This window comes from Desmodus rotundus, chromosome 6 (assembly GCF_022682495.2).
Source record: "Desmodus rotundus isolate HL8 chromosome 6, HLdesRot8A.1, whole genome shotgun sequence".
In the NCBI taxonomy this organism is placed as follows: Eukaryota; Metazoa; Chordata; class Mammalia; order Chiroptera; family Phyllostomidae; genus Desmodus; species Desmodus rotundus.
The window spans coordinates 16,663,737-16,785,632 of NC_071392.1; the positions used below are offsets into that span (position 1 = coordinate 16,663,737).

At 37.0% G+C, this 121,896-nt stretch overlaps 2 protein-coding genes and 1 long non-coding RNA gene across 9 annotated transcripts; 2 read left to right on the forward strand and 1 right to left on the reverse strand.

The window, feature by feature from the left end:
* The first annotated feature begins 7,471 nt into the window (after positions 1–7,471).
* Positions 7,472–12,053, forward strand: SP8 (Sp8 transcription factor). Of its 7 annotated transcripts, none has more exons than XM_053926964.1 (3): positions 7,472–7,582; positions 8,220–8,322; positions 8,613–12,053. In XM_053926964.1, the coding sequence occupies exons 1-3, from the start codon at positions 7,562–7,564 to the stop codon at positions 10,103–10,105; spliced, it is 1,617 nt and encodes a 538-aa protein (XP_053782939.1). In that variant the 5' UTR covers positions 7,472–7,561; the 3' UTR covers positions 10,106–12,053. The 7 variants fall into 7 exon arrangements, with proteins under 7 accessions (XP_053782939.1, XP_053782940.1, XP_053782942.1 ...); XM_053926967.2 differs by lacking the exon at positions 8,220–8,322 and adding an exon at positions 8,352–8,448 and having other exon boundaries at positions 7,474–7,582; positions 8,609–12,053; XM_053926965.1 differs by lacking the exon at positions 8,220–8,322 and having other exon boundaries at positions 8,609–12,053.
* Positions 12,054–17,064: 5,011 nt separating this feature from the next.
* LOC123480020 (uncharacterized) lies at positions 17,065–104,328 on the forward strand. The gene is made up of 5 exons (XR_006655873.2): positions 17,065–17,355; positions 76,235–76,316; positions 79,656–79,758; positions 95,488–95,692; positions 102,152–104,328. It is a non-coding gene; the product is annotated as an uncharacterized lncRNA (long non-coding RNA).
* Positions 31,443–117,651, reverse strand: ABCB5 (ATP binding cassette subfamily B member 5). The gene is made up of 27 exons (XM_024563082.2): positions 117,599–117,651; positions 114,380–114,437; positions 111,783–111,933; positions 109,627–109,681; positions 105,392–105,583; positions 105,139–105,310; positions 102,868–102,992; positions 102,605–102,782; positions 101,124–101,237; positions 100,690–100,800; positions 98,532–98,657; positions 97,018–97,221; positions 86,738–86,908; positions 73,735–73,896; positions 72,059–72,211; positions 63,950–64,093; positions 62,943–63,047; positions 62,689–62,766; positions 57,679–57,762; positions 50,416–50,619; positions 47,587–47,687; positions 46,590–46,730; positions 38,467–38,623; positions 37,921–38,118; positions 36,601–36,807; positions 33,236–33,382; positions 31,443–31,640 (listed from the first exon to the last, which is right to left on the reverse strand). The coding sequence occupies exons 1-27, from the start codon at positions 117,649–117,651 to the stop codon at positions 31,443–31,445; spliced, it is 3,789 nt and encodes a 1,262-aa protein (XP_024418850.2).
* Positions 117,652–121,896: the final 4,245 nt, after the last annotated feature.

Sequence of the window (121,896 nt, forward strand, 5' to 3'; positions counted from 1 at the left end):
TTGTGTGAACCCACCATCCAAATTCCCCTCTAGGAAACACTAAGTCAAGAGAAATGGCTTACATATATAATATGAGTCAGGTAGGTTTTTAAATAAAAAGTTTCGGTGAAGCACACAAAAATATTCCAATATACTTTGCAACCTCTCTCAAGAAAGCAGGTATCTTTCACATCCCCATGAGAGTTCTTTGCCCTAATGTCCTCAAAGTGGCTTCTGATAGTCCCACTTCTTAAGAAGAAGAAGAAGAAAAAGCTTAGCTAAAGCCTGCACCCAAGTTTTGGTTGGGATTCAATATTCTAAGCAAAATATGCTCAACAGATGATAGTAGAGATGAAGCCAGAAAACAACTCCAGCTATTTAAACTGCCAAATGAGACATAAAGCTGCATTGTAAAAATCATCTGGAAAACAGGTTTTCCCATTGAAGTCGCTATGTGTTAATTACTGTGAGCTGGAAGGCTGGAGATCCAACGCCTGGAAGCCGACTTTCACCCCGCATACGTAAACGGAGAAGTGCTGAACCGCAGCCAGGGGCTCCTGCGCGGACTCATTGTCATGCATGCCTAGACATTAATATGTGTTCATGGAGGGCTCGTACAGTACGAGGTGTTATTTCCTTATAAAGAAACACCAGGTCTCGCTTTCCCTTCTTCTTACAAAATTATTCGCATTATTTATGCTACATTGAGCGATCTAATTTCTTCGTGATAGTCAACTAATTGCTCTGGCAGGTAATTAGAAACGGTTTACAACGCAAAGGGCTTTTGCATTGCCCCTCGGATTATTAAATTGCGCTGTAAATTATACCATATTTGCTGGGGAAAAATTCTTTTGAGCAAGTTCTCTTCCTGCGATCCGAGATGAAATCGGCTCCCCACCCCAACCCCCACATACGTACCCCTCCCTAGCCACCCCCACTGCCACCACACCCCCTGCTTTTCCTGGACTCAGAGTCGAATGATTCTAAAGCACGCGATTTTGTTCGTGTTCACTGGGCCGAAATAACGTGGCCATTATGGCCTGAAATGGGCCAGGTTTGAAGCGAGCTTCCTGCGCGCCTGCAATATCCAGCAGGCATGTGGGAAAAGAACGGCTTAAATGGGGACATCTGTTCAGTGCTGCTCATCTTACTCTTTACAGCCAGGTCAGGTTAAGAGAATAACCTGTTCGCCACCTTTTTTCTTGTTAATAAGACTATTAGAAAAAAAAAAAAGCAAGCACACACATACAAACAACACTAATTGAGCTGCCATATAAGCAAAGAATGAGATACACAAAGGTGGCAGCCGAGTTACAAGAGGAACTGTAAAAAATAAAAATTTGGCTGTTTCAGGGAAAATCTACACAACCTGTAAGAAAAAATAGGAATATGTGAGATAAAAAATGCTCTCTACAAAAAATGGGTTTATATAAGGGATTTTAAGAACTCAATAATATATGGTTTATTATCAGGTTTTTGTTTTAATAAAATTGACCTGAAGGTAAATGCCAGTGGAATTTTTTTTCTTAAGCTTTAAAATACTTGGAAGCCTCCACTGTTTTTTTTTTTGGTGGTGTTATTTTTGTCTGTGTTACATCTGAGGGTCCCTTGACAAATCTCAAGTGGGAGCATCCTAGTTTGTCCCCCGATTTTAGAAAAGAGAACTGTGTCCTCTTTCAAAAATATCATCCATTTGTAAACCTTGTACAATGACTTGAACACATGTGTGGTTAAAGTCAGAGACCCGGTGCAGCTCCTAGATTATTTGTAATTAAACACAATTCCCAAAGTAACATTTATCTTCCCGAAACTGCGATTGCAATTGTCAGCCGTCTGGAAGGGACGACGGGGTAATCTGGGAGCATTGCCTCTTCCAGTAACAGAACAGGATGAAAAGAAATCAATAGCGTTGAGGTTAAGAATTTAGTAGTTTTTAACTCTGCGTGTTAGCTATGAGAAAGTGATATATAATACCCAAAGAGAAAACAGTCAAAGCAAATCCATTCTAGGAAACAAATCAGAGAGGAACTCATCTGAATGTCGAAGCCTCTCTTTCTCTCTTGCCTTGAAAAACAAGAACACACACCAGACACACACACACCATTCTCCCCAAACGAGCAAACGCTCCTTTCCTCGAGTTTCCTTCATTTACATGAGGAAGGAGGAATATGAAGTGCTGTGGCATTAATTGTGAATTTAGTCTGTGGGCCGGCACAGATGAATATGAAATATACCATAGAGTACACGCCTGCCTATAGAACTAGCCCTCGATCATATCGACAAACTATGTGGACGTGCACATTATGCATGTAGACAACAAGCAAGGAAATACACATTTTTCTTCCTCGAATAGAGGAAGGTATACCAATTTTGCTAAATATCTTCATATTTCTCCTACATATACCCATGAATTTACCTACATACTCATATGATTGACATGGAGAAAGTCCTTCTTGTCTTCTGAAGGTATGCAGTATGCGTGCCCTAGCTAAAGTGAATCAAAGCACACAATATCCTAAGTTAGATGAGAACGTCTCTTAATTAAACCATCCCTAACTTTTGAAGTGGCCGAGAAGAAAAAATGAATGTTAAGCAGTAGGACACGGAAGGAAAATACAGAGTCGATTAAGAAAAAAATGTATGAAATGCTTTTCCAAGTGGTCCCATGTATTCAAAGAGCCGCCGAGGCGGTGCTTCGCGAGCCGGTGCGAGCAGAGCAGGAGTCACTATGGCTTCGCGGTGCTCAACAAACGCATCCAATTAAGCAGGACCAGGAAAATAAGGACTCGGCTGTAAAAGTGGCCGGACAGTTTGAAACCGAATAACCTCACTAATAGGGGCTATTGTTCAGCATGGAAGTTCCCATTTTCCAATCAGGAAAATACAGCCCTCGGTGGGTTCTGGCCGACTGATCCCTTCCCACCTACGGCTCAACAATCTGCCACCAGCGAGGGGCTTTTATTACCTCCCTTCCCAGGAAATGTTAGGCAAGTTCCTAGAAAAGGCGCCCGAAAGCAGGAGTGGCCAGCAAAAGGGCACCCCCTCAGGAATCCACAGGTCCACGACTGGCCAGGTTTTCTTTCCAGCAGGAAAGAAACTTTGACCAGAGAACTCCGGACCCGACCCGGAGACACTCCCAACCTGGCCCAGCCCTCTCCTCCCCGCAGCCGCGGGCGGCGCTGGGCTGCCTCTCTGACCCCTTCACGCAGCCAACGCAACGCATCCGCGCGCGAGGTCCCGGCACAGTGGCCGGGGATGCGAGGCCGTCTCTCTTTTTCGGAAGAGGCGCCCGCCAGGGGTGCGTGGTAGCACCGCGTCCACTGGTCCGCAGCGGACGCCTGCCTGTCTGCTTCCAGAGCTGGCGCGGCCCTGCGGAGGCTCGGGAACCCGAGATTCCGAGAGCCCGGGTCACATCGCGCCCAGCAGAGGTCCGCGCCTGTATAGTTCATGTGCATCGCCCCCCGCCCTGTCCCCCATTAGGCTTCTTCAGCGCTGTGTGTACATCGGACCACACTTAGGTTGAAAACCGTATTGGGTGTAGATGTGATGCCGGGCGCCTGAAAGCCTGGATAACTTTGATGTTTTCGACTATAAATCCCTAATTGTACTTAATGGTTACAAATGGCTTTATTTACTTGTCGCTGTATCTACGCATTTTAATCTGTTTAACCAAACAGCAGAGGCATATTTCACTCCCCACTCCCTGAAAAGGAAAAGCAGGGATCGAGGCCTCTAATTTGCTTTTAGGACCTTCTATTTCTTTGGTCGTGAAAGCTGAAAGCGCAAGAGCTCCAAATCGCAGCATTGATTAGTCTTCAAACCCGCTTGTGTGTGTGTGTGGAGGGGGGGTCGTGAAAAAAAAAACCTCTACTTTTCTGCTCCATCTAAGATGTTGATGTATATTGTAGATGCAAGGTGTTAGATATACTTGAGCAAGTTGTTCCCAGGATGTAAATTAGGTCCCAAAAGCTGTTGTCCAAATCGAAGAAACAGAGAAATTAATCTGGGAGACTATCCATCATCACTGGTAATAAAGAGAGCGACATGGATGAGACAGATGATATGATTAAGGGGCTGTGGTCGTTTTAATTAACTTTTTGCTGTCCTGTAATGATCAAACTGGTCACCAGACCCGGTCAATAAGCATGTTAATATCAAACAAATAAAACCAGGGATGATTAAAAACCTCCTGGTTTATTAAATTTGAAATTCAAATGAAATTTATGCTGCAGATGCATACTGAATGCTAATAGATTTTAGCTTTATTGAAAGTGGATCCCACAGGTTTGCAAGGAACAGCAAAATATCCATCTACCCCCTCCTTGCCAGAACATTAAACTTCATTTGGAGTGGGGAAAACTTTTAATTGTTAGAAAGCCAGTACTTCCTATCTTTCTTCCCCTTCCCCTTCCCAACCTCTGTGTTACCACCGTATAATACTCAGGGACTAATGATCAAATGATCAATACTGCAAAAGATAAACTGAGCTCTATGCAATGTGAAATGCTTTGCTAGTCAGGCTGTGTCTACCGTGAATTACAGATGTTCCCTCATGTGGGGGATTAAAAAATGATGGAGTCACTTCTCAAAAGTGGAGAAAGAAGTGCCATTAAGACTAGTTACACTGAAACCCAAAGCAACACTATTGCTGTTTTAATGTTTGGTCAATTATACAAGTTTCTTTGTCTTTCCCTTTTAACTCTGCTGTCTTATCAACTAGGACAAACACTAACCACTTATTGGGGGGTAGGGGCGAAGGAAGAGTAGTATAAGAAAAAATGTCCTTTGACCAATATTAGCATTATGAAATAAATACCCAACTTTTTAACGGGGAGTAACTGGAATGCATATACATTATATACTATTCTAATGAAGAAAGATCCCCATACAAACTCCTGTGAAAATTCCCAAATGCTGCAAGCCAACCTTACATAAATGGAAAAATACAATGTATTCATTAAATCCACACACACATCGTGACCCATTGTCCTGGGAAGAATTCATATGATTCTAAAGTGAATTTATACAAATGAAAAAAATCCTAAAATTAGGTACCTCAAAATAGTAATCATATGATGCTGAGTTTTTCTAATTCCTGGCATATTTTAAAGAAACAGTGCTTAGTGTCTCTTTACTCTCAGAATTAGCATTTAACTTCTAATAGTCCTGTCTCACTTCCTCCCAAAAGATAAGGAGATAAAACGATTAAATATTCGTAGAAGGGAGTCTTCCCTCAAAGCATTTTTTTTCACCCTCCTTTTAAGGGTGCCGGTATTGATTAGAATTAATCCCCAAATTTAAACAACTGTGTATTAGGTCCTTAAAATGAATATCATTATAGAAGGAGACCAAAGCAATGAAGTTAATTCTCTTTTATTTGTTAAACGGAGTTCCCTCCTTCCCCCACCCCTTCCTCCTTCTGGGCTGGCCTGTCACGCCTTCTCAACACGCTAAAATCATTCAGAGTGGCTTGCAGGGAGAAACACGACATTTATGGTAAACGTCAGCCTTCAGAGAAAGAAAGCAGTTCATTAATTTACTTCACACTTACTTCAAAGTATAAGAGTGTACCTTACTCCCTTAATCAATAGATATGATGTACAGTCAATATCCCAACAATGTTAGAAAGGGGTTGGAAACACACACTCCCACAGCACAGCAGCCTCAGCTCCGCTCGGGGAAACCCGCCCGAACCACAGCGCCTGACTTTGCATTTCAGTAAGCCCCGGAGGACTGGGTTTTGGTTTTTGTCTTTTTTTTTTTTTTTTTTTTTTTTTTTTTTTACATCTCTGGAAGCTGTGATACTCTTGAGGAGTGTTCCAAAATGATTTCAAAAAATTTTACCCAGTCAAAACAAAACAATTCTCCCAGCTAAAAACATTTTCATCAATTCAGCCTTAAAATCAGATTTCTGGGAGCATTTATAGCTGCTTAAAAATATGAATTACTTTTTAGAAAACATGAATATGCAGTGGGGCCGCAAGGGCTGTGGACTTTTTGCTGCACTGGTGTGGTGCTCTGTGGTGGCAGTGAAATTGTAACGACATTTCCGAAGGCAACCGGTCACACCAACGGCAAGCAAGTGACCACAACCCAGCGACTCTGAGCCGAGTGTGCCTACGAACGTGCGCGCGCAGTCACAGACGTCCGGCCCGAACTGCCGGACGCAGACGCCTCCAGACGTGGGGTCCGAGACGTGTCAAAACCTCGTCCGTTCTCAGATAAACCCCACACAGATCAATTAAAATTCTAAGTTTTCTCTCAGAAAGAGCCAGTGGGGATTTCCTGTGAGAACTTCTGAATTCCACAAAACGCTGCTCAGTTTCCCCCCCACAGAGAACACAATAGTCTCTCGTCCCCCCCCCCCCCACCTAATGCTTTTGTATGGAAATGTACTCAGCGCCCGGGACAAACACACCCCTTCCCCCCGGGCTGAGAACGGCTCCTCCACAGACGAACCCTTCTCAGGAGGGAAAAAAAAAGGACAGGAAGCCGCCGCCGCGAAGCGGCAGCTCGGGGAGCCAGGCGCACGCACGCCCTAACTCACCCCTGAACACCCCCCGGCCCCCCCACCTGTGCCCCCCGCCGCTCGGAGTCGGGAAAGGCGAGGTGGGTTTTACTACGGTCGTCCTTAAAACAGGTAGTGACAGTGGCCCCGAAGTTCAGAAGGAGAGTTTAGGTCCGAGGGAGCGGAGGACGTGGGCGACAGGGACGGGGTGTGTGAGTATTGACTGGCGCGGCCTCCCTCGACGGCGCCGCCGCGTTCTTCAGACGGCGGTCCGCCCGCTCCCTTCCGCTGTGTGCCGCACCGCGCCGCTCCCGTGCTGCGCCCCGGCTGTGTCTCACACTCGCTCTCACACGCACACGCCCCGCGCTCACGCTCGTCGCCCTGTCATCCCCCCCCCCCGCACGGCCGTCCTTTACCCCGCACCCGGCGCGCACGCACCCACCCTCCTCCACACACACAGATTCACACTCCTCCTCCTGCCCCACCCCCGCCTCGCTGCGCGGTCCTCCTCCCGCCCGGGGGTCGTCACTCGCGGTCACACCGTGGTGCACTCACACCTTCCCCTCCACACTTTACCGGTCTGCCCCTCTGCCCCCCGCGCGACCCGCAGGTACACCGTCCCCCACCGCGCCCTCCCCCTCGCCGCACTGTCCCTCCCCTCCCCCTTCCCCTCCCCACAGTCAGTCACCCTGTCACACTCGCATTCCCTACCCCTCGCCCCGGTCTGCAGCTCGGACACACTCGCTCAGTCACACGGTCACACGGCCAGACACCCGCTTTGTAACGCGCGCGGTCCGCGCGCCGCGCCCGCCCGCCGCGCCCCCCGGAGCCCCCCGGCGCCCCCCCGCGGCCGGCGGCTGCGCCGATGACCTCACGGCGCGCGCGCGGCGCGGCCCGGCGAGGCCGCAGATTGGCTGGCGGCGCCTCCGCGGCACTTCAAAGCCGGAGAGGGAGCTACAATTGTGGTGGAATGGGCGGAACTGATCATTGTATTGCACACCTCTAAAAAAAACACTGCCTCTGATTTATCAATATAAAAAAGATCCTCTGAGAGGAGGAGGGCACTTTTGTGTGATGGCAACTTCACTTCTAGGGGTGAGTCTCAGGATTTTCTCTTGCTGGTTTAATTAGTTTCCTTTTATTGCCGATCGGAGGGGGTTAAAGTCGCCCCGGCCAGGCCACGGGCTATCAGTCTCTATTGAGAGCTTTTTTTTTTTTTCCTTCTTTAAATACAAGTGAGTTTGGAGAAAAGAAAAGAGGGGGAGAAGGGGGCAGAGTCACTTTTTTTAGCGCAGGAAAAGGTTCGGAGGGCAGTTAGACAAGCCACCTCGCAGCGCCCGGCCGCTCCCCGCCCGGGAGACGTGCGCCCTGCCCATTTCACAGGCGACGATTTCGGGGGTAAAGAGCAAGTTTTTCCTCCTGGGCAAACTGCAGATTTTCCCTCTTCCCCTTAAAAAATTCCGCAGCCCGCCTGGTCTTGCAGGTACGTTGAACACGTCTCATTAAAAAAAAAAAAAACCCAACTATTGTAGACATTTTGTTTTTGTTTTTGTTTTTAAGTAAAGTGAAAGGAAGGCAGGAAGAGCGAGCGAGCCAGCCTTACAGTTTGACCTCTTTTGGCCTGGGAGACACATCGCAGGGTGGGTTTCTGGGGATCGGAACAGGATTTTCAAAGCTCTTTCTGGATTACACGGGAAGCGCTTTTAAAAGCAATCCACTGCTATTCCCTCAGGCTTCTCGGCAAAGGAAACTTCCTTTCTCCCTAATCTGGACTTTGGCTTGCTTGTTTGTTTCTACGTGCCTGGGGCCTGGTGTGCGCGAGCGTGTTGTTTTAGGTGAGAATATTTGTCAAACTCTTCCTTAGCATGGCGCTTTGCTCCCGGATCAGACGCCGGCAGCCAAACTTGTCCCCTCCCGTAGAGTAGGAAGCGGCCGGGCGCCGGGGCTGCTGGGGGAGCCAGGTGAGTTGGCGGCGGCGCGCCGCAGCGAGAGATGGGGTGCACGGGGCGTTTTGAGGGCTACCAGAGATCTGATGCGGATTTCTTTCCTCCCTCCCCCACCGGCCCTTTGCCCACCCCCACCCCCGCCCCCCGACCCCTTCTCCTCTCCCCCTTCCCGCAGGAAGAACCGAGGTTGGGATCCACTCCTCTGGCCATGCTTGCTGCTACCTGTAATAAGATCGGCAGCCCCAGCCCGTCTCCCTCCTCCCTCTCGGACAGCTCGTCTTCCTTCGGCAAAGGCTTCCATCCCTGGAAACGTTCCTCGTCCTCCTCCTCCGGCAGCTGCAATGTAGTGGGTTCCAGCCTCTCTGGCTTCGGCGTGACGGGGGCCTCCAGGACCGGCGGCTCGTCCTCCGCGGCCGCGGCGGCGGCAGCGGCAGCGGCGGCGGCGGCGGCCCTGGTGTCCGACTCGTTCGGCTGCGGCGGCTCGCCCGGCTCCAGCGCCTTCTCCCTCACCTCGAGCAGCGCCGCGGCCGCAGCGGCCGCCGCGGCCGCCGCTTCCACCTCGCCCTTCGCCAACGACTACTCGGTGTTCCAGACCCCCGGCGTCTCCGGGGGCAGCGGCGGCGGCGGCGGGGGCGGCGGCGGCGGGTCCTCCGCGCACTCGCAGGACGGCTCCCACCAGCCGGTGTTCATCTCCAAGGTGCACACCTCGGTGGACGGGCTGCAGGGCATCTACCCGCGCGTGGGCATGGCGCACCCGTACGAGTCGTGGTTCAAGCCCTCGCACCCGGGCCTGGGCGCCGCGGGCGACGTGGGGTCGGCCGGCGCCTCCAGCTGGTGGGACGTGGGCGCCGGCTGGATCGACGTGCAGAACCCGAACGGCGCTGCGGCGTTGCCGGGCTCGCTGCACCCCGCCGCCGGGGGGCTCCAAACCTCGCTGCATTCGCCGCTCGGAGGCTACAACTCGGATTACTCAGGCCTGAGCCACTCAGCCTTCAGCAGCGGGGCCTCGTCGCACTTGCTCAGCCCCGCCGGGCAGCACCTCATGGACGGCTTCAAGCCGGTGCTGCCGGGCTCCTACCCGGACTCGGCCCCGTCGCCGCTGGCCGGCGCAGGGGGCTCCATGCTGAGCGCGGGGCCGTCGGCGCCGCTGGGGGGCTCCCCGCGCTCCTCCGCGCGCCGTTACTCGGGCCGCGCCACCTGCGACTGCCCCAACTGCCAGGAGGCGGAGCGGCTGGGCCCGGCGGGGGCGAGTCTGCGGCGCAAGGGCCTGCACAGTTGCCACATCCCGGGCTGCGGCAAGGTGTACGGCAAGACCTCGCACCTCAAGGCGCACCTGCGCTGGCACACGGGCGAGCGGCCTTTCGTGTGCAACTGGCTCTTCTGCGGCAAGCGTTTCACGCGATCCGACGAGCTGCAGCGGCACCTGCGGACCCACACCGGTGAGAAGCGCTTCGCCTGTCCGGTCTGCAACAAGCGCTTCATGCGCAGCGACCACCTCAGCAAGCACGTGAAGACGCACAGTGGCGGCGGAGGAGGCTCGGCTGGCTCCGGCAGTGGTGGCAAGAAGGGCAGCGACACCGACAGCGAGCACAGCGCTGCGGGCAGCCCGCCCTGCCACTCCCCGGAGCTGCTGCAGCCCCCTGAGCCCGGGCACCGCAATGGCCTGGAGTGACTCGCACCCTGCGCCTGTCCCTCCCCTTGACCTCCTCCCATCCCGCTCCGCTCGGTCCCCGCCTGTCCTGGCCTCAGCTCCAGCCTCTCTGCACTGCATACTGCTCGCTCTCTGTCTTTGTTCCTCTTCTAACTCCTTGTGTGACTTAACTTTGTAAAGGGGATATGAACATGTAAGTAACACGCATTGCCATTCCCGGCCCTGGCTTTCCCCTCCACCCCGTTAAACCGTCCAACGCAGCCGGAACCCACGCCCCTCCGGGCCTTTAATTCTCGTCTCCCCTCGTCCTCTGTCTGCCATCCCAGGGTGTGACAGGCCTATCTTAGAGGGAAGCAGCCCTGGAGGTAGAGCTGGACGATTCCAGTGCCTGGGAGACGGGCCTGTACCCAGGAGGGAGCAATTGAGCTGAGCAAGGTTGAGCAGCGCTGTGGGGAGAGCGAGGCAGCAGGCCCGCGCTGGGTGTTCTGCCGCGGACAGCCGGGTATGTGGTTCCAGAACCGCCCGGCTGCTGCGCGCCCTGCTCGGAGCCGTCGGAGCTTTGTGCGTGTGCCCATCTGTCCGCAGAGATCCGGAGTTTGCAGAGTTTAGCTCTCCCAGCTTCAGCTCAGTCTCTTTTTCTTTGTTCCCTGAGGTGGAACCGATGCAAATTTCAGCTAAGGGCAGTCTTGGTGAATCGCTATAGTAGCCTTCTTTCAACTTTATAACATTTTTTTTTTTAAACTAAAAACCTAAAGGAAAAAAAAGACATCCTTCCACTTGGTTTCTATCTAGTTTTTCCTCTAGCAGTGAGCAAGTCTTTCTCTTCAAACTGTGCTAATATTGATCCCAAAGTTATTTTGATCGCATTAGCTTATGGGGTGGGGGTGGGGGTAAGTGTAGGTGTCTTTCTTATGCAAAAATACCCCTTTCCGGTGAGAACAGATTCACTATCTCCGTGTTTGTCCTTTTCTACCTCGTTTTTCACCACTCCCGAGCCTAATCTCCTTTTCTTTTTTCGTGCTAGCCCAGACATCAATTTGTATAGTGCTCATTTCTGTAAATTCTTGCAGCTCATTGACGATTCTTAGGGTGAAACTTTTTTTGGTGTGATTTAAGCTTATAAACAAGTGAAGAAGCTATCGTTTATTATAGACGAGGCTGTAGTTTAAATGCCAAAAGAGGGAAAATGGGCGGGGGGAAACTTTGTAAAATATATCTGAACCTAATGGTTTGTACAACTGGAGAATCGTTCTAGATTAGTTACCAATTAACTATAACTCCACCAGTGTATGGATGCGAGGTGCCGTTGTCCAGGAGACGATTTTGTATAGTATTTTTCTTGTACATTACTTCCAGTAAATATTTGAAAAATATATTGAAGTAAACTTGATTTTTTTTTTTTTTTTGGTTACCAGAAAATATTAAGAGTTATTGTTGCAGTTCTGATGAGCTGCAGGTTTTTTGAACTCACTTCTGGAGGTGCAGAGCCACAAACGCACTTTCGGGGCCTAGTTTTGCTCGAATATTAATTTAGATAGGTATCAAACTGTAACTAAGACAATATTTGATAAATGTGGGATGACATTTAATTTAATGGAGCATGTACTTATTTGCATTTGCTGGCAGTTCAGGCATAGTTAAAGTGAGAGTTCTCCTATATTTCAAAACTGGGTTTGCCAAAACCCATGTATTAAATAAATTGTCCAATTGAAACTCAACTAACTTTGGCCTTTGTGTATTTCCTGAAGGTAATATTGTTAACTGTTAATCAATACTCCTGATAGTACATTTAAATGTTTGCAAATTCTGCAAACTAATTGCTCATTGTAATGTTGAAATAATTTGGATATTTCACATTGAAATGAAAAACCTTTCTCTGGAACATTTTAGACTTGCATTTTAAATGCATGAAATGTAATTGATTTATTTGTAATATTTTAAATGGTATTAATAAACTCAGATAAAAGACTAGGCCAGTTAATTTGTTTTCCTTTTTAAACTATAGACATTTGCATTTTGTTTTCAGTTAAATATCTAATTTAAACAAAATATAATCCTGTTTTGTGGTAATATTTAAATAATTGCCTTTAATATTACTCAGATGGAATGATCTATTTGGCAAAACTGTTTTCTTTATTTACCAAGATAAAGATTAGAATCTAAGAAATGTAACTAATTATTTACCAGTAGATTTAGCTCAAAGCATCAGGACTTACTGACCTCTTAAAATTTGGACTAAGTCACCAAACAATTCAAAGAAATTTCCTGTTTTGCTTCCTTCTCATTCTCCAGGAGGAGTCCGGTTGATTGCATTTGGTATTTAAAAGGGCAAGACTTACACTGGAAGATCAATACATCTAAAATAAGAACATGGGTTCAGGGATAACTTTTGTTGTTAGTGGGTGGAGGAGGTCAAGCTAACAAAAGCTTGTTTTTGGCATTCCACGTCTTAGCTAAAGATTATGTAGAGGTAAATATCAGTAGTAGATTCCTGTTGAAATGAGTTATCTGTTCTTTTAAAGTCTCTAAACAGCCACCAAAGAAAAGGAAGGTTAAACCTTAATCTATTTACTAGGCTATTGTTCATAGGTGTCAATGATGCCAATAAAAAATATTGTCTTGTTATGTCTAAGTGCATTTAAGCAATGAGTTCCTTGAGCCATACTTTTGAAGGTAAAAAAAAATAAAACTTTAAATGTTAATTGTTGTTATACCAAACTATTTCACTATTAGATTAATATTATTTTGAATCAAATTGAATAAAAAGTTAGTGTTCAGATTCTTTCAAGTTTAGCTTCTTTCTTTCGGTTTGCCTTCTCCCCGCCCCAAGTTCAGTCTGGATGTATATCTCAAACTGAAAACCTTCTATTGAAATGTATATAAAGTCATTATTACCCCCCCAAAACAAATGAGGACATAGAGTGCTATGAATATTGTAAATTTAGAAGAAAAAATCAATTAGCAATTAAAATGTTTTAAGATAAGGTAGTTTGTGCTTAAGTAGCAGACGGTCTTGATCCTGCTATCTCTGCAGATATTTGAGACCTCCAGTCCCTACGGTTTTAGGGAAGCAAGTTAGCTCTGATTCTTTGGTATACTATAGCTCCAAATAATGGTTTAAAAAAGTAAAAGTCTCTCTTTCTGTCACTCTTTCCTAGGAATAACACGCAGAACACAGTTTAAGTGTTGTTTCTTTTTTATTGAAAGTTGCAGTGCTGAGGAGGAACCGGTTCTGAAGGAGTTAAATGTAGTGGCAGGTAAGGAGAGCTGCTTGGTACATTTATAATATCAGTTGCATTACATACAGATCACATTCAATTTAAGAGGTGGATGATGACAGATATTGTCTAGAAGATTTCTTTGGGGTGGTTGAAGGGGGACAGATATTTCTGAAATGTAAATTGCAAACTTTCACTTTCTTCCTTCGGCTTCTCCTCCCCCTTGTAGCTTTGGTGTATTTTGTTGTGATAATTATTGGACAGTATTTCTAGACTCCTGTTCTGCATGGTGGGCAGGATTCCCTTTTGGAGATGAAGATCCTCTTTTCAGAGGACAGTGTGGATGAAATGCAAAATTGTGATTTCTCCCTGCCTTCTCTGTGATAAAGCACCTCTCTAACAGTGCCTTGGAGGCTCTCTCAAATGAAGTCAAAGGCTGGGTTTCACTTTGAACCAAGGGACAAGCTTCCAGTCTTGCAGATCAAGGTAGAGTTAAACTAGTTGTTGACCCAGAGGTCAGGCCAGCATGTATCAGTCCAGCCTCAGTCCAGCCTTTCTGTTTACCTGCCTTATTTCTTCCCCTTTAGTGTTTCTTCCCTCTACTGCTTTCTCCTTCTCTGGCTCAACTTCTTTTAGTGTCTTCTCTCTTGCTTAGGGACATATGTGACTGTGATTTGTTGAGGTTGGACTATCAACAAAAATATTTTATGACAGAAACTTAATTTAAACAAATGCAATGACTTACTTACTCTTTGGTTATCAGCTGATCTTGGAAAAAGTTCCTGGATACATTAGCCCTCCTTCCACTGTCCTCTTACTTCAATCTTGTTGTAACTTCTCAGCTGGGCTTCCCTTGGGGAGAGAATGCTGAAATTAAAAATTAAAGACAAGCAGGTGGTGAGACTAGACTCCTGAGTGGGCAGATCAGTAACCCTGCCATTCACATTTTCATCTCCCCTCGGATCTTTTGGTGAGATCATTGAATGCAATGCTACAGCAGGCCTGTAGAGGAATTTCTTTAAAATAAATATTTTATTTTAGAGGATGAGCTGAAAGGTCAGATGATAGTTTAGGTTGGTAAATCAAGGAAGGACCTTTAGAGGGAAAAAGTATGGATTTGATTGTTCTCCGCTCACCTAGTATGGTAGAGATAAATATTATAATGAAAGTAGTTCTGCATTTTGCTCAGTTTTTCATACAAATAGCTTCAAAGGGGGATTGACTTAATGCAGATATTTTGAATAAATTGGGGTTTTTAGTTTCCTGCTGATTTTTTTGCTGCTTCTGTCCAAATGGCATTATTATTTTTCCATACACCCCTAAGAAAAACTCAGGTATGATCAAGTCTCTTTCTTTTTAAAAATATGATTTCTACAGTTGTCTGCTTTTTCTTAAAAAAAATAGACCTCTAGATTAATTCTATCATTGCACTTAAAGAAAATCGTGTTAAGAATCAAAAGGAGTGAAGTATAGACTAATGCGGTACTCATTTTTTAGTTAGGAGTGTTGTTCTGGGTGGCATCTTTTGAAGACTTTGCTCGATACACAATTGTTGCTGTTGTTTAAAAAATAAGATTCAGAATTTGCCTGTGCCCCATTTATTCCCTACTTCCGGATTAAAGGAAAGCCGGTAATTCCTTGCTATCCCGGGCTCTCAGGCCGCTGCGGTTTAAGGTGATGCGCGTCAGTGGGCGTCGCTTTTGGTTCGCTGCTCACCCTCTGCACACAAGTGTTGATCTGCTAGAGTAGGGGGGAGGGGGATCTATTTTCTTCGGTCCCTGGGCGCGTGTTTAATTTAATTTAATTTTCTGCGGAGTCTCCTGGTGGTGAGGAAGCAGCCTTCTACATTTTGCTTTGGCTCCTAATGACAGGCTTCAAGAGCTCTAGGGACAGCAGAGAGCTTGGGGGTGACAGAGAAACCAGGACTTAAGCGCCTGCTCCAAGTTGCCACTTTTCACTGTTGTTCGAAGGCCATCCTTTCAAGTCCATCTACTGGGGCTACTTTTAAACCCACTCCCCAATTTTGCTTCTCAGGCAAGCACTTCTTGCTGTGTAGGAGGGGACGGTGGAGGCGCTCTCTGCTTCTCTTGCAGGGCTCTCAGCTGAGGTCTGTCTGGACTGCCCGAAGTTTCCCTCATGTGCCTTCTCAGTGAATTCAGAGGGAGGTTTTTAGCCCGGGATAATTTCCCTGCCTTTCGAAATGCTACATCTTTTCTCGATCAGCTTCTGGATGTGCTATGCGGGCTGCTCGTAGGACCCTCGAGACCCTCCGTGGCCCGCCCCCATCCCGCGTGTTACAGGGAAGCATGGGGCAGCGGGGCAGGGGTCTGGGGTCTTCTCTATGAGCCCCCGCCCGCAGTCCCTCTCGTGCTGCTGGGGCCAGCTGCCAGAGCACACACAAAGGTGCCGCAGATAGCGAGCGCCACCCGGTGCCCCACGCCCGCTCTGCAGCGCGCCCAGGATGGGCAGTGCCGGCTGACCAGGCCTGCGCTTCACGGAGCCTCTGGCCCTGCGCGAACCCATCCTGGGAATAACCGTGGTGAACCTCCTCCATGCGCACCTCCTGCCTTTCAAAAGACAAAGGGGCGGGACTGGGGTGGAGGATTCCCTTCCCTTCCCAGGCTCTCCAAACCCCTAGCATCCTCACTGACCTCAGCCATCCAAGGCAGCGCCTGGACCTCAGGGCCTCAGTCTCACTCTACTCAGGGTGGCATGCCCCACGCTGCGTCCTGCCGGTGCCATCCTAGCCTGCCTTGGAGTGGACTGGCCAAGGACTCGAACTTGTTTGGATTTCGCTCTTGGCCTTAGTGATCACTGCCTGCCCTCCTTCACCTACCGTGCTCTTTTCTTGTAGTGTTCACTGCCATCTGCCTCCCCTCCCGCGGAGGTCTTCGAGGTAGCGCAGCGTTCTTCATCGGTGGGAAGTTTTATTCTTGTCATTTTATTATGGGTTTGCCAGACTCGAAGGAACTTGCGCACCTTTTCCCACGCTGTTATTTTAAAGGAAGGAAAATTAAGGCTGATTGGCTGTGAAACACTGCCCTTTTTGATTTCAGGAATCAAAGAACAGGTTAGCCACCTTGGTGCCTACCTAGGGGAGCATCTTACAGTTATAGACGTATAATCACTGTACCTGTTGAACGAAACTTAACTTTTCTTTACCTTGTTGTATCTAAACCCCAATAACTTCTCTTGGGCTTTCTTCCTCTTCTCCTTCCTTGCCCTCCAACCCTTTGGGAATATGGGGAGTGCCAGCAGCATTCTTCAGGCCCCATGTTTGTAACATCTGAAGAGAGGTGAGGATGGATAGCCCTGCTTGAAGTCAGTGCCATACTCCTCTTAAAGGTTTTAGAGAATGTACTCTCAAACCAGGGAGGAAGGTGAGGAAGAAGTCAGCTCATAGTAAACCTCTCTCCTGACCCTGCCTTAGACACCTCTAGGACTTAAGCCCTCTTGTCTTAGAAGCTCATCATGCAGGTTGGATTCATGGTTCCGCTTTGTATTCTGGAGGTATGTCAGGGACTAAACCTGGAGGTATGTCATTCTGGAGGTATGCCAGGTAGTGATGGCTGTGCATGCACCATGTGTGTGCGTTTAGGGCACCTTCTGATGAGGCTGGAGCATAAACATCCTCCTCGACATCCACATCCGGGGAGCTCTCAGAGTCGCACACCAGTGCAGGGGCATGGCTCCAGCCAGGGCTGGCCTGTGCTTAAATCCACAGGTTCCACTGACTCGGATCTCTGTAGCAGGGAAGGCAGGGCGATGGCCTATCTGATCTGCAGTGAAGGCCTCCATCGCCAAGCCTCTGCAGCTGCCCGTGGAAGCGCTCTGTCCACCAGGCGCTCCCAAGCCGCCCTCCCCCCTCTGCAGCCCTCCACCTACCCAGCTGGTGACTGGAGCCCTGCCCCCACCCTTCTCTCGCGGCCGGAAAGCCGGGAAGTGCTGGAATGCCGCGTTCTCTCACCCTATTGGGCCTAGGTGTTGGAAACCACCGGAGGACAGAGTTTTGTGCTTTGATCTCCTGTTCCAGCCATTCTTTAGCACAGAGGGGTGAGTTTAAATTAAATTTCTTTCTCTGCTGATAAGTTCTAATGGGCCTCAGAGGTGAATAATTATGCAGTAACATTTCATGGGCTGTTGGAGTGGGAATTCCCACTGCGCTGTCACTAGGAACAGAATATCCCAAGGAAGGAAGCTACAAGGATCTTTCAGACCTCGGTGCAGATGAGCCAGGCCTTGCCTACTCTCATCTTTCTTGTCCCTGCAAAGCAGTTTGTTGTCACTTTTTTCATTCAAGTTTTTCATTCAAGTTTTTAAATGTGGTTTAAAAATACTAAAAAAATCTCTACAGGATCTTGTTTGAGGGTAAAAAGATACTTGCTTTGGTGAGTAAATATGAATTCCTATCAGGACAAGGTACACATTGATAAAAGCTGGGCTGCATTTTCCTGGAAACAGGCAGAGTTCCTGGACTTGCCTCAAACTACCCAGAATTTCTCTCACCACCTCTCTTCACTTGTTTTGGTGAATTACTACTCTTTTGCTTGATTCCTGCGTAAAAGGGTCAAGACCTGTAGCTGCAGCAATGAGTGTTCTGGACCTACTTGGTTTGCAGTTCAGAAACGGACTTTCCCTGGGGGGCGGGGGGAGAGGTTAAAAGGAAAGATGCATTTGCTGCTTCATTCAAAATAGTCACCTATTAGAAAAATGTGGACTTAATTCTTTAAGATTTTGATTTATATTAATTTCTCCCCAAGACAGATAAGAAATAGCATTAACAGTTTGAATATTTCAATGGGTCACAACATGTTGAAACTCAAAAGGAAATCAGACTCTTAACCTAAATCAAAGAAATCTAAATTTGTAATTTAAAAGCACAATGGAATTCTTTATTGTTTTGTTTTTCAAAGAAAACCCTTTATACTCCGTTTACATCAGTGTTTCATTGCATAGCATTTTCCTTGTTTACTTTTCTTCCCTTTAAATTTCTTCCATTAAATAAATTGAGCTCCCACAAGCTTTAAGATTTCTAAATCAACACATAGAAACTGGAGCCTGCTTATCAAGTTTTCACTCCTCTCTTGGCAACTAATTTGAAAGGGCCCAAACAATGAGTTGATTTACAACATTATGCTCAATTCACCCTGTACTGTAAGAGAATGTTGAAAAAAAAAAACCTCACTAATTCACCTGGGGTTATCTTTATGTCTTTGAGGGAACCAATCCTTCCAGCTTTAAGTTTTCTAGCCATTCCATTTTAAGCACAGAAATAGAAGAAAGTAGATGTCCACTCCCCCACCCCCCACAAGAGTTCAGGTGATTGTCTAGTTCAACTAAAATTAAAGGATTTGTACTACCCAATTTTGCACCCAATTTAATGTCCCTAATTATGCAGTTACCCTATCATCAGGTTTCCCGTCATTTCAGGAAGTTTTGTGCTCATTCTTTTACACTGATCAATGCTTCATTTCTCTATTACATTCTTAGCCCTTAGTTTGGCTTTATTTTTGTTTCCTTTTTCTCTTAAGCAGTTTCGTTTCCCTTTTAATTTAATGAACAATGGCCTTTGTAAGGGAGGGGAACCTACTGGCAGGTGGGAATGCATTTATAAGATAGTCACATTGATTTAGTGATGTTTAAAAAATATCAAGTTATATATATTATTTAACAGAATTTTTCTCTAGATATTTGAATTCTCTATTGGGGGGGATAATCATCTTTATAATATTAAATTATATTTCTCCCCAAACTTTAAGAAAATAAGGTTCTTGTAGGTGACAGTTCAGTAGCCTTTGTACTATTAAGCAAATTAAGCTTTGCTTTCTCCCAATAAATATTCGGCTTAAAACTGCAGTGGTTAAGTTCTAGTAAGGAACGCATATATTTCCTGTGCCCTCAAAAGTAACATGTTTTAGTTTATTATCACAGTCAAATGTTGTAATAGTAATAGCAAGCAGTAAAACAACCTTGTAAATACTTTGGTGAAAAGACATGATATATTGTTCAGTTGCATATACTTTGTAGAAAGCATATGATTTACTTTACTTAGTATATGGTATAATTATTAAATGTGAACATATTCTGCTTCATGACATGTTCACTTGAATATTTTAATATGCATGCCTAGGAAAATCAGAATCATTGAAGTGTTGTTCCATTCTCAAAATTTTACCTGTTGTTCTTTCAGAGAAAATTTTGTTTCAAAAGAGGATATAATAGGAATCCCTGTTATGAGAAATGGTATTTGTGTCTATCAAGTGGTTTTGGAACTACTCTTAATATTTTATGTTCCAAAAGCAGTGGTGTGTTTTGTTTTTTACTTCATTTTCTAAAGTAAACTTTTCATTTTGGAATCATTTTAGATTTATAGAAAAGTTGTAAAAATAGTACAGTGAGTTCCAGTTGTTTTCCTTCTTGTTAACATCTTACATTACAATGGTTATACTTGTCAACCCTAAGAAATCAATATTGGTGTATATATTTTAAAAAAGAATTAAAGGCAAAAAGTGCTGCATGGCACATCCGTCTGTTAGATTGTAGCTTAGCAAAACGTTGACCTCTTTGGTCGGCTTCTTACGGTCAGCTTGCCTATGCAGAGGCTATGAACTAAATAAGTAAGTTACTACAAAGCTAGTGCTCAGGGGTATGTCTTCAAAATAGTTTCTTAGAATGAAAAGTTTTAATTTTTTATAGTTAATTACAATCTAAGAAAATATTGCACATCTAGTTCCATTTTCATTTTTATTTTATGTCTGGAAGCATCAGATTAACTTTTGAATGGTTGATAGTTTCACTTTAAACTAACAAAAATGTATTCTTAGCAATAATCTATTTGTAGTCTAGGCTTATTTTGTATTCTAAAATTTTAAATGACTTATTTACTCATTATTATTGCCCTTAATATAGTAACTACAAGGTACAAATAATCTAATAATTCTAAGTTTTTCCTCCGTATTTTTCAAGTTAAATTTTAGGGTCATTTGCTGAGGAGCTGTTTCTCAGAGTATACAAAGCTTTAAAATCTTAATGGTTGACTTTTAAAAATAAGCACAAGTAAATGTCTCCTACACTCCATGCAGCAATACATTTACATGGATTTTTGTCTTGTTTAAGTAAGGTTGTAAGGAGTTTCATGAAAAAGAAAAGTATTATTTATTTAGAATGTATTTATACTTTACCAAGGGTTGCCAGATAAAATACAGGATATAGAGTTAAACTTGAATTTTGATAAACCACAAATAATTTGTCACTATAAGTATACCCCATGCAATATTTCGGACATACTTTTACTAAATGTGATTTAAAAAAAAAATTCAAATTTAACTAAATGTCCTGATTTTTCATTTTTAAATGAAATGTATATCTATAAGGACAAAGCTTGAAAAAAGGCAATATAAAAACAAAGTAACTCATGCCTGTTCACAAAAATGCTGGGGGTAGCGTTCTGTACTATTTTAAAAGGGAAATGAAGGACATACTGAAGTTAGGATTTACTTGTTATCTGCAGGGTGAAAGTTGATTTTCCAATTACTCTTTTGTGCTTTTTAGTTTCCAGCTTGTTTGGCTTCATTCTGTCTGGGCTATCCTCAAACATTCAGAATACTAGTACTAGCGGGCTGTAAGTAGGAGTTATAGTTCCCTAGCTCTTGGGAAAGTAATATTGTGTTGATGTTTGCTGCTCAGCATCTCCACACTTTTTTATTATAACAATGCTGTAAAAAAGGAAGGATTTTGTACTTTACACCCACCCCCTGGTTTAATTGCTCTTACTCAAATTGTACAAACATGGACTCCTACTCCAAGAGGTCATGTGTAAGTTGTAGCAGCAGTACTTCATATGAAATTTACGTGCTAGGTGATATATAAATTATGACTAAATAATCAGAAATCAAAGTACTCTATCCCAGGCGAGTTTGTCTTTCTTCTGTGGACGTATTGCTATAGGAAGTAGAGGTACTAGCCACTCATTTATTCATGGCATTTTCTCAAAAAACAATCCATTAATGCCCTGACTGGGTGGCTCGGTTGGTTGGAGCATCATCCAATACACCAAAAGGTGGTGAGTTTCGTCCCCTGGTTGAGGTGTGTACATGAGGCAACCAATTGATGCTTCTCTCTTCCTCTCTCTCCCTCTCTCTCTAAAATCAATAAACAGATCCTCAAGTGAGGATTAAAAAGAAAGAAGCAATCCTTATTTAATGTAATGGCTTTCTCTTTTGTGGTTAATTTATGCCATTCATTTAATTTTTCTAATAATTTCCTATCTCTTGATAAATATTATTTGTGATTATCCCAGAAATAATGATAAAAATTCTGTGTAGCTTGTACACAATACAGGCCACTAAGGGGTGAATGGAAGAATGAACCCGGCATCTAAGGTTTATCCATCTTGCCTTCACACAGCTCACAGAGTAAGTAAAAACAGTATTAACAAGCCGTGTATGCCCATCAGATAAATCATTAAGAACAATACAGGCAGTCTTATATCCATAAACAGAGGATTTATCTAGGACCTAGGCTTAAAAGGCAGCCACCCCTTAGATTCCACTTTCACCAGGCAATACAGCTACTACAGTGAGAGTTCAGAAGAAACTGGTAAGTGGGAAGTTTAGAGACACTTAATTTAAAGGCTGGTTTGATGGTAGCATTCCCTGGATAATTAAATTTAAAATTAAATTTTAAATAGATTCCCACAAACTGCCATACTCATATTTTCACTTTGTTTTATAAAATCAATCAGATATTCATTTGGATTAATAACTATTAAAAAATATAATTACCTCTGTGAATTCCAAAGGGAGGCATTTTGGACAAAATTAGATGCTCAGTGAAGGTAGTCTAGAAAGTACTAGAAATTGTGAAAAAACAGAAAACAATTTACCTTAACCCCACTTCTGAGATACAATTATGTCTTTACTTAAATAATCTTTTTTTCTACGTGATTTTCTTTTTACAAGTATGTACAAGTGTATAATCTGCTTTTTCTCCCCATTATTATTAAAATAAATTTCCCTTACTATTAGAAATTCTCTGCAAATATAATTTTAAACATTTATAAAATATTTAACAACTATATATATCAACTTTTTGCCTACTTCCCTAGTACTGAACATTTAATTGTTCACAAATGATTGAACATTCTTATGCATGGCTTTTTGTTCAAATTTCTGATTATTTCCTTAGGATACTAGAAAAGGAAGAAATTCTTGAGGGATAAGAACATTTTAGAGGCTCCAAATAGAGATGACCAGATCACTGTCCTGGGAGTGTTTATATTGCAGGAAACAGCAGTTAAAAGAGCCAGCCTTACATGCACTGAATTCTTAGTCTTTATTTCATAAGGGAGGAATGAATTCATTATTGCTTTAAGAAGCAAATTTGATAATCAATGAAATGTATTAAAAAAAAGAAGTGATTTCAGAGAATAATAAAAAAATCCTATTAAAAAAAAAGATGCAACTTTTAGATTCCTGTACTTTTTCCATATATTTATTTGCCATTTTCATTTCCTCTTTTGTGAATTGTTCTTCCATGGTTATGCCCTTTTCTGAATAAGAGTCCACTTGATTGCAAAATGAGGCAAATGATCTGAGCCAGTGGAGAACATTCTGGAAAAAGTGAGTTCTGGCTCTGGAAACAGAAACTCTCTTCATGCCTTTGCACCATAGAATTCTCTTAAATTGGGTCCCACAAATAGATTTTCTTTTATTAGTAATAGATTAATTATGGTAAGAGGGCAGAAGCATTATACTAACATTTTACAAAAGAATTTTGGGAAAACGACCAATTGTATTTCCCTATTAAGAATGGACATTGTTTTGCATGGGCACATCACACTAAAATATAGATTCAAATAAACATGTTAGCGGTAACTGGTAGAAAAGTTAAAAAAAGATTCAGTCAATGTGTCTATAGGATACACAAAAAATGACATTTTAATACATGACTTTATTAATTGAATTAGCCAGATGTTTTGGCCTCTGGCTGCATGGAACCTTTAAGTTCATTCATCCATTCATGGCCAACACAGACAATACGTCTGATTAGAATGAGCTGTTATAACTAGACAAGAAGATTTATTTTAAAATTTTGGTATTTTGTCCATTGGAGAAGTAGTGTCCAAGAGTAAAGTCAGGTCTACTTAGTCAATAATTAATTCTAAGTTTTTTAAGTTTCTTAAATAATTCTATATAATTAAAAGAGTAACTCTTTAGCAAGCTTGAAGTTTTGTAATACCTTGGTGACATATTCATTAGCACTTGAAAGAAATGCTTAAATACAACCACTAAAGACTCTTAAATTCTTGAGTTGTGGAGAAAAGGGAGAAGAATAAGATGTTGAGTATATTGGACTCATGAAATCATATCACAATACCATATTTTTCAGATTATAAGACGTACTATCCCCCAAATTTGGGAGGAAAATGGGGGTGTGTCTTATAGTCTGAATGTAATTTACCTGGCTCGCTGGGGGCCGGGATGGTGGTGGAACGGGTTTTTTTCCCCATTTTCCTCCTCTAAAACCTAGGTACGTCTTATGGTCCTGTATGTCTTATAGTCCGTAAAATAAGGTGCATCTTATCTTTAATATAGTCTCAGTTTGTAGTAGAGATAAGAATTTAACTTATAGTGATATTTTAAATGATTTATTTTCTTTTGTTCAAAAATTTAAAAAATCAAATCAACAAATGCTGAATGTCTACTTTGTGCTCATACTTTGCGTTAAAAATTTGCCTTAAGCATTATCACGGATCACAGTCATAATTTGAGAACTTACCTGTAACTGTAAAATAAAAGTTAATTCTGAAATTCTTTCTTTAAGGGAAAAACATTGTTTACAAAAAAAGTTCCCATCATCTTGCCCTTATGACTCTAAAATTAACTATTTAAAAATTAAAAACACATAGGTATTATAGTATACCAATTTAAAAATGTTCTAAGTATGTTAAAATAAAATAACTTCAACCTTGATCTGCAAGTGTGTATGCGTTTACTGGAAATTAAGCCCAATCTATTTTATCTAAAATTGTTACAAGGGGACAGAGGTTACTTTAGTTTGCCCTCTAAAGAAAGTTACTTGGTTATTAAGTAAATTTAAATATTCTATTGTGTAAAACAAACTAAGAGAGCTCACTAATGGTGGTAAATAGACATTTAGAAAAGCGTTTTCTTATTTTAACCATATATAAAAAATTCTTAAGACACTGAAATGCAAAAGAAACCAAAAAAAAAGAAAAAAGAAAAGAAAGGAGACAAGAGCCTACGTCTTTTTAAACTATAGTGCAACAGAGAAAATAAGTTACCACTTATTGGTATTGATTAATTGTTCTACGTATGCTCAGGTTTACAACTTTTATTCATTTATTTTATATAAAGTGACTGGGTTTATAGACAGGTTTTTACTATTGTCTAGAACAATGCTTCTCAACCTTTTTGTTGTTAACAAATCTGTTTGAGACTCCAATAAAAACTATGGATCTTTTCTTAAAAATATGTTCATCTCAATCAGTACCATTCTGCTGCCTATAAATGGAGATTTTGAGCTAGAGGTCCTTTCAGCCCCTAGTTTGTATTTCTACTAAAATGGTACACATTTTAGAAGAATTTTATTGGCTTAAATCAAATAAAGTGTCTTATCTTTGGCTCTATAATCTACCTTGATAAAAACTAACGTGGAGAAAGGAGAAGGGTTAACTCTTGTCTGACTGTGGAGTTTCTGTGAAGATACCAAATTCTTATTGACAGAGCAACTTGAAATATGTAAGAGAAAAACATGGGAGTACTGCCCCTCACATTTCAGAAGTGTATGATCAACATTTTGTTATGTTTTATACTTCTGTTGCTTGCTTTGTATGTGCTGGGTTTGTGATATAGTTTTCTAGTGTTTACTCCAAACGTTTTAATTGTATCTAGGTTAATGTCATAGGCATTCTACCAATACATAGAATGTTATAGTTAATCAGTAAACAGCCTAATTTTAGAACAATTTCACTACTCGAGGCAGTATTTATTTTATAATATTTGGAAAGTCATTTCTATGAATAGGAGTCTCAGTATAGTTAAGTAAACCTGAACCACTTTTGATGACTCCACCTTAGTCAACACTTTACCTAACTACCTTTTGTCAGTTACATTTGTAAATCTGTCTGTGTTTTTGCATGATACAGCTATCTTTTTTTTATCTTAACCAGAGAGAGAGGAATGATGCGCCAGCTAGTGGGTTGTGAGCGGGACAAAAGAGTTACGTTAAACACCCTGAAAAGAAAGATAGCAGGGATGATTCTACAGTGAGAGACAATCTGTGTAGATACGGGGTCTAATCTTCCCATATGCTTGTGAGTGTGTGTGAAGGTAGGGAAGACTGAAGGGTTGTGAGGAAATCATGCTATTGCTGGAGCAGCTGTATTACAACCCTTCCAAATCGTAACTTGGTTTTGTATGAGAATTTTTTCAGAGTATGGGTAGGCAGAAAAATCCAGCTTCACACCAGAATGTTAACCAAAGAAGAATCTGTACCTTTGTGTTTTTGCAGTACAAGGAGGAGGCAAAGGGCAAGTTGTTTCTCTCCCTCTCTTTCCTCCTTTTGTCCCTTCCTTCTTCTTTTGTTTTAAAGGCAACACGTTTTTTTTTTAATTGGTGTGTGTGTGTGTGTGTGTGTGTGTGTGTGTGTGTGTGAGAGAGAGAGAGAGAGAGAGAGAGAGAGAGAGAGACAGAGACATCGACTCATTGTTCCACTAATTTATGGATTCATTGGTTGATTCTTGCATGTGCCCTGGCCAGGGATCAAACCCACAACTTTGACATATTGGGATGATGCTCCAACCAACTGAGCTATCAGGCCAGGGTGCAAGTTATTTTCTAAGGGAACAACTCAAAAGTATCTTACCATTTCCAATTCCATCTCAGAGGGATAATGAGTCAGCTGTGGGGTCAGATTTTCTGGGTTATAGCCTCATTCTCTCATTTCCTTGGTGTTTGACCTTGGGATCCAAAATTACTCTGTGCCTCATGTAGTGAAATATGAAAAATAATAGGATGTATCCTACTGTCAGTAAGTTAATGCCTATAAGGCTCAATCCAGTGTCTAATACATGTGTGCTCAATGAATATAAAGTTATTTTTAGTAGTTCTAGCTTATTTTATATTATTAATTTTATTATTATTATTGCTACTACTAATGCCAGGAACAATCCACTTTAAAATGGACCTTTGTTACTTTGGAGGTTTTCTACTTTCTCCATTTTGGGGGGAGCCCTGTTGACCTTGTTCTTGATGAACGTCTCCTCCTTTTTGGCTCAGCTCTAGGACACTGGGAACTAAAGGAATTTATGAAAGGAATGTAGGCAAATGTGTAATTTTACCTGAATTGGGGCCATGGGACCAGGGATTTAAATTTAGATGTGTACCTCTCTTCTTAGGATTTCTGAGGATTTGATGGTGGGATATTTTTTTCTTCCATTACTAAGCTGATTGCTGGAGTGCATTACATTCTTTGTTGATTGTTTTCAAATAGGTTTTTCTTCTTTCTTTAGCTCTTGTTATCTCTCTCTCTCTCTTCCCCCACAATTGACCTGAATGTTTTGGTAATTTAACAACTTTAATCCTTTGCATAGAATCTCTTCTTGACTTTCAACTGGGTAGAGAATATTTTAGCCATTTATTATGTTACTGTGATGTAATAGAGTTGATGATCAAACAAAATACCTCTATTCAATAGCAAATTTTTCTTGGCTTATAAAGAATAGCATTCCACCATTTACATCTACAAGAACACATATCCATCTACTAGACCGTTTTTCCCCTCAGTCTAATAATGCAGCTGTGATTATTCATGTATAGTTTTTCACACCTAATTGTCTAATTTTTGTTTTTCTGAAATCTCAATAAACTAATATCTTCTTTAAGGAGATCCTCAAGCAGTTTAAAAAGGAAAACATTTTCCTAGGATTAAACTTAATTAATTTTAAATCATTAAGAAAATGTGTCCAACAAATTCAGTTATATTGGTGATGATTTTCAGCTTATTTCCAAGATATTATAATCACAGATACTATGCTTTTGTCTAAGAAGTATGTGTCTTAAATTTTTTTTTAGTTTAGAATTGTCATATTTCTGCAATTTTTCCCATTAAATTTTTTTTTCAAAGCTACGATACTTATACAGGTAAGTAAACACTAAAGGAAAAACAGATCTCATACCTTGGGCTGAATTTAGTCTTGTTCCAATGGTGTGGATGTAGAGAGTATTTTTAGGGTGTGGCTGGCTAATTTTATTAGACCGTGTAACTGCTGCCAAAGTTTGGTTTTATCCTCACATCGACCTGAGGGACTTCTGTGAGCAATGACTGTGCTCTCCTTTCAGCCAGCCATCTCCTTGAATAAACTGTAGAGGGAAGTCCTCCATGCTATGGTTGAGACTGTAGGCTCTGGAGTTAGATAAGGATGTGAATCCGAGTCCCAGCCTCAACGAGTTACTGAAGCCCAGTTTTCTTCTCTTTAAAGAGGGATAATATTAATAACATGTACTATTACAGAGTTGATGCGAGGATTAAAGAGATAATGTACATAAAGTGCTTATCCCATGTTTGTGTGAAAAATTTTACCAAAAAAATGTTAGCTCTCATTAGAAGCAGTAGTTTAAAATGGTTTTAGGAAAATTCCAAAGGGTATGGGGTCAGAAGTGTGTGAAGCTCCTATGTTTACAGGATACTGTTTTTATTTGCTTGCACATAAAGTTATTAAGTGTGAAGAAAATAAGGTTAAGTAGAACTTAGTATAAACTTCTACTTAATAAATCTAGTCTCAGGATAAAAGGAAATAGCAGCAATAGCAGCATCCAATAGAAGTGAAGACAGAAAGACAACTGCATTCCAAATCCTGGCCTAGAAATGACGAGAGATAGCATGTTGCAATGGAAATGTATGGGATTTGGAGGCAGGAAATGTGAGTTTTTGCTTTCTCATCAACATATAATGATGATGTTGGACTGGAAGTTTTCAGAGTTCTCTCAGAAGCTTATACTCAGTGCAAATATATGAAAACTTGTCTTCTCCATGGACTAAGAGTTTCAATGTACAGCCTTTGTAGTGGACTGAGTAATGGCCAGAGAGGGGTGGCGATGTGACAAAGGCAGCAGAGACCAGAGGGATGCAGGCCAAAGAAACAGGCAGCTTCTAGAAGTTGGAAAAGAACAAGGAAGAGATTTGTTCCCAGAGACTACTGAGACTGATTTTAGACTTTTGACCTCCAAAACTGTAAGATTAATTTGTGTTGTTTCAATCCACTAAGTCTGTGGTAATGTGTTAAAGTGACAATAGAAAAGTAGTTCATGCTTTATCAGCATGGGTTTGCTAGAAAGAGATAAATTGTGTAACTTGAGGTACTATGAAGAGATGTTTGGTGATTTTTGCTTTTTTAAAAAAAAATGGCTTTAAATGAACTTTTTAACTTCCAATAATTATTGCTAATAGCAAAGAAATAAAGGTTTGAAAGCTACTTTGTCTCCCAATCCCTCATTCTTCTAGTTCAGTTTACCCACTTTCTTCCCTTGATTAGTTCTTTTTTTTTTTAAAGATTTTATTTGTTTTTAGATAAAGGCGGAGGGAGAGAGAAAGAGAGAAAGAGAAACATTGATGTGTGTGTGAGTTGACTCTCACATGCCCCTAGCTGGGGACCTGGCTCACAACCCAAGTATATGTCCTGACCAGGAATCGAACTGGCAACCCTTTGGTTCACAGGCCAGATCTCAATCCACTGAGCCACACCAGCTAGGGCTGATTGATTCTTATAAGTGAACTTTCCAATCAATCTATGATTCCACTTCACAAACCCACTTGGAATAAGACCTCTAACTAAACAAAAAGCACATAGCTCAACACTAACAGAAAATATCTTCATACAACAGGTCGTGTGCAGAGTACCTGTGCATACTCTATGCACACAATGGTACAACAGGTCACGTGTAAATGACCTATGCATACCATGAAAGTGACACACTGAGTGAGCTAAAAACCAGGTTATTAGCTATGACCTAAGTTGACTTAACACGAAAACACACCACAGCTTGTTTTAAGGAGTGGCAAGATATAAAGTAGGTTGGCTAGGTTAGTTATGAAACAGGTGTGACATGGTAGGGATTTTTTCCCTTTTCATTAACATCTGTGCCACAGCTTATCCTTGCTAAATCATTTCTATTCCAGTGGTACTCTCATTGGTGTTGCAGTTATTTTAAAACTCACTGAACAGCCTTTCCTTCTAGGAAGGAGTCTCTGATAGATCCTGGCCTCTCTGGTGAGCTCTTTTTGTTGTATTTAGAACTTTCTAGGCCAGGTATTTACAGGTCCCCATCTCCTCTCTTTTTAAACTGGTGCTTCATTATTGTCTCTTGTTACTACTGTATATCCCAACCCAAAGGCAAAGGAGAAGCAGAGGGCAAGCATGCCTGAACAAGTTTGAATTGAGGTCAATCTGGATAAGTATTAGCATGTGAATCATGACTGCCAGAAATCAGTGTTTTCCTGAGACCAGGAAGTACTTGAAACTAAGGGATGTGTCATAATATAAGTAAATGTCTTGAGGGAAATTAGCCAGTGTATGAAATTTGGCAATGTACACTCAAATACAAAATTACTTCAAAATTAAATGAAAGCAACTTGAACTATGGTATGACTAAAGTTAAAAGAAAATTAAGGTAATTAAAATTACATTTGCCATGTGAATGGAAAGAAAAAGTTAAGTGAGCCAAGAATAGAAGTATCCTATCCAGTGGGTCAACAATGACTGATCATAACCCATGACAAGGCAAAGGTGATACAGGTATCCCTGCTTTCCAAATCTTTGCCTTATGCCACTTTTATTTTAGGAAAGACCTATGTTAGTACCTGTCTTCTCTATCCAAAAGAAGCCTGGAGAGGATGCTCAATTTTTCGGTAAAAGGGTTAAAATGAAAATAGTGTTCAGGGTTTGTTCTGCAGCTAGGGGTTATAGAGGCAGTGCGCCAGCTGAGCAGCACAAGTGGCAACGCCGAGCTCTGGAACTACACTCTGCATCCCAGCATTGAGTCGCCAAGGCTTGGAGCTGTCTGTGAGCATCTAGGCTTTATTTCGATTTATTTTGTACATCTGTTAGCAAGATTATATATTACTGGAAGAGTGTACTTTAGAGAGGCTGGCTGTCACTGAAAGTGAAAGAAAATACAATTAGAATGGAAATAAAATCAGTAGATGCAATTACATATTTAGATAAATGGAAAACATGACTCAGATTACCAATATTGTTATTTACACAAAACTTTTAAATCATATGTATATAAAATAAGGTATGTATAAAATTTAAACAAATCACTTGATTAATAATAAAGGTATTTAAAATTTTTCACCCATAATAAAAGTAGCTCTTATTTTAAGTAAATTTCAGTGTCCATACACTGGTAGGCCTGTGATTTATTCTGCCAAACCCAAAGCTCAGAATAATGGAATTTTCAAGATGGATCACACGAAGCATTCACTCACTGGTAAAGTGAAAGATAACCACCTAATTCATTAGAAATTTTACACTGGTATCCTCCCTATCCCCCTAACAAAGTGAAATAATTTTTGGAAACAGTGGATATTCATTAACAGAGAAACATTGAGAGAGATATTATGAGAGAAATTCCTAAGGTCTAGAGAAAAGGACTAACTCAAAGTACTCTAATAGGAATTACAATGTGCTGGAAGTTCCAAATTAAAATCATTCTTCCTGTAATACCACAGGCCCAGCTACATCTTACTCTCTCTTTGCTAAAATCTTTCAACTTAGTTACCTTGATAAATTTTCCCTCCTGGAACATAGTCCTGGTTTTATAGCAGAAGTTGATGGGAAAATAGATTCACTTTGCAGAAAATTGCTTTATAATCAAGTATGCTAGAACACTTTTATAAAGTGATGGATACAGGCATTATTTTACTTAAATAAGTTTAGGAAATCTTTGTTTCCTTTAAAAAAATCTGAAGGGAAGATGGTGTGTAAACAGAACATGTCTGTACTTGAAGAGCATGATTCTAGATATTGATGTATCAGTAAAGATCAAAGTACGCCAAACGGTTACTAAGTAATCTTTCTTTTCATTACACAAAGATCAAAATATGTGCTAACAGTATCACTGCACTGACTGTGCATTTACTAATTTAAAATATATGTCTTGATTTCTCAGGAGCTCTTGATGAGTGCCCCATTCCTTTATTTTTCCATCGTGCAGAACCACTATCAAGTCTGCGTTCTGTATCGTGGAGAGTCTGTGAGCCACCACTAAGCACGTCCTCCCCTTACTGATCTCATCAAGGGCATGCTGAACCATCTGGAAGAGAGAAGGACTTGTGATAACTAGCTCAGGTTAGATGCTAATAAACTTGCCTAAATCAAATCCATTAAGGTGATTTAATAACATTCTTTGTTTATTTGCTTATTCCCAAGGAAGTTGCCCTACTTTGAGAAATATTCACCCTACTCAATAGAAATCTAGAAAAAGTAATTATGGACATTGTAAATAAGACTTATAATTGGACAAGCATTTGTGACAATGAATAAAAATGAAATGGATATTTGTATGTAAGTGGTTCTAAACTCAAGGTCAGAAAGTAGTACTTCCACACATAAGTAGAATTAATTTACTTTTTTCATTTCTTTTCATAGTATTTTTTAAATAGAATTTGTCTGTAAAACTTTTCTGACCAAAACAGTATCTCAGCTACAATGAGGTAATAAGGCTGTTTAAAGGAAATAAGACTAGAGGTGAAAAGCAACATCTGTTGAATATATAAAATGTTCCAGTGATGGATATCTCATTTAAATCTGCAATAAACCTGTAAGGTGGGACATTTGCACTTTTCTGATTAGTGAACTTAGATTTGAAAAGCTTTAGTCAATTGACCAAGGTCACATTGATAGTAACTGATGACACGGATGAAAAAGAAAGGTTTTTTTCTTTCACAACACATTGTCTACTTGGAAATCGAGAATGATAATCACCTACAACCAACAAAAGAGCAATTGAGTAGGGGTTAACCACATGAGTTCTTAGGTCAGACACTCGCTATTGGAATTTAGGGAAGTTACTTTACTTTTCTAAGCCTTAGTGTTATAATCTGTAAAATGAGCATGATGATAAAATAACCTAGTTCATTGAATTGTTATGAGGATTGAACTAACAGCATATAGTGAACAGTCAATAAATACAAGTTGGGGCAAATGTAGGTTTACAGTTGTGCGTATGCAAAACAGAGTTTATTGTTGTATTATTATTGTATTAATTCCCATGTGGACAACTGTAAATCTATGTGTGCCCCACCCTGTATTAATGATTATCACTTATTTAACCAATGTTCATTTAACAAATAAGTGCCCACTAGGTGTACGAAACTCCTGGGGGACAAAGGACACAGCAAAACTAAACATGTGAAGGCGTTCGCAGTGTGGGTCTCCTGTCGCAGGGCTGTCTGCTGCCTTGTTTCCTTCTCCAAGGGAGCTAATCCTCTGCAGGAGGTGGAGGAACCAGCAGGCTCTGCCACTGCTGTGCAGATCACTCTTTTACACAGGAGGCTGGTAGACTGCCTTCTTAATTTGTTTGGCTTATTAGGACTAATAACAAAATAGAAAAGTTAAATTTCTTGTGCTTTTTCCTTGAGTGGATAAACATTGGGCCCCTTTTTAAATAATGAGACAAATTCAAGAGAGGAAACCTTTCTAGAACATGAGATGCCCTGGGTCCCAACTCTCTCCCACCTCCCCACCAGCCCCTACCCTTATTTTACAGGCCTATTCCTTAATTAGAACTGGCGACCCTATGACTACAATTCTCTCCAGGCCGTTTCTTCCTCTAAACTGACTTTGTCTTCCATGATACTTCACTCTCATGTTTGATATTATATTCTGAGGTGAAAAAGAGGATGTTACCTTTTCATTCTCATTGTCAAGGGCTGAAGTGGCTTCATCCAACAATAAAATTTTTGGTTTTCGGAGAAGAGCCCTTGCAATAGCTAGTCTTTGTTTTTGGCCACCAGAAAGCTGTGCTCCTTTCAGTCCAACTTGTGTGCTGTATTTCTGTTACAGGAACATGCAATTAAGAAAGCAAGGCTTGGTTATTTAAATTACCATGGAAACTGTAGGTGAGAACCATCTAAATATTTCAAATTTTGCTACTCTGGAAAAATTTGTGTCCCAACAAGTACTGAAGTGTATTCTTGTGCTTTGTTGTAAATAAATGCTAAACCAGCAGTAAACACCATCTCATTTATATATCTAATCTGATCACATGCAGCAGACCTTTGCCAGTGTGCTCCTACAAAGGAATTGTTTGAATTAAAGCATAAGAAAAAAAATTTATTGGCAAAAAAAAATTTCCAAGTAAACACAAATCTTTTTCCATTGTTACATTACCTTCTATTTTCAGGTCAAAATAACTTAAAGCATCTAAACACATGGAAATGTTTTGGTTCCTTTATTTGGCTCTTGCTAAATCCCTATCAGCAAATCCCTCCAGATGCCAGGATGCTGTTCTCAGTGTACAGTTAGGTATCTTTCTGGCTATAAGTTAGGCTGGCATCTTGATAGTGACATTTAGCATTTCACAATGTTTCCAAAGCTCTCCTACTTACTAATGACCCCCTCCAGTGTTCTCCTCTGTAGAAGGGTAAAGGAAATTTCTCATCTCCTGTAGCCTTTGTAATCTGCTAAATCACGATTGGTCAGTTTAGTTGGTGAAAGCAATCTCCTGCTTGCTTTCCAGATGGTCCCATTGACTGCTTCCTTCCAAGGCTTCACACCACTTTCTAGCAGTGGTAGGCAGTTGTCTAACAAATACATGCCTTTGGTACCCAGACTAGAATGGGAGGATGAGTTAGTTCCACTGGAAAGTAAGTACAAGGGTACAACCTTCTAAAGGTGGATTCTGTAGCAGCATCACAGAGAAGATGCAGCATGTGATTATATGCTGTTTATTTTGTCTTAGTACCTTGGAGAATTGGAATGAATAGTCTCTCCCTTTGCATCTGACTGCTTCAGGAGGTGCCACTCAGACAAAGTGGGTATGGAGAGAGCCTATAACACATAGTCTTACTACAAATGTGTCTGCTTCATTCAAAGTTCATTTTTCAATTTAAAATACACTATTGCTTGCTTTATATAAAACAATGGGTAGCTGAATTATTAGAGTTTAGTGAATGTCTTTTCTGAAACGAAATGCTATACAAAGAAAACAGACTTCAACTATCTCCTCTGAGATTTTAACTGGGACTGCCAGCAGGCTGGGCCCCTTCTTCCTAAAATGTATTTTATGAACTTTGGAATCATAGGGCAGGGTAATCTGATAAAACTATGTCATTCATTTCCACACACTGCAAAACTTCCATCTAAATTAGAGACTCCAATCTTAAACCCAAAACAGAGAAGATTGGGAAAAGATAATGGACTTGTAGCTCTTTCAGCTATTCTCGCTTAAATTGTATGTGGATTTTTCCATGTATCTGAAGAAAGCAATACTATTTTAGAAATCAGTTTGCATTTCTTGGCCTTCTCTGGACTGTAGAAAAGTACAAGTCTCAAGAATGAATTAGATGAAAACCAAATTCAAATGTTTTTGCCTATCATTAAGCAGAACAAATTATAAATGTAGATCTGCACATTGTCTCAATAGCAACTTTAAAACATTTTCAGGTACTTAAACTGAAGGTTTTTGTTTTTTAATGAAGAATCATAGAGTTCCATTCTTTCCTGTTTAAGCTGAAAATCTAAATCAGTTTTCTGGCAAACACTGGGATGGTGAGTGTTCGGAAATCACCTGTTTTATGAGGTCTGTTGAGAAGGGATCCAGCCATGTACAGTGGAAAATACATACATTTTCTGAAGAAGATACAAATACAAAGAACTTTGTACATAGGACAATGACACCTCAGTCCCCTTCAAAGTAGGCACTTTGGGACCTCACACAGTTCTTCCAATCTCCATCAGCTGCCCTGTCGTATTTTCCTGAACCTCACCAATGGTCTGAAATCTCTTCCCCTTCAAAGGTAATTTTAGTTTTGGGAAAATTGAGAAGTCTAAGGGCACCAAATTGGGGTTGAGAGGGGCTGAGTCACCTGGGTGATTTGATGTTTCACCAAAAAACTCTGCATGAGATGTGATACATGAGTGGGTGTATTGTTGTGATGAAGCTGCCAATCACCAGTTGCCCGTAGCTGCAGCCTTTTGAATCATCCTGATAGTTTCCGTGGAGGAATGTTCAAGCTTAACACAAAATTGGATGCAGATTCATTGCTCTACTCGCTCAGTCAGTTTGAATGCCATGGCCACACAATACACATGCTCACTCAATGGCATCTACCCCCACCACTGACCAGTACAGTGAAGTCGTCATTGTTCATGCACATTCCAGTCTACTCTTGGCTGCCAGGTTCCATCAATGTCAGGCACACTGACATCATTATATTAACAATACCTGGACTTTTTCTGGAGAGACCTGGTATGAGATGCTCAAGGGGCAACAGCTTCTTGCTATGAAACAGGGGCTAAAAGCCATTTGGGTCCTGGAAGGAACATCAGAAAGAGTCTAATCCTCTGCCAGCTAGAAAATCCTGCAGGGCCCTGGAGAGGTGGCTCCAGTGGTCTAAGGCCTGCTCAAGGAGCCATGATGTGGCTTGACTGAGCTGCCACTTTGTGTGATATTGTGGGGACTAGGAGACGTCTACACATGGTCTGTTTCACAGAGGAGCTTCACGACCAAGGTTGTGTTGCTTCAAGTTGTCTCCCATGTCCCAGGCTGACATTACCAAACACCTGCAGGTCATCTCCATGATACATACCATACATGTATCACCCTTAGCACACTTCAGATTGACTCCTTGGTATTCACCCTCATGAAATCCTGAGGGCTACATCTGTTTAAGAATTCCATTTTTATTTTTTTGGTTTAAAAGAAAATATACTATAAATCGTGTATGCTATATATTACATATATTTAACACATGATATTATTTAAAATCCCCAGAAAGGTATGAGGAAGCAACTGATAATCGAATACATGAATATTTGTGAGAAAATATTTCTTTATTCATTCTAAGTAGGATTAAAAAAGACTACATATAGCCTCATGTCATTTTGACCACAAAACATACAAAATTTGTGCATGTAGGGGGAGGGGAGGAAATGAATTTTAAGAGCTTTTGGAAATTGGAACTGGGGATTGGCTGCCTCTGAGCTGGCCCACTAAACTATCTGGGCTAACTTAACAGCTTTGTAGCTCAAGATTTCAGGTATTTTCTTACCTCAGGGAGACCCTCAATAAAAGAATGGATATTTGCTGCATTTGCTACTTCTTTTATCTCATCTAATGGCACCACACGGCTATTATCTCCATAGGCGATGTTCTCAGCAATGCTGCAGTTGAAGAGCACAGGCTCTTGAGAAACAATTGCTATTTGGGAACGGAGCCATTGCACGTTCAACTCCTTTGCATCCACACCGTCAATTAGCTGCCAAAACCAGAATGGAGAATGGTATGTGTAGATCCAACACTGTGTCATATTACAGTTCACTGTATTCAAACATATACAAATCATAACAAGAAGGTGAGGCATTCAAGCTATTTAGTAGTGTAATGTTACCCAAGGAAGGCTCATAAGTCATATATCGCATACAAGCCAACAGTGAGAAATGACTAAAATGCCACCTCCCAAACTTACTTGCCATTTCTGGGAATGGTCACATATTCTAGACACCTGCTAGAGTTGAGAATAAAGCCTTCTGCTCTGTACTAAATCATATGGAAAATGACCAACCTCCACTGTAATAGGACTGTTGCATTTCATAAATTGTCATTGAGAGTCTGTGATGGGGGAAAGGTGGCAAATTGCAGGAGAATAACAACTAATAAGGACTAATAAAAGTCTGTGACTTTTAGAAGCTTATTTATTTATTTATTTTGTGAGGAGGAAGAGGCAGAACAGGAGGTGGTGTTTGTGTTGTGTATAATGTGGTGGTTGAGGGGAAAGGATAAATGAAAACTTGAAAATAACGTAGACTAAGAAAACCATCAGGTGAGAAAAACAGTCTTTGGAGTTCAAACAAGGGAGAGGTTGCATTTTTTTGAGGTCAGGATGCAGAACTTACTGGAGCTGATTCAGATAAGCTCTAATCATGCATAAGGTTTTGGGACTTGGGGTTGGGGGTGTTGAAGATGGCCAGGGGGAATAGCAGAACTCCTGAACCAGAGAGACAGAGGAAAATTATTATCTCTGTCTTAAACCGGAACAAAATAAAGAAAGAGCTTGGATATGAATATTAGACCATTCTTCTAAACATTAGACCTGTATTTTAAAAAGAATTCCATGGCTTATAAGATCAAAATTTCTACCACCATAATGGTTGAAGAACCTTTGGTTCTTTATACTCAGCCTCAAAGTCCTATCCATCATTTTTGTTACTGGTTTGCTTGTGCTCTTAGTAAAAGGATACATTTTTTTTCTTTCTTTTAACTAATGTACTGTTTTGCTTTACCCAAGCCAGTGAGGATGTTTAAGCCCAAGAGACTGTTTGAGAATAGCATCACTAATCCACAGATAAATTGTATTTAAATTAGGTCTTACTATTTGTCCTTTCATGGGGTCATAAAATCTCTGCAGGAGTTGGACAGAAGTGCTTTTTCCACAGCCACTGCTACCAACAAATGCTACTGTCTTCCCTTTCTCAATACTGAGGGATAAGCCACGAAGGATGAGGACATCTGGACGACATGGATAGAAGAAAGAGACTTCTCGAAACTCTATATTCCCTTCACATGTGTCCTGTGAAAGAAAGTTGGCAGCATTTAGAAGGATGCCTTTGAAAGGCTGTAATACATCATAGCACTCTGGCTGAGTGCTTTCTGGAAACTGTGCATGTTTCCATACTATTTTAATTTTAAACATCATATTCCTCTCCATACAGCTGATGATTCCACATTGGTTTCTGTTACTTTTGTTTATATTTTTCTATCTGTACTTCTTGTTGTTTTCACTACTGGACTTCACAAAATTGCCTAAAAGCCCTGGTTTCCTTCCGATTCACTACATAGACACAGTCCAATCTGCAGCTTAACTGTTAATATGGACAATTAACAATAAGTGGACATTTAAAATCATAGATGTACTTACTGGTTTTTTCCCTTCTTGACTATAGCTGTCTATAGTTGGTTTCTTTTCCAACAAAGCAAATAGATGTGCAGCCCCAGATTTGGCTCTCGAATATTCAGGTGCCAAAGCAAGTGTTTCTCCAATGGCCATAGCTCCATATGCAATTGCAGTGAAAACTCTATCAGAAAATAAAGCATTGAGATCTTAATTAGTTCCACTTCATACAATGGAGTTCTAAAAGTAAAGGGAAAAGCAGGCACAGGAATATAATCTTTTGAACCAGACAACACCACTAATGCTAAAGGCCCGACAATGATATCTCTTTTGTAATTTTCTACCACATGGTGATCATCTCTTGCTTTGTACACCACAATAACCTTTGAAGCTCAGGTAAGCTTAAAAGTTTCTCTTCCAATTACAGACACAGGTCACCCTAACTAGTGAATATAAAATTTCTTAGCCACCTTGATATAAGGCTCACTTGCTTGGAGACATGAGAGAGAATTCAACTGACATTAGGAAGAGTGAGTCTCTGGAAGTGAGATCTGAATTTACACATTCGATATGAGTGTTTTCCCACTTTTTTTTGCATATACTATCATGCAGTTAGAACAGATAACTGATGCACATGATTTAAAGACAGCAAAGCATGGAGACTTTGTTAAGCTCCTCAAAACAAAACCTGACTAAAATGTAACTTAGCAAGACATGAAGAAGAGCTTTGATCTTTTAGGTTTGCTATAGATTATGATCTCAGTTTCAAAACAATTATAAAATGGTAAGTATGCAAATGATACTTGGAAGCATATAAAATATTCATGGAAATGTGGCATACCACATGATCATGGTTAAATATTATTCTTTTGCATTTTAGACATGAAAACATTTTACTGGAATGAAAAATAATGCATCTTAGTAGCGGAGCTAAACATGTATTTCAGCTAAGACTGGATAAATCTTACCGGCAACATTTAAACATCAGACAGTAAAAGGACATCACGGAACCCAGTTGCTTATGTGAGCTGTGCTGGATCACAGCAAGGTTAACATGTGTGGACTCCTTATGAATTTCTCTGGAGATGGCACCTACCAAGGGGTGGATGTTGATGCAATCTCTTCAGTGACCCAGACCTTAGGTCCTGACTCTTGTTTTCACAAAGGTTAATAAACACAGTATAAAATATAAAAACACCCAGTTTACTAAGATGTTGAATGTTAAATTATTGTAGCCACTAGTTCTGTAATGTCCAGGCATTTTTAGTATTAATACTTACAGAAATTGTTTAAAGCTTAAAATGCCATGCAAAATATTTAATACCAAATTATAAATATTGGAAGTGGTTATTGAGTTTAGGTAACACATCAGGGGTTTTTCTTTTTTATAATGCAAAGAAAAAAAAATCAAACTGCATCAGATTTAAGCCTCAATTTAATCCAAGAGCCAGCAGGTGAGATGGGAAGATAATTGGATTATAAATCAGGTGACTTGGATTCTAGTTTCCACAGGGATAAAGGCTTCTCAGAATACTTAAGAAAATACCTTCCTCTTCTGACTTGACAGGTCTGAAAATATCTACCTGTCCCAAATTTCTACCATTATAAGTCAGTTAAAGCACTAGGCATAGATGTACAGAGGCTAATGTCTTTGTTAGGTCCCTCATAAAATGGAAATTTATCAAGATGGGGAGAGGGGCCTTCCATTTAGAACTTGGGTCTGTGAGAGGTAAACGACCAAATGCACAACAGATCAAAATGAAAAGTTTCAGCAGAGGAGGTAGAATACCAGTTCAAAGCCCTGATGTTGTCTTTATTGTGTACCTGTTGAGGGGAGGGTGAGTGGGATGGGGGTTGATGTTCATGAGGATTAAATGGGTTGAATCAGGGACATTTCATCTCCTTTATATTTTTCCCCAGGTGGAAAAAGGTAAGCCAAGGCTAGCCTGCTATGGAATCTGTCCTAACCTAGTCCAGCCCAATTCATTAGTAAACTAAACTGCAAATCAGTTCTACTCAAAGTGTTTAGTGCACAGCAACCTGTGCTGTCACTCCATGTCAGAGTTAAGCCACTTCCTTCATATCTGGTCCAGACTCCTGGAAGCATTTGAACCAAGAGCCTACTCCAGAGAAATGTTCAGGCCAACTTCCCATGCCCTTGCTTGTCTGGGGAATTTCATGTACTTGGGAATATATAAAGAGGAACAATTTGCTATAATGACAAATGTTTTAAAGTCACTAACAACACATTTATTAAATTATTAATCTATAACAATTGCTTACATATCCCCTTCATGCCTCTAAGTAAGATTACAAGAAACATTACATAGTTCAGAAATGATTTTCATGTTGAACTCTTGATGCATAACTATATAAAATGGGAATTAAAAAACCTAAAATTTAACTTCCATAACTTTCTTAAGCTTAAATTGTACATGGAAGAATAAATCTTATCCACAGTGTATCCTCAAATGGATTTATACTGAATTTATACTTCTATACTGAATGTACAGCAAAAATCTTTGGGTTGGTAGGGGTTGAGGGGGAAGAATATTGAGCGGGAAGGATTTTCAGGTGCTGGGCCTCTTCTTCTCCAACCTTATGGGTTCTCCATGGGTTCATGGGGCCATTGTCACTGCATCCTCACTACAATGGTCTTTTCAATCATGTCCAAGCAATGGGAAATCCCCTTGCTCATCGTTGCTGCTGAAATAAAATTTGAATTTTAAAAAAGATCTTTTGGCTAAGGAGAACACAAAAAAAGCATAGCCAGATAGGAATATCCTACATAGTTACTGGTTCAGATCTAATTTTTCCCCTTAACCCTGCTCCCATATCCAGTTTGTACTACTTTGGTCACTTACTCTAAGAGGGATAACATGGGGGTTGGGTGTTAGGGGTTCAGAGAGGGGGCTCTGAAGCCAGATGACTGGGACGACAACCAAACTCCACCATTTATTTACTAGCTGTGTGACCTTGGCCATGTTCTCTGTGTTTCTGTTTCCTTGTTAGAAAACAGGAGACGACAAGGCTACATACATCTTAAAGGGTTGTTGTGAGAATTAAATACATTAATAGCCCAAGGTGCTTAGTATAATGCTTAACAAATGTTTAAGTTATTACTCCTTTCATAGAACTGAAAGTTAGTGAATGGCATGCTTTCTATTGGAAAATAAGATCTCACACTTCTATAAGCATAGATTAGCGCATCAGTTCAAATTGCAACATTTGAGGTCCCCACTCAGTTTCCTTTTTCTGACTGGAAGGCAGAGTATCTTTCCTCACGGAGTTGACCATTACAATTATTTCCATACTCATACTCTGTTCTCCTAACATCCATATAATAATCTAAAACTCCTTTCTTCCCATCCTAAATTCCTTCCTCAACAAATGGAAAAGAGAATATACACAATTTGTATTTATTTGGTGCTTTGGGTTTTATAGAATGTTTTCATAAACATTATACCATTTGATCACCTAGGAGATAAGAACAGCAGGAATTCTCATCACTTCTTAACAAATGAAGAGACTTTAGCCCAGAGAAATCAAGGCTAGATTTGCCTAGGATTTGCCTAGGATCACATAACTATGAAACTGGGACTGGAACTTGAACCTCCTTGTTCATTGTTTTCCCTTACCTGTGCTCTTTCCAACAGCAAGCTGGCCTGAACTATCTCGCTCTGCATGTTGGAGTTTGTTACCCCTTGTCTCCCGTATTAGAATCTTCAGAGGACCCTAGATATCAAATCTCCCTTGATTTGTCTCCTTCAGATCCCTCCAGTCATTGATCCCTCTATTTAGTCTCCTTATCTTGTCCGCCTCTCTTCTGGATAATCTCTGGGGAGGAGCAGGGCAGAAATTGGGTGGCTGCCGTTAAAGTGAACCCTGGAGAAGACTTGTTTTCTTGGTTTGGCTAACTAAGGTTGCTTTCCAAATTACAATGATCACACACACAGTTCTTCCAGAGCTTCCCAGCCTACCAGAGCAAAGATGGTAGTGGAAGCCTAGCTGGCTTTTCTCCTTCCCTTATTATTCAAGCTATCAACCAACTACCAATATTTATTGAAAAATCTGACTATATTGCTCTTTTGGTCAGTAATCACATTATATTTTCAAAGTCCTACATGATTCCCTGTCAATAACTCCACTTGTAGGCCACAATACAAAAGCCACCTGGCTCTGCTTCTCAGGTTGCTTGCAAAGCGATGGCTTTATTATTACTGTACTGAAGGCTGTCATGCCTGGATTCTTTCTCAGCTCTGTGCTATACTTTGCTCTGTGCTAATACATGTAGCAAAGAAGAAAGAACAGAGAGGAAAACTCTGAAGTGGGGGTATGAAGAGTTAAAGAAACTTCTGCTGGGCAATAATGGTTTCTGGACAATATTGCAAAAGGAAAGTCAGATAGAAACTAACCTAAAGGCACTAAAAATCAGACAGAAGAAAATTATTTTCTATTCTCAAAGTCTACATATTTATAGTGAAGTGAATCAAAAGTGTTGCCAGGGCTAACAGAAGCAGAAGGGGAGAGTTTTACTGAACGTATGTGTATGAGAACCTAAACAAGAGATTTTCTACCTGCCTATGCATCGGTGGCAGGGTAGCAGAGTAAACATGTTATCACCTTTTAAAAAATGCTCATTTCAGAGAAACTTCTATAATAACAGAGATGGATGGAGACAGCTTGTACTATAGGAAATGTATGTTGCCTTTTTTTAAAAGGAAAAAGTTAAGGCTGATAGTAGCCATGCTGATAAGCTAATATTATGAGCACATTAAGGATTGTGCCTCTCCCTTTCATTTCTTATGGCACACTATCATTTCTTAAAGAGAGACCTCTTACCCATTCCTGTAGCTGTAAATCATGAAAATACATGCACATTTTACAGGGTGAATAAAACATCTTTATTTTTAACAATAAACTAAAATATGACTTCCTCAATTTTTATATAAATCTAGGAGATTTCTGGTAGTGGCCAAAAGAAAACCCGAAGGTTTTAAGCAACTATGGAGAGTAGCCTGGGATTCCGTCCCCATGCTTATATTTCTTTCTTTCTTTCTTTTCTTTTTTAAAAAATATTTTATTTATTTTTAGAGAGAGGGGAAGGGAGGGATAAAGAGGGAGAGAAACATGCAAGTGTGGTTGCCTCTCATATGCCCTCTACTGGGGACCTGGCCCACAACCCAGGCATGTGCCCTGACTGGGAATTGAACAGGCAACCCTTTGGTTCCCAGTCCAGCACTCAATCCACTGAGCTACATCAGCCAGGGCCCATGCTTATATTTCTTAAAGAAAGTGTGATCCTCAGATTCTGTTCCTCTGAACAACCTGGGATATTTGGTAAAATGTAGATTCCTGGCCCTAAACCAGATCTATAAATATCTTGGTTAGAATTGTGTGGTGAGTTTTGGGTATCTGCATTTTTTACCAGCTCCTTGATTGGAAACTCAGTTTGGAAACCATTGACTGAGAGAATGACACAAAGTTCTTTTTACCTAAGGAGTGTCCTGGAAGGACGAGTATCTTTGTAAACCTCTTCCATTCAATTAGCTGATTAGATAGAGAGCTATCATCCTAGATTCTGGAAGGCACAGAGTCTTCCAGGCCAGGTGTAACTTAGTATGTCTAAAGGGACAATTGTGACAGGGTGGTTGGGAGAATATACTGGGTTTCCAAGAGGCTAGAGATTTTGGTGTTGAAGACAAATCTCATCTATTTACATTTTTGCATAGCTCTGTACTCATATGTCCCAGAGGCCTTCTCTGTTTTGTCCACACTATAAAAAGTATGGGTATCCTTATTTCATCTCTAGTCTCGTTAAATGAAACTCAGAAAGTGATAGAGTTGCTCTACCTCAGATAGTTCCCTGTTTCTTCCTTTCCTCAGGGCACTGGGAAATACCAATGTGATACTATTCACTAATCATGACTCTTATGTTGATAATCTACATATGTTCTAACAGCTAAAATGCTTTGTCCAGAAATGACCCTTTTTAAGTAATTTAATGAAAAGTAATTCAGGAAGTATGGTATGCCAGTAGGAGAAGGAGTTCTTTTATTGGGGCCTTGGATTCTCTTATATTTTAGGGTCATAAAATAACATTAAGCAAGTTACTTTTTCCATTTATGTTAAGAAAATCAAACCATCTCTAGATATTCAAATATTTAGAAAACTAAGAAAGAAGTTTTCAAAAAAGTAATTTTACAGAAAGATTCTATGAAGGTTTGTCTACAGAATTGGTAACAACAGTAAATTGTAATGACAATAATAATAAAAAATGTCTACCAAGCAAATCCTCTGCCATATTGAATCATGAAGTTGATTTGTGCTTTGCCACTTGCTGATTAAGTGACTTTGGGCAAATTAGGTAACCTCCTTGTGTCTTAATATTCCCCACCTGTAAAATGGGAATCATAACATTTCACAAGGTAGTTGAGAGGATTAATCAGATAATGCATGGCAAATCCTTAATACAGGGTTTGCTGTTATAGTCATTGTCATCTGAACAGAATGGCTGGCAGTCTTGAAAGGCCCTTTTCAAGAAACACCCTGCCTGATTTCACTTGTAGGCATGATATTAATCAGCATGATGTTGAGACTGTATCATTCTTTAACTAAGAAAATTCTTTACTTAGTTTTTTTTCTTTACTTACTTTTAATCGAAACAAATCTCAGTATGTAGTAGACTCCCAGTTACAAACATCCTATTTTTATATAAATGGTTGCCTTTAACTCAGACCCAGTCCTGCTACCAAAATACCTGTTGTTAGGTGTGTGGATGTAAGGAGGGGGGAAATAGAATAATCTTGAAAAATAAGAGTAATGTGGAAAAGTGGACTCTGGAAGCACATTTCCAGGAATGATTAGATTGCTTAATTATACGGTCCAAATTTCCTCCTTTATTTATTTTATTTTTAATATTTTATTTATTTATTTTTAGAGAGAGGGGAAAGAAGGGAGAAAGAGAGGAAGAGAAACATTGATATGTGAGAGAAACATTGATTGGTTGCCTCTCACACACCCCCAACAGGGGACCCGGTCCGCAACCCACATATGTGCCCTGACTGGGAATCAAACTGGCACCTTTTGTTCTGTAGGCCAGCGCTCAATCCACTGAACCACACCAGCCAAGGCTCCCCCTTTGGTTTTGATTCAGTTACTAATTCATTAAATATTTATTATGTGCCTACTATGTGCCAAGCTTTTGTTTTTGACTCTAGGGAAACATTAGTGACTAAAACAGGTTAAGCTTTGTCCTCCCTGAGCTTACAGCCTATGCACTCCATAAATAAGGAAACAAAAAGACAATTTCAAATAGTGGTAGGTATTATACATAAAACAAGGTAATAGAATGGAGAGTGATGATGAAGAGAGGTAGGGGGATTTCTTGGGGTCATCAGCAAAAGTCCCTCTGAGGAATGGACTTAGGAGCAGAGGCCTGCATGGTGAGAAAGAGGCAGCTTGGCAAAGACATGGGGAATGATCGGTCTAGGCAGAAGAAAGACCAAGTGCAAGGAGATGGTAGTGTCAGGGACAGAAATGGCAAGTGTGGGGCTGACTGCCAGTCACAAAAATGACAGTAGTGGATAAGGTTGGAAAAGGAAGGCAGAGGCCCAAAATTCGTACCTATGTAAACAGAATTCCAAAACAGAGGCTCCAACAAATATTTTGGGAAGAGGCAACTTTGTTGGGATGTCATAATTAATTCCAAATGTGACTTTTCTGAAGGGCAATACTCACGTGTGTTTCTTCTGGAACATTTGCTTAGCAAAGAACTCAACCTCAATGATTTAAAGTCATGTTTGATAAAGCTATCTGTACCTTCAGAGTTTTATGAAGCTTCGCTAATTCCAGAAGGAATTGATGACCAAAAGGAATATTTTACCCCTACATTCCCAAATTCTAATAAACTGAAATAGGGAGCAATCCACTTAGGAATTTAACTCAATAGATGACCTGTATTACATCACTATCAGTATTTTACCAGCTAGATTGAACTTACAGATATTAAATAACAAAAAATTAAACATTTTCCCAGCATGCCTTTCACATATATATGATTTAAATGAAAATGCCTGTAAACTAGACATCTTTCTGGTTAATTTAAGTACATGACTCATTTACAAGGTTTATATATTTGTACAACTTACATGAACATGCCCTCTGGGGTCATTCGTCCAGCTTGAATTAAATAGACTCCAAATCGAAACCCCACTGCATAGGCAAAATATACAAAGGCATGGCTGAATGCATAACAGCTTCCAACGATCTGTGCTTTCTTCAAGGTATTTCTGAAATGCACAACATTTATTAAATAATGGGTCATAAGTTATACCAAGAACAGTTTAATAAATGTAGAGTAAGGACTATGGAAGACTAGACATGGTATTTAGGGGATATACATTTTCTAAGAATTAGAAAGAAAGTGTTTTTTTAACTACTGAAAATTATTATCAGGAAAACAGAAAATGTAATGCCTTTCTCTATAGCTATACACTTAATTCAGTATAACAAAGTTGCCTCTATTTACTTTCAAATGAATGGATAAGTCTGAAAGGACAGTTAATGAAAGAATTAAAGAGATTTGGTTTAGAAGTATTTAGAAATATTTTCTGTCCTAATCTGTCACTAAAAGAATAGAGTGGAAATGAAAGGTTAGTACCAATCACAAGCATGCATATGAAAGGGTACAAAGCTATCTCTCTGATAAAGTAATACAAAGAGTATCACTGAGTAAATATGATAAGGATGACTAATTTAAAATTAAAAGGGATGATCCATTTATCGTGTGTATATTTGTTTTAAAATGTGAACCATTTTAGAGATTCAATTTAAAAGGCTGAGCAATCTTGTTCTCTTTCTTGAATATATGTCTCCAGTTTTGCTTCAGGAAAATAAGAAAAGGTGCACACTTAGTAAAAGCACATGGCAATGTGGGAGGAGCTAAAACATATATTCTAATGGTGCTTGCTCTGGATTCCTCTTGTAGTCTTCTCTTGCTGAAGTCAAATGAGAAATTGTGATGTGCCATTATTAGGAAAGATTCCCAAGCAAATGAATGGGCAGGCAAAGCACTGGGGTCACCAGGAGTACCGCCTTTACAGGAACAAACTCTAGTTAATGGAGTCAGTATGAATGTACAATCACCTGTGCTGAGTCTGAAGCGTCTCTTCATATGTTTGCTCAAAAGCTTTTTCTCTTGTCAATGACACTATAGTACGTATATTCTCCACAGCTTCAGTTGCTATCTTATAAAATAGGATAAAAAATAGAGATAAAGTTAGTAATGGTTAAAATTCTTCTGGTTGTGAATTTCAGTCACTTACATAGGGGGCATATTAAAGTATATTAAGTCAGTAAGTTTTCCTAATGAGTTTTCTTACCTTCCCTTTTTTTTCCCCCCCAAAGTAAGACAGGAAAATAACAGTTCAGGATAATAGGCTCAAGGAAAATTTCTTGTGAAAAAATTTAGTCCATTGACCTAAATTTAGCCTCCTTTGATTTTTCACTGAATTTCTATTTAAACTGGTTCCATAGGCAGAAGGTTCAAATGTTAGGGAGCATTATGTCCATATGTAATTATGGAAAAGAACTGTCCTATGAATTACAAGATAATTCAAGGAGATGAGAACAGATATAATCAAATAAATAACTATTTTATTCTAGCAGAGAAAGGCAAATAGCAACCAAAAGCCTCAGCAATATTGCAGTAAAGTAACAGGGTGTGGCTATAGAATTCTGTACAAGCTGTAGCTGTTCTTACTTTGTTGTCTGTGAAACTAAAAGATATTTAATTCAAATATAATTGATGCTTTTCCATATTTATATAGTTTAAAAAAGGAGTAATCACGTGGGATCCAAAATGGAGACTTTTGGCTTAGAATAATTTCATGGACATGGGAACATATGTTGACTTGAAAGAGAACCTTCCTGCTTTCACATTCTGTTTCCAGACTGGCAGAGTGGGTTATGGGACAGAGTAAGACCTAGGTGAACACCAAGTGTTCTTTGAAAGGGAATTGAGGTTACAGGGAAGGACTAAGTTTCTGGACTGTGACCAGGAAACCTGGATACTATCCATTTTGATGTTTTGTTTGAAATTCTCATTAATTTAAAACTGAACTCAAAGAAACCTCAAATTGTAACATTCTGTGGTATGCAAAGAAAATGGGTAAGAATGCTGAAACCTTGAAAAATTGAACAAAAAACATGTGATCATTTTTCACATTGGAGAAAGCGTTATGAACTTAGAACCTTAGATAATAACACTTTTTTTTACTCCTATTTCCATTTTAAGTCTGAAAAATAAAACATTTGATATTTGTCAAAAGCTATACATGCAACCATAGAAGGAGCAATATGTTTTATTTGTTCATATTCTCAGTTTTGGTGTTTGAAAAACTGACTGACTTAAAGCTATTGGGAAAGCTACTGCATATTCTGTGATTAATCATACAAAAAGGGAAAATCAAAGGGCACATGTACAACTAAAGCTCATGACACAAAAATTAAGATGAGTAAAATATAATTAATTAGGGTCCCATTACTTTGGAAGTTGTGATGTTTGCACACGGGGAAGGTTAAGCAAATTTTCACTATGTTAGAGGCAAATAATACAGTATGTAGTTCAGTCTGCACTGCCCAGGCAGATATTCCAAGGTGCTTATCTAGTGTAAGAAGTGTGGAAAGGTCCAAGGGTCATGCAAACCCAACTTTGATGAGTCACATGCTTGGCGTCCCTCTTTGTGAATATTCATGCTCTTTATAACGTGCCAACTGTGACACAGTCACTGTCTTACACACCTTTAATGAATGTTAAAATCATTTTCGTATTCAGAGGATGTTTAACAGTGTGCTAAAGATCTCTGAATCTATATTGTGAGAATTGGTTAAAGACCTAGGGATGGATGGCCAAGACAGGACTCTGCATTACCATGAAGTAGCTTACTAAAGGCTGTCATGAGAAACAGGCTTTGGATCTCTAGCACAATGAAAGCCAAGAGGAATAGGATAGAAGACCACCAAAAAGAAGATGAAGAAGGAGAAGGTGGAGGGAGGGAGGAGGGAGGGGGAGGAGAACTGAGAAAGTAATGCACTGCTCTCAACTGAAGAGACAGGGTGGGTAGAGATGGATGGACACTTGACAGGTTGGCAGGGATATTATACAAGGGAGTCCTAATTTGGGTGCCTGATTAGATAAAATGACTTCTCTTTCAATTGTTAGATGTTACAGCACTATAATACTAATGTTTCCCTAAATCTCCAATACAAGATTATTTTCATGAATATGATTAATCCCAAGAAGCTTAAATATGTCTAAGCATTTTCCAAGAAATTAAATAAATTGTTCATTTTAATCAGCATAAAAATGGTTCTTGTTTCTAAAACCTTGTTTTAGTAACTATCAATTTAAAAAATGTGCAGCACTTTATATTCAGTAACTATTATATTTCTTATTTTGAAAAAATAAAATACCTAGAATTGTTCAAGAAAATTTAATTATTCAACAATCAAAGGATAGGGAATCATATGTTAGCAAATTCCCTCATGATATAGTAATAGTAATAACAGCTGACATTACTGAGTACTTACTGTGTAGATACTATTCTAAGTGGTTTGTATATAATAATACTGTTTTGTATAATTCAAAAATCTCTAAGTGGACACTATTATTCCCACTTTACAGATGAAGAAATTGAAGTCCAGAAATGTCGACATACTTGCTCATGTCACACCCTTGTTAGTGACAGAATGTGGATTCTAACTCAGCCAATTTGACTCCAGAGCCCATGGTCTAAATCATGTACCCTATTGCTATAACAGACCTATATCCTATCTTTAACTTGCCTGTGTGCACTTCAATACATATATACCACTTTATAGATTCCTAAGAAAAGAAGCTAACATATTATAAAAAAGCGATCTCTGCTTGTTTTCCCTTAAGTGTTACGATGACAACAACAGTCTTTATTTTACCTTTCCAGCACGCTTATGCTCTTGTTTATCCTTGTTGGCAAATCCAGTCATTGCTGAGGTTTCGATCATTCCTGTCAGAGCAAGTACTGGAGCAATACTCAGAATCAAGAGTGTCATCTCCCACCCATATATGAAGGAAACAATAACTGACAGTCCCATGTTAGTTGCATTTTGTGTTAAGACACCAATCCTCGAACCTGTTGCCTATAATCAGACATATTTTGGGGGAAAAATCAGTTAATTTAAAATGTACAAGAATTGCTATTATAGTTTCTTGCAAAACAAAGTAGGCTCTTTTTTTTTGAAGAATTTATACTCAGATTTTAACATTGAATTTATACTTAGAGATTAAATAATATCCATATTTTAAAAATGTCCTATACTATGGAGTCATTTTGCTTTGTCTACCTTATGTCTGATATATTATTTGTTATGTTCCTATTATTCTTTAAATATCTCTACTTTCTGACACAAGTATGTTTTCTCGGTCCTATGCCCAGAATCTGCCTTCTCCAAGGAGTCTCAGTTCCTTTTAGTGGAGAATGTTATTTGGAAGTCAAAATATGGTGCCAGTTGTGCTCATTATTAGTGAAATGTCAGTGAATAGAACTAGGAAATGTGTCTGTGTGTGTAGATGCATGTACACATTGAAATCTACATTTATTTCTCTAGTTATATTTCTTGAAATTCATAAGTTCACATCAATACCTACAATTCCAATCCAACACCACAATGTTATTTTCAGCTTACAAGATTTTGTTGTCTCCTCTTCAACAGTGAGAAACCTGGCCCTTATTTTCTTTAATAGATTTATGTGATCAATCCCTCTATATGTAACCAGTCTGCCACCATGGCCCCTGCCTCTCCCCTGCGTGGGCATCTTCCTCACTCTGCTCTGGCCTGGCTTTTCCACACAAGCATGCTGCCACACATGGATGCCCACTCACTGTATGTGGGCTCCAAACCCAGCCCCGTCCTTCCCCCTGCACCGATGGAAGGCTGGCTTCTCAGCCACTATGCTATGGGAGAGTTGAATTGAATAATTGAGGATATTCATTAAAATGTACACTTTGAAAGGGAATTCAAAATTACATCTTGAATTCCCTTTCTGCACTTTATAACTTGATTTCAGTAAGGAAAGTCTAAAGAAGTATTATCAAAGTAGAAAGGAAGTTGGAAACATCATGGTACAAGGTAACAAAATAAATTTTAAAAATTAAATAAGTAGAAATATCTTTATTACTATTTTACAAAAACCACATGCTTATGAATCAAGTTTCAGTAGGGCATGTGAAACATAATAAAGAGAATGTTAAATTCTTTTAGTGCTAGGATGAAAAATGAGACCCCTATTTACTTAGAAACACAGCTATAATCAACCAATATATCAATTCATATTTTAAAACATATTTTTACTCTGATCATGAAAGAATGACCATTGAAAGAGGTTTAGATAATGCTAAAATTTACATCCTTCCAGACATAAATAGATGCATATATTTGAGTTAGGATTGTCATCTATATGTAGCTTTTTCTATCTTGCTTTTATCCCTTTACATTATACTATAAGCTTTTTCCTGGGTCATTTTCTTCAAAAATATTTAGATTGCTTCCTATTTTTCACTAATACTAATAAAGATGTAGTGAGCATCTTTGTGTGAAATCTTTGTGCTTATATTTCATTTCATAATGTTAAATTCCTAGTCTGGAGTTATGTGTTAATCAGTATATGCTCTTAACATTCTTGGTAGCTATTGTCAAATTGCTTCTCTAAAAGATTATATCAGTTTTCACTAAAGTACTTCCAAATTAGTATTATCATTAAAATAACAACAATGAAAAGCCCTTTTTCTCTCCAGGGTTCTAATTCCTAAAAAAACTTCTGTGGCTTCAGTTTCAAGACTGCATTTAGCATTGATCCACTATTTCCCAGTTTCTCTCTAAGTTATCAAAGAAAACTCCAAAAAAGTGAAAACAATAACAGTAAACACCAAACCAACCACTAAATACTGAAAACTAAGACAGGCAGATAACCTATTTTAAGTGCCTTAGGGTATAATACACACAAACTCTAAGACCTATGAGGCTGAAGTAGGAATATCATTTGGTAGTTAATGATGACTTACACTCTGTCTCTTAAGAGTTTAAGGATGAGATAAATGTTTTTATGTATAAAATTAGGCAGTATGTTAGAGAAAAAGGTAGAGATATGTGGCTAAATGAGCCACACTAGATAAACATTTGAAAGCCACTTAAAATTAGTGCAAGGATTAAACATATCGATCTCATTTCTCAAAACATTTAAGTGTAAACTTGTCAAAAATTTTTAAAGATTTTATTTATCAAATTTTTGATGAGCCAGTCTTCTATTTGAGTATTTCTTCGTACTTAATTTTCTACAGATTAACCTGCAGTTGCATATCCTTGCTTACCCAATACATTCTGAATATCTACTTGTGTACTAAACTGCTGTTTGAAAATAAGATTATATATCTTTTTATATGTTTTTTTTGTTTAAGCTACCAGAAACTTATTGAAATATTCAGTCATTTCAACCAAGAACAGGCCACAAACCTTGCCTTTTGTTGATGGTGGTAGAATAAGAAAAGTCTGAAAACTCCCCTTCCATGAAGAATTAACAGAAAATGACAGGCATTTGGCCTTGAAAAATACTGTAAGGGATTGAGCAAAAAAGAAAGAAAGAGAGAAAGAATTCATGTACACAGACAACTGTGGTTTTGTGTGTGGGAGGTGGGCAGGTGGTAGTGAATGAGGATAGACAGATAAATGGTAATGGAAAAAATACAATAAAATGTAAAAAATTAATTTTTTTTAAAAAGAAGAATACTATAAGACCTAATGTAAAATGGTCTCAAAGAACTTGAGGAATTGTGTGTACCTCTGGAATGAATTTAGAACTGGAATCAGGGTAAATTTAATGAAACTTCCTTAGACAACAAAAATATAGTTATTTTCTTGGAAAGTGAGAGCAGAAAATCATGGTTAAATAATTCTTTAGATAACAATTATTTATGGAGTATCTACCAAGTCTAATAAGGCAGTATGCTAAAAGTGGGTAATACAATCTTTATAAGAAAATTACAGCATACAAAGGGGAATGGCTAACAAAAGAAAATAAAGGAAAGGAAACTCAGTATGCAATTATAGAAATAAAATTCCAGTATGGTAGGATTTTGGCTTCTGGTCAACATGGAGTAATGCAATGGTTTTATACTCCCATCTAAAACAAACAAAAAATAGGCAAAAAACATGAACCACTGGTATTCAAGGTACTGAACCTAAGGCAATGAAGGGCAGGGATGGGAAAGAAACAACTTGAGCCCAATCATTGCCCAGCTTACCCCTTGAAAGAGCATTCAGTCTGTGGAGTAGGAAGGGTGAGCTAAAACAGAGCCCAAGAGATGTCCTAATTTGAGTGGATAAAGCTGAGATTGGGAGAGTTCAGGGAAGCTAGAATTTGCTGCACAGAATACCAGAGAGAGGTATACGGAAAGAGAAATCTAGGTATCTGCAGAGGGTCCTCCTTCATTATTCAGCTGAGCAATGCGTGTGTGAGGGCTGGGAATAGTACCTGGTCACACCAGCTAGATTGGAAACCTCATGATTCACAGTGTTGGGTAGGGTGTGTAGGAGAGTCTTGCCTCAGTAGTAGGCTCTAGTCCTGCCTAATACACCTTAAAATCAAGACCCAACAGGATCAAAATGTTTTCAGGTAACTTAACCACATCCCAGAACAAAAGCAGACTTATAGCAATACAAAATTATCCAGCACTCAAAAATATTAAATTCACAATGTGTGGCATTCACTCAAAAATTACCAGGTATGCAAAAAAGCAGTAAAATAGGGCCCATAACGAGCATAAAAAAATCAACCAATTAAACTGAGCCAGAACAGACACAATGTTAGACTAAGAATACAATGAAATTAAAAGTTGTTATTGTATAACAAACATTGAAAAAGTTAGATAATGAAGATATCGAAAAGACCCACATCAAACTCTACAAATGAAAATTTCAGTGTTCATAAATAAACTTTCATTGGAACACAGTTATGCCCTTTTTTATCTATAGTCAGCCTGTTTTAGTGCCATGATGATGGAGCTGAGCGGTTGCTAGAGAAACCTTAGTTCTCCTCCTGTGGTGCTGCTGTCAGTGTGCTGCAGATCTGTGATGCGACTATAGTTTGACAGCGTGTTGTGTGCCACATACACTGCTGAACTGACATCTTATCCTAATTTTAAAAATTATGAGTGCATATTCAACATCTGAAAACAAGACAGGAAGAGAAAAGACTTGGAATGTCCTGCTTTTAAGGATCAGTGGACTATGCATTACTGTGTGTTCTGGCTAGATACCACAGTGTTGTGTTTATTATGCCATGGCACTATAGGTTACTAAAAATATATAAAACATATCAACATTAGCGGGTTAAGCACTCATCACGATATTCCTAATTCACAGGAAAGCAACATTCAGAAAAATTAGAAATTTAAAATGAAGGATCTCATTTTAGCATAATTTTTTCACAAAACTAAAAAGTAAAAATGAGGGTGAAATTAAGTCTCTGAGTGGTTCATTTATTAGCTAAGCAAAGAAAGCCATTTAGAGGTAGTGAGTTAATTAAATCATGTTTGCAGCAGTGGAAGAAATGTGTTTAGAGAACATAAACACACATTGGATGATTAGCCTTTTGGTGAGAACGGTTGCTCAAAAAGTTGAGAACCTTAACAGCAACAACAATTGTCAATTAAAAACCAAGGTAGATTATTTTGATTAGCTTTACCTGCTTCTTGATGGGTTGACATATGTTACTGATACTGCTCAACTGTATGTAGGTTTTTTGAGGAGCCAATGATGACTTTGAAGTAACTGAAAAATTAGCTTCTATGAATAGTCTGTGTGGAACAACTACCAGTGAAAATATTTTCAAAGAACTTGAGAAAAAACTAAGTCAGTACAACCTGAAGTGGAATCTACTAAGATGTATTGTAAGTGATAATGGTGAAATTATTTGTAGAGCAGAAAAAAGACTTAGACAAATACATAAATTTTGTAGAAATGTAATATAAAGTATTTAATATATTTTTTAAAGATTTAATTAATTTATTTTTAGAGGGAGGGGAAGGGAAGGAGAAAGAGAAGAAGAGAAACATCAATGCGTGGTTGCCTCTCACACACCCCCTACTGGGGACCTGGCCTGCAAACCAGGCATGTGCCCTGACTGGGAATCAAACCAGCAACCCTTTGGTTTGCAGTTCAGTGCTCAATCCACTGAGCCACACCAGTAAGGGCAAGTACTTAATATTTTTATTCATTGTATTATTCATCAGCAAGTATCTTGTTGAAAATAATTGAATTTATCAAACACTATTGACCTAGTATGGTGAATGGTGAGATTCATTTGCTCTTATAAACTTAACCATATTTATTTTTATTTTTGTCCAAAATGGAAGCTATCTTGACTTGTGTTACCACACAACAGTTCGAGGGATTAGCAATGATAAAGTTTCACTGCAATTATTTGAGTTCAGAGCTGACATTAACATTTTTCTTTACTAGAAAAACCACACTTAGCTAGTTATGGGTCTGGATATTAGCTTCTGCTATAGACTTGATAATGTCTCTAAAGGAATTCAACCTAAAATTGTAATGCAAGACAAAATTATATGCCAAACGTATCCTATGTTTAAGTCATTTTGATGAATACTAATGCTGTTTGAATCACAAGTAATGCCAAGCTGTTTTATACATTTCTCGTGTCAAAAAGTTAAATCAAGAAATAAGGTCACCATTGTCCAGGTAATGATAACCTTGTTATATTTAATCAATTCACTGGGCTTTTTGAATTAATAAATGATTTATTTTATTTCTTTGGACAATATAATTTTAGTTTTGATGAGACTTCTTAGAACATCTGGTCTGTCGGTATTACATCAAGCATACATGTAGTGTCCATAACACTTTCTTGTGGACAAAAGTGAGGTAAGACTTTTGGTTGACGAAAAGGGGTTGCAGAAAGATACAGCAATTATATCCTTATAATTCTGTGGAATCTAGTCTTCCAAAGAATCTGAAATGGCCTCATACCTTTAGTAAAATGATATATTACACAGAAAATTGTCTGTTGACAGATATACTGGCAGTACGCCATTACCTCAGGCTGAAATAATACCAGCTAAGTTAGTTGTATTTAATTAACTATTTCAGGAATCATGTTGTCCGATGACTTTATTTCACTAACATGTTATTCTCATGGCTCACAAAGTATCAGAGCTTCTAAAAATCGCCAGGAGAACATATTTGTGATTATTAGGAAAGGTTTCAAAGTAATTTTTATTTTTATTAAGGAGTGTTTTTTTTTAATCAACATGCACCCTAATGAATTGGATAAAATAAAGTGTAATTGAAATTGCATGGAGAAGAAACTGAGATGAAATGTAAGTTGCTATGATAGGAGATATGGCCCTGAATTTTTTCATGATTCTTCTCTAGTGTAATGTATCTTTGTAGGAAAAGAAATAATGGACAAACAAGATGGTAAATAATTCCTCCTTTCATAAAAACAGTATTCATTCAAGCAAGGGTTTATGTGAATAACATGCTAATAGACACAGTCTCACTCTTGAAATCTTTCTTCATTATTTTATTATTTAAACTTAACAACTGTAAAATCTGCCATCAGTATTCCAACCACTTTTTTTTTAGCTACTACTTCTCATTCAATGAAAATGATTTCACCTGTTCAGAAGTTATTTTGAGACCAACATTCACTAACTGCAACAAGAAAGTTTCAAGTGATCTGAACAAAACTTAGCACAAAATCACTTCCAGATGTATACATGAATCCAACTTGTTCGACATGATGGTAAATAAGATCTTATTTGCTGTGGGAAGAAAAAATACTAAGCTCTTATTAAAACTTCTAAATTTTGTGTTTTCACTTTGTTACTTTTTCCTGTCTCCTTAATTCTGAGCTCTTTCACTAACCCATTGTTGGCATCTTCTTCAGTCTACTGGTTCTATTACATCTGCTAAATCTTCTTTATTTTTGGTTAAAAATACCTAGAATGGCAAGGCTTTCTTACATCTTTTATTGAGAACTCTGTTAGTCCTGGGATTTACCTGGTCTCCTTATGTGGGTCATGTCAGTGTAGCTCACACACATGCACAGACACATGTGTGTATGTGCACACATACGTAGGACATACATATACCACTTAAAAATAAAAGCAATATACATACCCCTTGAATTTGTGCTATATCTATGGCTAATATTGTTGTCAAGGCTCCTGTGTTGTTTTCCTTATCATCAAACCAGGAAATATCCTAGAGAAAAAAGGGAATTAACATATGATTAATAAAAAGGTTCTCTGAGTTGTTGTTTTGCTATAGTATATCACAAGGCATTTACCTGTCTCCTCATTCACAGGTACTTAATTTTTATAAAGATCATGGATCAAATGACTTTTGTTTCTTATTTTACAAAGATCTATACTTAGATATAAACTGAAAACTTAAGTCCAACAGCGTGGACTCATTGTCATCATACAAAATTGTTATAATAATTACTGTTAAAATGGTCAGTTTGAATCACCAAGTAATTTGTAATTTTATTCTGCAAGTAATTTGTGGAGAGTAGTAAGGTGAGCCCTGACTGGCGTTGGTAAGTGGTTTGGGTGTTGTTCTGTAAAGCAAAAGGTCGTTGGTTTGATTCCCAGTGGGACATGCCTGGGTTGAGGGCCAAGTCCCTGGTTGGAGGCATGCAAGAGGCAACCATTAGATGTTCTCTTTCTCCTTCCTTCCTCTCTCTCTTAAAATAAATAAATAAAATCTTCAAAAAAGTAAGGTGATATGTAACAGAACTTAGGAATATTTCCAAACCTTCCTACCTAAACTGATTAATAATAAAAAGTCTACCTCCTTCCCTTTTGGACCCATACAGGGAAGATTTTCCCTGATACTTCATAATACCCCATGGATTTTACAAGCATTGGCCATTGTGAAAAGTGAAGGAGGCAGAAAGGCTGCTATAAAACCCGTGCAGCCAAGAAGCATGTAGTCTGAAGAAGGAGACAGGTCAAAAATACAAGCAATAAAAGCATCATGTTATAACCAATTTCATTTTCAACAGCAAATAGAGACAGCACTTAGCACTTCTCAAAGCAAGGAATTTTGATTTCCTTTTAGTAGCTATTGAATGTTTCCTCCCACTCACTCAAACCCCAGTTATATCTCCTGTGGATTAAAACTACATGGGGACTGTCTCTGAAAAATGACTTATGTTTAGCAAGTGAAAAATCTGTGGTCTTGTAACAAGCCGGTCAGGAACCTGGTGCTCAGGTTACAGATTTCTGCCAATTAAAGAAACAAAAGCATAACACGTGGAGGGCTGTGTATTAATCATGAAGTCATGTGGGAAGAAAGCTCCCATGGAGGAATATGGCAGGAGCCAGAGTATGTACAACCCTGGTATGACAGCGCTAATCTCTAAACCCCGGAACTGCAATAGTGTCCCAAAGACTTTAGGGTCTTTGATATCCAAACGGCATCCTGTAGAGATCTTGATCTGCACAACACAGTAACTTTGACAACACAACCCTAGTCAAGAGCCTAACATGCTGTGCACTCACATCAGAAGCAATAATACTATAGTAGTCTTGAACTGGAAGACACTGTCTGTTTTTTATTATATACCCAAACAATTAAGTATACCATACATGTTCCAATTATTTCTATATATGTTCCATATATTCTATATATGACATGAATTGCATAAAGAATATTTAGATACAATAGAATATTAAAATGTAGAATGAGAGTTGATTACTGAATATTGCATTCTTAATTCTATAGCAACACACAAGGCATAGGACACATATGTGACTAGTCTTAGTCATTATTTGATGTGCAATCAGTAAGATGTCCAACATTGCTTTTCAAGTCAGCAATTGTATACTCTAGGGATTGTTTTCCAGCATAGGCAATGTATGCTCAAACACTCAGCACAGTTTCTAGAACATAGCTAGGGCTAAGTAAAATTCTTGTTTCTTCTTCCTGATGGTAAAATAATTACAAGTAAGGCTATCGGGTTTTTTGATACTAGTTAATACATTCTTTTTCCTATCAATAATTTCACTAGAAATAAATACACTATGATAAATACTTGTATGTACTTTTCCATTTAACCATCACAACTCTGTGAGGTAGATACTATGATTATCTATGTTTTATAAATGAGGAAACTGAGGAACTGAGAGATTAAATAACTTGTCCAAGGCCACACAGCTGGCAAACACTGAGGCCAGGATTTGAACTTAGGCAACCAGATGCCAGACTTTTTAATCAACTATGCCTCCCATCTAACTGAAGTGTTGTAGTTGAGTTTCATTACCTGTTTCTCCTGTTTCAGTACTTGTTACCTCAAATTCTTTTGGACGTAGCTTTTTGAGATCCCTTAGTGATCACCATTTAATACTATTGTCGTATCAATTAGAGACCCTCCCTCTGAAGTGTTAGCCACTCTAATTTAGAGAGTAATGGGAAAAAATAAACTTCAAATCTGTTAAAAAACCCAATGAATCTATAGGTCAACATTTATCATTAAGAAATATAAGTTTAGCTCTGAAACACAATGAACAATGAATTATTCACAACCACTGAAGTCAGCAACAATTAGAACATTCTTTCAACTAAAAGGAGTTCAAGTAATCAAATAAAATATAAATTTTATACCTACAAAAGGACCACACCTGTTTCCATAAATACCTCTACCTCAAATGAAGTTTCAAAATGGTTATAAAAAATGCTGCAAGTCTCAGCATGCTTTGTAAGACTTAAAGTCTCAGGACAAAAGTGAGATAATAAGAGTTAGGCAAAACTGAACATTAGGAGCTTCCCTTACTATAGACAAAAGTAAAACTGGTAAGATATTTACAAAGAAAAGGCCAAATATACTATCATTTTCTTTTCCTCCAATTAAAAGAAAACAAAGATAAGAGGAAAAAGAATACTGAAAGATGAAAAGGGAAAACAAACAATACGCTGAAAGGGCTGAGTTAAATTTATGAGGACATTTAAAAAGGCAGAGAGCAGAGAGGTTCTGTGTGTGTCTTTGCGTGCGCATGTTTTTTGAAGGACCAGAGTTTATGGCTTATAGGTGGGTGCATTCTTATGGGCAGAAACTACTTTATCCAAGAATGTTACTGTCCTGATGTTCACATGGCTAATGCTAGGCAGAGCAGTAATGTCCATCACTAACAATCAGCATATTGGATTAATATCTGCTTGCTAAACTGGCTCATGGCCTTGAGACTCTTCCACTGACAGCATGCTGTGAACCTCTAGAGAGGAATTTCAAAGTAAAGTTTGAAAAAATTAAAAAGTATGCTCCTTTTTAAAAAAAATCCTTAGCCAAGGACACATTTTCATTGCTTTTGGGGGGGATGGGGAGGAGGGAGAGAGAGAAAGAGAGAATGTGAGAGAGAAACTTGGATCAGTTGCCTTTGGTGTGGGGATTGAACCACAACCTAAGTATGAGCCCTGACCTGGAATCCAACCTGCTATCCGTTGGTCTATAGGACGACGCTCCAACCAAGTGAGCCACACCAGCCGGGGCAAAATGTACATTCTTTAGCTTAAAATATTCAGACAATCAGGGAACATTTAAAAAAATTCCCAGAAATTAAAAATCCTCAAACATGAAAAAACATAAATCATAAAGAAAAAAATGAGCAGGAATTGTCAACAAGTGTGAAATATAACATTAGTTAATTATAACTCCACCTTATTTCATCAGAGATGTGCTACAGACATAACATAAAGTGTTCATTAAAAAAAACCCCCTAAAGTACCAACTTTAACATGAGCAACATGTGCAGGCATTAAAACGTTTTGTGATCCCTTAGGTAGATTTTTCTTTTTCTGGATTAAGGAGTGTCTCCAGTTGTCTCTGACTTGATCTTTTTGAGCAGAGCATGTCAGGCACCAACTGCTTCTGAGCATCAGGTTGCTACGGGAAACCTCCCCTTTGTTCCTCAGCATTTTGGATGGCATAGTTCCCTAAGTACACAAAGGTGGAGGAGTTTTGTTACACGGCAGTCCTCCAAACGCTACTGCTAAAAGTCACAAGATTTTAAAACTGGTTTTGATGATTTGGTTGGAGTGACAGAAACTCTATTTCTGAAAAGAAATGACCCTGGCAGGAAGCTATTTGTTCCTGCACAGTGAGCTCTGGTGACAGAAAGCATGGTGAAGGGCTCCAAATGATTACTGGCTTTCAGGGTAACCCAATACACCTCAGCCTCCTGAAAGAATTTTTGAGGTGCTGAACTACGACATTCTTGCCTTTTGCCCCCAAGACTCACTTCTCAAGATTATTACTTAATCCACCTAGTTTTAGTTATTTCACAAGTGTGATTGATCATCTGTGTGCAGCAGGCTGACCTGCCAGCTAGACTGATGTTATCTGAATTCAGGACTCTTCCCATCAGGAGAGAGACTGGATGCTTTAAGAAGTATGAAGTGAAAAAAACTTAAGGGGGATAAATGGTAATGGGCAAAAATGCAAAAATCAAAACAAAACTAAACTAAAAAACCTTAAGCTGTGCATATGGATGAGAACAAGGGAAATGAACTCCTTTTAAAATGTTCTCCAAGATATTGAAGCTCTTAACTCTCCTTTTCAGTTTTAATTTGACCTTACATTCTGATCCTAGAACACTACATTATACATTAAAGATAGATTTGTTGAGAAAAATGCAAGGAACGAGAAGTAGACTCTAAACCCTGTTTTCTATAAGTTGTAATTTAGAATATAAGTTTGGACTTGCTTCTATTAGGTAAATATACTATGAGAATTCTGACATCAGATGCTGGTTGGAACACAAAAAACATGCTTTTAAATGAGAAAAAAGAGATTATATCAAGCAAGCAAAATTCAACCAGAGACACTGAAATTAAGAACAAACTCCCAGGGCAGGTGGGAGGGGATAATGGGGGTAAAAGGAGGAAGGATTTTCAGGAACATCTATAAAGGACACATGGACAAAACCAAGGGGGGTTGGGATCAGGGGTGGGAGGTGGGGATGACTTAGGTGGGGGAGAGTGGAGGGGAAAATGGAGACAACTGTACTTGAAAAACAATAAAAATAAAATAAAATAAAATGGAGAAATTGACTTGAATAAAAACTCAAAGCTAGAATATTTAAAAGAATATTTTAAATAAAATAAGAAAAAAGTCAACTAAACACTGACCTGATATAACATGGCTTTAAATGCCAAGCGTCTTAATCTCATGGTTAAAATTTCCCCTGCTCTGCCATAAAATAATCCCTGGAAAACAAAAAGAAAATCTATATTTATTTTTAACTCTCTTTTCTATTTCTTTCTAGTATTAGTTACTATATTTACTTATTTATATTTTACTTAGTTATTATATTTAACTCAAATAGAGAAGACAACATAAAAAGTAATCACATTCAAATTTGTTTAATTCATTGAACACTTACCTGAATAAAATAACTGACAAAGCAAATAACACCCAAAATGACAAATACCATGGAATACATTTCTGCATCATGCTTTAATGTGGCTTTATCATCATTTTCAAACATCTGGAAAGGAATACATTTTTTTTATCAGGTTATTGGAGGAAAATGTGAAAGAAAGGGAAAAAACAAAAATGTCCACTAGGATTTAAAATGAATTTCAACATAATAAAATTAAATATGCATTTCTGGAGGTAAAGTACACCACTGTTCTATCCTCTATGTTTATTAAATATGGTAAAAACATAATTTGCTGTTAATTCTCTCACTTAAGCTATGTCAATATTAAATCAGACAAATGAGTCCTCTGTCTGTTATTATTTTCACAGTAGCCACCAGTTTGAATTATTTCCAATAACTTTTAATAACTCACATTTCTTAGTATTACTCTATTTAGAGCACTGCCTATAATATGAGAACTTTGTACATGTCCCTAGAACTTGTTCCTAAAATTAGTAATTATACGTGTATTTGAATCTATGTTGACAAAGCATAGCTGTGCAAATCTGGGAGACTGAAAACTTAACATAGCTCTAGTAAAATCCTTGAATCCATCAACTTTCCTGGGTCCATCAGCATAATACAAAACTCTATTTCCTCTCCCTGATCTGGCTGGCAATAAAAAATGGCCATTGTCTCAACTAGTTGAAAAAAGAACAGTTGTATTTGTCTATTTTATTGCTTCAATGCTTTGGAATGCTGATACAGCACTGGAGTCAAAATTAGAAAACAAAGCAGTTTCTTTACTGATTGCCCAGTCAACAAGGCCCAGCCAAACACTTCACAATAGAGGTGGGCTTATTCCCTGAGCACATTTAGTTAAGCTTTCTACCATGGTACCACCGTGGAGGTGACCCTACCACAAGTCCCAGTGTTCCCCTTGCCAGATCAGAGTACAACAGGTCTGTTCTCTCAGGCAACACTTTGTTTAAAATTGTTAAAAATATTAGCAAATTAGTTTTACTTACAGTTATGATTTTTGCAAAGATGACGGAAAATATGGGATGAACAGTTCCATTTAGAACAGAAGCCAATGTCCCCAGAACCACAGAAGGCCATTCAGACTTGTTTAATTTAAAAATTTTTAATAGTGAAACTTCAGGAAGACTTGCCTATAAATAAAATACCTTGGTTAAAACCCAGTTTGAAAGTATGATAGAAATCAGTGTTAGCTATCTTAAACATATCTATAATGTAAAATAGCAAATATAATAGGTTGTAGAGTAGAAAGAATTCTTCTCAGAAAGATTTCACTGCCCACATTACTGATGGCGACCTCAAACATACAGACATCTTGCCCCAAAGCGACTGTGCAACTTCTTCTGGCATTTCACTCAGTCGCTACCATTAAAAAGTACAAATTAACCCACGTGTTCTGATAGCTAAGACTCACAGAAGAAATGGCAGGCATGTTTTCTTTATTACTGTTAAACTGGATGGAATATCATATTCTAGGATAGGGCAAAAATCTAGGTAGGAACTAAGCAGAGACAAAAGGTAAAAGTTTTATTAGCATTTTAAGCTTGAACATTTTCCAGTTTCACGACAATTTACAGAAACATTTTCTAATACCTTTGTTAAAAGCTTGTTTGGGGCTCCCATTTACAAGAAAATTGCTTCAGTATCTGAGCATATTACTTACACTTGCCAAGCCTCAGTTTTCTCATCTTTCCAAGGGGGATGATATCAATTCCTACCTTATAAGATTGTTTTTAGAATTAAGCTTAACTCACTATCTGCAAACAATAAGTACCCAATAAATGTTAGCTGTTGTCAATGTTATTATTACAGAGAAAGGATTATATTATGCAAAATCCCAGGTCTTATATAGAGAAAGCACAATGCAAGTTCTGGTATCTGTCAGCCCTTCCAATGGGATGTCTGGACACTGAGATAAACTTTCAAAATTTTGTGAACAGCTTTGTGATGAGTAATTATTTTGAATAGAAAAATAGACAGCAAACTACTAAGCATTTCATATGTTAAAACTTCCTTATGGTATTCACTCTTGAAATAATGACATTTATGAACCTAATAACCAGAGAGTTCTCCAGGAAAGACTATAAATAGTTTATAATTCTTGCTTTAATTTTAGTCTGGCAATATAATGCACACTCTATTGTTTGAACAATAGAACTTTTCAAATTCTAAAGCCTTGAAAGTCTATTTTCAGGATGGCTAAACCACAATTACATTGGGTTACTTAATTTCACTATTCTTTCCTTTTGAAGTTTTCTGAAGATCATCATCACATACAGCCTCATTTTTTTACTTAGTTGACAAGTCAAAAAAATACAGAAACTTAAAAAGTTGCATACTAACAACTCTGCTGAGCACTGAGCATGAATGTTTTTAATCAAATTTTTAAATAAAATCACCTCATTTTGTAGTAAAACAAAGGCTTAGTGTGTCCCAGGACATATCACCAGTAAATTACAGAACCAGTAGATGCAGGAGGGCTATCTTGCTCCTATGGAATAATCTATCATTTTGCCTCTGGGAAAATATACAATAACAGGTTAAAAAATAAGTATCACTAAAATAATATTATCAAGATAGAAAATAATAAAATAAAATAAGATAAAAACAAAATAAATATACTAAAGCAAGGCATTGAAAAAGTCTTCAAAAAATTCACTGAAGCCAAATGGCAGCCTTTCACGGCAATGCCTGCTGGTACACTGCTACAGATGGGTTCCTGTAACACTCACCTAGCAGGGGAAGCCTGTACTACAACGGGCCCACCCTCCCCTTTATTTTGCCCCCCCCCACCATATATCTACTATATGATCCAGTCATTCCATTTCTAGGTATTTACTCAAGAGAAATGAAGGCATATGTACACACAAAGTCTTATATATGAATGTTCATAGCAGTTTTGTTTTTAATACCCCAAAAGAGTAAGTGACCCAAATTTATGTCAACTGGTGAATGGATACATAACTTGTGGTATATCCATACTCAGCAATAAATGAATGAACTGTTAATTCATGCAACAACATGAATGAATATCAAAGTAATTATGTTAAGCAAAAGATGCCAGATGAAAAGAGTATATATACTGTCTGACTTCTTTAATATAATTGAAGAAAATGCAAAATAATCTGTAGTGACAGAAAGCAAATCTATGGTTGTAGGAGAGGAAGATCGGCAACTAAGAGGTATGGGAGAATGGGGTTACAAAGGGCAGGAGAAAACTTCTGTGGGTAATGGGTATGTTCATTATCTTGATTGTGGTGATGATTTCACAGGTGTGTAATTCTATCTAAACTTATCAAATTGTACATTTAAATATGTATAGATTGTTGTATGAAAATTATAACCCAATAAAGCTGTAAAATATAAAAGATGAAATTTTAAATTCTTTGGGAGAGTTTTTTAACTTTTTAAAACCCTTTTGTATGTTTTTACAGAATGCCTATAAATTCATATATTTTTATATCAGAAGATCTTAAAACATGCTATAACCTATGGCATATTTAGGTAGCATGGAGTCTTTCATGGTTTTACTATGTATTTTAATATTTAGTATCAAATATTTAGAATATAGAATTAGAGTTGATTTTTTATATTGATAATGTAGCCTGCAACCTTGTTAATTCAAAGATCAGTTTTAGTATTTTTTTTTTGGATTCCTTAGCATTGTTCACATAGAGAAGATGGTTATACATCTTTCTTTCCTATTTGGATACCTTTATTTTCTGACCATGTTGTACAGTCTGGAATTTCTAGGATGATCTTGAATAGAAGTGGTGAGAGTGTACATCCTTGTTTTGCTCCAGATCTTAGTCTTTCACCCTTCAGTATGATGCCAGCTGTAGATTTTTCTGTTGATGCCCTTTAATCAGTTGAGGTAATTTTTTTTCCATTTCTGTAATGTTGAGAGTTATTGGGAATGGATGGTACATTTTATCAAATGAGTTTTCTGCCTTTATTGAGATGATTAGATAGTTTTTTTCTTTAAACTTTTTAAATAAGGGGAATTGCCTTAGTTTCTGAATATTGAACCAAACTCACATTCCTGGGATAAACTGTACTTAGTGGTAATGTATTATTCTTTCTATATATTGTTAATTGTAGTGCTAAAATTTTGTTAAGAATTTTTCCATCTATGTTCATAGGCATATTTGTCTATAATTTTATTTTCTTCTAATATCTTTGTGTAATTTTATAAAATTCTCAGTTAAGGACAAATTCTCATTTGAGGCTTGTTGATTTTTAGAGAGAGGGGAAGGGACAGAGAAAGAGAAACATCAATATGAGAAACATCAATCAGTTGCCTCCCATACACACCCTGACACAGAATCAAACCCACAACCTAGGCATGTGCCCTGACCAGGAATTGAATTGGTTTACGGGATGGCACTCCAATCAACTGAGCCACACTGGCCAAGGCTCTTTGTCTAATTTTGATATCAGAGTAATGTTGGTCTCGTAGAATAGGAACGCCTTTCTCTTCAATTTTCTGTTTGGTAGAATTTACCAGTAAAGCCACTTAGGCCTGGAGTTTTCTTATAAAAAAGGTTTTAACTACGAATTCAACTTCTTTTTTATAGATGTAAGATTACTCAAATGATTAATTTATTTTGGAGTAGGCCTTACTAGTTTGTGTCCTTCAAAGAATTTGTCCATTCCATCAGAGTTGTAGTACTCATTTGCATAAATGTGATTATGTGTTTCCATGTGATTGCATTAATATCTGCAGAAACTGTAGTGATGTCAGCCTCTAATTCTGAATATTGTCTTCTGAGTTCTACTTGCCCAGTAAATGCAGAAGTAATCAGTTTACTGATGTTCTCAAAGAACCAGCTTTGGATTTCATTGGTTTTTCTTCTTTAAAATTGTTTTCTTCTAGTTTCTTTAGGGGGAACTCAAATTAGTTTATTAATTTGAGATCTTTCTTTTTTATATAATACGGGTGTTTAACAGTATAAATTTCTTATTATCCCTTTGTGCTTCACCCCATACATTTTGAAATTCTCATTTTTTGTTCAGTACAAAATACTTTTGAATACCTCCTTTGATTTCTTCTTTGATCCCTGCATTATTTAAAAGTGAGTTATTTAGCTTCCAAAAACCTCACGATTTCCCAGGCTGCGTTCTGGTTTTGTTTCTGATTTAATTCTATTTTGTGCTGAGTTTTTAAAAGTTTATTAAGACTTATATTATGGCCCAGAATATGTTCTATCTTGATAAATGTTTCAGATGCACTTGAAAAGAATGTGTATTCTTCTGTTGACAGGTCTAGACTTCTATAAATGTCTATTAGGTCAAGTTGGTTGATAGTCATTAAAGTCATTTATATCTCTACTGAACTTTTGTCTATTTGTTCCATCAATATTTAAGAGAGGGGCGTTTAAATCTCTGAATATTATTGTGAATTTGTCAATTTATGTTTTCAGTTCTTGATAAACTTATCTTTTTGTAATTATGAAATAACCCTCTTTATTCCTGGTAATTTTTTTTTTTTGCTCTGAACTCTACTTTGACTACCATTAACATCACAGTCTACCTTCAAGTGTAATAATATGTATCATTTTAGAACATTAAAATAGAATACTTTCATTTCTCCCTCTCAGTCTTTTGGCTATTTTTTATACATTTTTACTTGTGTTATATACCCCACACTGTAATGTTATTTTTTCCTTTAAAATGTAAATTATTTTTAAAAACATATTTAGAAGACAATTATTTTATATTTACCCATTTACATACTATTTGTGATACTCTTCATTTCTTTATATAGATTCAGATTTCCATCTGGTATTATTTTCCTTCTGCCTGAAGAAGTTACTTCAACATTTCTTATAGTAGAGATCTGCTGGTGATAAATTACTTTAGCCTTTTTGGTCCTGAAAAATTTTATATGTTGCCTTCATTTTGAAAGGCAATTTTCTGCATGTAGCATTTTGAGTTTTTTTCTTTTCAGTACTTTACAGATATTGCTTTATATCTTCTAGTTTGCATTATTTCTAGTGAGAAGTCTGTGTTTTTTCTTACCTTTATGCATATTGTGTTGATTTTCTCTGGCTGCTTTAAAATTTTTCTCCTTATTGCATTTTTTTAAAGCAATTTGATTATGATGTGCCTTGGGATGGTGTTACTCATGTTTATTGTACTTGAAATTTATTGAGCTTCTTGGATCTGTAGGTTTTTAGTTTTCACCAAATTTGGAAAATTTCTTTTCATTATTTGTTCAAACTTTTTTTTTTGTTCCCTCTTGCTTTTCCTTTGGGGACATATGAAATATAGTTGCAATAACTCTTTAATATTCCTACTAATTCTACCAAGTGTGCCATTCTTGGATCTATTTATATTAATTGATTTTTCTCTTCATTTGGAGTACCATTTTTCTTCATTTTAACTTGCCTGGAGATTCTGATTTTTGATTGAATGCCAGACATTGTAAATTTTACTCATTGTTTTATTGTTATATATATATATATATATATTTGAGCCTTGTTCTGGGACACATTTAAATTACTTGGGACTGGTTTGATCCTTTTGAGTTTTGCTTTTAGGCTTTGTTATATTGGCTCAGAGCTTGAGTTTATCTTGGGGCTAATTTTTTTCTCTCTCTGAGGCAATACTTTTCATGTCCCTCTCCCTCCCTCCCTCTCTCTCTCTCTCTCTCTCTCTCTCTCTCTGTGTGTCTCTGAGAAGCTTTCTCCTCTCTTGTCCTTTGCTCTGAAGACTCACCTACTTTTGCCTACTACCTAGGCTGTGTCTGGGTTTCTCCTTCCAGCTCTGAGGCTTGGAAACTACCCAGGAAATAACCTGGGTCAATGATAAGGTTCATCTCATTTTTCTCCTCTTTCTTAGGGGTCACCATCTTATTCTGCCTGATGTCCATTGTTATAGAACTGTTTCATGTATTTTGTCCAGTTTCTTAGTTGTTTCAGGCAGGGAGGTAAATCTAATCACAATTAACCATAAATAAACCTTGGCTAGAAGTAGAAATTTCTAATTTTATCTGGTTTTCACAGCAATTGACACAAATGATCTCTTCCTTTTTTTGGTAACACTTTGAGTAGCTGGCTTCTATGATACCACCCTCTCCTGGATTTTCTTTTGTTTTCCAGTCATTCTTTAAGCTCCTTTGCTGGTTACTTACTGCTTTTCAATTTGAATTTAAATTTTGCAGTGTTCTAGGTCTCAATCTCATTCTACTTACTTCTCCACCTATACTCAATTTCTCCTTGGACAGCTTTAGTCAGGCCCATCGGATTCCTTATTTAGTCACCATCATCTCTTCCCTGCTCTGTTATCCCTGGTCCACTCGGGCTCCCAAATGCCATTTCCACACAGCAGCCACATCAAGTAAATCAGTTCATGCACTCTTCTGAGTAAGACCCTTTCGTGCAACAGTTATAACCTGCTTTGTGTGGTGGAACCCTTTGGAACAATGGTGAAGTCCATGGACTCTTTCCCAGAAGAGTTCACAATGATGTACTAAAATAACCCATAGTTCTCAAAGAAAGCCAATTATACTGAAATATGGTATTCAAAAAATTTAGCAAAAAATTCCAATTGTGACAGTTATGAATATGCTTCATTATTAGCACATTAAATAACAAGATCTAATAGTGATGAGTGTAAATAGATATGAGATATCTAAATTAACTAATATGATATGAAAATTTCCGTGATTTTCATTGGTGACTTCACATGCACTGGTAATTCTATTGGACTTTGTTGTTTAGATTCATAATAAAAATAAATTAAATTTCTACCAAGGATAGGTGGGGAAAAAATTTGCAATTTTTTCCCATTCAGTTTCACTGCCTCTGAGTTCTAACCAGAGATTCCTTGTGGGTCAGGAACCATTAATTAAAATACTGATGGCTTTCTATTTGAATGAGAATAGTATCCAAAGCTGTTATTATGGCCTACAAGACACTACATGATTTAGTACCTGATTATCTCACACACTACCTCTCTTCTTTAGTCACTGTAACCCCCAACTCCAGGCCCTTATATTTGCTGTTCCTGTATTTAAGATAATACAACCTCTGTCCTAGTTATTGATATATTGCCTCTCAGGTCCAAATTCATCCTTTTGCCTGACAAATATTTCTCCTTTAACAGTAGTAAGATATCAAGCCCTGTCTGTAGAGGGTACTGGAAAGATACTGCAGGAGGAAGAAATTTTTCTCCCTACTCTTTCTGGTAGATCACTGGGAAGGCTCTTGCAGGGTGAACTTTTTCTCCAATGTTCTGCCTGCAGTGTTTTCAGAACAAGGTGCTCGTGGTGAATAGTTGTCTCATATGTTTGGCCACCAAGTGCTTTCTCTAGCTCTTGGCTTGGCCAGTAAAGGTGCAACTGTGGGCGCAGACAGCACGGGTCTGTTTCGTCCAGGTCACTGATGCCTGTATCCTCCTATAAATAGCTTTGTTCACTTGGGTGAGGAGTACTTATGCTCTTGCTTGCTTCCCTACTCCTACCCCCAGGCTTTTTCACAGTCCAGATCACCTTTCTTTTACCCTCTTTACACACCTCAGTGTAAATCTCACACCCCTCAGTACTACTCTCTTCAATCCCCACTCTGATCTCAAGTCTCATTTCTGTTTCCCCCCATTCAGCCTCCCTTTTCTTAACAGGCCCAGCATCACTTTGGGCCTCAGCCCACACTCTGGACATTTTGCTCAGCACTGTCTGGTTGTACCCTAGGATTAGACCACTAGATCCCATATGCACATGCTGGTGCTTATCTGTGTCCTGGTAGTGGAGTGGATTTGGGTCTTTATATGACCTCAATTGATCTTGAGCATCACTGGTAGTATCTGTCCCACACTTCCTGAGCCACTGTTTTAACCCATGGTTAGCCTTATAGGAAAGAATAATGTAGCATTCTCATGAGATTTCTTGTTCACACAATGACCTCTGACAAAAATGCAGTCTTACTTGAGGGCCTCTTTCTCATAGTGGATGCTAAAGTGAAGTCTGGGGAAGATTTATGTTTTATAAATGTAGTGCTCTAGTAACATTTTATCGTAAATAAATTCAAAATATTATAAGGATTAAATCAAAATTCATTGGAGAACATGGTAAAACCTGTTGATAATTGAACCATTACCTCTTTATGTTCAGTAGATTCCTCAGACTTGTCAGTAAAGTCTGACTTGATGCTATTCATGGAGCACAGAGGAACCGAGCTGGTATTTTTTTCAGAATATGAGCTGGTATTTTTTTCAGAATATTCCAACTGTTCATCAGCTTTTTTAATATCCTGAATAATGAATATACAGGATAATGAATATTAGAATAATGCCTTAAAAATTCAAAGGAAGTTTATTAAACATCCCTCTCAAGCTATATTTTGTCTCTGTTATTGAAGTGGTATACTCGTATTCTTGTGCAGGTCTTGCTGAAGTTTTCAGGCTTCACAGAGAGCAAGTCCAACTCATACTAAAATGTTAGTGAGTGATGATAACTTATTCTGCCTCCACCCCCTCCCCAAAGATCTGTATAATTAATTGGAGAAAACAATGCCTTAATCCAAAACAATTATTCCACCAGCAGGGACAGATCTTAGTTAAAGGAGCTTTGTGAGGGAGATGACTCAAAGACACTCTTTCTGACCCCTTTTTCCTAGCTTATAAATTTATAACATGTAGTTTATAACACTTAAATGTGAGGCTGGTCCTGAGCCTAAGGGAGATCTGAGGAGAATAATACATTCCACGCCTGCTACTGCTGCCCATTACAGACTGATCAAAAAGCACAATTGCTGAGGCCAGCTCATAAACAATAAGAAATTCCAAAAATATCAAGTTAAACTTCATGAGACTTTAAATTATAGGATAGAGTCAAGCTCTAAACCAAAATGCTCTAAGTCTAGTTTTGTTTTTCTTGGTATTTAGAGAAATGAGACCAGTTTTAGTGGTGGGAGTAAATAAATTTGACTACCCTATGAAGAGAGAGGAGGAAGGGGACGAGACAGGAACGAGGACCCCAGTTAGGGTGATTGTGGCGGAAATCAGGGTGGGGAGTGGAGATGAAAGACAGAAGTGGATTTGGGTACAAAGGAGAATATGCACATGAAAGGCTTCCCAGGGACACCGATTCTTTGCCAAGCTTAACAACTGTTAATCAGTCTTCTCAAAGTACAATGAACTTTAATCATTCTTATACTATCCTAACATCTTTAATCAGACATTCCTTTATGCTATCACTTTCTTTTCTTTCTTAAAAATTTCTCTACCAAGAAAAAAATGTTTTATTTGGCTTTGTTCAGGAGATACTTACTTTGTGACAAGTTTAAAATAAAATTTTGACCTCTTCTCAAAATAAAATTTTTTAAGAAGGTGTTTTAACAGGACAAAGACAATTCTTTTTCTGGGAAGGCTGCTAGACAAGATAAGTTTTGGTATGTAAATATCTCTACTTGTTTTTGTTTCATTTTCATGTGGGAACTCACTAGAGGAATACATCTCTAAATAATCATGCATGGCCAAGACAAATAATTACAGCATTAATCTCCATGGTTTGAACTTTTCTGAAAAGTTTGGTTGGATAATGCTAATGCTAATAATAGTAATGTAATAAACTTTATTATGTCAACAATAATTCAAAGCACTTTACATGAATGAACTAATTTAACACTCGCAGAAATTCATGAATAGGTTACCATTATTTTCCCCATTAGTGATTAGAAAACTGAAGCAAAAAAAAATTTAAATAACTTGCTCAAGGTTCAAAAACTGTTAAGTGGCTGAGTTGGGATGCCAGTTCAAAATATGTTAACATTACCTGCGACATTGCAAGTGAATAATATAGACCTTGTTGTGCCATCAGTTCAGCATGAGTTCCTTTTTCCACCACCACCCCATCTCTCATGGCCACAATCATGTCTGCGCTTCGAATAGTGGAAAGGCGGTGTGCTACCACAATTGTAGTCCGACCTTTACTTGCCTACAAAACAGCAGGTATAGAAAAAAATATGAAATTAGTAGAAATAATAAACTCTTCAATATTCAAGAAAATGGCTTGTCATATTTTACATGTCAAAGAATGTCATCTTTGGATTTAGAAATTTAGAAACATTGATACATTAGGAAGGCCAATACAAATTAAAATGACAAGAAAGTCAGAAAGTTAATTAGATTCCATATTGGTGGATTTATAAAACCACAGTATTTTAGAGCTAGAAAAGCAACTAAAAACCATTTAATCTGAGCCATCTAAGAGCTATTTGGCTAGTAACTAAAAGTAACTAAGTAACTTAAACTCAGTATTTCTCATTTTCTTTGTCTTTAAAATCATGATATTTCTTAACTAAGTGGGTAGAGATTCAAGGTAATATATGTTTTAACTTTTTCACAAGTATCCCATACATATGAAAAAGTACATATAAGTGTACAGATCAATACACTTTCACAAACTGAATACATCCAGATGCATAGTGCTCAGGTTAAGGAACAGATTATCAGCACCCTGAAACTCTCTCAGGCCCCCTTTCAGTCACTGTTGCCCAGCTCACTCACACCAATGGTAACCACTATTCTGACTTCTAACAGCATAGATTAGTTTTGATTTCTTTGGTTATTTTATATAAATGGAATCATGTAGTATATACCCTTCTATGTCTGGGCATCTTGTTTAACATTGTTTTTGAGATTTATCTATTTTGTTGTATATAACTGTAAATCATTCATTCTTATTGACAAATTATATTCCACTGTGCAAATATACAACAATTTATTTACCTTCCCTACTGCTGTTTGACATTTGGGTAGTTTCAGGTTTTTTTTTTTTTTTTTTTTTCTATAATGAACAGGTTTTTATACATGTTTATTTGGTGAACATATGTATACAATTCTACTAGTTATATACCTAGGAGAGGAATTGCTGAGCCATATCCTCAGCTTTTTTAGATTCTGACAAACAGCTTTTCGAAGTGGTTGTCCAAATTTATAAACTTTCAAAAATACAGGAGAATTTTAGTTACTCTATATTCTCACCGGCACTTGGTAATTTTTGTCTTTGTCTGGTAGGTGAGTACTATCATATTGTGGCTTTTATTTGCATTTCCTGATGATTGATGAAGTTAAACAACTTTTCATATGGTTAGTGACAATCTGGACATTCTCTCTTGTGAATTGTAGGTTTTACTCATTTTTCTATTGGAACTATTTTTTTTTGTCAATTTTCAGGAGCCTTTTATATATTTGACATATGAGGATTTTGTCAGATACTATGTATTATAATTAGTTTTTCCTCTAAATGGTAGTCTTTTCGCTTTCTTAATGGTACCTTTTGATGAATACAATTTAAAAACTTTAGTGGAGCCTAACTGATCAACATTTCTCTTACAATTTATGTTTTTTGGTGTGTCATATTTAAGAAATCTTTACTTCAGTGTCATGTGAATATTTTTCTACCTTTTACTTTACAATCTTTATCATTCCCCTTCTCTATTTAGATCTATACACCATCAGAAATTAATTGAGTGTGGTGTCAAGCAGGAGTCAGTGTACATTTTCCCCATACAGTAGTCGGCCCTTATCCAAGGTTTCACTTTCCATGTTTTCAGTTGCCCTCAGTCAACTGTGGTCTGAAAATATAAAATGGAAAATTTCAGAGACATTTTGAGAGAGATCACATTCATATAACTTTTATTGCAGTTTATTATTATAACTGTTCTATTTTATTAATAGTTGTAAATCTATTATTGTGCCTGACTGATAAGTTAAACTTTATCATAAGTAGTATGTATCAGAAAAAACATAGTACGTAGAGGGTTTGGTACTAGCTGCAGTTTCAGGAGTTCACTGGGGATCATGGAGCGTATACCCTGCAGATAAGGGGACAAATGTATAAGTTAACCAACTGTCCCAGCAGCACTTTTAGAGAAGACCATCCTTTCTCTGTTGCACTGCAGAGCTGTCTTTGTCATTAAATCAGGTGACCATTATTTTGTATCTGTTTTTGTATTCTGTGTACTGTTCTATTCATTCTGTCTATTATAGCACCAATACTACACTGTCTTAACTACCATAAATTTAAAATAGGCCTTCATATCTATTCACCCAAATCTTTCAGCTTCATTGCTCCTCTACAAGGTCATCTCGATTATTCTTCAGGTAATGTAGTTTTGTAAATGCCTAATATAATATCTGATACTTTGGGCATACTATAGACACACTAAAATTTTTCTGGGTGCTTAAGAACTTCTAGCTAATATTATTATTATTAATACTATGTTACTAATATATTACTGATATTGACTTTTTATTCCTATCTATTACAGAGAAGGAAACTGGACTTCAGAAAAGTTAAGAGGCTTGTTCAAGGAATCATCTAGTCATTGGAAGGACTGGTACTAGCATCTGGTATGGTGTACTGTATTCTCTGGAAACGGTCTCTCTATTGCAGAATATATTCTCAATGAAGCAGATGAGTATTTCTTTCAAACTCTTCTATTCCAAATGTATAAGTGAAGAAAGCTTTTTTGAGAATTTTTCAAAACAATAGTGATTGATAGGTGGAAACAGATTTATGACATAATGTTATATGCAAAATGTAGGAAAATGTATACATCATATTAAACTATCTTCAGTATCTATCCATATAAAAAGATACCTATATAGAAATATATCAAAATATTTATAGTGCCTGTATATAATGATTGGGCCTATGGGTTGTATTCTTCTTGTCTCAGTTTTCTCAATTTTATTTAATATACAAGTATTACATTTTTGTTTAAAAGCAAGAGAGCTAAAATAATTTGGAAAAAATGTTCTATTTTTAAAAGCTTTTGTTCCTATGATATTTACAGGCACAGGAGCAACAAATAGATGTTATTATGAAATACTGAATAGTTACACTGTTATTATTAAAGGTCTTTTTAAACTATTTTTATAGTACCTTATTTACATTCTGATATATTTAGCTTATGTTGAGGTGGCCATCTAAAGTATCATCCAAACCAGGACACTCTTGAGTGGGACAAACTGGGAGATATGGTCATGTAATTATAACTTAAAACCTTTTGAACTGATGGTATATTGTCAGGAAAGTTAAAGGGGAATCATATATCACTCAGGTTAAAAATGGCAATAGAGAAGTGGGGACTACCTAAATTGGACTTTAATATTTAAACTTACTCTGAGAAATAGTATTGGGGATGGAGACAGTAGAACTCATCAAAACTAGGCTTCCATAATAAGCAGACATTGTTATTAATTTTGGCTTTTGAAATATACTGTATATCTGTAAATGTCACACATAGATATAGTTATGTCAGGAATATATACATTCATATATACATATACTTGATGTGCATGTGTGTGTATGTACACACACATTTTGTATTCCACCAAGCCAACTAAGAATGTTATCATTTGGGTTAGTAATGAGGATTGATGCCTAAAGTTCAGAAGTGAGTGTAGGTCACTGTATCACAGTCAGTCTGAAGTTCCGCCTAGTCATGGCAGCAGTAAAGGGACCAGATTCATGGATATATGCACTGTCCAGTTGCTAAAGCCCATCCTTAGAAGGGTCCTGCTTTTGGCTTAATGCTCTGCTGCTGTCCTGCAATTCTTTTTTTTTTGATGTTGAAACCCAGGATTGACATCTTGCAAATTCTTAATTTTTGAAAAAGAAACTCCACATTTTTATTTTTCACTGAGCCTTACAAACTATGTAGCTGACCCTGACGACTAGTAAAGGTAAAAAGGTTCCAGGTAGGTGTACCATAATTTAACCCAAGGATGGATATTAAGAAAGTCCTTTAAACAGGTAAATTTTTAAAAAAGGAAAAAAATAGTTTGACATCTATCCAAATGCAGGGTCCTTTCTTTTCATGACTTCAGTTAAATTCTAATAATTAGACTCAAATTATGTTTCAAAGCATTTAAATTTATTTATACTTAACCTGCATCTCCTGTCACATAGAGCAGATGGGAGAGATAGCTATTTGTGCCCTCATTAGCCCGGTGTTTCAGACATTTTTTTCTATAAATATGAAATTAAATAATATAACTAGCACCAAAATTTCCCTTGTTTTTTTTTTTGTTTGTTTTGAAAGCAGACCATTATCTGAATTTCTTGAACAACAAAGAAGACTGATAATTTAGGAATGAAGTCCACTGTTTCAATAAAAACTCATAATACAGTTTACTCTGACATATAATGAGCACCACTCTTACTGTACTACATTAACTAAATACAAATTGTAAACAACCTCATAATAGACTGCACAGCAGCCGTCCCCAACCTTTATGGCACCAGGGACTGGTTTTGTGGAAGACAATTTTCCCACGGAATTGGGGGGCAGGGAGGCAGGAGTTGGAGCTCAGGTGGAAATTCGAGCAGCATCCACAGATGGGGAGGAGGGAGGTTGGGAATGCTTGCTGTACAGTGAATCATGTTGATAAATGAAAACCTAATTTTCAATAATTTCTTTGTTACTTGTGTTCTCTGGAGTCACAATTCCTAGGTTTGAGTCTGGTTTCTGCCAATTTCTGGGTTTGCAGTCTTAGACTAGTTTACCTCCCTGAGTCTCAGTTTCCTCACTTATTAAATGGGGAAAAATCATACTGCCTGTATTTTAGCATTCTTGTGCAGATTAATGTTCTTGGTATCATGACTCGTACATGAAAAGTTTGTAGTAAATACTAGTCTTTAAGTCATTAATTGAATGTCTTCAAGCTGCAGACCCTTGACTATTTATTGAAGCCAATTCAAAAATAAGTTAAGGTCCTCGCCCTTGACAGAACTCATAAAGGAGGCAGAAAACAATTTTAACAAAGTAATAAATCTATAATAGAAGTATATAAATATGTTATAGGAGCACAGAAGTGATTAACTATTTAGCTGAATAGAGAAAGATCGCTAAATCAATGACTTTTGAGTAGAGTCTTAATGAATGGATAAAAGTTTGTCAAATGGGAAAAAGAGAGGAGGGGCAATTCTCCCACCCAAGTGCTAACCAGGCCCAACCCTGCTTAGCTTCCAAGATCAGACAAGATCGGGTGCATTCAGGGTGGTATGGTCGTAGATGAGGAGGGACAATTCTAATAGAGGATACAGCAAGACAAGGCAGTTGGTCCCAAAAGAACATGGATTTGTGGGGAATAATGAGGAGCACATATAGCAGAGGTTGTGGAAAACAGAAGGTTATGGGGCTAGGAATAGAATTTAGGGCTAGTTCATGTAAAGCAATGTTAAGGAATGTTTCTCCTGTAAGGAATAGAATTTACTGGAAGTTTCTGAACAGGGAAATAGTGTACCTAAATGAAATCTGTTATTTAAAAATTACCCATCACTTTGGATGCAGAACTTCTAAGGTCTTTTTCTATTAGATTTCTATCTTTTTCATACAGGCAGATCTTAGCATGTTTTTGAGACTTAGGTTGTAAAATGATCAAGGTAAAAATGATTGATGCTGTAATGAATAACTATAGACATAATATGAAGTGTTTTTATTGCTGTTTTTCTCTTTTTGTACCTTAAGACAACTAAATATATATGTGTAATATATATTACATATATAAATTTTAATTTCAGGTGATGAACACTAGTCAGTTCTGTTACCTTTAAAAAAGAAATCAGGCCATAGAAATAGCCATCCATCAGTAAGCCAAACAATGTTACACGTTAGTTATTATTAACTACAGATGGCTAAGGTTCTATAACTAACATTTCTCTCTTTGGTTTTGCTTACACAGTTCCATGAGCTGACTGGGAAAGTGTGCTTACTTCCCTCTGAGAGACCGAGACACAGCAGCTCAGAGAGGTGAAGCAGTGGATGCCAGGCCACATGGCAGGCAGGTAGGTGGCAAGACTGAAATACATACTCAGGTCCTCTGAACATGCAAAGAGTGCAAATCCTGCCACATCTCTGTTAGGTGTCTTCCCATTAATGTGACTAAAGCTCTTTGCATTGACTACTTCTTATACCTTGCAAGTTTCTTCTTCCCATACCTTATACTAGTACTAAGGGCAGGCTTGAATGCAAGTGAACACTTTTGTAACAGTTTTACATGTGAACAAAGCAGAGTTATTTAAATCCCCTCTGTTGAAATGCAGGTAATAATTACAATTACTGATCCTTAATACTGATCGTACTGATTTAAGCATACATACCAAAGATCTATTTTTGATTCTATAACATATACTTCATTTAAACAATATTTATAAACCAAGCCCTCTGATAGTTTATGTAAGATTCCCCAAATGGGATATTTCTGAATTTTATAAAAAAGATAAAAGATAAAAATATCGAAAAAGGAAAATACCAAAGCAGTGCCTCAAAAAATGTAGAGCCAATTGTATAAAAGACAGATTCTGCTTTTAACTAAGATGGAATATCAAGAATAAGATTTACCCTGTCACCCGAAACCAAGAAAACAACTGGAAAAATATATGGAAAAATGGTTTCAAAACACTGAACATTATTAGACAGTGAGACACGGTGATCCCTGAGATACTTGATACACAGAAGATGAGTACTATAACTCCACATCATCATAAATGTGACCTAAAATTGATGTACTAGCCATAGGGAACAAAAACAATTCAACAATAATTGTTTCAGACTTAAAACAGAAGCAATTTTGGAAGCCAAAGTCTCCTAGAAAACTAATCAAAGAAATTTGAGCTGATGCTTTGTCTTTTAGCAAGACTTACCGTAAAGATTAGAGAATTTAGTGCAATCTATTCCAATGTTGTTTTTTTCCCCCTGGATGCCTCAAAGGTGTGGTAGATTTCTACTATGCCTTTATTGCTATTATTTCTTCTACAAAGTACCAATTTGAAAGAATTCCCTAGCATCTATTCTCCTCCTTCACATTTCACACAAAGCTAAAAGCCAAGCAATTAACTATTTGACCAGAGAAAGGTCAACAGGAAGGTAGGCCTCTACTTGACACTTTGCTGCAATTTTTCAGATTATTTCACAATTCCATGCACAACCATAAATCACCAGGTAATTATTCTGGACTTTGAAATGAGGGCGGTTTAAAACACCCTTGAAAGAATTGCTAGGGCAGAGATAAGGGCCTGAGGAGACTGGCTAGCTTCTTACCAGACGGTGGTAATGGGCCTTGGATAAAGGTGGGCAACAGGAAAAGAAAGAACAATGCAAAGCTATGAACATTTGAGAGGGCCTGCATTTGACTGCTTGGTCAATTAACAGGGATAATATACTCTCTGGGGAAGGCAGTAAACACAGAGTTCTCGTGCTCCACAGCAAGTGTTGAGGTGAGAAATCTATGAGAACACAAGTTCCCACGTGCCACTCACAAGGTTGCCTCCCGTGGATTGGGCCCATTGACAACATATGCTTGTGACCTTCAAACTCTTTTTTTTTTTAAATTTTTTATTGTTATTCAATTACAGTTGTATGCCTTTTCTCCCCTTCCCTCCCCCCCCACCCGAGCTGAATGCACCTCCCTCCCCCACCCCCACCATCCCCCCCCCCGATTTTGTCCATGTGTCCTTTATAATAGTTCCTGCAATCCCCTCTTCCCACTGTCCTCACCCCACTCCCCCCTGGCCTTTTTAAGCCTTTAAAAAAGATTTTAAGGAAAATCCTTTCAACAAATAAATGCTCATGTGGAAACTTGATATATTTAAATGAATCATACTAATTAGTGGGTGGCTGCTGTGTCTGAGATGATGGTGGGGGAACCTGACCTTGCCTTCATCTACTTCTCAAGAGGCTCCTGGAAAATCCTAGCCCCCAGTACTCCAAGAATACCACCTGTGAAACCACTCACTACTCATTTACAAATTTCCACCTTTTTTAGCTGAAAGTTTACTTGAAGTTTACTTGACCATCTGCCCTAAGAATGTCTCTATAGTAGTTATATAGGAAACATGAAATTTCTGGTATTTTAACTACCTTACCATGATACAAAAGCCAGTTTGCTTGCCATTCTTTTGGGTCAGCACTAGATCCATAGCCGAACAATGTCAGATTACTGTCAGGTCACTTCACCTGTCCTAGAATACTTTCTCTTTTGTAAAATGGGATGACAAATAGCAAAATATCAGGCACTTAGAGCCATATTTGATAAGTGACTCATCTATACCTCGACTCCTTCTTTTCAACTTGTAGGAAGCTACTCATGTAAAAATAAGTGTGTACACACACACACACACACACACACAAACAGCCTTTAGAAAGGGAAAGACATCCAATATCTAAACTCTGTACTGAGATGAGACCATGTATACTAACTAATTAGTAACAAGTGGTAATACTCTATACTATGAAGTTTTCTCTTTATAGCCTGAAATTTCTTTACTTTTACTTCTAAATAACAAGTTAACAATTGACAATAATACAATGATTTATAGTCATTTAATACCTTTCTCCTATATTTAGCTTTATTAACAAGCTAATGTTTGTAGATGAATAAACAAGAAAAAGTAAATGATGAAGTGGTGGGCAAGAAGAGAAAAATACTAAAATAATTAGCTCGTCTTTCTTCCATCAGGGAGTAATATCTTACCTATACCAGAGTGATGACCAATGAATAATACATTATAGATGTCTTATTGGGTAGCAATTAGGAAAACCAGTATCTTATATATAAGAGTTTTCTTTACTTGTCAGCAAGGGCAAAACTAAGAATAATTTAAATTTACAGATATCCGTAAGATGCATATCCATATCATAGAAAAATATTTTATTATATTTTAAAAGCATTGTATTGTATTTTTTAAGACTTTGAAATATCCTGCTAAGTAATAATGATTTAAAGTCAATTGTAAAAGAAATGTCCAGTACCTATACATACAGTAGGATCAAAAAAACAGCCTAGGGGACAAAAGTGAGTCTATTATAAGCCTACATGAGAGCCTAAGTCTGGGGTATGGTTTGAGTTTCTATTTAAGAGGGCAGAGTGGTTTTGGGAAGAGGCTAGATTGTTATTTTTGAAATGCTGGTAAAATATGTATAATATTGAATTTATGATTCTAACCATTTTAAGGGTTGGGTCCCCCTGGATCTGAGAAGTGAATTTCTTTTGTATCACTATTATTTTATATTCAGGCTTAGATTGCTATTCCTTTTTTTTGGTAGTAAAATATACATAACATAAAATTTTGACAATTTTTAAGTATATAATTAAGTGGCATTAAATACATTCACATTGTTATGCAACCATCACCACTACCATCTTAAGAACATTTTCTTCATCCCATACTGAAACTCTATACCCTTTATACTATAACTCTCTATCCCCCCTTTCTCTCAGCCCCTGGTAACCTATATTTTATTTTTTGTGTATAAGTTTGACTATTCTAGGTATCTCATATAAGTGTAATCATACAAACTTGTCTTTTTGCATCTGTCTTATTTCAGTTAGTATAATGTCCTCAAGATCATTGTTGTAGCATGTATCAGAATTTCCTTCCTTTTTAAGACTGAACACTATTCAATTGTATAAATATATCAAATTTCATTTATCCACTCATCTGTTGATGGACATTTGGATTGTTTCTAACTTCTGGCTACTGTGAATGATGCTACTGTGAACATGGGTACACAAACACTGGTTTGAATCCCTAATTTAAATTTTTTGGTACATACCTATACATGGAGCTGATGGATCATATGGTAATTCTATGTTTAATAAAAGGCTAGTTTTTAAGAAAGATTTTATTTATTTATATTTTTAGAGAGAGGGGAAGGGAAGGAGAAAGAGAGGAAGATAAGAGATACATCAATGTGTGGTTGCCTCTCGTATGCCCCCAGCTGGGGACCTAGCCTGCAACCCAGGCATGTGGCAATATTTTTTGCTAGTCCCTTGTTGCCTGCAAAGTTTCTATTGAGAAATCATCAGATAGTCTTATGGGAACACCTTTGTAGGTAACTCTCTGCTTTTCTCTTGCTTCTTTTAAGATTCTCTTTTTCTCTTTAACTTTTGGCATTTTAATTATGATGTATCTTGGTGTGGTCCTCTTTGGGTCCAACTTGTTTGAGACTCTCCATGGTTCCTGGACTTGCATGTCTATTTCCTTTGCCAAATTAGGGAAGTTTTCTTTCATAATTTTCAAATAAGTTTTCAACTTCTTGCTCTTCCTCTTCTCCTTCTGCATCCCTGTGACTCAGATGTTGGTATGTTTGGAGATGTCCCAGAGGCTCCTTATATTATCCTAGGTTTTTTTTTTAAATTTGTTTTTCTTCTTGCTGTTCTAGTTGAATGCTTTTTTCTTCCTTATGTTCCAAATTGTTGATTTGAATCATGGCTTCCTTCCCTTAACTGTTGGTTTCCTGTGGGTTCTTCTTTATTTTACTTAATGTAACCTTCATTTCTGCCTGGGTGTTTTTTATGCTGTTGCTGTACTCAATACGTTGTTTGAGCATGCCGATCACCAGGTTTTGAATTCTACATCAATAGGTTGGTTACCTTCATTTCATTTAGTTCTTTTTCTGGGGTTTTGTTCTGTTCTCTCATTTGGGCCATATTTCTTTATTTTTTGAATTTGGCAGCCTCCCAGAGTTTGTTTCTGTGTATTAGGTAGAGCTACTTTGACTCCCTGTCTTAGTAGCATGGCCTATTATAGAAAAGGCACCTGTAAATTGTGTGGGTCAGAGTGTTAGGTAATGACCAGGGTGGGGCAATCCACTTCACCTCTTTGTGGCTGTGTATGGAGGGAGGGCTTGGAGAGGAGACAGTGCTGCTGCTTGTCTTCTGGAGGTTTGCCCAGCACTAGCCCCATTTCCAATCACTTCATCCACTTCCCATACGTGACTGGTGCTCTTCCAACAGTTCCCCTGGTGTTCAACTTTAAAGTGGGTGGGTTTGCATACATTCGAAGTCCATGTAGGCCCCTCAAACAGAGTCTCCTGAAAATCTGGCAGTTTCTTCCACCACCCCAACCCCCAATGGTTTTTATATCCAAAGTTATGAAGATTTATCTTCCTGGTGCTGGAACCCTGGGCTGTGCTGTCTGGCCTGGGGCTGGGATTGCTTGCTCCCAAAGTATCCTTTCCAATTTTTATCCACTATATGTGAATGTGTGGGACTATCCATTCTGCCACCACTACCTCTCAGCACCATACTGCGTTTTCGTGCCTCTCGGCCTGTTTCCACAACTCCATCCCTCCTACCTGTCTGGATGAATGTGGCTTCTTTAAATCCTTGGTTGTTGGACTTCCACACAGCTCAATTTTCTGACTGTTCTGGGTGTTATTTCTTTTGAGATCCAGTTGTAATTCTTTTTGTGGTTGCGTGAGGAGGAAAAGCATGTCTACCTATGCCTCCATCTTGACTGGAAGTCCTGAAACTATTTATTTTTAAAGTTTGAAGAAGTTTTGATTGCCCAGAGTGATTAACATACTTGATGAAAAGACAATGGTGACAGTATTTAACCTTTACACAACTCTGGAGCCTGTTACAGTAAGTTTTTAAAAATCTTATAATTGTATATCAATTATACCTCAATAAACCTAGAAAAAAATCTTATGTAACTTAATAGGTGGTTAAGTTTAATCATTTTTAGTACATTCAAGCCCTAAGAAATGAAATATCAACAATCCTAAATACAATTTGAGTGCATTCTATTGATAGAGCCCTGTTCGAGATATTAAGTATAAAAAATGAATAAACATTAGTCATGCCCTTGAGGGAATCACTGTTTCTTCTTCTCCCAAGTGAACCAAATTAGCAGTGTCCATAATAAACATGAATATTCTCATCAGTTGTTTATAAAAATAAGAAATATCATGTGCAACATGTGACACATTCATCATGGGATGGAAACAAGGGTAAAAAACTTGTATAATCTGATTTGCAAGTTGATAATAGTAAGTAATTAATTTTTCAATAAGCAGTGGGCACTTTGGCTGCTAGTAACCATTTCTGGTTCCAGAAAGTCAGTATTTAAAAAGAAAAGACTGTATTTTCCTTGAGAGAAAAACAGCACATTTTCTTTTCTTTTTTTAAAGTATATTTTATTTATTATGCTATTATAGTTGTCCCATGTTTTTCTCCCCCCTATTCTCCTCTGCCCTGCAATCCCTTTCCCGCCAACATTCCTCCTCCTTAGTTCATGTCCATGGGTCATACATATAAGTTGAAAAACAGCACATCTTCAAACAAGTCAAAGTAAAATGTGCCAGTAAGCCTTCTGAAGGGTTTGGAGGCCATGATTATAAAGAGGGTTTGGCCGTCAAAAAGAGTATCTGATGTTTTTAAAGTACCACTGCCAACTATCCTCCTAGATGTAGTGCAGTTTGGTAAAGAGTTACAACTGCACTATGGGCTTGAAGAATGTGCCTGCAGTAAGCAGAAGGTCAGTGTGAGGTTTGAGGGCCCATGGGCTGCTGGGATTGAAAGTTCAAGATCAAGTCAAACCACACTGTATGCTTCTCTACTTCTCTACAGGTGAAAAGAAGTTAAAATGAGTACTCTGGGGTTGCCCTAATGAAAAAAAGTTGCCAGAGAAGAGAATCCCACAGGCATATATGGAAAAGGCAAAGGCAAGGTCATGATGGTGGTGTGGGGTTACCATGGGGAAGTGGAAATTGCAAACTCATTGGAATGAAGGTTTATAGACGATGATTGCTTGGATATCAGCCTCAAATATATTTTTAGCACCAATTATAGCACCTTCTCTTCCTCAAATTATTTTCAGTAACCATTATATAATTTTTACAAGGGTGAACACCCTGCATCCATATATTAAGCAGGGTACTAAACTTAATAAATAATCCAATATGGCACTATACTTTCTTATATTTAAAAACAATGGTGAACCAGGAATATGAAAATAAGAAATGTGTCTGCTCACTTACCTTTTCCAGTGCAGCTTGAACAACTGATTCGCTTTCTGTATCTAGGGCAGATGTAGCCTCATCTAAGATCAGTATCTTTGGGTTTCGAACTAAAGCTCGAGCAATTGCGATTCTCTGTTTCTGTCCTCCACTCATTTGAGCTCCTTTTTCACCTACTAAGGTATTAAATTTCTAGTGAAAAATAGGAAAGAGCACAGAAACAGAAGAGAGCATGATCAAATGATCAGAAAAGGAAATGACAATCACAATTATGTTTTAATCTCTAATTCAGGCTGACTGATTTTGATGTTTGATTTGTTCTTTGTAAAAACAAACAACTATTTAAAAAAGTCTAGTAGGAACAATTGGGCTAGCAATAAAAGAAATGATAATACATGATAATCACAGATTTTTAAGAAGATTAATAATTGAACCAATTTTCAAAGTTTTTAGGAAATTTTTCAAATCCATTGACATCTTTAAAAGAACACTGTATTGTAAGTACATACTTAATTACTATTCAAAATGTTCACTATCAATTTAATGCATTATACTCAATCTTCTTCCTGGATATTACAATAAAGAGTATGAAAAAAATTACTGCAAAAATAAACTTTCCCTCAAAGCTTTTTTCAATTTTGGGAGACTTTTTAGGTCTTCTTTCACTTTTTTTTTTTGGTAAATGCATCTTTAACAAAGTAGTTATCTTTAGATATTTGAGGTTGGAGGTAACTTCTAGAACTAATGAAGCATGGTTAGTAAGTAATATTCTGTTGGATAAAGTCCCTGATCCAAAGTTCATTTCTTCAAAGATATAAATGTATTAAATAAATATCCTTTCTAAATCTTTAATTACTAGAGTTTGACCATCAAATTTGTTTTTTTAAATATAAATCTAATTGAGGAATAATTTAATAATTATATACCCATAAACATTGTACACTCAATAAAATGCACTCAATTTAAGGATGCAGTTTTATGAGTTTTGACAAATGGCTATACACATGCTATCACCATCCCAATAAAGATTTAGAATATCTCCATCAACCTAGAAAGTTTCCTCATGACCCTTTCTAGTTGAAACTTACATCCTGCCTCAGGATAGCATTGATTTGATTTTAATCACTATAAATTAATTCCACTAGTTCTAGAACTTTATATAAGTGGAATCATACAGTGTTTACTTTTTAAGAAGACTTTTTATAGAGCAGTGTTAGGTTCACAGCAAAATTTAGAGGACGGTAAAGAGATTTCCCATATATCCCATCTCCAGACATGCAGACTTCCTCATTATCAACATCCCCTACCACAGTGGTATGTTCGTTACAATTGAACCTACATTGACATATTATAATCACCCAAGTCCACAGTTTACATTAGAATTCACTCTGGATATGATTTTGGACAAATGTATAATTACATACATCCATCATTATGGTATAATATAGAGCATTTTCACTACCCTAAGAATTCTCTGTGTTTTCCCTACTCCCCCTCACCCCCATTATCCCTACCTCCAACCCCTGGTAACCACTAATCTTTTACTGATTCCATAGTTTTGCCTTTTTCAGAATGATATATATTTGAAATCATACATTATGTAGCCTTTTCAAACTGGTTTCTTTCACTTAGTTATATGCATTTAAGTTTTCTCCATGTATTTTCATAGCTTGAAAGCTCATTTTTTTAAGTGCTGAATAATATCCCATTGTACCACAGTTTACCTGTTAACCTATTGAAGAACATCTTGGTTGCTTCCAAGCTTTGGCAATTATAAATAAAGCTGCTGTAAACATATTTGTGTAGGTTTTGTGTGGACACATATATTCAACTTCTTTGGGTGAACACCAAGGAGCATGGTTGCTAGGTAAATGGGTAAGAATATGTTTAGTTCTGTAAGAAATCACCAAACTGTGTCCAAAATGGCTGTGCCATTTTGCATTCTCACTAGCAATGTTCTTGCAGCATTAGTAGAATGAGATATATATGTCCAGCATTACTAGAATGAGATATATATGTCCAGCACCAACGAGAGTTCCTATTGTACTGCATCCTTGCCAGCATATGTTGCTGTCAGTGTTCCGAATTTTGGCTATTCTAAATCGAGTTTAGTGGTACCTCATTGAAGTTTGTAATTTGCATTTCCCTGATGACATGATGTGAAGCATCTTTTAACATGCTTATTTGCCAACTGTATATCTTTGGTGATGTGTCTGTTAAGATCTTTGGCCTGTTTTTCATTGTGTTGTTTGTTTTCTCATTGTTGAATTTAAAGAGATCTTTACGTACTTTGGATAACAGTACTTTATCAGCTGTGTCTTTTTTGAATGTTTTCTTCCAGTTTGTGGTTTATCTTCTTATTTTTTGACACTGTCTTCCACAGAGCAGTTTTTAATTTTAAATAAGTCCAGATTATCAATAATTTCTTTCATGATTTGCACCTTTGTCATGTCTAAATGTCACTGCCATACCCAAGTCATCTAGGTTTTCTCCTATGTTATCCTCTAGGAATTTCATAGCTTTGCATTTCATATTTAGGTTTGTGATCCATTCTGAGTTAAATTTTGGGAATGATGTCTACATTTATTGGTTTTTTTTTACAAGTGGATGTCTAGTTGTTTCAGTACCATTTGGTTGTTGAAAAGACTATCCTTGCTCTATTATATTGCCTTTGCTTCTTTGTCATAGACTAGTTGACTATATTTATATTGATGTATTTCTGGACTCTGGACTCTATGCCTCTGATACATTTGTCTGTTTTTTCAACAATTCCATGTTGTCTTGATTACTGTAGCTTTACAGTAAGTCTTAAAGTTTTATAGTGCAGTCTTTTAACCTTGTTCTTCTTCAGTATGGTATTGGCTATTCTGGTTATTTTGTCTCCACATATAAATTTTAGAATTTGTTTGTTAATATCCATGAAATAACTTGCTGGGATTTTGATTGAGATTACATTGACTCTATACAACAAGTTGAGAACAACCGACATTTTGGCAATATTGAATCTTCCTTTCCATAAACATGAAATATCTCTCCATTTGTTTAATTCTTCTTTAATCAGAATTTCATAGTTTTCTTCATACAGATTTTATTAGACTTATACCTAACTATTGTGGTTTTTACTTTGGATTTCCCTGGTAACTAATAATGTTAAATATTTTTTCATGTGTATACTGTTCATTTGATTCTTTTTTTGTAAAATGTACAAGTTTTCATCCACTTTTATTGTTGTCTTATTACTGTGTTGTAAGAGCTCCTTATATGTTTTGGGTGCATGTCCTTTGCCAGATCTGTGTATTGTGGATATTTCACTCTGTGTCTTGCCTTTTTATTTTTTAAATGGTATCTTTTAAAATTAAATTTAAGAAGTTTTGATTTCAATAAAGGACAGTCTATCACTTTTTAAAATAGTAAATGCTTTTCTGTCTAAGAAGTCTTTACTTCAAGGTCACAAAGATTTTCCCCTAAATTTTCAATTTTGAAGTTTGACAGCTTATGTTTTTACATTTGGTCTAAGATCCATGGCAAATTAATATGTACGTATGGTGTGAGGTAAGGGTCACACTGAATTTTTTTCCACATGGATATCCAATTTTTCCAGCACTATTTGTTAAAAAGACTTCCCCCCACTGACATATACTGGCCTTATGAAAAATCAATTGACTAGATATGTGTGGGTTTATTTCTGGACTTTCTATTCTGCTCCACTGGTCTGCATGTCATACATTCTTATGCTTTTACTATTGCCTTAATTGCTGTTTTAAAATTAGATATTGTAGGTCTTCCAGGTTTATAGTTCTTATTTCAAAATTATTTTGGCAATTCTTAGTAATTTCAATTTCCAAATAAATTTTGGAAATACCATATCAATTTCTGCACACAAAAAAAGAATGCTGGGATCTTGATTGTTATAGCATCATATTTATAGGTCAATTTGGGGAAAATGCATAGCTTTAAAACTATTCAATGTCTAAATCAATGAGTAAGATACACCCTATTTATTTAGATCTTTAATTTCTCTTAGCAATGTTCGATATTTTCACAGATTTACATATCTTTCATTAAATTTATTCTGTTTTATATTTTTCAATACTATTGGGAATGCCCCTCAATTTAATTTCATCTGTAACTATTACTATTATTTAGAAATCTAGCTGATTTTCCTCCCACAATTATAGTCTTACAGTTACAGATTATATACATATCTTTGAGTAACTTTTGGTAGTTTGTGTCTTTCAAGGAATCGATCCTCATCAATCTGTCAAATTTATAGGCATAGCTTTGTTAATAGTATGCCTTTTGTTTTTTAAAGTATATTTTATTGGTTATGCTATTACAGCTGTCCCAGTTTTCCCCCATTTGCCCGCCTCTGCCCATCCCACCCTCCCTCCAGCAATTCCCTAAACCCCCTTAGTTCAGGTCCATTGCATATGAGTTCTTGCATATAATATAAGTTCTTTGGCTTCTCTATTTCCTATACTTTTCTTAACATCCCTGTGTCTATTTTGTACCTACCATTTATGCTTCTAAATCCCTATACCTTTTCCCTCATTCTCCTCCATACTCCTCCCAGCTGATAACTCTCCAAATGATCTCCATATCTATGATTCTGTTCTTATTGTACTTGTTTCTTATTTTTTGTTTGTGTTTTTTAGATTTGGTTGTTGTAAATTTGTTGTCATTTTAATGTTCATGGTTTTGATATTCTTTTTCTTAAATAAGACCCTTTAACATTTCATACAATAAGGGCTTGATGATGATGAACTCCTTTAGCTTTACCTTGTGTGGGAAGCACTTTGTCTGCCCTTCTATTCCAAATAATAGCTTTGCTGGATAGAGTAATCTAGGTTGTAGGGCCTTGCTTTAATACTTGTTGCCAGTCCCTTCTAGCCTGCAAAATTTCTTTTGAGAAATCAGCTGATAGTCTTATGGGAACTCCTTTGTAAGTAACTCTCAGCCTTTCTCTTGCTTCTTTTAAGATTCTCTCTTTATCTTGAACCTTTTGCATTTTAATTATGATGTGTCTTGGTGTGGTTCTCTTTGGATTCAACTTGTTTGGGACTCTCTGAACTTGCATGTCTATTTCTTTTGCCAAATTAGGGAAGTTTTCTTTTATTATTTTTCAAATAAGTTTTCAACTTCTTGCTCTTCCTCTTCTCCTTCTGCATCCCTATGATTTGGATGTTGGCCCTTTTTGGATGTCCTGGAATCTTCTTAAACATGACTCATTTTTTTGAATTCTTGTTTCTTCATTCTGTTCTGGTTGAATGTTTATTTCTTCCTCTGCTCCAAACTGTTGATTTGAGACCTGATTTCCTTACCTTCTCTGTTGGTTCCATGTATATTTTCCTTTATTTCACTTTGCATAGCCTTCATTTTTTCCTCTATTTTGTGACCATACTGAACCATTTCTGATCCTGATTACCAGTGTTTTGAACTCTGCATCTGAATTGTTGGCTTTCTTCATCACTTTGTTCTATTTTTGGAGCTTTGATCTGTTCTTTCATTTGGGTCATATATATTTTTTGTATCTGTCTGCCAATATGTAGTAAGGGATAGAACCTTAGGTATTCACCAGGGCAGGGCAACCCATGTCGCTGTGTTGTGGCACTGTATGTGGGGAAGGGGTCAGAGAGGAAACAATGCTGCTTGCTTGGCTTTTGCTGCTTTCAATCACTTGCCCCACTACCCACAATCAAACTGAGCCCTTCTGGTGCAGATTCCAGGATGGGTGGGTTTGTGTACATTCTGGGACCCTGTGGGTCTCTCCAATGAACTCTCCTCTGAGGCTGGGAGTTTATCCCTCTGCCACAACTCCTATAGGTTTTTATAGCCAGAGGTTTTGAGGCTTACTTTCCTGTCGCTGGAACCCTTGGTTGCATGGTCTGTCTCACTCCCCAGTTGTTCCTCCCAGTTTATCTGCATGTAAATGTGGAACTGCTGTGTTCACCAGTCACCATCTTATCTGCCTGGTCCTCCACGTCCTCTCTACCCTGGCTGCCCATCTCCACCCCTCCTACCAGTCTGGATGAATGTTTCTTCTTTAACTCCTTGGTTGTCAGACTTCAGTTCGATTTTCTGGCAGTTCTTATTTTTTGTTTTTAAATTTGTTGTTGTCCTCCTTTTGTTTGTGTGAGGAGACATCTTGCCAGCAGTTGATCACCAGTGTTTTAAACTCTTCATCTGATAGGTTGGCTATCTCCTCATTGTTTAGTTCTTTTTCTGGGGTTCTTTTCTGTTCCTTCATTTGGGCCATATTTCTTTGTCTCCTCACTTTGGCAGCCTCCTTGTGTCTGTGTACTAGGTAGAGGTGCTTTGACTCCCTTTCTTAGTGCATCTGTTAAGTTGTTGAGGCAGTGCCTTGGGTATTTGCCAGCACAGTAGCCTGCTTCACTGCTTTGTGGCTCTGTGTATACAGGGGAGGGGTCAAAGAGGAGACAGTGTCACTGCTGACTTCTGAGGGATTGCCTGGCACTTGCCCCATTTCCAGTCATTTCACCCACTTCCTGTATGTGACTGGCACCCCTCCAGCTGCTGCCCTGGTTGTGGTTCCCAGAGTGTGTGGGTCTGTATATGTTCCGGGCTCTCCTGAGAAACCAGGCGTTTCTTCCACCACTCCAATTTCCACTGATTTTTATAGCCAGAAGTTATGAGGCTTTATTTTTCTGGTGCTGGAACCCTGAGCTGTGCAATCTGGCCTGGGGCTGGGATGGCTCATTCACAAAGTGTCCCCCTGATTTTTATCCACCACATCTGAATGTGGAATATCCTGTTCCACTGGACACAGCCATTGCTTTGCTGCTGCCACACTGAGTCTTCTCTGCTCTAGTTCCTCATCCCCACTCCTCCTACTTGTCTGGATGAATACAACTTCTTTCAATCCTTGGTTATCAGACTTCTATACAGTTCAATTTTCTGGCAGTTCTGGGTGTTTTTAATTTTGCAATTAGTTGTGATCCTATGGTTGTGCAAGGAGGCAAGTCATGTCTACCTATGCCTCCATCTTGACTGGAAATCCACAGTATTCCTTTTAACGTCTTTGGCATTACTAATGATGTACCTTCTTTCTTTCTTGACATAGTAGTGTCTATTCTTTTTAATTGTTCCTTCATCAGTCCTGTTATAGTTTTACTGATTGTATTGATATTTCCAAATAATCAGCTTTTGGTCTCAATGATTATTTCCAATGTTTCCCCATTTTGTATTTTACTAATTGCTGCTCTAATCTCTATTATTTCCCTCCTTCTGCTTGCCTGGGGTTTAATTTGCTCTTTTTCCTCTAGTTTTGTAAGGTGAAAACTTAGCTTATACATTTTAGGTCTTTTTTTCTTTTCTAAAATAAGCATTCAATGCTATAAGTTTCTCATAAGGCAGTGTTTTAACTGTATCCCAGAACTATTGATACATTGCATTTTTATTTATATTTAGTTCAAAATAGATTTTAATTTTCCTTGAAATTTCCTTTGAACTATAGATTATTTAGAAGTGGGTTAATTTTAAAATATTTGTGGATTTTCCAGATATATTTCTTTTGTTTTTCTTAGAGATTTTATTAATTTATTTTTAGAGAGAGGAAGGGAGGGAGATACAGAGGGAGAGAAACATCAATGTGTTGTCGCCTCTTGCATGCCCCCTACTGAGGGCCTGGACCACAGCCCAGGCATGTGGCCTGACTGGGAATGGAACTGGTGACCCTCTGGTTTGCAGGCCAGCACTCAATCCACTGAGCCACAGGGCAGATTTTCCAGATATATTTCTGTTATTGATTTTTATGATTTAATTCTATTATGAACTGAGAACACACTAATTTTTATTTTAATGGCCCAAGATATTGCTTATCTCAGTGAACATTACATGTGCACTTGAGAAATATGTATTCTGCAGTTATTGGTTAGAGGATTCTATATATGTCAGTTAGATCTACTTGGTTGACAGTATTGTTCCAGTCATCTATATCCTTCTTTTCCGCACATTCTATCAAATACTGAAGACTTCAACTAAAATTGTGGATTTGTCTATTTGTCCTTTCAGGGTGTATACATATTTTTCTTTTTTTGCCTCAGTCATTTTGAAGCTTTTCTGAAGTGCATGAACATTTAGATTATGTTTATGGAAAGTGTAGATAGATCATAGGTCCTTATTTCTTTACATGTCTAGTTTTGGGTTTTTTTTTTAGCATATGTACTCAATTCTGTGTGTGATATGTTGGAGAGATTGAATTTTGTTTTTCTTTAAAAAATGTGGATTTTTTTGTTCTAGTAGACAATTCATATATTGGCTTATCACTTTGAACTTGTATAATCTTGGTTTTATGCTTTGTGGGGAGTGAATCTGTGGAAAATCTTGCAACTTGGCAGGATCCAGTCTCCAAGTTCTGTCTCTTCTGGGGATCTTGTTATGGCTTGGTTTTATGATTTGTTAGGACAGGTCTAGTGTCAGCCATACTCTAAGGTGTGGTCTTTACTCCTAAGCTGTAGCTTTTATTGGTGTCTCAGCTATATGCTTGAGGTATTAAAAAGATGTTAATGTGATCTCTCCACTCTGGCTGGGCTGTGATTTCAACATCTCCACCATTCTGCTTGATGTGTAGTATCTCTGTTCTATTCTCAGCTTTGTAGCAGCTGCTCTCTGTGGTAAGCCTTGTGTAGTCTCATCTTCAAAGATTCCCACAGGATGCCTACATAGACTTCTGCCCCCACCTCAACTCCACAGCTCTCTCACTGCCTTTCCCTTTGCTTAAGCTGCCCTGAAATTCTATCTCTGTCTTTCAGCTCCATGGGACTGCCATGTTCTGTCTGGATTCCAGTTTCCAGAGATGTCATCAGAAGTTTGTACCCAGGCAGAATGCTGCAGATTCATGGACTTTCTTCATGAGTTTCCTTTCTCTCAGGAATCACAATTTTATGCTACATTTTGTCCAGTGCTTGGAAACAACTATCCTATTTTAGCCAGACTTTTGGTTGTTTATTGGAAAAGGTTAGCAAATATTAGTTAATCCTAATATATTAATTTAAAAATATATGTGTATCATAGAAATATAAAAGTGATGGTGTTTTTGAGCATAGCTCTCCCCAATTTTTCCCCTATATGAATTAACCACTTTTGAAATTTTTGTTTAATACTATGCTTATTCTTATTTTTCTGAATAAACACAGCTATGGAATTTGGTTTCCATCATCATAAGCCAGTATCTTTAATTTGTTCTTTGGATTATATCTTTGGGATTTACTATTCTATTTATAGAAGGGGGCATCTTTGTATAAATATGAGACTTTTAGTAAAAGCAAGTAGTAACTCATAGGGTATAATGTAAGAGGCACCAGAAAGCTGCTTTAATTCCAAATGGGAAACTGAAGATGACTGGTGTTTTGAGAAAAGGAAGTCAATATAAGTGTCAAAACGTCAAAGAAAGGAAGTCTGTGTTTTCCAAAACCATAAAGCAAAGAATGACCTTGTCTTTCATGAATTTGCTGTCTAATTATGATGCTAAATAATGAAGATAGAAGGTATTTAATAGCATAATGAACATTTTTATAAGAAAAACAAAAGAACAAAATTATTATGACTTATAGAGGGCAAACTGTAAAATATACCCATTAAAAAGAACTTTTTTGTTATTTCTGCTTTCAAGGATGGTGGAATTTTATCTGTATTTAATTTCAAGTCTTACCCCTTCACATGTCATAGGGTATTCCCCACAACATTTTCAGGTGATACTGATGGACACAAGGAAATGCAAATAAGTTGTTTTACAGCAATCAATTCTAAGTACCCACTAGGATATGTCCTCATACCAAGAATTTTAGCTTATTATATCTACTTCCAAGTATGATTTCACGTTTCCTGTCCAATATTAGCTCCATGTGCTTCTATAAAAAAGATGGTCATAGTTTTTTGTTTGCCTTATCACAGAACCAATTTGAACATTCTGTGTGACATTCCCACTTTTAGCCACAAGATGGCCTTGCAAATCAACATTTTGTAGACATCATTTCTCAGCTTGTAATGATTTTGTTTCATGTAATCTTTGTTATTTTTTTCTTTTTCATTTACAGTGAGAACCAATTAGATCTAAATGTAATTTTTAAAATTTACCTTTCAGTGATGTACTTCTTTTTGATTGTTACCACATTCTCTCATTTATGGACATTTTACCTAAGACAACTAAAAATTAATCACATCCCCGTACTCTATAGAAAGTTACTGCTTTGTTATTTCATTTTGAAATACTGTAGTGCTTACACTTTAAGCTAAGGCAGAGCCTGTGCCTACATTAGGCATAGGCTACATAGTGTACTTACATTGGGAAATTCCATTATAAAATCATAAGCATTTGCTTCCTTTGCTGCTTTCTCAATCTCTTCATCGGTCACACCTTCTCTTCCATATTTAATATTGTTATTAATGGTAGTCCCAAACAAAACAGGCTCTTGGCTGACCACTCCAATATGCTCTCGATAATGCTGCACATTTAAAGTTCTGATGTCGTTCCCATCCACTGTGATCTGCCAATCCAAAGGAATGAATCATGCTGTGATGCCTATCACTGCATTGTGTTGAGAGTCATTTTTACTAGTCTAAAACATAAGCTGGGAATCACGGTTTTTCAGGAATCAAAGACTGACTATATTTTGATAAAATATTTATAGCACTTATATTGTTAAGAGACTTTTTCTGGTAGGTATAAACCAAGCACTTTAAAAAATTGGCTTAAAAATCTCACCACATTACTTAAATATCTTTATTCTAAGACCCACAAATTAGATATTGTAAAAATACATATTCTAGGAGCCACAATGTTATTGTGTAGACACAGGTAACAAATTGATGTGATCTTTGCATTATTTTTCTAGGAAATATCCTTCCTCACTTTTCTTCAATACCCTGCTCCCCTGCAAAAGGCAAAAATATCTTCTATTCATTACTATAAACAATAGTAAATAAATGTTGTCTTTCCCATAGATAGTGCCATTACCTATTACCCTAACATATTCCAATGACAGAGGCCAATGTTTGGTGATTATAACTCAGAGTCTCTCTTTCTCATCAACTCTGGTATTCTGTTTAGGTAAAGTATTCTATGCAACTGCTTTATATATGAAATGATTATCCAGTAATTTACTTTATATAGGTATGGATGCATGAGTACAGTAGACTAAAAATGGAGGCTTACTTAAGAAGTCAAATTTAAGTGAAACCAGGCTACTGGAGAGTAGATTTTCTTTTAAAAATAATAGTTGAAAATTTGAGTAGAAGCATTAAAAATTATGCTTTTGTGACTATCATAGTCTCATTCTCTATGCCATGTACAACTGCATATTAATTAAATTAAGTTTAATTAATTAAAATTAAGTGCAACTTTATGGGTGACAGAATGAAACAAGAGAGCATATCCTCTACAGATGTCATTCTTCCAGGGTGTTTTGAGAAACTGAAATGCTTGGGAAGTTCTGGGTACTACAAATTACTATGTTTTTTTTTCCTCCACAGCATTTAATACCTACTAACATACTATATAATTTACTTATTTTATTTGTCTGTCTCTACTTGTAAGAATGTAAAGTTGATGAGAGCAGAGGTTAATGTGCTTTGTTCACCATTGTATGCCCAGCACCTAGAACAGTACTTGGCACATAGTAGGTGCTCAAGAAGTATTCATTGAATGAATGAATGTGTAGGAAAGAAAATGATATTGCTTCTCTGTGAGTTCCACCGTTAAAAATGAAAAGTTGCCATAGCTATAAAATATTTATAATAGGTAGCATTTCCAAATCTCATTGTGTAGACTGTGCATAATATTGCTAGGTGCACTTACAGAGCCATCTTCAGGATCATACAGCCTCTGCAGAAGTTGGACTGCTGTACTCTTTCCACTGCCATTGGGGCCAACCAAGGCTACTGTCTCTCCAGACTTAATTTTGAGATTCAGACCTTCCAGAATCTATTGGAATATATGGGAAGGAATTCCATAAAACTAGGATAAGTGAGAATATGGCTTATATATTTTTGAAATTTAATGTAATTAACATAAAACTAATTCTTCTGTGACACTTAAAAACAAATTTAGACCTTGTTATACAATATTTCTTTCATGTATAATAATAACCTACATAATGTTGGGAAATAATTGTAAAAGATCTCTCATCATCTCTCTGCATGAAGAAGAAATCTAAATTCAGTTTAGTTATTAGATATTAACTAGCCACAAGAAACTGTATTTTCAGCTGACATACTTTATATGAATTTCATGGCTACCAAGTTAGTGAAAATTTTACCTTTTAATTTGCAACAGCTGAATGGAATCTTGCCAGATATTTCTGTAAGCTCTTTAAGAAAGTTTTTTTTAGAATATATTTAATATCATTGCAAAATATATTCCAAAGCAAAACAATTGTTAAAACTTCAGTGCTTCCTGTGAATGAGATTCCACGAATAGGAACCTTCCCTTTTCTAGTGGTGGCTCTCCTGGGAACATTTCAATTTACAGGAAACATTTAAAATTTTCTCAATTGGTGAGGATTGCTACCGGCATTTAGTGTTGGAGGGACCTGGGACAGGAGAAACCTCCGGAAATGACAACAGCAATCCTGTTGAGAAACTCTCACCTATCTTTGCTTGCATTTATATGTATTCAGCTGTGAGTATGGGAATCTTTCCTTGGATTCTCTCACTTTGATCTTCCTATTTGTAAAGAAATTGACCCTTTAAATAGCCAAACATAAAAACTTCAAAGGCCAAGCAGAGAAAAATTCTCTAAAGGAGGTGAGAAATGAGAACCCATAGTGGGAGGACCTCCTCCTCTACCTGCACTTTTACTCTGGAGTTGATTTCTGTTCCTTCCTTTGAAGAATTTGTACTTTATTTAAAATGAATGAACCTCTCTCATAAAACTATTTACTCTTCAGTTTAACAAATAGAGCTATGTTATAAAATTTCATTAAAAAAATAGTTGTTTAAAACCCAGAGAGCACTTTACTACGCAACATAACACAATCTGTGTTTACGTTTCCAGGAAGCTAACTCAAATGTCGCAAAATGAAGTTGAAATACTCTATGTTAAGAAAAATGGTAGAAGACAATACCACTATAATAATGGTAATTAAGTAACAAGAAACTAAAAAATAAAGAGTTTTGAAAAGAGAATTCCATTCAAAGACTTAAAGAAAAATAAATAGGAATAGGTAGATCTTTTATGATGCAAATTATGCAGAGGACATTTGTATATTTTAAAAGACATTAGAGGTTGATGGCATTAGCAATTTTATTAATTTCACTTAAAATAATGTCCTTTTTCTATGAAACAGGTATTTATTAGTACTCTTTGCAATCTTTCACTACTTTTTGGATAAATACACAATAAAATGAAAGGAGGAAGACAATAGAAAAGACAGACACGTTTTCTCAAGAATTTGCAAAGGCTGAATGACAAAGAAAGGAGGATTAATGTGTTGCATGTACATGTGTGAGTGTGTTTGTGTGTGTGCAAAAGTGAGGGGTGGGAGTAACTGAGGCACAGATGCTGTGCAGTATAAATCCTAGGGAAGGGAGAAGTGAAAGGCACAACCAGGCCTAATTCTCCCAGGTTAGAAACTAGGTTAAAATGAGTTGTGTTAAGTGGGACAACATCCAGGGACTGCCAATGGAAGACATTTTGGCGGGTGCTGCCAAATCCAGAGTGAAGGAGTTCCAGGGAGTTGAAAATGCATTAGTCAGTTGAATATAGAAAAGAGGCTGCAAAATGTAACTGGCTCATCCAGAGTTATTTGTCCATTACTAATCTTTCTATATTTCCTTCCTTCCTCCCCACTACCACCTTGTTCCCTGGTCTCTCTCTCTGTTTCTCTTTTCAAATCTCTGAGCAAAGTAGCTAAATCTTGGCTAAAATGATTCCAGATTATCTCATAAGAGGAGATCTTAACCAACAGACATTAATATCAGAAAACGGTACAATTCTATAATTAATTTTAACCTACCTTGACAGAAGGTCTTGACGGATAGCTGAAAGAAACATTTTTAAATTCTACAGTCCCCTCTATGCATTCTGGTTTATAACCTGTTGTTGAAAAGTTACCTATAGCAGGTTTCTTGGAAAAAAAAAAAGAGAATACTATAAATCTTCAAGGAACTGAATTGATACTCTCTAGATTCTAAAAAAATAATTTAAAGATGGGTTTTTTTAAACAATGTTTTCCTTTTTGCTTTAGAAGTGCACTGATTTAGAGTGAAGGTTTTAATAAGCCACAATCTCCTTGTAGAAGAATTAAAACAATCTCTCTATGCATACATAGCCAATTGACCAACATGGATTTTGCCCATCTTTTGGTTTTAATTAAATGAGTGTGCCTGTTTTTTTGGTTTCCTTCTTACAAAAATGTTACTTATCTTTCAAAGCAATTAGAAGACTTACCTTATCAATAATCTGAAAAATATTAAAGGCAGCTCCTCGGGCTATAGTGAAGGTTTCAAAGTTAGGGGCTGCTGTTCCAATACAATAACTACTATGGATTACACTAAAGAAAACCTACAAGAACAAAAAAAATTATCCTTCCTCAGTTAAATAAGAGAGACAACAGAATACAGTGTACACTTGGTTGAGACTCAGACTGATACTAGAAAAATTAGGTAGGGGAGAATAGAAGATGCTGTCAAATATAAAGGAAACACAAGTTAATCCCATTATATTTGGGCTTTTCCTAATATGGGTCAACTTTTGATTGTCCTATATTCTTGTTATTATCACCTTCTGGAAATCTGAGCAGGAAACCTGGCTTACCGAGGAGTGCCTCCCATATCTGAACCTGGTTGAGTGAGGAGGTGAGCAGCACTCTCCTCCTTGTTCTTTAAAAATAAGGATGTGTTAGATTTCACTGACTCAGAAACATTGTACCATTTCTGTCCAAACTCTCATGAATTCTTGTCTTACTGGACACCTGTCCATTTTTAGAGAGATAAATACATCTCTGCAAAAAATCAAATAAAGAAAGAACCCTACAAGTTAGGTGCTATTTTTCCTACTTACAGATGAGGAAGCTGAGGCTAAGGAAGTCATTTGCCCAGGTCACACACAAACTGAGGAGCAAGGATGTGCCCCAAATTCCTTGTGTTCCAGTTTCATTTATATGAAATACATGAGCAGCTTAAAGTCTTAACTATGAAAGTCTCAAATTCATAATATGACTTTAGCTGAGAAAAAAGAAATCTACATAGAATAGGAGAGCTAGACAATTCAATTGAGCAAGGCAAATAGTTCTTAATTCTGAAATAATCTGTTGATTGTTGAAATTTGGGAGGATAACTGAGTAAATTCAAATTTAATGCATAACCCCTAAGAGTTTAAAGAATTCTAAATTGTGATGTTGGACAGAGCTTATATAATCTGTTTAAAGAAATTTTTTTTATTGTTCAATTACTGTTGTCTCCATTTTTACCCCATAGCTCTTCCCTGCGCTGCCCACTCCCCCTCCTCCAATTATTATATGCTGAAAGGACAGAGGAGGGGCAGGAGAGTCCAATCCACAGACTATTTCCAGACGGAAGACGTTTAGCAAGCTAAATGTAGAGTGCCGTCGTATATCAGCAAGATTGAAAAGAAGACATCTCACCAGAGACTGGCCTTTTTGACTGCTGGATTAAGAAAACTCTCTCAATGGAAAATTAAATTATGATTCTTCTAAAAGTATGATGCTTTTAGAAGATAGGCTGGATAAATATATCCTGCCATTCATAAATATAATTCAAAGGTCTATACAAATCATTTGAAGGAAAAAAAATAGTTGCTTATTAAAAACATTCATCTTTGAATATTCAATATTATTCAAAGAGAAATTTTTGCTATAGCAAGGAAAGATTTATCTAGGCCAGTTGCTTCCGTTCTCAAACAAGACTTACAGCAAGGACAGTTCCGATGGTATAACCAGGTTCTCCATTCAGAATCAAGGAGGTTCCATACCAGAAAGTGAGTCCATAGGTCCCATTCATAAAGAGGTACACAGCACCAAGAGAGAGTTTTGAAGCTATAGCCTTTTTAATGCCAACATCCTTTGCATCTTTTAAATTGTGTGTATACCTTAAAAAGAAAAACCATAATATGATAAATAGCCTTTGGGGAAAAATAATATTAAACATGTATTGTCATAATTACAAGAACAGACCTTTGAATTTCTTTCTCTTGGGCCCCAAAGGCTATGACTGTCCGGATTGACGACAAAACTTCTTCTGCCACAGCTCCAGCTTTGGAATAGGCATTTAATTCCTTATTGGTCAACGAGATGACTACCTGTAATAAACCATATCCACAGTTAGCCAAAGAATGACTTTGGGGTAGTAACAATGTAGAAAATTTAATTCAGATAGAATCTAGAATAACATAATTTTATTATTGCAGAGGTACTTTATATCACTTAATCTAACCTCTTCAGTTTGCACATAAGGAAACCAATGACCAGAGATATTGACTTTCTAAAGTCTTACAGTAGGGGAAGAACTTAGCCTAACATAACCTGGAGTCTAAATCTCTATATTTACCTTCTACTAGTGGAGTTTCACTGTTTTCTCTCGTATTTTTAAAAAATTAGAAAATGTGTATTTATATTAATACAATTGGTAAAGACTTGGTTTGGAGAAGGATATTAGGGACACAGTTCTTTTTGGATACACTCTGGAAATTAGTAAACCTAATGTAACTTGATTTGATTTATTATTATGGAAAAAGCAAGGCTTCTAGAAGATATTGGTCACAGGGTTGTGGCAGGAAGAGAATGTTGATCCTGCATATACCCAGAAGCGATTCCTGCAGCGATTCCTCAGAGATACAGCATAATAAATGCTGTATCTCCGAACAGTAACAGCTGAGGCTCTAGAGACAAAGAGAGGAGAATATCACTCTTCATGATATTAGGTAGGTTTATGTGATTTCTCAAAAATTTAAAATCAGAATGGGCCTTTTTCTTTATTAAATGCACTTAACTACTCTTTTGATTAGTAAAGGATTTAATTTAGCAATTAACACAACAGTTCAATGAAAGGGAACAGGAAGAAAATTGTCCTCGGAGCTGTGAGTCTAACTATTACCTACTCACATAACAAATCATCCACTTTCAAAGTACATTTTACATAGTTGATGCTGATTTAATGTAAGACATGCTCAGCCAGTTAAACTCAGAAGGTAGCATAAGCTAAGTAATACTTATTATTTTATTTTTTAAAAATTATTTTTAAAGGTAATCATTTCTATAATATATCACTAGAAGGAAAGCAGCACCTAGCAAAAATCCTTGTACGTAGCAGGTATTTAATAAATGTTTGCCAAATTTAATTAAATTGAAGGAAGATATAACTTAGATTCCCCACTGATGTTCTTTTCAAACAACTTGTCCACGTCACTTCCCTAGGCAGTTAAGTTAAAGATCTGATCTTAGTAAAATACTGTGGGTAATCTTCCTGAGATGCTCTCATTTCAAGTAAGCTAGGGATGAAGATTTTGACAAGGGTTACCAGGTCAACACTAGAAGTCACACTAAATAAAGATTTGTTGTCTAAACAGCCAAGTCTATTGTTAAGGAATTATTCAATGACAAAATATTTTTTTGCTAGAAATTCTTATTTGGTTGACTTTGTATATTATTAGCAAATAAACTCAGTGAATTTTTTGGCTTTGATTTTCATAAAGAACAATTAACTTTGCAAAATTAAAAATTCTATCCCTCAAGAATACATTGTACCTCAGATCTAGGAAATGGGTATATACATTGGTAAAACTGCCAAAAATTTGATTTGGAGAGAGCTATTAAGGATATATATTGGTTGCTTTTAGACTTCACAAGGAACATTGTTTTCAAAATCAAGCTGTAAATAGATTACTATTTGGGGTATACTCACAGTATAACAGTGCAAAAAATAATTTAAAATGCACATACATAATTTGTTAAAATTTACATAATGCATAAAAATAGCAGCAAACATTTTAAATATAATTTAGAGCCTTATTAAAATTTTAAACTTTAAATGGCTGTCATAAAAAAAGTGTTTAAGTATTAACTGTTTTAGGATTTTCTCATTCTGTTCTAGTGAAATAAATTGCACCACATTTACCTGGGAAATTAGAAAACATAAGGTACTGCCAGCAGCCAATGTATCCATGCATAATACTTTACCCATGCTATCATTTGAAGCTGCATTAGGCTACTAAATGAAGAGGAGTATTTTTAATGTTAGTAAGATACTAAAACCAACTTCACTGTTGCCTAATAACATGAAGATAGAAAGGTGATTAATGGTAAACAAAATCAAAAGTAATTTTGTGTATAATGTCCCTTTTTATTTTGGGACATAAAAAACAAAAAGAAATACCTTTCTAAAAACATAGTAAAACACTAGTTCACATTCCTGCTTCTTGTCAACACCGCATTAGCCATCTTGCCTACCCTAGAAAACATGGCCGCTGAAGCAATTATAAGAGGAGATGTAGACAGAGTCACCAGGGTGAGTTTCCAGCCCTTCACCAAACCAATTGCCAGGCCAATAGAAAATGTAGACATGTTTTGAAAAAACAGAGCTATATTGTCTCCAATACCATCATTGATTTTGTTGATGTCACTGAAACAAATAAAGGCAGCAAAGTCAATTATATGACATATATGAAAACAAAGTCAATAAGCTGCACATCCATCCTCTTACTCAGTCATTCGAGTGTTAAGTTCACCCATGTCACAGCCATCAAACCAGCTGACGTCCTGTGCCAAAATGGAATGAAAAAACTGTTTTCGAATTCTCTTGGTCTGTCGTGCTGCAGTCATAATCCAAAAGGAAATCTGCATGTAGCCAAAAACCAAGGCAGTAACTCCTATTCCAACATAATACAGGGTCAACCTGAAAAAAAGATTATTGGAAATGTTAGTGAGACTGAAGAGCAACTTCTTCCCTTGTTACCAACACCTCCCCCCAAATAAAACAAACAAAAAAGTACCCAATATTTGACTAAAAAAGTCACAATATTTGACTAAGAGAATTTATTTATTTTTATTTAATCCTCACTCAAGAGTATGTTCATTGATCTTTGAGAAGAAGGGAAAGTGGAAGAGGGGTAGGAGGAAGAGGGAGGAAGAGGGGGAAAAGGGGAAGGAAGGTTAGAGAGGGGTAGAGAAGGGAGAAGCGGGGGAGAGAGGGAGGGAGAGACATCAGTCCGTTGGTTCCTGTCAAACCCACAAACTAGGTATGTGCCCTGACTGGGAATCTAACCTAGAACCTTTCTGGTGTATGAGATGACATTCCATAAGGGACCCAGCAATGTCACTCCTATGTAATCTACCTAAGAGAGTAACCTATTTCCACATATATATCAATGTTCATAGAAGCATTATTTTTAAATAGACAAAAAAAAAACCCAGAAATAATTTGAATGGTGAACAAACAAAATGTGATATATCTTTGCAGTGCATTACTGCTAAGCAATAAAAAGGAATAAACTACTGATACATGTTACAATATAAATGAACCTCAAAAACATGGTAAATAAAAGTCAGATACAAAACTTACACATATATGTTTCTATGCATATGCAATGCATTTAGAGGTGGAAAGCAGGTAAGTAGTTGCCTGGGGCTGGAGGTGGGAATGGGGATTGACTACATGCAGAGAAGGGATTTTGTAGCGTGATAGAAGTGTTCTGAAAGTGGATTGTGGTGATGGTTGCATGACTCTGTAAATTTACTAAAAACTATTTAATTGTATTCTTAAAACTGGTGAGTTTTATAATAAGTAAATTATGCTTCAATAAAGCTAAAATCATATGAACAGTATAATTCCAATAACATTAAAATTATATATGCATACTTGTACATATAAAAAGTAATATAAACCAAAAATTAATATTTATTATCCATTAGTAGTGGGAATATAAGTGATTTAATTTTCTTTGTGCATTTTTATCTTTTTACATTTTCTACAATGAATATATTTAGTACTTAATCAGAAAAAGTAATTAAAATAATTTTTATGTAAGCACTGATTCACTTTTTAAGGACTATTCCTTGAAAACAAAGAAAAAATTGCATTCAATTTATTACATATGAAAGAACCGTACTTAATTTTTCTCATTCCTGATTTTTCTATTAATCAGTCTTCCAAACCACCTGGCACCCAGAAGAAACCCTAGTAGTCCCTTAACTCAGGCTTTATTTTGCATCAGGAAATGAAACAACCTTCGGGTTTAAGCCTTCTAACTCAAAACTGTATGCAAATTAAGATTGATTTAATGACTCCATTTATTGCACATTTATTGTGTGTTAAATATTATGCCAGGCACTTTGCATATCTGAGCATCATTGAATCTCCAGAGAGTATTCACATCACATTTTACAGATGAAGAAGCTGAAGCTTATAGAAGTTACCCAATAGTTTCTATAGCTAGCAAGTGGCAGAGCCCACCATTTGAATTCTGAATCTGTGATCTGAATCCTTAGCTTATGAGTTGAATCACTCTGGCAATATTTCTGGGAATAAAGAATTCTCAGATAGGTTTGGGAAACACTGTATACTTAGCATCACTGCCCCTTGGAAATCAATAATATACATAAAATATTTTTAAAAATCTAAAATCAAAGAAATAGTTTAATTTTGTTCAACCTAGGATGTTTCAGACCAATTAAGCATAACAACCCCATTCTTTTGAAATGTATTACCTATTAACATCAGTCACTTCCCTGTATATAATTTGAGAAATATTCCAGGCTACAACTTGATGCAGCAGAAATCACTATCTATTTAATCTATTACTCAATATCTGATCGTCTTCTGAAGTAAAAGAACCTCCATTTTACTTGGAGTGGTACTATGCCCAGCTAAAATGGATGTGGACATATGACTAGTAAAAAGTCAGAAAAATTTTGAGTCCTTGATTACACCTAAGCCATATTTCATCCTTAGACTGCCTATTTTTATGTGTGAGAGAAATAACTTTCTATCATGGTTAAGTGACCATTATGTTGGGTTTTACATTAAATGCAGTTGAACTAAGTCTAACATGGCTTTTGGTCCTCTAGTTTGCCCCTTCATTTTCAAGTAGATTATAGTAGATATATCCCGAGTAGCAAAAAGGAAGTTATAAGTTGCTTAAAAGTTCATACATAATTAATTAACTCTTGACAGCAAAAGAGGAGGAATCATATTCACCAACAATAATCTTAGGATTACTTAGTCATTATAATCCAATTCAACAAAAGGAGATTCAATTATTTTCAGAATAACTGCCTGATAAATAAAACAAAGGCATAAACCTAACATTAAAACATTACATTTTTATAAAGCTATGAGTCATTATCTTTGGAAAATAGGTAGAATAAAATTCTTCAGTTCCTGATGATTATGGATGATAGAGGTATTAGCTTATCCTGATAAAAAAAGTTATATCAAGCAATAATGTGGTCATCAAAACATTAGTTCCACAGAATGTTACTAGATGTTAGGAGAAAAAATTAGGTTCCATAGTCAAATAGGTTTGGAAAACTTGGATTAAATGGAGGCTTTACCTTGTTTCTCTGTCCTGTGTGTACCCAAGAGGAGGTTGTCATATACAGTGTTTTCCAAACCAGTTTGACCATGGAACCTTTTAAAATCATGTATTTTAAATATTTCCAAGAAAAAAAACACTGGTTTGAGAAATAGTAGCCTAATAAATACTACATTATAAATGTTAGAAATGATTTTTAGTAAGTCTAGTAACCTTTTAATAACTGTACATTTTTCTCTTATTCTCCCTTTTGTTTATTCTTTAAATGGATACCCATATTTTTAAAAGCTCCAAACTTTTTGTAAGAAACTTATACTTCATAATTGTACATCTGAATCTTGCTTTCATACTGTAATAATAGAATTCAGAAGACAAAATCCTGGATCCTAATGAGGAATTTTTAGAAAGCACATTATAAAGAAATCTTATGTAAAAGTTGCTAAAAAAAAAAAGAATTTTCTCTCAAGGAAAGCACAACTTGAGGGGATACCATTCACACTGTACAGAACAGCACTATAGCAGAGCTTTTGGTGCTGAAGAAAATATTCCCTATCTGTACAATACACTGTGGCAGCCAGCCACATGTGGCTATTGAACACCTGAAATGTGACTGAGAATGAGGAACTGAATATTTAATTCAAATGTAAATATGTCCAATATGTTGGCTGTGGCTAACATATTGGACAGTACAGGTCAAGAATTGTGGTCCAGGAGATGTCACTGCGATGTGGTAGGTGTCTCCTAGGGCTGTGCAACATGGAGGCTTCACTTTTGGGCGAAAACATGAGACATCACTTAGGACTATAGCAAAGATTCATAGTTTTACTGAGATATTACTGAAACAGTAAATATACTCAGTAAACTAACATCTCTGTAATAAACTCAATACACATCAGAGACAAAAACATACTGTTTAATACATGAAACTACTAACACAGAATATACTTATAAATTACTTATTTCAGACTTTATAATTTTTAGAGTAAATAAAACTACAATTGTCTGAATAATTAGTTTCCAAACTCAAATTTTACCATTTTATTATTTTTATTTTTTGTAACACACTTTTTTTAAAAGTCCATAGAAGTGGCATTTTTCTATAAGGTTTGTAAGAAAAATAACTTGAGAAAAAGGAAAAACTTGTGTAAAAATGCAAACCCCAAAATAACTTTTCTATTGGTGATAATTTTCATCAAATACAACTTAAAGCATATGAACCTACATACCTTTTAAAGAGAAGAAAATATTATATAATAATATTTTATATACCTAATGAAATAAGAGGATAATTTTGCTTTAATCACTTGTAGTAATATTAATGATCAAATTTTTCAGTTTTTTCCTTATAAATATTAAATAAAGCAACATGCAATGTACATGATGTTTACACTTCATTTTGACTTACACAATCATATCTTCATTCAGCTTTTCTTGAGACTGAGTACAGTTTCGATAATTTGCTGTAAAAAAGATTTTTAAATTATAAAGGCAATTAATTTATAATTGGCTATAATGTTTCATACATAGCTCTCCAAACCAGATATAGTGCATTCTCAAGAAAATAAACTTAATAATGCATACACACAGGTTTATGATTACCTTATTTTTTATTATTTAACTTAAAATTTGAAATAACTTTCTTTGGTCTCAATAAGTGGTTATGCAACATGAAAAATTATAAGTTAATATTAACTATGAAGCTCATACTAGGAAAGAATTCTTTAGGACATCTCTGATTTCAGTCAACAATTGTATATAATTAATAGTAATAAAACTCTCCTTCCCTGCTGAGATTATGCATTTAGAATTCTGTTTGAGATACCCCAGGGAATAACTTAGAAAATCAAAAGAAAGCAAGAACATGAAAATTCTAGAAGCAGTAGTCATGGGAAAAATTTAAATAAAGCTCACTGAAATATGTTGAGTATAACAAGGATAGCAATATAATAGAACAGTATTTAAAACACTCCTTGAGTTACAAGTTTTCTATGTAAACTGTTTTATGTTTCTGGTGAAAAATATATCAAATGTTGATTAGTATACCAAGGTGGTGATTTCACCAACAGCACAACACAGTGGTCAATAATCAGTATCATAATATTCTTTCTTAAACCTCTATAATAAACATTTAAAATGAATTGCAAACATCATGACTCTATTTTTAAAATCCTCACCTGAGGACATGTTTTATTGATTTTAGAGAGAGAGGAAGGGGGAGGGAGGGATTGAGAGAGAGAGAGAGAGAGAGAGAAATGTCCATTCCTTGCCTCTCATACATGCCCTGGAGATCAAATCCACAGGCTTTTGGTGGGTGGGACGACTCTCCAACCAACTGTGCCGCCCAGCCAGGGCAACATCATGACTCTTCATCTCTTACATAACCACAACATCTTCACATATGATAGTATTTATGATCATTATTTATATGCAGTCATTTCCCTCAATCCATTTATGAAATTATGGCAAGAAAATATTTTAAAGCAGCTTATTCTAACTATCATAATTAACTTCACAACAGAAGTATCAGAATTGACTAGTAAAATGTTTAATGAGATTAAGAGAGCTAACAAAAATAAACATTATTTCTAAAAGTGGCACCTAGAATAACATAAAAATGGCATAATTTTATTTGGGAGACTATATTAATAGAGGCAGCATGTGCTTTTTATTTATTTATTTATTTTATTTTTTAATTACAGTTGACATACAATATTAATTAGTTTCAGGGGTATATAACCCAGTGATTGAACATTATATAACTTACTAAGTAATCACGCCCAGTAAATCTAGTACCCATCTGACACAATACACAGTTATTGCAATATTATTGACTATATTTCCTATGCTGTACTTTAGATAGAAAATTATTTGAATACGTAGAGAGATAAGCTGAGCAATACCATGAGCAGATGGCCACTGGACTTGAATTTCAACAATGGTTTTCTCCTGAGTATCTAGCCAGCAGGCCCACCGTGCAGATTTTGGACTTGCAGGCTTCAATTATTAAGTGAACCAATTCCTTAAAATAAATCTCTCTCTATACATATATATACACACATATACACATGTCAATATATATAATATATAATAAATATACATACATAATATGCATACATATATATACATATCAATATGTATAATATCCACCAGATTTTTGTATATACCTCCCTTTGTGACCTATTTGACTTTACATACTAATTTATACCTTCCGGTTTTCTACCTGAAGGCTAATATTTCTAGTGTCCAAATCTTGTTTGAGTGGAATAAAGCCATTGCTTCCACCTCCGTGTCACATTAAATGAAATTAAAACATATGTATATATATATAGTGCATACATATATATATACACACACATCCTATTGGTTCTGTTTCTCTGAAAAATGCTGATGAATATAAATTTTGGTTCTTTAGTTCCTAGCAATATAAAAAAATAAATGACTGAAATACATATTATATAGACACTGTTTGACAATACAATAATCCATATTATGAGCTCATTGTTTGTTGTATTTAATGCTTTTAAATCTTCAGTAATATAAAGAAGTAAATACTGTACTCACTTGTGTTGGTTTTGACTAGACAGCCACTAAGAAGGTTATCACTCATTTCTCCTAAAATCATTGACATTACAGGAAGACAGGCTCCATTTACCAACGATGCCAGTAATCCCACGACCATGAGTGTGATGTCCAGTCCATCAGCAAAGCGAAACTGGGAAAATGAACAAAACATGGTAGCAAATTAAAACCAAAAACCAACCTACAGTTTTTGCCATCAAATAAATTTTTATTTTATAAATTAATTAAGAGACTAAATAAATGCATAAAGTCATGGATAAGTATTTATAAAGTTAAAAAAATCACCAGTCCTAGGGATTTACACTGCATTTTAAAGAAACTGTTGACAAATATAAAATAGCATAATCGGTACAAATTGTAGATCTGTGGCATGAGTCAGATCAGATATGGGCATGAATCAGAAACTTCCTCCCATTTGGTTGATTCTGGACTAAATTAAGATATTTCAAAAGACTGCGATGATGATGTGTTTGTTGATTGACAGTTGCTCTTCAAACTTTCAATTCCCTAGGCTTATCAACGTCATAGCAGTGGAAGTGCAGCGAATGGTAACTATCCAGTAAAAATTAGCTTGCCAAATATAGTTAATTACAGTTGTCATTCTAATTTTAAATTCCTCAGATTTTTTTTTCTATGCAGGACAACATCTGTTTTGTAAATTAGGTTCTACAATAATTTGCAAAGCTGATTAGAGTAAGAAACAAATAACTGAAAGTCAAATACTGAAGTGCTTCACATTTTATTCTATAGCAGGTCCCCACAGCACTATCCAAAACCAAAAACATGAACTTGAAAATGTGGGTTATTTATCTTACTGAGAGAAGAAAGATAAAATGTATAATGGCATTGAAATGAAATTAGGTTTGAATAACAGCAAGTGAAACTTAGTACACATTAAGTCTATCTGGAAAAAGTCCAGCTGTTGTTAATATAACAAGAACAGTTTGTGCAACATTGATGTAATCTGGCAGCTAAGGAGAGTGGACTGGGATGTGCATCTATGACGAGATGTGAACAATGACGACTTCACTGCACTAGTTACTGGGGGTAGGGGGACGTAGTCACCACTGAGTGAACATGTGTACTGTGTGGCCATCACACTCAAAATGACTGAGTGAGTAGAGCAGGGAATCTGCATCAAATTTTGTGTTAAGCTTGAACATTTCTCTGCAGAAACTATTCAGGTGATTTAGGAGGCCGAAGCTCTGGGCAGCTGGTGATTGGCAGATTCATCATGACAACACACCCACTCATGCATCACATCTTATGCAGTTTTTTGGCAAAACATCAAATCACCCAGGTGACTCAACCCCCATAGTGCCCAGATTTGGTGTCTTGTGACTTCTGCTTTTTCCCAAAATTAAAATCACCTTTGAAAGGGAAGAGATTTCAGACCATGGATGAGCTTCAGGAAAATACGATGGGGCAGCTGATGGTGTCTGTGAAAACTGTGTGAGGTCCCAAGGTGCCTACTTTGAAGGGGACTGAGGTGTCATTGTCCTGCATACAGTATTTCTTGTATCTTGTATCTTCTTTAATAAATGTCTCTATTTTTCATATTATACGACTGGATAACTTCTGGACAGACCTCATGTTTTATAAGTGGAGACTGAAAAACATTTAATGTTCACCCATTCATTCATGCAATACTAATGAATATTTATGAATTAACTTCCATAGCATTGTACTTGGTACTAGAGATGATAAGAGGTTATCTGATCTTCCCCGCACCATCCTCCAGAGTAGTGAGTAGTATGTTATCTCCTTGATAAAGTTTCTCATGTTCTTCTACTTCCCAGATTTTTAAAAAAGTTGACTTTTGGAAACCCCCCCCAGAAACTGTTTCCTGTGTATTTCTAGTGATATTTATAGCTAGGCTAATTTAGAGAGAGTAGATATAGGGGCTGTTTTGGGAACACATTTCTTGAACATAATGCCAAAGAATTGTGCTGATACACACTGTTGCATATCTAAATATTTAGATAATTATTTCTTATTTCAAAAGTACTTATAGCACTTTAAAAATAATAAAAACAACTCATATCACTGTATTTTCATTGGAAAACACCGAAGTGTAAACAAAATAGTAAAAGTCACTCATAATTGCACACCATTCAGACACCACCTCAGATGTTTATGTATCTCTCTCTCTCTCTCTCTCACACACACACACACACACACACACACACACACACACACAGAGGCCTTTTTCCCCCATATTGAAATCATTGTAAAGATATGTATTTTTTTTTAAGAATTAAATCTGTTCCATTTATTTTATTTTTTCTTTTTCCTGTTTTGCTCAATCCCTCCGTCACCCCGCCAGGTTACCTCCCCCCCCACAGCTGTCAGCCATAGCTGTCAGCCTTCTCTCTATCTATGATTTGCTCATTATGCCTTATTGTAGAGCTGCTGTTGGGTTGATTATATTTTTCCTATTGGAAATAATACTTTGGTAAATTATTTTTAATTGCCCTTTCCTCCCAAATAGATGTAAACTATCAAACAATCATTTTATGCACTACTGACAATTTGCTAGAATTTTCTGATATGCATACATTCTAACTGATTTCACTTACTATCTCAAAAGGTCCAACAACTTGGTTTCTTTCTTTGGGCAGTTGTTCTTGTAGTTTTCTGGAAAATAAATGTTTAAAATGTAAAGGTTACAATATGCATTAATTTGCAACATTTTCCAACTATAATTGTGTTGAAGTGTCAAATTTCACCTTCGGTAGCAAATTTATAAAAATGCTGAAATTTTAAAAACAAATTTAATGATAGACACTACAAAACTTTTTAGTATAATCACTAGAAAAATAAGTGGTCACTGGCTAACCACATTAATTAGAGTAATAACTGAAGTTATACATCTGGAGTAAAAGTTTTTAAAAAGATTTTATTTATTTATTTATTTATTTATTTATTTATTTATTTATTTATTTATAGACAGAGGGGAAGGGAGGGAGAAAGAGAGGGAAACAACAATGTGTGATTTCCACTCATGTGCCCCCTACTGGCATGTGCCTCGTGAATCGAACCAGTGACCCTTCAGTTTGCAGGCCAGCACTCAGTCCACTGAGCCACACCAGCCAGGGCTAGAGTAAAGTTTTTTTATTGTAGTAAAATATACATAAACATAGAATTTACCATCTTAACTATTTTTTTTATCTTAACTATTTTTTAAAGATTTTATTTATTTATTTTTAGAGAGAGGGGAAGGGAGGGAGAAAGAGAGGGAGAAAAACATCAATGTGTGGTTGCCTCTTACACACCCCCTACCAGGAACCTAGCCCACAACCCAGGCATGTGCTCTGACTGGGAATCAAACCAGCGACCCTTTGGTTTGCTGGCTGGCACTCAATCCATTGAGCCACACCAGCCAGGGCCATCTTAACTATTTTTAAGTGTACCGTTCAGTGGTATCAAGTACATTCATATTGTTGTGTTACCATCACCACCATCCACCTACAGAACACCATGAATCTTAAAAAAACCCTGAAACTGCCAGCCTCTGGCCAACATTGTTCTACTTTGTGTCTCATGAATCTGACAACTCTAGGAAACTCATATAAGTGGAATCATACAGTTCTTTGTCCTTTTCTTGTGGGCTTATTTCACTTAGCACGTCATCAGGGATCATTCAAGTTGCAGCAAATGTCAAAATTTTCCTCCTTTCTAGGGCTAAATGGTATTCCATTGTATGTATATATCATATTTTTTTATTTTTAATAATATATATTCTTTCTAGCAAAGGTAGCCACATTTAAAAAAAAAATCTTTTCATTCCCTGATCAAGGGATTCTTGGGTTCCTTTTACTTTTCAGTTACTGTGAATAATACTGCTGTGAATATGATTGTACAAATATCTCTTCAATTCCTGCTTTTGATTATTTTGGATATATATATCCAAGAGTGAAATTGCTGGATCACATGGTAATTCTATTTTTAACTTCTTGAGTTAAAAGTAAATAGTATGATGTGGAACCATCATACTATTTTCCATAGCAACTGCATAATTTTACATTCCCACCTATCATGCACACAGTTTCTTCACACCCTCACCAATACTTGTTATTTTTTTGTTTTATTTTATTATTATTGATTTTAATAGTAGCCATTCTAATGGTTATGAAGTGATGGATTAGAATTTTTAACACTTTGTAACAAATTGCTCAAGAGCAACTCTAAGTGTTAAATGAAATTTCTATTAATTACACATTAAATAAGTACACTGTGCATTTTGTCCCCCATTGAAAATTTCATTTTGTAGCTCACATTTCAAGTAGGTCCACGTGAAAACTGTAAATTTCATCTATTTATTTCAGGGAAATTGTCAATTGAATACACACCAATTCTTAAACATTAACAGAAGACTGGAGGGGATCAGGTTAAGTTTTCTAAAAAAGGTATCACAGAAGGGAAAATTTCCAGCTTTTCTCTCCAGCTTTACAGCATATTGTTCCATCAGCATTGATAAATAAGAAGTCACTTAATTCTATTCTATCTGCAGTTAATAATTTACTTATGTTTTAAGCCAATTGCCTTGTGAGATAATTCATGGATGACAAAAAGCACTTTTTTTTTAGATTGTAAAGTGCTTCCTCCAGCCAAATGCAGATTTTGAAGCCTAAGACCAAGTTAACTCTCCTTTAATAAATTTTGTTTCAGGAAAAGACTTCTGTCTACCATTGACCTTCATGGAATGCCTTGGAAGAAGGGATTGGGTAGTATTTTAAGAGTCTCATGCTCTAGCAACTGAGCTAGCCATGTGTCCCTTGGGTAGTCTTTTAAAAGTCTTTTTTCTACCAGAGTTGAAAGTGAAGACTCATAGAGAGAGAACAGACTGGCAGCTGTCAGAGGGGAGGAGGGATACAGGGCTGGGTAAAAAAGAAAGTGAAGGGATTAAGCAAAAACAAACAAACAAAAACAACTTTTTAGTTGTTGTTTATGCTGTTGTTTTCAGACACAGACAACAGCATGATAGCATGGTGATACCAGACAGAAAAGGGAGTGGTGGAAGGTAGAAGAGGGTGTAGGGGGAATAAATGGTGATGGAAGGAGACTTGACTTCGGGTGCTGAGCACACAGTACAATATACAGTGGATGTATCATAGAATTGTACACCTGAAACCTATATAATTTTATTAATGTTAATAAAATTAATGTTACCCCAATAAATTCAAAAAAAAGATTGCACAATAACAATAAAAACAAGAAAGTGAAGAAGAGCACATGGGCAGGTATGGTGGGAACTCCCTTTCTGGCTGTGGTAGACCTGCGTTAATGAACCAAGTGATCCAGAGGGGTCCACTTGAGTCTCACAGTTTATAAATTTGAAATGTAACATGATTATTATGGTGAAAGTAGACATATAATAGATTTTGAACCATTTTCACTCTATATCTCTAAATTAATGGATTAAAGGTGAGGACAATTTTTATAACAGACATCCATTTGGTAAAAAAAATCAGAATCTAATATTTTCTTTTATTAAATTGCCATGTGGAATGAAGGATTCATGGAGAATTAAAATAGAATTCTCTGTATCTGGTAAGCTACAAGTTCAGAAGAGGTGATATCTGAAGTACCAAATCAATAAATCTTATACTATTAACACTTCCTAAAATTACTATTAAATCAGCTGCAACACTGATTATGTTGAAGTCCAGCAATAAGCAAATAGCATTTCTAGTTTTGGGAAAAAAATATAAACATTTTTTGCTACAGCTGTGAAAAGGATAAAGTATCTTTGAAATTGCAGAATATTTTATTTATAGAATTTAGGTAAAGATTACCTATTTCTCTGGTAATTTTCTTGCATCTCTTCAGCTCTTTCAGAATTTGCCATTGTAGTTACCATTAAATTCTTCTGAAACCAAATATTAACAAATATATCATGACTACATGAAATTTATCATTTAGTTGATATAAAGCATTTTTTTTAATCCCTAATAGCCTCTGAAAAATCATGCTGCTGAGTTTCACACTGCCTCTCCACTCCCCTCCCCAACTGAGGTTTCTGGTTAGGAATCTATTCAAATTTTATCATTGAATTTATAACTTCTTTGTTTCATTCTAGACTTGGATTTGAAGCCAATGAAAATTCTATGCTAGATTCTATGACAATGCATAGTTTTCAGGACATTGAATTTTATTTCTACTGTGCCACTGATTTGTTGTAATTGATGAAAACTTTACCTTATGGTTGTTTTTCTCTGTAAAAATTTGATGCAGTAGTTTCTGTGGGAGGTTTGAGAGAGCAGGGCTCTCTAGTTCACCAAATATAAGCAAGTTAGAGCTTCTCCCAAATATAAACTAATGGTTATCAAAAAATTAGTAACTCACTCATCATTAAAATTCTATTAAGCATAATGTATTCTTTTTTTGGATGACACTTCAGAATCTTAGCTTGTCTTAAGGTTACAATTATTTGCATAAACTCTAATGCAAATGCAATAGAAATTTTTTAACTCAATCTCATTTGTTAGGCCATATAACATATTACCTATATTCAGATGATTATACAGAATATGGATTTAAAATCTAGAGTAGAATTACTGTCATTAAATATTACCTGAACTTTTGAAAAAAAAATACACTTTGAAATAGTAAGCTTCTCCCCAAAGAAAGAAGTCCTAATGGGTCAGTTTTTAGTGCCTGAGAAAGAAGACACGTTCTTCTTTTTTCAGAAATCATGGACATAACTCCATGTAGGAAATCTTTACAATTGCTATACTGACTTTATACCATTTCATTATTTTGACATATGTGTAAGAAAAGTAATAAAACATACTCTATCAATCATTTATATTTTATGGTAATTAACAATTATATAATAAGACTCATATTCACAAAAAATCAAAACAATGGAAGCTCACCTTATTAAGTGTATGATCTATTCATTTACATCAAAATCATGTGTAGTTTCTCTTCTCAACAACTAACTGCACCTTCATAACTGTGCTTTAGAAAGCTCATTTTCTGATCCCGCTGTAATATCTGATCACAACAGCGGTTAATTTCCAGGTAAAGCACGTTGTGTTCTTCATGCCATGCTGCATACCAGGAAACAATGTAAGCAAAGACAATTTAATGAGCCAAATAAACACTCTTTTTAAAGATCTGTAGTGCTTATATACCCAGTTTTCTATTTAGTCTCATTATACTTTTAGTTAGCTGAATTAGTAATTATAATAACTAAAATAAATCTCTTTAATATGTCAATGTCACATTGGTGTTATAAATAATCATTGAGTACTACTGCATGCAGGGCATTCATTCAAATTACCTCATTGTTGCTATCTGAAAATAATCACCTCCTTTTGTGCTTTGCTCATATCTATATTATGTTCTTTGACAAATTCTGCCTTATAATTCCAAGTTACCCTATTATATTTCTTTATCTAGTCCTTGGTGAGTTCATTGAAAAAGTATTGAGCTTATACAATGTGTCAGCCATTAGGTTATAAAAATAAAAAGATATGTTTCTTTCTCCTGAGGAACTCATATGCCTTTTTTTTCTCTATACTACAGCCTTGCTACTCCGTGTGGTCCCAACACCAGCAGCATCTGGTACCTTACTGGAAATGTAGTAAGTAAATTAATTTTTTGAATTGTGGTAAAATACACATAATATTTTATTTATTTCATTATTTTTGATGCTAATATAAATAAAATTGTTTTCTTATTTATTTTCTGATAGTTGTTATATGTAGAAAAGCAATTTTTTTAGAATCCACGTATAAGTGAGATTATGCAATACTTCTTTTTTTCTGTCTGACTCATTTCACTTAGCATAGTGACCTCAAGGTTCATCCATTTTTTTTAGAGGGAGAGGAAGTGAGGTGTGTGTGGGGAGAGAGAGAGAAGCATTGATTGATTTTCTCCCATACTTGCCCTGAGGATCAAATCTGTAATCTGGGTATGTGCCCTGATCAGGAACTGAACCCACAACCTTCTGGTACATGGGATGATGCTCCAACTGAGCCATCTGGCCAGGGCCATCCATATTTTGACAAATGGCAAGATTTCCTTTCTGAAATGGCTGAATAATACTCCATTGTATATATACAGTAATGTACCATATAATGACATTTTGATCAATGGTGGACCACATACACAATGGTGGTCCCATAAGATTAAAACAGAGTTAAAATTTTTCTATTGCCTACTGATGTTGTAGCTACCTATCATCATAGAGAAATGTGTCACTCATGTGTTTATGGTGATGCTGGTGTAAACAACCCAATTGTGTGCTGCCAGTTTTATAAAAGTATAGCACATATAATCATGCACTGTACATAATACTCGATAATGATAAATGACTATGTTACTTTACTGGTTTATATATTTACTATTCTATACTTTTTATTGTTATTTTAGAGTGTACTCTTTCTTGTTATAAAAATAAAGTTTGTTGTAAAACAGTGTGCCATGTTATACTACTAGCAGCCTCATACATATCATGTTTACCACATCTCTTGGTTGAATCGTTTTCTCTTGTGCTTGATTTGATCTTGTGTAGTTTTGTATAGTAACATGCAGGATAGGCTTGTGGCCTAAGAACAATAGGTTATACCATATAGTCTAGGTGTGTACAATATAGCTTAGACTATACCATCTAGATTTGGGTAAGTACACTCTATAATGTTCATACAATGACAAAATCATCTAAGGATGCATTTCTCAGAATGTGTTTCTGTTGTTTGGCAGTGTATGACTGTATGCCACATTTTCTTTGTTCATTTACCCATCCATGAATACTCAGAGTGTTTCCAAGTCTCGGCTATTGTAAATAATGCTGTAATGAACACGGGGGTGCAAATACCTCTTTGAAACTCTGATTTCTTTTCCTTCATATACATACTCACAGGTGGAATTACTGGATAATATGGTAGTTCTATTTTTAACATTTTGAGGAACACACATACTGTTTTTCATAGTGGCTGTACTGGATCATGGAGAATTTTGGATCCCTCCCTAGAACTACTGAATAGAATCTGCATTTTAAGGAGATCCTCCAGGTGGTTTGTATGAATATCAATCTGAGAAACACAACTCTATAACACCTAGCACTAAGTATTGGCAAATAGAAGGTATTAATTCCTTAGAGACAGTTTTATTTTTCTTTTTACTAAACTTAAGAAGATAAAAATGAAGTTCAAAATATAGTGCAATACTAACAATGTTATTCTTATCTACTGTCCATATCATGGTTTTAAAGTATGATCAAAGAACCTCTTGACATCAAAATCTCCTGGAGGGCATGTTAAAAATAAAACAAACAGGTTTCTAGGCCTTACCACCTCCTTCCCCTCTTGCAGTGAGTAAGAAGCTAAGGCAATGCTCTGGGAAATCTACATTTTTAACAAGCTTAAATGATAATTTTTTAAAATCATCACCCAAGGACATTTTTTCATTGTTTTTAGAGAGAGAGGAAGAGAGAGGGAGAGGGAGGGAGAGAGGGGGAAGAGAGAGAGACAGAGAGAGAGAGACAGACAGACAAACATCAGTGTGAGAGAGAAACATCTATTAGTTGCCTCCCATATTCCCAGGCCAGGGATCAAACCTTCCCAGTATGTGCCCTAACTGGGAATTGAATCGATGATCTTTTGCTTTGCAGGACAATGCTCAACTAACTGAGTTATGGCAGTCAGTGGTAAGTTTTAGACATAGGACTAAAACAGGGCAATGTGATGAAGAGTAATGTGGTTGTTATACTGTCTAGTAAGGGTAAACCTCTTCTAGGAGGTAATTTTGAAGATGAAAGCTGAACTCTAAGAAGGAGGTTGACTTATAAAGATCAAAGAGAGTATCCCAGGAAGAGGGAGTGTGATTTATATGGTGGAGAGAAAAAGTGCACGACACAAAGAGCCAGAAGATGAAAGAACATGGGACAATGAGGAGGTCATCATTATGTGGAAAGTTATAGGTTGCCCATGACAGCTACCTCTTTGTTCCTCTATGTTATCCAATGTTTTGGGATGAAAATAAATTTGGTTTGAAACATGTTAAATGTGAGATACTGGTGAGAAAACCAGGTAGTAATATCCAAAAATAAGTGGGTAATGTAAGAATAGAACTGTGAACATCT

Coding starts and splice junctions, on each gene's coding strand:
- ABCB5 (XM_024563082.2), bottom strand. CDS start 117,651: ATGGCAAATTCTGAAAGAGCTGAAGAGATGCAAGAAAATTACCAGAGA. Junction 114,438..117,598: donor GAAAATTACCAGAGAAATAG/GTAATCTTTACC, acceptor TTTATTTTCCAG/AAAACTACAAGAACAACTGC. Junction 86,909..97,017: donor TTATAATGGAATTTCCCAAT/GTAAGTACACTA, acceptor ATTTTTCACTAG/AAATTTAATACCTTAGTAGG.
- SP8 (XM_053926964.1), top strand. CDS start 7,562: ATGGCAACTTCACTTCTAGGG. Junction 7,583..8,219: donor TGGCAACTTCACTTCTAGGG/GTGAGTCTCAGG, acceptor CTATTCCCTCAG/GCTTCTCGGCAAAGGAAACT. Junction 8,323..8,612: donor GCGCGAGCGTGTTGTTTTAG/GTGAGAATATTT, acceptor TCCCGCAGGAAG/AACCGAGGTTGGGATCCACT.